The 125,218-nt window shown below is 44.1% G+C and overlaps 1 protein-coding gene across 3 annotated transcripts; it reads left to right on the forward strand.

The window, feature by feature from the left end:
* The first annotated feature begins 17,084 nt into the window (after positions 1-17,084).
* PLEKHH3 (pleckstrin homology, MyTH4 and FERM domain containing H3) lies at positions 17,085-116,498 on the forward strand. 3 transcript variants are annotated; one of them, XM_069751912.1, is made up of 13 exons: positions 17,085-17,980; positions 60,665-60,720; positions 94,033-94,124; positions 96,718-96,912; positions 97,583-97,740; positions 98,944-99,067; positions 107,211-107,508; positions 110,089-110,296; positions 111,380-111,516; positions 111,980-112,100; positions 112,680-113,144; positions 113,735-113,926; positions 115,887-116,498. In XM_069751912.1, exons 1-13 carry the CDS (start codon positions 17,846-17,848, stop codon positions 115,998-116,000), a joined length of 2,295 nt encoding a protein of 764 aa, XP_069608013.1. In that variant the 5' UTR covers positions 17,085-17,845; the 3' UTR covers positions 116,001-116,498. The 3 variants fall into 3 exon arrangements, with proteins under 3 accessions (XP_069608013.1, XP_069608014.1, XP_069608015.1); XM_069751913.1 differs by having other exon boundaries at positions 17,722-17,980; positions 111,380-111,507; positions 115,887-116,140; XM_069751914.1 differs by lacking the exon at positions 60,665-60,720 and having other exon boundaries at positions 17,881-17,980; positions 115,887-116,140.
* The last annotated feature ends 8,720 nt before the right edge of the window (positions 116,499-125,218 follow it).

The following is a 125,218-nucleotide window of genomic DNA, read 5'->3' on the forward strand; positions in this document are numbered from 1 at the left end:
ACTGTAAGGGGAAGGTGAGAAGAGGAGGAACCAGGAAAAGATACAGGGAAAGAGCGATCAGAGAGATAGGAGAAGAACCAGGAGAGAATGGTGTCCTTGAGGCAGATGAAGCGGAGCATAGTGAGGAGGAGCTGATGATCCACAGTATCGAATGCTGCGGAGAGATCCAAGAGACTTAGCATGGAGTAGTGACCATTAGTTTTAGCTGTTAGTAGGTCATTAGAGACTTTAGTGAGGGCAGTTTCAGTAGAGTGTAAAGAGCGGAAACCAGTTTGAAGAGGGTCGAGAAGAGAGATATCTGAGAGATAGCAGATAAGACGGGAGTGGACCAGGCGTTTTAGGAGTTTAGAGATGAAGGGAATATTAGAGACAGGTCTATAATTAGTGGCACAGTTTTGATCGAGGGATTGTTTTTTAAGTAATAGATGTATGATTGCATGCTTAAATGAGGAGGAAAAATACCAGAAGAGAGAGAAAGGTTGAACATTTTTGTTAGGTGAGAGGTGACAGCCGGGGAAAGGGACTGGAGGAGATGTGACTGAATGGGGTCACTGGTGCAAGTGGTCGGGCGAAAAGATGCAAGGAGCCTGATTACTTCTTCTGTGACTGGTTCAAAGTTAGAGAGTTAACTAGATGCAGTGGGGGAGGGAGGAAAGTTCATTGTATGAAGGAATTGGGAGATAATTTCCTGTCGAATGTAGTCAATTTTTTCTTTGAAGTAATTGGCCAGATCGTCAGCGCGGAGATCTGTGGTTGGGGCCTGCACTCTTGGGTTGAGTAGGGACTGGAAAATGTCAAAGAGACGTTAAGGGTTATTGGACAGTGAGGTGATGAGGGTGTTAAAATAGGTTTGTTTGGAGAGGTGAAGGTGCACCTGCAGCACTGCTGCAGGAAACGTGTTTGCAGCGTGTGCCACGGTTGTTGCCGTCTGTGCCAAGTTGTCCTATGTAAAGGAGGTGCACATTCATCTTTGCAGGGTTTCATTGTAATGCTTCAGTGCAGAATCAGGACATGAGATGGAGGAGATAGGGGCCAATGAGGACTGCAAGTTCTTCATAAGTTCAGCCTTCCTATATACAGCATGAGTCCCACACAGCCTCCCTATATACAGCACGAGTCCCACACAGCCTCCCTATATACTGAATGAGCCCCAGACAACCTTCCTATATACAGTATGAGTCCCACACTGCCTCCCTATATACAGCATGAGCCCACACAGCCTCCCCATATACAGCATGAGCCCCACACAGCCTCCCCATATACAGCATGAGCCCCACACAGCCTCCCTATATATACTGCATGAGCCCCACATGGCCTCCCTATATACTGCATGAGCACTACACAGCCTGCCCATACACAGCATGAGCCCCACGCATCCTCTCTATATACACCACACAGCTTCCCTATATATACTGCATGAGCCCCACACAGCCTCCCTATATACTGCATGAGCCCCACACAGCTTCCCTACATATAGCATGAACCCCACACAGCCTCCACATATACAGCATGAGCCCCTCACAGCTTCCCTATATACTACATGAGCCCCACACATCCTCTCTATATACACTGAATGAGCCCCACACAGCCTACTTATATTCAGCATGAGCCCCACACATCCTCTCTATATACACTGCATGAGCCCCACACAGCATCCCTATATACTGCATGAGCCCCACACAGCCTCTCCATATACAGCAGGAGCTCCTCACAGCTTCCCACTATACAGCATGAGTCCCACACAGCCTCCCCATATGCAGCATGAGCCCCACACAGCCTCCCTATATACTGTATGAGCCCCACACAGCCTCCACATATACAGCATGAGCCCAACAGCCTCCCTATATACTGCATGAGCCCCACACATCCTCCCTATATACACTGCATGAGCCCCACACAGCCTCCCTACATACAGCATGAGCCCAACACAGCCTCCCTATATATATACAGCATGAGCCCTACACAACGTCCCATATACTGCATGAACCCCACAGCCTCTCTATATACACTGCATGAGCCCCACACAGCATCCCTATACACTGCATGAGCCCCACACAGCATCCCTACATACAGCATGAGCCCCTCACAGCCTCCCCATATACAGCATGAGCCCCTCACAGCCTCCCCATATACAGCATGAGTCCCACACAGCCTCCCCATATACAGCATGAGCCCCCACACAGCCTCCACATATACAGCATGAGCCTCACACAACCTCCCTATCAGAGCCGGACTGGCCATCGGGCAGTTCTGGCAAATGCCAGAAGGGCCGGTGCCAGTAGTGGGCCGCTGCACGCCGACTCACCCTTCCCCCCAGCCCCGCCACTGCCGCATTCAACTGCCGGTACAGTTGAATGCAATGATGGAGGACAGAGCGTCACCTGATGCTCCCTCTCCCATCATTCCCCGCTCTGCCTCTGACACTGCGGGTGAGCGTGCACTCACTGTGTCCCAGGCAGTGCAGCGGCAGCTGCCGAGACAGGAGCAGGGAGCACCGCGGGCACGAGGGGAGGTGAGGAGTGTTTTTTTTTTACTGGACTATGGGACCATTCTGGGGGGGGATGAGAGATGTGGGCTCTGCTGTAAACTATGTGGGCTGTGCTGTATACTACTGTGTGGGCTCTGCTGTATACTACTGTGTGGGCTGTGCTATATACTACTATGTGGGCTCTGCTGTATTCTACTGTGTGGGCTGTGCTATATACTACTGTGTGGGTTCTGCTGTATACTACTGTGTGGGCTGTGCTATATACTACTATGTGGGCTGTGCTGTATACTACTGTGTGGGCTGTGCTGTATACTGCTATGTGGGCTGTGCTATACACTACTATGGGGGCTCTGCTACTATGTGGGCTGTGCTATATACTACTATGTGGGCTGTGCTATATACTGTACTACTATGTGGGCTGTGCTATATACTACTGTGTGGGCTCTGCTGTATACTACTGTGCGGGTTGTGCTATATCCTACTATGTGGGCTATGCTGTATACTACTGTGCGGGCTGTGCTATATCCTACTATGTGGGCTATGCTGTATACTACTGTGTGGGCTGTGCTATATACTACTTTGTGGGCTGTGCTGTATACTACTGTGTGGGCTGTGCTTTATACTGCTATGTGGGCTGTGCTATACACTACTATGTGGGCTGTGCTGTATACTACTATGTGGGCTCTGCTATATACTACTGTGTGGGCTCTGCTGTATACTACTGTGTGGGCTGTGCTATATACTACTATGTGGGCTGTGCTGTATACTACTGTGGGCTGTGCTGTATACTGCTATGTGGGCTGTGGTATACCCTACTATGTGGACTCTGCTGTATACTGCTATGTGGGCTGTGCTATACACTGCTATGTAGGCTCTGCTATATACTACTATGTGGGCTGTGCTATATACTACTATGTGGGCTGTGCTATATACTACTGTGTGGGCTCTGCGGTATACTACTGTGTGGGCTGTGCTATATGCTACTATGTGGGCTGTGCTGTATACTGCTATGTGGGCTGTGCTATACACTACTATGTGGGCTGTGCTGTATACTGCTATGTGGGCTGTGCTATACACTACTATGTGGGCTGTGCTATATACTACTGTGTGGGCTCTGCGGTATACTACTGTGTGGGCTGTGCTATATGCTACTATGTGGGCTGTGCTGTATACTGCTATGTGGGCTGTGCTATACACTACTACATGGGCTGTGCTATATACTACTATGTGGGCTGTACTATACACTACTATGTGGGTTCTGCTGTATACTGCTATGTGGGCTGTGCTATACACTGCTATGTGGGCTATGCTGTATACTACTATGTGGGCTGTGCTATATACTACTATGTGGGCTGTGCTATATACTACTGTGTGGGCTCTGCTGTATACTACTGTGTGGGCTATGCTATATACTACTGTGTGGGCTGTGCTGTATACTACTGTGTGGGCTGTGCTGTATACTACTGTGTGGGCAGTGCTGTATACTACTGTGTGGGCTGTGCTGTATACTACTGTGTGGGCTGTGCTGTATACTACTATGTGGGCAGTGCTATATACTACTATGTGAGCAGTGCTGTATACTTCTACGTGGGCTGTGCTATATACTACTATGTGGACTGTGCTATACACTACTATGTGGGCTATGCTGTATACTACTATGTGGGCTGTGCTATATACTACTATGTGAGCTGTGCTATATACTACTGTGTGGGCTCTGCTGTATACTACTGTGTGGGCTATGCCATATACTACTACGTGGGCTGTGCTATATACTACTGTGTGGGCTCTGCTGTATACTACTGTGTGGGCTGTGCTATATGCTACTATGTGGGCTGTGCTGTATACTACTGTGTGGGCTCTGCTGTATACTACTGTGTGGGCTGTGCTATATACTACTATGTGGGCTGTGCTATATACTACTGTGTGGGCTCTGCTGTATACTACTGTGTGGGCTGTGCTATATGCTACTATGTGGGCTGTGCGGTATACTACTATGTGAGCAGTGCTGTATACTACTATGTGGGCTGTGCCATACACTACTATGTGGGCTGTGCTATACACTACTATGTGGGCTCTGCTGTATACTGCTATGTGGGCTGTGCTATACACTACTATGTGGGCTCTGCTGTATACTACTATGTGGGCTGTGCTATATACTACTATGTGGGCTGTGCTATATACTACTGTGTGGGCTCTGCTGTATAATACTATGTGCTCTCTGCTGTATACTACTATGTGGGCAGTGCTGTATACTACGTGGGCTGTGCTGTATACTGCTACGTGGGCTGTGTTATCTGCTATGTGGGTTGTGCTATATACTATGGGGGTATATTCTATTCTATTGGGGAGGCCGTGTTATATACTATGTGGTTGGTATATACTTTTATGGGGGTATATTATATTCTATGGGGGAGGCTGTGTTATACTATGGGGGGCTGCATTATATTCTATGGGGGCTACATTATATTCTATGGGGGCTACATTATATATTATGGGGAGGTGGGTTGTATTATATTCTATGGGGTGGCTGCATTATTCTATATCTGGGCTCCATTATACTGTATCAAGGATTATGGGGAATACGTTATACTATATGAAGAAGTATGGGGTGCATTATACTATGGGAAGTGAATTGAACTACATGGATAACTATGGCGGTGCATTATACTATATGGAGCACTATGAGGAGTGTATTATGCTATATGGAGGACTGAGTGGTGTATTTTAATATATGGAGGACTATAGGGAGTGTATTATACTATATGGAGAACTGTGGTGCACATTATAATATATGGAGGACTATGGGGTTTATTTTACCAAACAAGTAAAATGCTGCATATTCAGATTGTTTTTGCTGGAACAAAAATCCTTGTTCTCAGCAGCACATCGCCGGTGTAAACTGTAGATGTGCTGCTGATATCATGATACTGTATGGTGATCTGTTAGTGATCTATTAGGCTACGTTCACATTGGCGTTCCGCCAATGTGCGTCGCTGTTGCACCGGCGACGCAGCGGCGACGCGCCCCTATGTTTAACATAGGGGACGCGTGCGTTGTTTTGGTGGCGTTTTTCGCCACGTGCGTCGGACGCAAGAAAACGCTACATTGTAGCATTTTCTGTGCGTCCGATTTTCGACAAAAAACGACGCACGCGTCGCAAAACGCGCGCGTTTTTGCGCGCGTCGCGCGTTGCGTCGCCGACGCAGGGCGGCGCAACGCTAGTGTGAACCTAGCCTTAGTGATGGCTCTGTCCCATCATTATTCCTCAGCTGGTGGAAAGAGGTCAGGAAACAAGCATTGAACAACTTCAGTTTTGTTGATCAAACTCATTTAGCAGCCTGAACTCAGCGCTTGTAAATACAACCGAAATGCTTTTGTGTGATGTGCAATATGTTAGCATTTGGGGCCCCACTTTGCCTAAAACCAGCCCTGCCTACAAGTGTACAAAGATATTATACAGTCACCATGTGACAAGTGGGCCTGTGTGACTTCAAATGCCAGGGCTGAATTTTAGTCTCAGTCCGGCCCTGCTCCCTATATACACTGCATGAGCCCCACACAGCCTCCCTATACACTGCATGAGCCCCACACATCTTCTCTGTATACATTGCATGAGACCCACGCAGCCTCTCTATATACAGCATGAGCCCCACACAGCCTCCTTATATACACTGCCTGAGCCCCACACAGCCTCCCTGTATACTGCATGAGCCCCACACATCCTCTATGTATACACTGCATGAGCCCCACACATCTTCTCTGTATATACTACATAAGCCCCACACAGCCTCCCTATATACAGCATGAGCCCCACACAGCCTCCCTATATACTGCATGAGCCCCACAAAGCCTCCCTGTATACTGCATGAGCCCCACACATCCTCTCTGTATACACTGCATGAGCCCCACACAGCCTCCATACATACTGCATGAGCCCCACATACACTGTATGAGCCCCACACAGGCTCCCTATATACACTGCATGAGCCCCACACAGCATCCCTATGTACTGCATGAGCACCACACAGCCTCTCTATATACACTGCATGAGCCCCACACATCCTCTCTATATACATTGCATGAGCCCCACTCAGCCTCCCTATACAGCATGAGTCCCGCACAGCCTCCCTATATATACAGCATGAGCCCCACACAGAATGACTTTTGGATATGGACCCCACTCCTTCTTAAAACCACCATAACTACTGTAAACCTAGGTACTAAAATAAATACACAAAACACATTATTTTGGTTGTCAAAATGGCCACAGCTTTTATTCAAATCACAGGATTAAATAATCACAGTAGGAGTCAGGTGGAGTGCTAGTACATTGGGATTCACAAGTACTGCGATATCCCCAGCTGTCTGACATACAGCACCAGGACAGACAGCCATAAAGGGGCGGCACGCACTGGCTTGCCATTCAAGCAGAGCCAGTAAACTTTCAGGGCACCAATGACCCTATTATCCTCACCCTGTGCTTAACCACTGTGCCCGCCCCTGATTGATGTTACCATTACAACGTCCTTGAGGCTGGCCACCAAAGCCGAGCCTGCTCACCACCATGAGGTTTTACATCCTCTATTAGTTAAAATGAGTCCACCTTAACTTGTCTGCAACTTCCACCTGACTCCTAAACCGCCACCAGCGAGGCCATTTGACACCTTGAATGGACTCGACCCCCATCACCCATGCCTAATAAAGTCATCAACCAGATCTGCATGCTATGGAAAGACTGTGCATATAAGGAACAAAATTCCAGGACTGCAACAGATTAATTTTAACAATGCAACACTACCAAATTATGATCGATAATATGGTAACTACAGCAAAATAACAGCCGCTAAACACCCTGCAATGTGGATCCTATAATAGGGAATGCAGAAACTAAACCATAACAAAGGGGTAGCCACAGTCTGACTACCTGTATAATGACATCTGTGATGCCTCAAAAACTATTATACTGCATGTATTGTAGCCAGCTCTAATAACTCACTAATTCTCAGATTTCAGTTCAAGAAACCACCATTACATACAGTAGCTGGGCTGTGCAGTAACCAATTCTTAAACCCACTTACTATTACTACCCAAAAAGTGATGAGTGTATATAAAGAGAAAGATACTATAAACAAGGAGTAATTAAAAGCCATACACAATATAAAATCGACATTATAACCGATCATTAAATAATTTAAATAATTTCTGCAATATTTGGACATGGTAAATGAAATAAGCCTATTGCAGAAAAGTCTACAAAGACATTATTAATAACCTTGCCACGCCATTGTTAATTGCTTTACAGGCACTTGATAACATATACCATTAACCTTCTCCAACTGGGACAAAGGCATTGGGAATAGGCACATTGCCCTTCGTGTCAATGCACTTGATGTCTTCACCCCTAGCCGCTCCCACTGGCTAAAGGGCATCGGGATGCATTTTATTACTTTTCTCTTAGTCACTCCCACTGACTCCAGGGCATCCATATTAGGTACATTGCTCTTCAGTTTGATGCTCCAGATTACTGCATTCTCCAGACAACAACCTTGAAAGAAATAGGAGTTGGTCAATATAAACAGTCAAAATCAGTGCCTCAGCATTCTCAAGTCACAGGTACTATTCAGGACCTCGTCCAACACACCAGGCATATGACCTGTCCAGGTGCTATTCAGGACGTCAGTCCAACACCCCAGGCATATAACCTGTCCAGGTGCTATTCAGGACATCAGTCCAACATCCCAGGCATATGACCTGTCCAGGTGCTATTCAGGACGTCAGTCCAATACCCCAGGCATATAACCTGTCCAGGTGCTATTCAGAACATAGTCCAACACCCCAGGCATATGACCTGTCCAGGTACTATTCAGGACCTCGTCCAACACCCCAGGCATATAACCCAATTTGTATGCATGTAGAATATGATTGCCATGACCACAGGGACTTTACCCTAACAGGGTCTTGTAAGATATAAATGCTTCTGGAGACCAGGGGGCCATACCATGATGGTCACTCCTCCACACCAGGGGGCCATACCAAAGATGGTTACATCTCCATTCCACGGGGTCATACTATGATGTACACCCCTCCATCCAGGGGCCACACCCGAGATGTTTACTCCTCCACACAAGGGGTGATACTATGATGAACACCCCCCCCTAAACAGAGGGTCCATACCTGAGATGGTTACCCCTACTGACCAAATTATAATTAGCTTCAAGGACCCACTAAAAAAGAAACAAATAAGTGCTTTTTTTTTTTTTTTTTTTTTTTAATACACACCTTTATTAATACAAACATACAATAACCCAACAAAGCATAAATAACCTTAGCTAGCTGGGAGGAGTCCTTGAAGCTCATAAGATCTGGAGATTACCAAGCATAAAGTGAACATAAAATGTACCAACAATTACTCCCAGCCGTTACCCCACTGGCTCGGGAGCACCATAACCACAGGGTTCCAATGTTCACTTGAACTTCCTGAGGATCCGACAAACCTTTGCCGAAACTCCCCTCCACATTTCACCAGATCAGAACCATATTTAATACCAAAAGGAAGAATCCATATCCCAATGGATCCCCCAGACCAATTTGTAACGAACTTCAAGGAACCCCCCAACTGCCCGGCTCCAGGTAATCCACTTAGTCTGTGCTATCCACCATCTTAGGTAATATAAAATTTAGCACTCAGTGGATATACACCATTCCTGCAAATATATGAAGGGGACAATATAAGAATTAAAAACAGCATACAATAAAACATCAAAGCATAAAGAACATTAACATGCTGGGAGGAGTCCTTGAAGCTCATAAGATCTGGTGATTACCAAACAAAAAGTGAACATAAAATGTACCAACAATTACTCCCAGCCGTTACCCCACTAGCTCGGGAGCACCATAACCACAGGGTTCCAATGTTCACTTGAACTTCCTGAGGATTCAACAAACCCTTGCTGAAAATCCCCTCTACCATTCACCAGATCAAGAACCAAATTAAATTCCAAAAAGAGGAATCCATATCCCAATGGATCCCCCAGACCAATTTATAACCAACTTCAAGGACCCCTCCCCCCCCCCCCCCTAACTGCACAAGATGTGGGATAAGTGAAGATGAAAACACGATGTAAGTTTACAACCAAGGTATATTACAGGTTGATTCTGGAAAATGTCCCATCATAAGGTCTGATACATTCGATGATGGGCAATGCTGTTATATGCTGTAACAATAAAGAAGCCGCCTGCTCCTCTACAGCAGTTACAGACAGGCTCTCTAACCACCAGCTGCACATACATCATAAGAAAATATAATATGTAGATCTAGTATAAGCTGCCTGCAGCCATAAGTGTATGTGCAGAAAATGGCAAGGTCTGTGTCCCCAGTCAGTCACACTACCTACATACAATAGACGAGAGACAGGGCTGAAAACTGGGCCCATGATGTGTTCTCCAGAGCAAGGTGCAGCATCACACTAGGAGTGCCCACTCACTGCCCGCCATGTGCTGAGTTATTAGTGCCCACTCACTGCCCCCGCCATGTGCTGAGTTATTAGTGCCCACTCACCACCCCACCATGTGCTGAATTACTCCCCGAATAATTATTGACACCTGATAAAATATATATAGTAAGGCTCCAGGTAATCCACTCAGGCTTCAGGCTTGTGATAAGCTGCCTGCAGCCATAAGTATATACAGAAAAAGGGGTGGATATATCAGGCAGGACAGCATGCAACATAATAGGACTAAAGGCTGCCTTATCTCCAGAAGTAAAGCACGGATTTGGAAGTCATGTACAGATTATATGTGCAGCAAGGAAAATAATCTGGAGACCCAGGATCTAACATGTACTCAAAGTCTGTACACATGATAAGCATGCTGCGCAGAGATGGAGCCTTTTCTCATATATCACATATAGATAGTGAGAGTAACCTGGTTATCACCCAGCATCATCAGACTGTACTGCAGCAGAGATGAGGTCACATGCAGGTCACCAGACTCCATAAATGGGAAGGGGGGAATCAGCAGACAGCAGCATGCAATGCACAGACATGAAGTGCAGCCTCTTACCATCATATATATACGGTATATATATATATGCCACCCCGTTACTGCTCCCTCTCACCAGTGACTAGTCCCTGCAACTGCCCAGCTCCACGCTACCAATAGCAGACACTCTATGTGTCAATGCTCTGACCCATCATACAGATACACAAAACTCATGAAGACTCTGCACAATACAGCAGAAATAAGACAAAACAGCCATGTCTGTAAGCAGGTCACACAGGAGCTGTCTCTGCAGTGTGTGAGGCAACTTGTAACAGACCCATGAGGGAACATGGCAGCTACATGAATCTCTGAGGTAATATTGCTCCCAAATAAGATGTAAGAGCTGAGACTACACTAATACATAATGAATGTGGATAGTATATCAGCCATGTCTGCAGGGAGGTACACATGAGGGAACATGGCGGCTACATGAATTTCTGAGGAAAAATTGATCCCATATATGATGTAGGAGCTGATACTACACTAATATATGATGTGTGAAGTGAATGTACTCCTATCAGCTATAATGTGAGGTGATAACCCCAGTATTATACTCCCTGAGACTGCAGACATGTTTCCTCCAATGTTTCCTCCTGTCCATCGTGTGAGAGAAAGAGGGAGAGCCAGAGTTGCCTCCCCTATATAAGCCCCACCCTCCTCACAGTAATACACCAGGCACCAACATCTAAACTCCTTCCTCTTAAAGCAACAACACTCTTGTTTAAAATCTACACTGCAATACAAACTGCAGGAGTTCTCAGTCCACCCATCCCCAAGTCATGTCCACCTCCGTCTAGTCTCCGGTGGTTTCTTTATTATTATTATTTATTATTATTATAGTGACATTTATTCCATGGCGCTTTACATGTGAGGAGGGGTATACATAATAAAAACAAGTACAATAATCTTAAAGAATACAAGTCACAACTGGTACAGGAGGAGAGAAGACCCTGCCTGTGAGGGCTCACAATCTACAAGGGATGGGTGAGAATACAGTAGGTGAGGGTAGAGCTGGTTGTGCAACGGTTTGGTTTGGTTACTGCAGGTTGTTGGAAGAGGTGGGTCTTCAGGCTCTTTTTGAAGGTTTCGTTGGTAGGTGAGAGTCTGATGTGTTGTGGTAGAGAGTTCCAGAGTAGGGATGATGCGCGAGAGAAATCTCGTATGCGATTGTGGGAAGAGGAGATACGAGGGGAGTAAAGAAGGAGATCTTGTGAGAATCGGAGGTTGCGTGCAGGTAACTACCAAGAGACGAGGTCACAGATGTATGGAGGAGACAGGTTGTGGATGGCTTTGTATGTCATGGTTAGGGTTTTCTAGTGGAGTCGTTGGGTAATGGGGAGCCAGTGCAGGGATTGACAGAGGAGAGAGGCCGGGGAATAGCGGATTAGTCGGGCAGCAGAGTTTAGAATAGATTGGAGGGGTGCGAGAGTGTTAGAGGGGAGGCCACAGAGCAGGAGGTTGCAGTAGTCAAGGTGTGAGATGATGAGGGCATGGACTAGGGCTTTTGCAGATTCTTGGTTGAGGAACCGTGAAATATTTTTGAGTTGAAGTCAGCAGGAAGTGGAAAGAGCTTGTATATGTGGTTTGAAGGAAGATCAGTGTCAAGGATTACCCCAAGGCGACGAGCTTTTGGGACTGTGGAGAGGAGTGGGCAGCCATTTACTTTAATGGATAGGTCCGTTGGGGAGGTTGTGTGAGATGGAGGAAAGATGATGAATTCTGTTTTGTCCATATTAAATTTTAGAAATGTAGCAGAGAAATAGTGGACAGACATTGTGGGATTCTGGTTAGTAGGGTGGTGATATCTGGTCCAGAGAGGTAGAGCTGTGTGTCATCAGCATAGAGATGATACTGAAAGCCGTGAGCATCCCTATATACAGCATAAGCCCCACACTGCCTCCCTATATACAGCATGAGCCCCTCACAGTCACCCTATATACAGCATGAGCCCCTCACAGTCACCCTATATACAGCATGAGCCCCTCACAGTCACCCTATATACAGCATGAGCCCCACACAGCCTCCCTATATACTGAATGAGCCCCCACACAGCCTCCCAATATACAGCATGAGCCCCAACAGCCTCCCTATATACAGCATGAGCCCCACACAGCCCCACACTCATATGAACTTTAGCGTAAGAAAATATTCAGAAAAATTCCCACGCTAGAGTTCATATGAGTTTGTGCCACCAGGGGGCGCAGCACCACTAGTCACCGAAGCTTTCCTGCATTCCATTCATTCCCCTGTCTTTTACAGCCATGAGCAGCTGCATTAGCAGGCTCCTGCTTGTAAAATTATTAAACCCCTTCAGATGGATTTACAGCGTGGGACATGACTGTACGGCGGACAGATATGGGATATTGGTGTTTTTTTTATTTTTCCTTTTTTTCCAGAAGATCGAGGGTCGTCATTTGGATTGAGAGTACAATAAAGATATTTATTTCATTAAAATACTTTATTCATAATGTGTGTGTTTATTTAACCCTATATTACTATTGGATTAATATTGGATAGGTGTCTTATTGACATCTCTCCATTATTAACCATGCTTAATGTCACCTTACATTAGCAAGGTGACATTAACCCTTTATTACCCCATATCCCATCTTACAGATGTGCCTTTTCTGGGGTGGCTGGGGGCAGATGTTTTTAGCCAGGGGGGCCAATGACCATGGTCCCTCTCTAGGCTATTAATAGCTGCCCTCAGTCACTGGCTTTCCCACTCTTGCGGAGAAAATTGCGCGAGAGCCCACACCAGTTTTTTCCGTGAATTAACCCTTTATTTTAACACCTAGAGCTCCCAAATTTTGCACACAGACTCTACTAACATTATTAGTGAGGACTATGTAAAAAAATAAGGGATATGAAATGGTTTACTGTATGTAAACCATGTCTCACATCCTGTCGGGCTTGGGAAGGAGATAGAAAAAGTCGGCAACTGAATTACCGGCTTTTCTGCTATCTAGCTCTGTATTAAATATAAATCTACTATATAATTGTCTACGGTCACTTCCGTCTTTCTGTCTGTCACAAATATTCATTGGTCGCGGACAGCCAGTGGGCTTGGAAATAAGGCAGGGGAGGCCAGGAAGTATGCAGAGCGAGTCCCCACCCACTCCGTACAGGCCCAGCCAGAAGCGCTGCAAAGTGGCGGAGTCGCCATGAGGAGGGCGGAGCCGGCCGGGACCATGGGCGCTGTTGGCCCTAAAGCCGGGGACTAAATTAGCGACCGCGATCAGTGATGACGGCTGCGGTCATTGATGATGGCCGTGACAGCAGGAAACACACATGCGGCGGTGACGGCTGCGGACGGAAGGCGAGTATATACTACGTCGGCTGTGCAGTTGGAGCGCTCCCAGACACAGGGCCACGAGTTCTCGGTACCGGGCCTCTCTGGTTCGGTTCTGAGGCTGTCACGGTGGCTAGACCCGGTCCGCGACCCTGCTAAGGGGCGTCCAATAAAGGTGGTGCAGTCTGTCAGGGGTTCGTGATGCCACCTGTGGTGTTCGGTCAGGGTGACCGACGCTGCTGTGGGGTCCGCTGGGGGTGATGGAATGGCAGCTGGACGGTATTCCTTCCCACAGGTGAAGTATGTCCCCAGGGCTTCCCAGTAAGGTAGATGGTAATGGTGTAGGGTGCAGTTAATAACGAGGACACAGGGTTGCAGTCTCTTTACCTCTTTACTGAAGACTTCAGGATCCTCAATCCAGAGCACGCTTAACAGGGCTATCTGAGACCGGCCGGTCCGATGGGCACATCCAGAGTTTCCTTCGCAGATGGAAATCGTTGCCTACCACTAGCGCCTGTGTGTTGTAGTCCTACCCTGCTGAGCATTCGGAATAGTCCTCACAACTGCTGTTCTCGTTCGTTCGTTCTCTATAGCTCTCTCTCTCTTTGGTTCCAAATCTTTCTAGTTCAACGTCCCCCAGGTATGTTATGGCTAGGACGCACCCGTATGACGGGAAGGCCTGGAGTTCTTCCGGGACCCTAGAGACGCCCCTCTCCCACTGTTGCCCCCTATGTCTTTGTAGGTGTTTAGGTGAGACAGCCAACCTATAATTAACTGTCCTGCGGAGTTCGAAGTAAGGCCTAGAGTCGGTTACTCCCGCGGTGTTCCGGCCACCGGCTACGCACCTCAGTAGGATGTTGCCTCGGTCTCACGGCACGACTCCTACTGGTACTCCTTTGTGCTTGATCTCGTTTATACTGTTCCACAATATCCTTCCCTTCGTGTCTCTCTCTTGGATACCACCGCGGGGTGTGCAGGCGCGGTTCCGATACGTTCTGTTCTGTTCGCTAGGCACCTGCCAGGTTCCCACGCCTGACAGGGACCCCCTGTGTCTTCTCCCTGCAATACCCCCTGCCATGGGATGTTGCCTGAATCCAACCCAGTCAGCTTCTAACTAACTTCCTCTCCAACCCCTAGTTTTACCAGTGTGAGGAGTGGCCCAATAAATAAAGCCTTTTGCTCCCCCTTGTGGCCGGAGTGTGAAGTGTAATGTGTTCTGGTGATACCTGGTCAGGAGAACTCCTTTAGTGCCATCAGACGTACCATCACTCCCCTTAGTGTCAGAGCGTCATACTGCAACGACCAGGTCTCTGGGGCGCTGCACAATATACTATGTGGGCTATGCAATGTACTCTGTGGGCTGTGCTATATACTACGTGGGCTGTGCTATATACTACGTGGGCTGTGCAATATACTACGTGGCTGTGCAATATACTACGTGGCTGTGCAATATACTACGTGGCTGGGCAATACACTATGTGACTGGGCAATATACTACGTGACTGCAATATACTATGTGGCTGTGCAATATATTGTACTACGTGGCTGTGCAATATACTGTACTACGTGGCTGTGCAATATACTACATAGCTGGGCAATATACTTCATGGCTGTGCAATATACTACATGGCTTGGCAATATACTACGTGGCTGTGCTATATACTACGTGGACATGCATATTCTAAAATACCCGATGCTTTAGAATCGGGCCACCATCTAACATAGTATATATATATATATATATATATATATATATATATATATATATAGACATTTATTTTCTCTATTCTATTCTAACCTGTCACTGTGATTTTACTGTACACCGCGCTGAGTTGCCGGCTTTTCTATAGAACACCGGTGTGTATTTCTCGCAAGTCACACGCATGGTCCTTCTTTAATCCGTATTTTTTTTGCCCCCATAGACTTTCATTGGTGGATTTTTGGAGGAATGCGCTAAGAATCGCAGCATGCCCATAAAATACGGCCGAGAAATAAAGGGCATATAAGAGCTGCCCCATAGAGAAACATTGGTCCGTGTGCAATGCGTTGTTTTTGCCCCTCTCGCTCGTCCGTATTCCTCTCTAGTGTGACGCCGGCCTTACTCATACACAGGACTACTCAGCCAAATGTGCGATCCTGTGTATGGGAGCGTTGGCTGAGTTGGCTGTCGGTACGATTGGCCGAAGCATTGTTCAGCTGACAACCATATAATGTGTATGGCCATCTTAATAAAGCCCCAGTGTTCAGTGTGAAAATTGCAAGATTAATAATTGTATTTTTTTTTTAAAGATTGTTATGTAGAAAAAAATTGCCTTAACATTTTTAAACAACAGGTCATTTTCTGATGTTTTTCTTTATAGGGATATTTCCACAATTGAATGTTATCCCTTATCCATGCGGTAAAGCTTACTGTTCACTCTGGGTCCAGACACTGACACCCATGCTGATCCCGATACCAGGAGAGCCCGCATTGAATGAATCAGAGGTCCATATGCCCGATCTCCATTGTCCGTGGTACTGCCACAGAGACCCGACCGCACAGCGCTCCGCTATTTCAGGGACACTCGGTATCCTAGCGCTCGGACCTCCAGCAATCATTAAGGTATATAACTTTCCATTGAGGGAAGACCCCTTTAATTTCCACAGGGGAATTTTAGAGCGACACAGGGGCCTAAATATAACAGGATAGAAGCAGACTGCCGAAAACTGAATTTAGTCCATTGTTTTATGGCAATCGGTCACAACCTTGCTCGGTTTTAGCTTTTGATGACTATGGTCTTCAGTTGAACGGCCGTGTGCAGGATTTCCATCCAGATCATTCTAGTGCAGAAATGAATTAATGATGTTTAGCTATCACATTACACACACAAATGATTTCTCATTACAGTGGACCTAGCCCCTGGACAGCAATGCTTGTGCAGGTAATCTGTAATGCCATAGAAGCCATACAGTAAGTGGTTAAATGCAGTGGTTGCAGAGCCCTGCAGCTGGCTGCCCCCTCCTCCCCTGTGCTCTGCCAGGGGGCACATGATGCAACAAGCCCTACACTCAGAGCAGGGCTTTGCACAACCTGCTGACACACCTCCACACCCCTATTGGTTGCAGGCATGTGTAGGCCTTGTGCGATTGGTCAGATCTCCATCCCATCCCCCTCCACATGGTAGTAGTGTCAGGCATCTGCCTGCTGGAGAGGACCTCCCTCCTCCCTCCTCCCTGCACTCCCACCACTCCCTCCCTTTTATTTCTCCCTCCACTCTTTTCCTTCTTGTTCATCAGGAAGTAGTTACAGACACAGCTGCAGTTAGCTCTTCATTTGGATATTTTCTTTCATTTTTTTTTTTTTAATCTTAAAATATTTGAATTTTTATTTCATTGGATTTCTCTGGGGGCAACTAATGGATTTAAAGGAGATCATAATATCCAAGTAAAAACGACAGAGTTACTGTGCAGTGTGCTTGGCGAGGGTTTACTGTCTACTTCTATCCCTTCCATCCTAAGTCCAGATGTGCGCTCCACTTGTACACCCAACACTGCAAAGTCCTCCGTGGGGTGAGATCATGCCCGGCTGCCAGTTGTGAGGCTGTGGTGGCTGCAGATGTTGGCACCGCCAGATGTCAAGACCCTCCTTCCAACCGAAGGCTGATTGCACAGATAAAGAAGAGCAGACTGTCCGGTCTTCCGGTTGGGATCCCTGATCGTCCTCCCAGAGGGCTTGTCTGGCCACCTCGGACATGTCCGATCATTCCCAATACCGGATTCTTCTAGACCTTCAAGCAATTTGGATTCTATAGCATTTCCCTTAGAAGGGTCTCCATCCCATTTTCTCATCATTGACTGCTAGTCTTGCTCTTTTTCCCTTTGCGTGACAGATTTCTTGTCCATTTCCTTGTCGCCGTCACATTGTATCTGACTGTCCACAAACTGTTCCAGTCCTTGTTCTCAGTTGGCGGTTAAGGATTGTCAGATGTGAAGCACCTAAGCCCAAGCACAGGGTGGGGGGAGTAAGGTGGAGGGGACCCTTCTGAATGCCTTTACAAGGTTTCTGGTGGTGGGTTTGCTGCAGGCATGGGTTCACCCTCCTGGGCAGATATGGGGAGAAAGAGGAAGAGGAGGAATCCCTGGAGATGAGCAGCCCTGGCGTCCTGATGGCCAACAGAAATGTAAGTGTCCATCCAGTACATTGTATATGGCTATGCCATTATTTCCCCTTACGATAACCTCGTCGTCTGCCCTTTACTAACAATGACCCATGAAATCGTATCGAAGATTAAAGAAGGCAATGGCAAAAGTTGCAGTTAAGTTGTCAGAGCCGCTTTTACAAATTGTCGATGCCTATGAATTATTAATTCATGTAATAGCCGCTGGTCTGTAATGAATGATTGAACAGTCTAACGGCCTGGAAGCGTGCTTAATTGGTAGGTTTCTTTTCTCCATTTTTTGTCCTTGGATATAAATGTATATTTGTAATGTAAAGATAATATTAAGAATCCTCATTGGCCTTAATGGCTAACTGAAAAGGTGATGAAAAATGGCAGACTTTCCAGACTGCTCAGGTCCCGAAGAGTCACATATTTGGACACCATAAGATGTAGGAATACTGGCTCCCACTGTGCACAATTATTCCTGTATTAATAATGTGATGTCTTATCCTACCGCGAAGGCGAGGACTAGCGACGTAGCTGGGGAGCATCAAGTCAACGTCGTCAAATTCTCTGGATACGATTCAATTAAATCCATTGAGTTGTTAGGTAAATTTAGATTTCTAAATTTAGGTCTCCAAATCTCCACCAATCTCAGTGGCTGCAGCTTAACAGCATCCAGAAAGACTATTTTATTTATAAGGAATAGGAAGGTTTAATTTGGGGGCAATCATAACAAATGTAGAAGATGAGAACTGGTCATTGTAGCAAATTGGTCATTGTAAGGGCTCCTACAGGCGGCCATAAAAATCAGATGACTTATCTGTCGTTTTGATGGAGATCACTCGTCCCCATGTTAACTAACGGGGCCGATTTTTCGCAGAATGCACTATTTGCCTCCGATAATTGGAACGCACTCGGCCATTCAAGTCTATGGGTCAGTGAAAAAAATCGGATGACATCTGACTGAGAGGAGATTTTTTTTTAATATTTTTATTTTCCTCATCTAAGAAAATTATTATTATTATTATTATTATTTATTATTATAGCGCCATTTATTCCATGGCGCTTTACATGTGAGGAGGGGTATACATAATAAAACAAGTACAATAATCTTGAAAAATACAAGTCACAACTGGTACAGGAGGAGAGAGGACCCTGCCCGCGAGGGCTCACAATCTAGAAAAATCGGATGACATCTGACTGAGAGGAGATTTTTTTTTAATATTTTTATTTTCCTCATCTAAGAAAATCTGATCCGACTATGAATGATCAAAGTCTGATCAGAGTGTGATTGGCAGAATTGGACGGATTTTCTCGGGTTGTGCGACCCCAGTCTAAGAGGCCAACTTGGACCAATTTAATCTTCGTGATCAGTTTGGCCAGAAATCTGTAGTTTTGCATCAGTACTATTAACTATTTCATATATGGGACAGCGCGCCTTGGGCAAAATAAAAAATAAATAAAAATAAAATATGTGGTGCTTTTTCTAAGCCTGGTCTGATATACCAGCCGGGCGCCATCTGTACGTAAACTTCATTTAGGTTAAACTGCTGTATCTATGGCAACCATTCTGGGAAGCCCGCCAGGTTGAGTGTTGCTACATTTTACAGTTTTGTTACTTTGCCCTGGGCAACATTCATTGTAGGTGGAGAATAAAGGGAGCGTTCTTCGATGTATGGTAGCACTAGGACATCGATATTCCAATGTCTCGGGTAGGTCCACCATCTGCATTGTGGGCACTCATTGCACAAGAGTACAGAGGTTTATCTAGTTACTTGTAGAACAAAAATGTGAGCAATAAGGACGATGTCAGCAGAGGTTGGATCATGTCAGGTCTGTTAGTTTATTCCTTTTTACGTAAGGATTCTTTGAGGTTTGGACTACTTGTCTTGGTGCACGGCCGGGAGATGTTGGTCTTACCAGGGAAGTAAGGGGTTAACCTAATCCTGTCCATAGCTTTTATAGCCACCTCTTGATCCAAGAAAAGCTGAGTGAGAGGTGACTTCTGTTTGTGGGATGGATTTATCTCCCTTTAAAATCCACATTAATCCATAGGTTGACATTAGAGAATCCATAGAGTGACAGGTATGTGCAGATGGAGAATCCATGGAAGTTCTGCCGGATGAACTTTTACAGGACTACTATGATAGTGGCTACATCACATTTGATATATTTTGTCCTTCCTTAAATTGCAAGAACCATGCCATTGTTTAACTCAGAATCCCCTAGGAACAGAACTGTGCAAAGCTGGCAGCGCCACACATGTGATCCAGTGGCATGCCTATGGTTGCATCATTGTAGACGATGCCTATCTGACACCATCTATCCTGTGCCCAACAGCTACGAGTACAAAAATGAAGAATTACTGATTTGTTGAATTCGATTTTTAAAAAATAGTGCCACTCTCGTCTACTGGCTGTGTGTGGTATTGCAGCTCAGTCCCATTCACCTCTGTAAGGCCAGGATGCATAACCAGTTTGGAATAAATGATCCATGTCATACAACTTCTGCTCAAAATTTAGCCATACCACTGAAATTACTGTTAGAGCTCTTGCACATGACCGATTATATCGGACAAGTGTTATCCATGGATATCACAGATCGCACTCATACCCAAGTTATTCCCTGGGGCTGTGCATATGTCCCAATTATTTATTTGGACCGAGCAATCCAAGGAAATAATCTGGGGCATATCCAATTTTGATACAAGTGTTGGATCAAAATTGTCATTGCAAGTCTAGGGGTCCGTGGAAAACATTGAACTGCACTTGGATGACATCCAAGTGCAGTCCGATTTTTACGGATTGACATAATGGAGAGGGTGGAAAAACATTTTGTTTAATTCTCTCCACTTCTGGGAAAAACTGATCAGAATCTGATCAGAATAATCGGACCGATTTTTCTCCGATGGAGAGAAAGTGGTCGCCTGCACCTTCCATTGGGTGAAGTGAACAGCATTAACGACACATTAGATTGGAAGTGAACCAGCAGTTCTTGAAGGTGGAAGCAGGAAAACTTGGAAAGCATACAAGTAAGGATCTGATGGTTGATGACTGGATCTGGCTATTACCAAGTGACTGGTCTAAGGTGGTGATCCAGTATGCAGTGGTTAGGAACTATCAAAAGTGGTCTAATGGGAGGTGAGTCTCGCATGTGTGCTCTGATCCCCCAGAAGAATTACTGTAGAACAAATTCATGAAAAAAAGTTAATTCTGGCATTGATAAAAGGTATCAGATCAGACAGTGCATCCATCACAACTTGCTGCGTAGCCACATTGACCCCTGATCACACCCAGTGCTCATCATAACTTGACTATGGAGCAATGGAAGTGGCCACGTCTAATGGATCACATTTTTTACATTACATGGACAGCTGGGTGCTTGAAGATTTCTTACCTGAAGAAGAGATGTCACAAGATTGCAGTACGGGAAGAAACCAGTGTTTTTCTGGAAACCATTGGCTTCCTGGAATATATGGGGGTATTACTAGAGACATGCAGCCCCTCTCTAAATATGCTTTAATGCCAGTGGCCTCTTTCATGTCATTCATTAATCTCGATAATCATTCATCGTTAGTCGTGTTCACCCACAGTGGAAGCACTCGCTATCAAAAACCGCATTGGACCTGAGGAGCCGCGATCCATGAACTGCTCATTCAAGTAGGTTTCCTTCTATTTTCTCATGGACATCTATGGAAATATTTTAGCAGGTTACATTGATGTCTATGACTGATTGACTGAGCTGCTATACTATTATTATTATTATTATTATTTATTATTATAGCGCCATTTATTCCATGGCGCTTTACATGTGAGGAGGGGTATACATAATAAAACAAGTACAATAATCTTGAAAAATACAAGTCACAACTGGTACAGGAGGAGAGAGGACCCTGCCCGCGAGGGCTCACAATCTACAAGGGATGGGTGAGGATACAGTAGGTGAGGGTAGAGCTGGCCGTGCAGCGGTTTGGTCAATCGGTGGTTACTGCAGGTTGTAGGCTTGTCGGAAGAGGTGGGTCTTCAGGTTCTTTTTGAAGGTTTCGATGGTAGGCGAGAGTCTGATATGTTGTGGTAGAGCATTCCAGAGTAGGGGGGATGCACGAGAGAAATCTTGTATGCGATTGTGGGAAGAGGAGATAATAGGGGAGTAGAGAAGGAGATCTTGTGAGGATCGGAGGTTGCGTGCAGGAAAGTACCGGGAGACGAGGTCACAGATGTATGGAGGAGACAGGTTGTGGATGGCTTTATATGTCATGGTTAGGCTTTTGTACTGGAGTCTCTGGGTGATGGGGAGCCAGTGCAGGGATTGACAGAGGGAAGAGGCTGGGGAATAGCGGGGGGACAGGTGGATTAGTCGGGCAGCAGAGTTTAGAATAGATTGGAGGGGTGCAAGAGTGTTAGAGGGGAGGCCACAGAGCAGGAGGTTACAGTAGTCAAGGCGGGAGATGATGAGGGCATGGACTAGGGTTTTTGCAGATTCTTGGTTTAGGAATGTGCGGATCCGTGAAATATTTTTGAGTTGGAGGCGGCAGGAAGTGGAAAGGGTTTGGATATGTGGTTTAAAGGAGAGATCAGTGTCAAGGATTACCCCAAGACAGCGGGCTTGTGGGACTGGGGAGAGTGGGCAGCCGTTTACTGTAATGGATAGGTTCGTTGGGGAGATCGCGTGAGATGGGGGAAAGATGATGAATTCTGTTTTGTCCATGTTAAGTTTTAGAAATCTAGTGGAGAAGAAGGATGAAATAGCAGACAGACATTGAGGGATTCTGGTTAGTAGGGAGGTGATATCTGGTCCAGAGATGTAGATCTGTGTGTCGTCAGCATAGAGATGATACTGAAAGCCGTGAGATTCTATGAGCTGTCCCAGGCCAAAGGTGTAGATGGAGAAGAGCAGGGGTCCTAGAACTGAACCTTGCGGGACTCCGACAGATAGGGGGCGAGGTGAGGAGGTGGTGTGTGAGTGGGAGACGCTGAATGTACGGTCAGTTAGGTATGATGAGATCCAGGATAGGGCCAATTCTGTGATGCCAAGGGATGAGAGGGTCTGCAGCAGCAGGGAATGGTCCACTGTGTCAAAGGCAGAGGACAGGTCTATACCAGACAAAGCCAGTAGACGAGAGTGGCACTATTTTTTTTAAAATCTTATTCAACCAATCAGGAATTCTTCATTTTTGTACTCATAGCTGTTGGCCACAGGATGGATGGTGTCAGATAGGCATAATCTACAATCACCTCAGATGCAACCATAGGCGTGCCACTGGATCTCTTTGGTGGTTAATGTGTCAATGTTTGTAGACATTGTGTGACTCCATTCCTACAGAAGTGCATAATGCAAGGTCTGTAAAAAGCAACACATACAGGAGGTAAACCTAAGATAATTGGAGAGAGGCCTAGACCATTACTGCCTGAGGGCCTAGACCACTCCCAGTGCAGCCCTATGCTGACCCCTATCCCACCCAGCACAATATCGGCTTTGTAGTGTAAGGGTACTGTCACACAGTGGCATTTTGATCGCTACGACGGCACGATCCGTGACGCTCCAGCATTGTAACAATATCGCTCCAGTGTCGTAGACTGCTGTCACACTTTGCAATGTACGACGCTGGAGCGATAATTTCATGACGTATGTGCGATGTAGAATCTGTTGGTTACTATGCGCACATCGTATACAATATCGTGCACACCTTTGTTACACCATGCGATCATGCCGCCACAGCGGGACACTAGACGACGAAAGAAAGTTTCAAACGATCTGCTACGACGTACGATTCTCAGCGGGGTCCCTGATCGCAGGAGCGTGTCAGACACAGCGAGATCGCTGGAACGTCACAAATCGTGCCGTCGTAGCGATCAAAATGCCACTGTGTGACGGTACCCTTAGGCTAAGAATATGTTTACAGGACATGCTCTGGAACCTGCCAGAAGAAGCCCTAAAGAAATATTAACAAGAATGAACATTTGCACCTCAATATAAAAACAAATTGCTGTGCCTATGTTCCTTTTTGGAGTTTCTTTTAACCTCTTCGAGTTCCCAAAGATGCAAAGCTGTTACAACAAGTGTTCTGACCATTCTTCGGGAGGCCACCACTGGGAAGACACTCACTGTTTTATAGACACAAATATAAAAAAAGCGCAAAAAGACGACTGTAGAGACGCCAAAAAAGACACTTAAGGAGAAACACGTCTGGCATTTTCCTGAAGTGTCTTCTGCTTGAATAACTTGGTGAGTACGTCGGCATCTAAATGACGTCAAGCGCACTTAGCTTCAAGGGAGTTCCTTAGCGCTAAATACAGTTCATGGACAGAAGCTAAAATCAAGAATTTTTAGCAAATAAGTGGTTTAATTTTCCCTGGTCTAAGATGTTGCTCCTTGCACTTCTAGTCATATTTGGCTTCTGAGTAATGGCCCGTCTTTACATGCTAGGTAGGACATCACCAGTATTTCTTCACACACTCTTGTCACAAAAGAATGAATTTTCTGGAAAACAAATCTGCTGGGCTGCATCTGGGAATTTGCTCATCAATGTAACTCTTCAACGTTCATTTTCACAATGAATGTTCAGCACCTGGCTTCTCAGAGGAGCCCCTCAGTATTTGGCCTGCGGTGAAGGTCCCAGTAATGAGACCCACATGTCTCTGCCTCAGAGCTGTAGGTTTGCTGGCCTTTCACTTCTAACCCATTCCCTGAAGCACACATATGAGTAAACAGACAGAAGCTAAAATACACAGGAACACACTGATATACTTTGAATATTTATTTGCTTTCATTTCCTAAATTCCAGTGAAAATGGTGCAATCCAGCGCAAATTCGCCATTGTGCACAATAGTGCAGAATATATACTGTATACATTTAGCTTAGTTTAAGATGCCCAAAGAACAAAGGCCTCCCTTCATCAAAGTGATTATACCACATAAAACGATTTGAAAAGTTGCAAATTATTAGGGAAAATCTGCAGATTTTCTGATTCCAACACGTTCCCACTTCAAGACCGATATGAACCACGCCGCCTTTGATGAATAGTGACCAAAGCCTTTAAGAACAGATTTATTTATGTTGTTCTAGGGGGTGTAAAACTAGGAGAGTCACTTATAGAGAAGGATCTGAGGATATGCGTAGTTCTCGGGCTGAATAATACCATGCAATATAAATTAGCGGCTTCTAAAGTCAGGAGGATATTGTCTTGTATGATAAGGACATGATAATACCACTTTACAAAGGAATATGCAGTTCAGTTCTGAGCAACAAAACTGATAAGGTGCATGGTAGATCTAGTTTGGAGGAAGGATTTCAAGAAATCAGTCTATTTAGAATTGAGAAGAGACGTCTAAAGGTGAACATGATTGATTTGTAACAGGAGATAAATGGCCCTTACAAAAAATATGGTCAAAAGCTGTGTCATGCAAAACCCCTTCAAAGGACAAGATGGTACTTCTTTCTCCTGGAGAAAGAAAAGTTAAATCTCAGAGGAGACAAACCTTCTTCATCATGAGAGCTCTTAATTTGTAGAACAGCCAACCTTAGGAGCTGGTCCCAGTAAAAACCATCGATGGTTAAAAAAACCTAGATGCTTTTTTCAGAAGAATATAACATAAATACTATAAATATGTACAGGTATAAAATAGCGTACTTGTTCTGAATTTTGAGCCAGTTGATCAAGGCAGATTGGATCATGCATTATGGATGTACTTATAACCCATTCCCATTATCCTTTCACATCCGTTAGTTGAACTCGATGAACATATGTCTTTTTTGAATCATAGTAACTTTGTGTTAGAGCAGGAGTGGGGAATTAAATTTCCCAAGGGACCACATGAGACTGTGGCTCTTGTGGAGGGCCGAACCAACCAGCTGAACTTAATTCTGCCTATCATTATTGTTTTATATTATAGTATTATATCCCAACAAAGCCCTGTTGCACTGTATGATGTCCCCACACAGCTCCCTGACACAGTATGATGTCTCCATGCAGCCTCCTTGCATATTATGATGTCCTCACACAGCCCCCTTGCACAGTATGATGTCCCCACACAGCTTCCTTGAACAGTATGATGTCCCCACATAGCTCTGTTGTACAGTATTATGTCCCCACAAAGCCCCCTTGCACATTATTATGTCCTCACTTGCACAGTATTATGTCCCCACACAGCAGCCCCCCTGCATATTATTATGTACTGAAAGAGTCCCCTTGAACCATATTATACACCCACACAGCACCCTTGCACAGTATTATGTCTCCACACAGCTTCTTTGCATACTATGATGTCCCCACACAGCCCCCTTGCTCAGTATGAAGTCCCCACATAGCCCCCTTTCACAATATTATGTCTCCACACAGCCTTCTTATACAATATAATGTCCCCACACAGCCCCCTTGCACAGTATTTTGTCCCCACAGAGTCTCCTTGAATAGTATTATGTCGTCAGACAGCCCACTTGCACGGTACTATGTCCTCAAAAAGCCCCCTTAGATAGCATTATATCCCCACAAAACCCCCATGCACAATAATGACCTCTCTGTTTCATCATTGTTTTAACTCATATCTGCACTCCAATGATGATATAGGGGAAATAGAAATGCGTGGGGGCGGCCGCGTAGTGCAGGACGCAATTGTATCCTACCCTTTGGCTGTCCCAGTTTACGGACCACACCGGAACAGGGAAAGGGCCCCAGATGACCTGCGGGCTACACTTTCCTCAGGTCTGTGCTAGAGGGATGATCAGATAGCTGTCAGCTAGATAAACTGAGCAAAGAGCGAAGCTGTGTGGAAACCTTTTAAGGAGTTTTTATACATGCCATTTTGATGCCATTATGTACGAATAATTAATATAATGTGACCTGTAGTATAAGAAGCAAGCTGTATTTAATTGCACAGTTAGAGCGAGGCTTAGTCATTTTGGGAAATCATGACCACTTTAATTGTTGGGTGGCTTTGAGGAAGTGGTTTTGCCTTTGTGTGGTATTCTCTGAAAACCTGGAGACTTGTATAAAGGAATCTGACTCTTTCTGTACAAATTGAGTAAGGAGTGGCTCTAGCATCAAATTGCTGGAGGCTGTAGAAAACCTGTTGGACAAGATGCGATTATTACGGCTGTTTTTTCGGTGATACAGATGTCAGATTTTATGTCAAGCTGTGGAGGACTGAGGTAGTTGTCACAGAGAGAAGTTGCCATGTAATAAGTAGTTGTCAGGCTGTGAATCTGCCTTCCCATTACTTCTTTTATATGCTGAATACCGATATCCTGATTCAACAATTTTACAGGATCTTGCATTCATTCTTCAAATGTAGCAGGTTTCCCATGACAGATTTTCAGCTCTACTACATATTTTGTCTACTGAGCAATTGCTATGAAGACTCCATCATGTGTGATTGGCCGTGGTGGCGTGACATGAGCATCTGTCCTCGCAATTTCATACACCAGTAATTGTTTTGGGGTTGTTTAGAAAATTGTCACCTGTAGGTAGGCATAAAGCTGTTTTACACCCATGATGGTTCATAGCTCTGAAGCATACCTCCTTAAACCACAAAAAAGCAAAATATGTGTGTGTTACTAGGATCCTTCTGTTTCTGTTGGCTTCTCTCATTACAGGAAAATTTAGACCATCAATTGAACCCTCAGATCCAATGGCTGTGCCAATAGTGCCTTCTGACATGTTCAGAAATCTAGAAAGTCTGCACCACCAGTCACACCTTTATTTCACAAATTTCAGAAGCATTTATCTGCAAATACTATATGGACAAAAGTATTGAAACTCCTACACATTACACCTACAGGAGCTTTCATGACATCCCATTCTAAAACCCTAGGAATTAATATGGATCTGGTCCCCTCGTAGCAGCAATAACAGCTTTTACTCTTCTGAAGGCTTTCTACAAAATTTTGGAGGGAATATGTGGAGATTCTTGCCCATTGATCCAGAAGAACTATAATGAAGTCGGACATTAGTGTTGGTCAAGAGGGCCTGACTCACAATCTTCATTCCAGTTTATCATAAAGGTGTTCAATGTGGTTGAGGTCAAGGCTCTGTCAGTCACGTTCTTCCACACCAAACTCACCTAACCATGTCTTTATGGGCCTTGATTTATGCTCTTGACACAGTGATGTGGGACAGAAAAGGACCTCCCCCAAACTGTTCACTCAAAGTTTGAAGCACACAATTGCTTAAAATGTCTTGGTTTGAAGACGGTGAAGAGACTTAAAGCTGCAATGCTCCTCTGGGAAATATGCTTAACATGTCACTCTCCGCAAGGAGAAATGATACTTCTTGGATCCCGGTCAGACGCCTCTCACTCAGCCAAATCCAGATCTCCACTTTGCACTGACGAGGGGCAGTACACCAAAACACAGTGTCTGCAAATTGAGATTCTGGCTTGGCTTTTATCCTAAGTCATGTGACAAGGCTTGTTAAAGGGTCGACATTGACTGTTAGGATTGCTACTTCCAATAGGTGGCACTAGAGGTCTAGTCCTCTTCCTCTCTGAAGAGACAATTTGGTTTGAAGAAGCAATAACATTTTTCACACTAGAACTAAGGGGTCTAAAGGTACCGTCACATTTAGCGACGCTGCAGCGATATAGACAACGATGCCGATCGCTGCAGCGTCGCTGTTAGGTCGCTGTTAGGTAAAGCAGAGTGGTGATGTCACCTCTGTGCTCTGCTTTATGGCCGGCCGGTGCTGACACAGTGCAGGGAAGCTGACGGCGCGGGACAGACACCGGAATGTAAGTATGTAGTGTTTGTTTTTTTTTAACTTTTACAATGGTAACCAGGGTAAACATCGGGTTACTAAGCGCGGCCCTGCGCTTAGTAACCCGATGTTTACCCTGGTTACCAGTGAAGACATCGCTGGATCGGCATCACACACGCCGATTCTGCAATGTCAGCGGGTGATCAGCGACCAAAAAAAGGTCCTGATCATTCCCAGCGACCAACGATCTCCCAGCAGGGGCCTGATCGTTGGTCGCTGTCACGCATAACGATTTCGTTAACGATATCGTTGCTACGTCACAAAAAGCAACGATATCGTTAATGAAATCGTTATGTGTGAAGGTACCTTAAGACAACTCCTGAAAAATCAAACCCATAGAATTATCCCTCCTTCACCTAACTTTACAGTTGTCACAACACAGTCAGCCTTGTCCATCAGACTGCCAGATAGAGATGTGTGATTAGTCACCCCATAGAACACGTTTCCACTGATTTAGAGTTAAGTGGCAGAGTGCTGTACACCAGTCCATCCAACGCTTGGTCTTGTGTTTGGTGATGGATGTAAGACTTGCATACAGTTGTGCGGCCCTGATAGCCCATGCCATGAAGCTCCAGGCACACAGAGAAGGTTTTGATCTGTGCAGTTATTGAGTCAGCAGAGCCTTGGAGACCTTTATGCTTCAGTACTAGGTGACCCCGCTCTGGAACATGTGGTCTCCACTTTGTGGCTGAGTTGCTGTGGTTCCTTCTGGTTTTCAAGAATGCCATTCAGAATTCATCATGAACAAACTTGTCATAATAGTGGCATCCCATTACAGAACCGTTTGCAAATTCAGTGACCTCTATATAAAGACCTATTCTTTCACAAATGTTAGTAAAGGCAGACTACATTGCTAGGGGCTGGATTATATACAGCTGTGGCAATGGGTCTGAATGAAACCCTGAACTCAATTATTAAGAACTGTGTCCCAAAACAACCCCAATTGAAGACATATAAAATACACTTCAAAAATGGATGCAAATTAAGAAAGCCTGAAACCAACAACAAATAGACAAAAAAAGGCACAAAAAATGAATTGTGCCTATAAGTGTATATGTACGGTAATTGGTCTATGCAGCCAAAATAAAACTTTTGGAATCTGCACACTTCAAGTTTAGTAGCTTTTTAATTTGACAGAACATTTATATCAGAACCAATTTGTATTTGGAGAGGATGATTAAAGATGTAATTCAACAATATTCAGAGGACTTTAACCTGTTTTACCGGAGTAACCTCCTAACTGGCGCCAAAATTCTTTAGTCACTAGATAGCATGTGAATGTCATCACTTGGATTAAAGAATTTATGACAGTGCTGTGCAATTTTACATGTTGTAAAACATATTTGTATTATACTGGTATAGGAAAGATATATATCTTGGTACCGTGTTAGCCAGTAGATAGAAAAATATTTAGAATTGAGAGTCCTCAGTGGTTGATACCTTTTAATGGCTAACTGAAAAGATGGTAACAAATTGCAAGCTTTCGAGACTACACAGGTCTCTTCATCAGGCAAAGACTAAAACAAATTCTGAAGAATCACATATTTATGCACAACATAGCACAGAAAAAAAATAAAAAAATATTATACTGGTATGTCATATTCTTAAATATGTGGCTTGATATGGTACAATGATTCCTAAGTTCTTAAGTCCCACCAGTTAGTTACCGTATATACTGTACAAATATTCATGTAAAATGTAATAATTCTTAATTTTCATACATTTTTATAAAAATTCTGATTAAAGAGAACTTGTCACCTCTCCTGACATATCAACTATAATCGATACTTACGGTACATTTCCCATTTTATAACAATTCTGCATGATCTTTTCTTGGAACTTTACTTTTTGTCATTCCTCTGTTATTCTATCTGGAAATATAAGAATAAAGTGACAAGTGGAATTACACATATCTTTGACAAAGAAAATGTATCTGATGGACAGCTTCAAAGTGTAAGGGAGATGCCGTAATCAGCTGTCAATATTCATGAACTTATAGAAGGGAGAATGGAGGATCTACACAATGCAGACTTTATGTAACATATAAGTATTTTTGAAAACATACGCCTCAGGGGAACTGACATGCCCTTTTTATGAAGTTGGCAGTCATGAAAATGGTGTGGTGTAATTGTTGGAACTAACATGGTGTAACTTCCCCCTCTCTACTGTTAATAAAGTGACAGATTTTTTTTTTTATACTTTTTTTTGTAAATTAGGCTTGACGTGATAAAAAAATTACAGAAATCATTACCCACCTATTGATTCCTCCATAATGCTGCCCATGTCCCCTTTAGTCTCCTTGCTTCCTTATTTGGTGGGGGCACATGTGACTTGTGCAGCCAATCACAGGCCATAGCTGCAACTAGTGATTGGTCACAGCGGTCACTTTCTGCAGTTAGCTGTTTTTGAGATCCTACATTAGATTGATCCAGAAAAAAAAGATATACTAGCCTTAGGTCAATGGAAGTAGACCGGAACATTGAAAATATCGATTAATTTTGCTCAATACCAGTTAGTTTGTAATTAAAACTGTAAAAATATGAGGTATAAAGACCAATAAGTGAGCATGAATAATTTCCAATACATCCTCATGCTTGACACAAGCTGGTATCTTTCTTGGAACAAAAACAAGCTTGTCTTAGGTGGGAAACTGCTGAATACATGGAAAAAAAATGTTGATTGTCTACCATTTTCCAAGCACTTTCCCACATACAAAGGATATGATAGCAGTGCAAATATTGGCTATATAATTGGGCAGTGATATTACACTATTAATTCTAGCCCCTGAAGTTATTGGAGCTGGTTATTTCCTGCAAGATAAATAGCAGTGGTGTGGAAACCACATTGCGTACAGAGCAGCAAGTCTTCCCAGGTCACCACTATGAGAGGGAAGTGATTTACGCCTATGTCCAACTAAATAATCCACAGCCACATGTAAAACTGGATATGAATACTTACCTCACATTACCCTGATCTAACCTTCTAGACTAGGAAATGGGATCCTTCAATATTCACAGTTTCATTAAGTCTTGGCAGACCCATTACTGCAAAGTTGTTGTGTTGGGAATTACCTGAGCATGTTCAAAGGAAACCTGTCAAAGGGTGAATCATATGCCAAACACCACTACTGCCACCACTAGCTGTTGGGTTAGATCATGGGTTTTCAGAAGGTGTCCTTTTTTTACCAAAGTGTAAAGAGGAGTTTGGAAAAAAAAATGCACCTTAATCGAGAGCATGCGCAATATCCTGCTGGAATCACGTAGCAGAGAGTAAAGCTATCCATGTCCCAAACCTGCCCAATCAGGCTTGATTAACATCACAAGATATGTCATCATAAGCTGATCAAAAATCACTTTCATGCACCCTTGTCTTCTAGTTCTGGTCCTTTCCTGAAAGACTGACGCAAATATACCCAGCTTTATTGTGCATGCGCCGGAAGCCAATACCGGTATAGGACTATAAGACACCACCGTCTGCTCCATTTATCAAGCTATACTAGACAGGTTTAAGCGACAGCCAGCTTGACTGCCCGCTGACAGCTACCTGGAGTGTATGGCCATATAAATGCAGGGCATCGCACCCTTAGTGCAGATTTTAAGAATCACTTCTGATGTACAAATTTGCAACATTCCTATTCATTTTGCAGCAGATTTTCATTAAGCGCATAAACACATCAATTGTGTACATTTTCCACCATATGTGAATGTAAACTGTAGATCAAATCATGTAAATTATAAGTCCATATTTTCAAAATGTTAAATTGTTGACTTACAAACAAGGCCTGGCATTTGAGAGGAATAAGTATCAATCTGCCAAATAAAAATAAAATATGGGGACAATACAGTTTTCATCAGAAAAACACTAGTAGGTCCACAAAAATATTGCGACTTTGGTGGTTTTATGCCCAATAACTTTTTGAAAAGGGGGCATGGAAAAGCATCATCATCATATTTATTATAATTTATGCCAGAAAAATAGCGTCAATTACAGCAAAAATTTCTAGTGGTGGTGCTTGGCTGAAAGATACACGAAGTTCATTAAGAGGCGCACTCTTCTAAATTCAGTGCATCTTGCTCCAGTGCACTTTTCATTAAAGAAACACTTCCATTTATATTTTTTTAAATTAAATCTGTGCATGTAATATAGTGGAAGGGTATTATTATACTCACCTACCATCGCCTTCTCCGGGATCCATCGCCATTCTTCTGCTCTTCTGAGTGACGTTGCCCCTCTGCAGACTCTCCGAATCACGCTGCGCTCTGTGTAACCCAGAAGTGACTTTTACATTGTAAGCTTATGGAGCGTCAGAACGAGGTTCCATAGGCTTTCATTGTAAAACAGACTTCCTGCTCATGTATAGCGCATAGAGTGAGTTGGCTAGTAGGGATGAGCGAACCTCAACTGTAAAGTTTGTGGTTCGTACCAGATTCCTTAGTGTCCGGTACTGAACTCCGAACATGGATTTTTTTTCTTGGAAGTCTGTTTTAAGGTACAGGTTCGGTGCCGAATAAAATTTTTTGAAAAGCTGCAGTGAAACCAATCAATAAACGTTCAGACCGCGGGCAGTTTCGGAGCCATCTCATCCACGCCAAGTATTGGCACTGCAGTGATTGGCCGACACAACACGTGACCTGGGCTGTATAAACGCCGGATCACGGGTGGCGGTGACATTGTACTCTGATTAGCATAGGGGTAGTATAAAGCAAATAACTTAAAAAAACAACCCAGGGTCCCCCCTATTTTTAATAACCAGCCAAGGGAAAGCTGAAAGCTGTGAACTAGTCTTATTATGCTGGGAAAGAGCCAATATCCATTGACCTTCCCAGCCTATTAATAACGTCATTTTTTTCATTTACTGTATTTTTCAGATTGTAAGACACACCTTTTTCCCCAAAAAACTTGGGAGGAAAATGGAGGTGCGTTTTGTATTCTGAAGGTAGCTTATAAGGGGGCGGCTACAGTGGAGCAGGGTCACAGGAGGCAGGTTCACTGCTGCAGGAGGCCGGCAGGAATGGGGCGATGCTGCGGGCCCCAGGCTGGGAGGAAGAGGCGTCCCGGCAGCGCAAAGCTGCAGGTCCTGGGCTTTCAGAAAATGGTGGTGAGCGGAGTCCCCACACTTCCCATTGATCTCCCTGCTATGGATGTCGTTAAAATGGCGACAGGAGATGGAACATGCGCAGATTGAAATCTTGGCTCCCGAGATCTCAAGCTGCTCATGCGCTACCTCCAGCAGCCATTTTCCCAAAGCCCACCGCAGGGAAATCAATATTTCTTGGTATTTGGAAACACACTGAAATGCATTTAATGCAAATTTATGGGGAAAATCCACACATAAAACTCAGGGAAATTGACATGTAGCAGGTTTCAAACACGCGCCGCAGTTCAGTTTACGCTGCATAAAAGGAAAGCAAAGTTGGCACAAGATTTCTTATAAATCCCTTCCACTTTGCTGGAGCTGTAAGATGTTGCATTTTTTGTGCAGTGACCATACGAAGCGTCAAAAACTTATGGTGGGAACTTAACCTATGAAGCCAATGCTGCACTTGGTTATATTATCTGAAGAAACAAGAGTAAAACCCAAAAGCTACTGGAATTCTGTATTGTCATCATGAGCCACAGGATTAGCCCTAATTACATGACAATTTTTGGCAGTGGAACAGGTTATGGATTAGATTAGCAGCATACAGAAATTGTGAATCAATATTTAACACGTAAATGTTCAGCCTTGTCTACATTGTTCAAGATCCACATAGAAGTCTATTTTACTAGTCCAGATTTTGTTCTGCTGCATGGTCAGTGACCACAGGACTTAGAGGCTTTCATAACGTAGGACTGGGTATTACAGCTTTGAGACCATTTGCACTCGTCTTTTGAAGATCCACTACCACCTCCCTATTAAATTTAGTATCAGGTCCTCCTCTTGGCCACCTGCCGTTAGCGTTGGATTGAGGTGACAACTCCTGGTGTGGGACAGATGGGACATGAAGTTAAATATAGATAGTGTCACCTTCATTTCTCCTGAACGGACATGGGCAAGATGGAAACCCGATCTTTTCCATTCAGTGAAGAACTGTCTGCAACTGAACAGAGTGTATAAAATACGGTGTAGTCTGTCTACATTTTTACCATAAAACACTAGGAAGGGTATATATATATATATATATATATATATATATATATATATATATATATATATATATATATATATATATTGAAACTAGAAGTTTACACACACTATATAAAAAGCCATACATGCATGTTTTTCTCAATATCTGGCGAAGTTAGAATAAACCTTTCCCTTTTTAGGTCAATTAGGATTCTCAGGATTATTAATATTTGCCAAATGCCAGAATAATGATCAAGATTGTTCAAGATTATTGTACTTGTTTATTATGTATACCCCTCCTCACATGTAAAGCGCCATGGAATAAATGGCGCTATAATAATAATAATAATAATAATAATGAGAGAGAGAGAATGATTTATGGCTTTTTATTACTTACTGCAAAGTCAAAATGTTACATACATTTCATTAGTATTTGGTACCATTGCCCTTAAACTGAATGACTTGGGTAAAACGTTTGGGATATCCTTCCACAAGCTTCTCACGATAGTTGAGCAGAATTTGGACCCATTCCTCCTGACAAAACTGGTGTAACTGATCCAGGTTTGTAGGTCACCTTGCTCGCACCGGCCTTTTCAGCTTTGCCCATAAATTTTCAATAGGATTGAGATCGGGGTTTGTGATGGCCACTCCATAACATTGACTTTGTTATCCTTAAGTCACTTTGTCACCATTTTAGCAGTATGCTTCGGGTCATTGTCCATTTGGAAGACCCATTTCCGACTGATTTCTTGAGATGTTGCTTCAGTATTGCCACATAATCTTCTTTTCTCATGATGTCGTCTATTTTGTGAAGTAAAACAGTCCCTCCTACAGCAAAACAACCGACAACATGATGCTGCCACCCCCATGTTTAACAGTTGGGATGGTGTTCTTAGGCTTACAAGTTTCTCCTTTTTTCCTCCAAATGTAACAATGGTTATTATGCCCCAAAACTTTAATTTTAGTTTCATCAGACCACTTTAAGGTCTTTGTTCCTGTGTGCATTTGCAAACCTTGATCTATTTTTTAATGTTTCTTTTGGAGTAATGGCTTCTTCCTGGCAGTACCCTGTGATGTGCAGTTGTGGTGCCGGAATCCCACGCCTGCACCCTGCACTCCCTCCACAATCCATTCCTTTAACTCCCTTCTATGGGCAGTGTATTCAGTGCGACTTCCGCTCCAGTGACCTCTGGCGTACGCGACAATAAGGTGTTCTCACCGCTTCCTCCCTGCATAGCCATCACTAGGTCTTGCATTTTGTGGACAAGTTGACATGTTTATTGGTACTTTTTTGGGCACATGACATTTTTTGATCGCTTTCGAATCAGATTTTTGGGAGACAGAATTAACAAAAGCCAGCAATTCAGGATTTGTTTTTTGATGCCATTTACCGTATGGTAAAAGTGATAACACAGCTTAATTCTTAAGGACAGTACGATTACAGCGATTCCATATTTATATAAAAACTATTTGATAGAAAAAATAATTGTTTTTGCATTGCTTGATTCTCAGAGGTATAAGTTTTTCATTTCTTTACTGATGAAGTTGTATAGGGGCTGTTTATGTAAATCCACATGTGTTCACTGAACCATTTACTGCATTCAGTGCATTCTATATTTTACATTTCTGTTTCGGAGACTAGCGTTTCGGAAAGATAAATTGACATACTGTGGCACTGAAAGACTAGCCGCTTGTCAGTTTCCGCGGGTGGTCCACAGATGTACGCATAGTGAACATGGGATTTCTAGAAATCCCATCCACTATGTTGTAACATTTGGCTGTTGCGGGTTTGATGCAAACCCGCAGCAATTCCTGATCATGGGCATGTACCCCATTTGTCTTTTTGATCGCATTTTATTCCACTTTTTGTCCAGTGGTATGATGAAAAAGCATAATTTGTTGCCATGTTTGTTTGTTTTTTACGGTGCTTGCTGACTAATTAGTGTGACAGTTTTACAGATTGGGTCATTCTGTACGCTGCAATACTTTTTTGTTTATTTTTATTTTTACATAAATATACATATTTATTGGTTTAATTTTTTTTTAAATAGTTAAAAAAGTTAACTTTGTATTTACTTTTTTACTTAGTCCCTGCATGGGAGTTGAATTTTTGTGTCTCTGATCGCTGGTCTCATGCATTGCAATACATACAGTATGTAATGCAATGCATGAGAACTGTCAGTTTTACACTGTCAGAATGCCTGTTAGACCCTGCTGCTGGCTGAGTGTAACAGGCTACTGTAGCTGACAGGCCAGTAGGTCATCATCTGCCATGACAACCCGTGTCTCCCCCGAGACCAGATCGGGGGGGGGGGGGGGGGGGGGGGGAGGAGGGGGGGTGGTGGAAAGGGATGAGAGAGAAGGAGCCCACTTCCTCTCACAAACTTCTAAATGCCGTGATCACTATTGATCGCGGCATCTAGAAGATAACACAGGGTTAGCATACCGTAATCGGGACCTGAGCCAATCGGGTACCGATGCTGTTGCTGGTCAGAACTATCACTCTGCACCAGAATCCAAGCTCTGGCAGGACTCTGGGAATCTACAACGTTGTAAGACTGTCGACCGTAGAGAAACGTCAGTGATGCACAAAGCCCAGGAAGCGCTGTCGTGAAGGGGTTAATGAGGTTATTAATACTTGTCTGAGGAATTTCTGCCACGATGAATGCACTGGGGCACGCAAATCATCATTAACACCGTGAGAAGCCTTCTTGAAGGAAACTGAAAGTGTCCTAGTGGCCATTTTTCAACATGACAACAGGCTTTTTGCTTGTGCTACTGTGAGAAGCCATCGTGGCCTAAACATGCTACCATGGCCTGCAGCGTCTCCGCACTTGTCTCCCATTGGGCACATGTGCGATGTCATTGGTCAGCAATTGCAGGGAGCTGCCAGCAGCGGAGTTTGATGATTTGTGTGTCCAAACGCATTCAGTGTGGCAGAACATTCCTCAGACAGCTAACAATAACCTAATTGATAGCCACCCAAGGCGTGTAGGTGTGTGTATTTCTACATGTGGTGCTCATACTAGATACTAAATAAATCGAGACATTTTGAAAACTTTCTTTTCATTTTTTTATCATGGATATTACTAAGGTCTCTATCCAGCCTGTGATTTCCATAATTTTTCCAATCTTTCTCAATGTTGCAATTTCAATTTTACGGAGTATAAATGGGGGTCTCAAGTGGGTGACCTCCCCTGTGCAATTCCATTAAGGGGTTATTCCCAATATTGACATTCTTTTCCTATTCTCAGGACCTCCAGCAGTCCCATAGCGAATGAATGAAGCTACCACTCCATTCTATCTGGTGCTAACTTCCACTATTGGGACTAATCATTTAGTCATTACATGACTAGTCACGTATTTGTACAGATATGCTCACTAGATTTAGGACTCACTGGTTTATGCCGCACTTTTCTGTGAATCACACTTGATCGTTAGTGGTTTGACAGTGCGGCACTTTAGACTCGATTCATCTAGGGCGTAATTATGATGTTGTCACCTTTGCTGTAAAATACCAATGTACAGTAAAGCTGGGGCTACACGGCAAGATTTGTTGCGCAATAGTAATTACCTTAAAAGTCTATGCAAAGTGTGTCGCATGCGACTTGTGACCAATGACTGAAGACCCAACAGATGTTGAGTGTTGCAGACTCAGTATGTCGCGGGTCATCTAAAGAGTCATTATATCCAATGTTGCAATGTGTTGCTGTGATTTCAGTGCCCCATGACTCATATTGCTGTGTAGCCCTAGCCTTATACTGTAGTTATTAGAACTTAGTAAATCTGCATTCACACATTGCATTGATGTGGCAGACGTTTGCTGCATTTTATCAATCCTCACTGTTGGTTTCTTTCTGTGTCTCTATGCCCCTTCTCTTTTTCAAAATTGTTGACACAATTTCATGTGGTGTCCTGTGAATATTCTAAGCCATGCCTCCCCTGTTCTTCTGAAATTTACACAGCATTTAATTTCATTTGTGCAGGGTCGCTGTCACGTATTTATCGCGACAGAGAGGAGCCAGAAGACCGCAGTGTCTAATTTCTCCTACTCTTGCACTGAATTGAAGCAATTCACCTTCATATAAAACCGTGTAAATTTCTTTGGGCAATGCAGGGGTTAAAGGGAACCTGTCATCCCCAAAATCGAAGGTGAGCTAAGCCCACCAGCATCAGGGGCTTATCTACAGCATTCTGTAATGCTGTATATAAGCCCCCCGATGTATCCTGAAAGATGAGAAAAAGAGGTTAGATTATACTCACCCAGGGGCGGTCCCGCTGCGGTCCTGTCCGATGGGCGTTGCGGTCCGGTCTGGGGCCTCCCATCTTCATACGATGACGTCCTCTTCTGGTCTTCACGCTGCGGCTCTGGCGCAGGCATACTTTATGTGCCCTGCCCCTGTTGAGGGCAGAGCAAATTACAGCAGTGCGCAGGTGCCGGGAAAGATCAGAGAGGCCCAGCGCCTGCGCACTACAGTACTTTGCTCTGCCCTCAACAGGGCAGACAAAGTACGCCTGCGCCGGAGCCGCAGCGTGAAGACAAGAAGAGGGGGTCATCGTAAGAAGATGGGAGGCCCCGGACCGGACTGCAACGCCCATCGGATCAGACCGCCCACCCAGGTGAGTATAATCTAATCTCTTTTTCTCATCTTTCAGGTTACATCGGGGGCTTATCTACAGCATTACAGAATGTTGTAGATAAGCCTCTGATGCCGGTAGGCTTAGCTTACCTTTGATTTTGGGGGTGACAGGTTCCCTTTTATCTGCTCTTCTGAGAGCTACTGGAGCTATGGCTCTCAGCTGTGCACTGTTAGCCACTCCCATCTCCTATATAATCTCGGCCTTGGCTAGCACTCATTGTCTGAGATAGCTTTTGCGGTATGGGTTGGAGGTTGTTTGTGGTTATTAGAGTTAGGTGTTGGTGCATTTATCTGTGACTGTTGCAAGGTTTTTGAGTGTGAGCATGTGCATTCCTCTGTTACTCGTGTGAGCATATTTTTATGTTTTGTATTTTTGTTACCATTGTTCATATTACCTTGTTAATCTGGTTGGTGTACTTCAGTACACTACTACTCCCCTCTTCCCTGAGTGTGGGAAGGGTATAGACTGAGGGCGAATTCAGGAGCTAAAGCAAGGTACGTGGTCCCGGTGTAACAGGCCAGATTAACCCCCCGCCCAGAATATACCCGGGGTTAAAGTGGCGTAGGCCAGGTTATACCACGGGTATATTCTGGAGTAGCCCAAACTATACCCCGGGGTTCAAATTCTACTTGTCCAGTTTATACCCCTCCAGGTCAGAATATACCCCAGCTACTGTAGATCAGATTTTTCAGGCTTTTGAGAACCATTGAGTGACATTCTTAATAATGGGGCCCCAGGCAGCACCCAGGGCCCCATGCAGCACACAGGAGCCCCAGGCAGCACACAGGGGCCCCAGGAAGCGCACGGGGCCCCAGACAGCGCATTGGGCCCCAGGCAGAGCACAGGGCCCCAGGCAGTGCACAGGAGCCCCAGGCAGCACACGGGGCCCCAGGCAACACAGGAGGTCCCAGGCAGCACACGGGGCCCCAAGCAGAGCATGGGGGCCCAGACAGCACACAGGGGCCCCAGGCAGCGCACGGGGCCCCAGGCAGCACACAGGGCCCTAGGCAGCACACGGGGCCCCAAGCAGAGCACAGGAGCCCAGATAGCACACAGGGACCCCAGGCAGTGCACGGGGCCCCAGGCAGCACACGGGGCCCCAAGCAGCACATGGAGCCCCAGGCAGAGCACAGGGGCCCCAGGCAGCGCACAGGGCCCCAGGCAGCACATGGACTCCAGGGAGCGAACAGGGGCCCCAGGCAGCACCCCGGGCCCCAGGCAGCACACGGGGCAGAGACAGCTAATGGGACCCCAGGCAGCACATGGACTCCAGGGAGCACACAGGGGCCCCAGGCAGTGCACAGGGACCCCAGGCAGCACACGGGGGCAGAGACAGCTAATGGGGCCCCAGACAGTGCACAGGGCCCAAGGCAGAACACAGGGCCCCATGCAGTGCACAGGGCCCCAGGCAGTACCCAGGGCCCAGGCAGCACATGGGGCAGAGACAGCTAATGGAGCCCCAGGCAATGCACAGGGCCCCAGGCAGAACACAGGGCCCAGGCAGCACACGGGGCCCCAGGAAGAGCACAGGGGCCCCAGGCAGCACATGGACTCCAGGGAGCGTACAGGGGCCCTAGACATCGTAGGCTAGTTTCACATTTGCGCACGGCTATGTACGCTCTCAGTGAAGCCCCGCCCACTGCCGTGCCCGCCAGTTAAGCTCCGCCCAGGTACGCATGCGGCTGCATGCGGCCTGCGTACCCTATCTTTATCATTGGGTACGCAGGCCCTGAGGATGTTTGCGTTTGCGTCCGCATGCGTTGTTTTGACGATTCGGTGATCGCAAGAAAATCCAACTTGTTGCCTTCGTCGCGGGTTGCAGCACCGTCAAAAGAACGTGGGCGGAGCTTAAGCGTCGGGGCGCAGCAGTGGTCAAAGCTTCACTGAGAGCGTACGCATGTGCACGGCTGTACGCAAATGTGAAACTAGCCTTACAGGATTGAGTGATATACTCAAGAGCAGGGCCCCAGACATCGCACAGGGGGTCCCAGACATCATTCAGTGGGTCCCAGATAGTGCACAGGGGGTCCCAGAGCACAGGGGACATGCGCTCTGTTTATTTCCCCCCTTGTGCGCTCTTACCCCCTTGCTCACTGTCTCTGCCCCCCTGTGCGCTATCTGGGACGCCCTGTGGGCTGCCTAGGGCTCCTGTGGGCTGCCTGGAGCCCTATGTGCTGCTGGGGTCCTGTGGCTGCCTGGGGTCCTGTGGCTGCCTGGGGCCCCGTGCATTTCCTGTGGCCCCTGTGCTCTGCCTGGGGCCCCGTGCACTGCCTGGGGCCTCTCTGTGCTGCCTGGGGCCCCGTGCACTGCCTGGGGCCTCTCTGTGCTGCCTGGGGCCCCTGTGTGCTGCCTGGGGCCCTGCAGGCTGCCTGGGGCCCTGTATTCTGCCTGGGGCCCCTGTGCACTGCCTGGGGCCCTGCAGGCTGCCTGGGGCCCCTGTGGGCTGCCTGGGGTCCTGTGCACTGCCTGGGGCCCTGTGCGCTGTATGGGGCCTTGTGCTCTGCCTGGGGCCCCATGTGCTGCCTGGAGCTCCGTGTGCTGCCTGAGGCCCTGTGCACTGCCTGTGGCCCCTTGTGGGCTGCCTGGGGTCCTGTGTTTTGCTAGGGGCCCCGTGTGCTGCCTGGGGCCTCGTGCGCTGCCTGGGACCTCGTGTGCTGCCTGAGGCCCCTGTGCGCTGACTGGGGCCCTGTGGGCTGCCTGGGGCACCTGTGGGCTGCCTGGGGGCCTGAGCACTGCCTGGGGCACAGTGTGCTGCCTTGGGCCCTGTACGCTGCCTGGGGCCCCGTTTGCTGCCTGGGGCTCCGTTATTGATTATATCACTCAATGGTTCTCAAAAGGCTGAAAAATCTGATCTACAGCAGCTGGGGTATATTCTGACCTGGAGGGATATAATCTGGACTAGTCCAGTTTATACCCCGGGGTATAGTTTGGGCTAGGACAGAATATACCCGGCGTAAATTCTGGCCCAGAGGGGTATAAACTGGACTAGTCCAATTTATACCCCGGGGCATAGTTTGGGCTACGCCAGAATACACCCGGGGTATAATCTGGCCTAGGCCACTTTAACCCCGGGCATATTCTGGCCGGGGAGGGGGGGGGTTAACCCCTTTCTGACCTCGGACGGGATAGTACGTCCGAGGTCAGATCCCCTGCTTTGATGCAGGGCTCCGCGGTGAGCCTGCATCAAAGCCGGGACATGTCAGCTGTTTTGAACAGTTGACATGTGCCCGTAATAGGCGCGGGCAGAATCGCGATCTGCCCGCACCTATTAACCAGTTAAATGCCGCTGTCAAACGCAGACAGCGGCATTTAACTACCATTTCAGGCCGGGCGGCCGGAAATAACGTCATCGCCGACCCCCGTCACATGATCGGGGGTCGGCGATGCTTCAGAATAGTAACCATAGAAGTCCTTGAGACCTCTATGGTTACTGATCCTCGGCAGCTGTGAGCGCCACCTTGTGGTCGGCGCTCATAGCACACCTGCAATTCTGCTACATAGCAGCGATCTGATGATCGCTGCTATGTAGCAGAGCCGATCGTGCTATGCCTGCTTCTAGCCTCCCATGAAGGCTATTGAAGCATGGCAAAAGTTAAAAAAAAAAAGTAAAAAAAAATGTGAAAAAAAATAAAAAAAATATAAAAGTTGAAATCACCCCCCTTTCGCCCCAATCAAAATGAATGAATAAAAAAAAAATCAAATTTACATATATTTGGTATCGCCGCGCTCAGAATCGCCCGATCTATCAATTAAAAAAAAGCATTAACCTGATCACTAAACGGCGTAGCGAGAAAAAAATGCGAAATGCCAGAATTACGTTTTTTTGGTCGCCGCGACATTGCATTAAAATGCAATAACGGGCGATCAAAAGAACGTATCTGCACCAAAATGCTATCATTAAAAACGTCATCTCGGCACGCAAAAAATAAGCCCTCAACCGACCCCAGATCATGAAAAATGGAGACGCTACAAGTATCGGATAATGGCGCAAATTTTTTATTTATTTTTTTTTTAGCAAAGTTTGGAATTTTTTTTCGCCACTTAGGTAAAAAATAACCTAGTCATGTTAGGTGTCTATGAACTCGTACTGACCTGGAGAATCATAACGTCAGGTCAGTTTTAGCATTTAGTGAACCTAGCAAAAAAGCCAAACAAAAAACAAGTGTGGGATTGCACTTTTTTTTTGCTATTTCACCGCACTTGGAATTTTTTTCCCGTTTTCTAGTACACGACATGCTAAAACCAATGGTGTCCATCAAAAGTACAACTCGTCCCGCAAAAAATAAGCCCTCACATGGCCAAATTGACGGAAAAATAAAAAAGTTATGGCTCTGGGAAGGAGGGGAGTGAAAAACGAACACAGAAAAACGAAAAATCCCAAGGTCATGAAGGGGTTAATCTGGCCTGTTACACCAGCGTCTTCATTATCAGAAGTAATCCAAGGAGCAGGGCAAGCTAGGGCGTCCCCAAGCTTTAGGGACAGGGAAGGAATCCTTAGTCATGGGACACACGACAACAGAGTCATGACAGTCGCTTTAATAAAGTAATGCTATACATTTTTGTATAAAAGGAGACACAAACAATCTTAGCAAAAAGCCATTCTCATTTCGAATTATCCTAAATAAAATGACACAATTTTATCTCATCTTCTTAGGCCTTGTTCAGACATTGTCATTTGGTGTACTTTTCGATATATCTTATCCTGTAGTATCTGCTTATGGTTTTTGGCTAAAATTGCAAGCAAAAACTTTACTAATTCTTCACTGGGTGAAAAAGGCCGTAAAAAGGAATGTGCACTGCCACCAGGTTTTTGCTACTCTAACTGAGAGCAGTAGGATGGTCTGCTTGTTACAGTTTTGATAAAATTCCTGTTCTCTCTGCTTCAGATCTCTAGCAGTTCTCTGAATGCTGAGCTCTGTATCAGTCTGCTGATTGGCAGCTTTCTGTGTACAATGTGCATGAATAAGGAGGACTACATGACAGGAGGTTTACTAGCCCTCTAGTGATAATCTGCTGTTAAAACCGTGATTTTTCAAAAACTCCAGCAAGAAGCCCAGTAAGTGACACATCGCTGGAATCAGGGTCTCTGCCCTTAAATTATGCTGCTCTCAGATTAGGAAGCACAACCTGGTGACAAGATTCCCTTTAAAATGGAAATGCAAAGCAGGTAAATGTTTGTTTGGTCAATCATTTTGACCTCTACCTATGCAGGCCTCAAATATCTTATGTTTTAGGAAAAGGATAAGGTCTAAAAATATGATGTGGTCATACATAGGCAGTGAATGTATGCAAGGACAATGCATTTTACAGACTTCCCCTCCTCCATCTTCTTGTAGAGATCTCTGTCTGTGTTTACTTATGTCTCAGACTGTGATAAGCCACCTGGTTTGGAAGAAGTTACATGGTTGAGTGCTCCCTCTTTATGGCAGTTCTCTGCGCCATTCACACAATGTTAGCTCGCTCACTGCCAAATCCGTAAGCATAAAGAGCCAAACATTACTTTAAATAGAGGGACAATTCATGGGGGGACTTCAGCTTTGTACCCTGAGGTCTTTATGCCAAAGATCACTTCACCTATGTATGAGCGTTTTGCTTATTCGTCGGGTGATTAGCAACCGGCCTATACTGCAAGGTCTGTTCAGAATTATCTCTCAATATAATGGTAAGTTCACACTAGGTGGTTTTTTTAGCCTTTTTTTTTCCTGCAGCAAAACCTGATCTCCTGGCAGAAAAAAGCTGCAGAAAAAAAAGCAGGTTTTGCTCGCTTTTTCTTGCTTCGTTTTTTTGTGGTTTTTTTGCTGTGTTTTTGGCATGCTAGATTTGTCTCTTGTGCATGCTGATAAAGTTTAGTCCCCCCCCCCCCAAAAAAAAAAAAAAAAAAAGCTCTATTCTACAGAGTCGGGTTTTGGCACAAAAAAAACACTGCAAAACCTTATACTAACATTTTTGCTGTAGATTTTCAGTGCCCATTCATGTCAATGGGTGAAAAAACTGAATAAAACATGAAAGAAGTGACATGCTCCATTGTGCAAAAAAAATGCAAAGCACAAAATACTGATGATGAGAAAACCAAGGTGTGCGCATGAGAGTTCTGAAGTCTCAGACATAGCTGGTACTGTAAAACACAGCTGAAAATTTGCATAAAAAAGCTGAAAAAACGTCTAGTGTGAACTTACCTTTAACAGATGCCATATGTTGCCTTGTGTACCCATTGAAATGTATGGGATGCTGCAGATTGTTTCATGGTCTGTTTTGAAAAGCATTCCTGTGAACAATGATTAACGTTGGTCCATGTTTGTCTATGTGCTGTCCATTTTCCAGCAGAACAGGGCTTTCATTTGAACTTAACCTCAAAGCCACGCATTCATAAGCGTGGTGGAATCGGGTGAGATAGCTGTCGAGAGAGGTGAACTAACAGCTATCTAGAGAAGTCGTGTGAAAAGTAGAAAGGCAGTTCTCACCTTTTCCTTGGAGGTTAAAAAGTCCTTTCTTTCAGCTCCTAAGGACATCCATAAAGCGGTATAGCAGCGTGTGAAGGGAGACATGCAGGGAGAAGAGGTGGACGACGGCCACTCAGGTGGCGACTCTACTGGTCCAATCCAATCACAGCTATCTAGAATTTATGGGCACCTTCATTCCTAGTGAGGCAGACGGACTTGGTGTGTGTTCACACTGAGTTTTTGGAGTAGAAACTGAACAAAACCTCTCCAAATCCTCATCGAAAACTAAAAACACCGTAAAACCTTGGAGCTTCTTCTCCAAGAAACTCGGCAAAAAGACTCAGACACTGATTCTTCAAGGCTGACATTTCATACACCGGTCGTAATGAAGTGCATGCCACTTAATGAATTTGGCGTAGCTTATAGTAACTTGCACCTCTTTGTGCCTCGCCAGTCCTGTTACACCTGTAAGGGACTAGAGCAGTGTTGCCCAAAACTCCAGTCTTCACAGCCCCAACAGGTCATGTTTATAGGGTTTCCATTTGTTAGGCAATTCCCGCATGCGTTGGGTCTGTCTAACAGCCGTGAACCATGCAGCTGCAGGGACTCGAACATAATGTACAAGCATGCCTGAGATACTCGGATAACATAGTAGCATGCTCCAATAACACATTATTTGGGCACGCTCGCTCATTACTACTGGATAACCGTTTGGTCAACTGCCTCACCCATGACTAGTCATTGCAGAAACCTTACCCACTGTCCCATTTCCAGATGGGTTTTCTCTGACAACTCAGCAGTTCAGAGTAAAACATGGAAGTTTATAGAGACAGAGCAGGTCTCTGATGGTTCAGGCAACATGAATCATGTGGCAGGTTGCCTATAACATACTTGACAGATTGCTAGGAGAACTGCTCTGTAAATGCTGATTTTCTCAACAGAATACATTAAGCAATAGAAATCAATGCTCATTCATTGAATTCAACGGACGCCTGTTAGTGCCTAAAGCCCTTCTATCAGGTGAATTATCCTTAACAGTCTTCAAATAGTTACAAAATTGTAAGGCCGGCGTCACACACAGCGTAAAACAATACGGTCCGTATATTACGGCCGTAATACGCTGAAAAGTCCCGAAAAAAGTGGTCCGTAGCTCCTCCGTAGGCAGGGTGTGTCAGCGTTTTTTGCGCATGGCATCCTCCGTATGTAATCCGTATGGCATCCGTACTGCGTGGTTTTCTCGCAGGCTAGCAAAACCAACATACCGCTATAGAAGTGATCCATGTGTCCCAAAAAGAAAAGAAAATATATATATACTGTCTATATATATATATATATAGATATATATATATATATATATGTCAGTAGACACATATATTAGAGAGAAAAGCCGGTAATTCAGTGCGGTGTACAGTAAAATCACACTGACAGCTTACAGTAGAATAGGTAGAATAAATGTGTACACATAGAATAGGTATATATATATATATATGTCAGTGAGACACATATATGTATATATATTAATATTTATTCCAGCGCTAGACAGCTTGAAAGCCGGTAATTCAATTACCGGCTTTTTCCTTCTCCTTCCTAAAACCCGACATGATTTGAGACATGGTTTACATACAGTAAACCATGTCTTCTCTCCATTTTTTTTGCAGATTCCACACTACTAATGTTAGTAGTGTGTATCTGCAAAATTTGGCCGTTCTAGCTCTTAAAATAAAGGGTTAAATGGCGGAAAAAATTGGCGTGGGCTCCCGCGCAATTTTCTCCGCCAGAGTAGTAAAGCCAGTGACTGAGGGCAGATATTAATAGCCTGGAGAGGGTCCACGGTTATTGGCCCCCCCCTGGCTAAAAATATCTGCCCCCAGCCACCCCAGAAAAGGCACATCTGGAAGATGCGCCTATTCTGGCACTTGGCCACTCTCTTCCCATTCCCGTGTAGCGGTGGGATATGGGGTAATGAAGGGTTAATGCCACCTTGCTATTGTAAGGTGACATTAAGCCTAATTAATAATGGAGAGGCGTCAATTATGACACCTATCCATTATTAATCCAATACTAGTAAAGGGTTAAATAAAACACAAACACATTTTTTAAAATTATTTTAATGAAATAAAAACAATGGTTGTTGCAGTATTTTATTCAACGCCCAATCCAGTCACTGAAGACCCTCGTTCTGTGAGTAAAAAAACATAATAAACCAACAATATACTTACCCTCCGCAGATCTGTAACGTCCAACGATGTAAATCCTTCTGAAGGGGTTAAAACATTTTGCAGCAAGGAGCTGTGCTAATGCACGCTGCTCCTCCTCGCTGCAAAACCCCGGGGAATGAGTCTAAAAATAGATCAATGATCTACATTTAGCTTCATTTGCGGTGAGGCGCCCTCTGCTGGCTGTTCATAGATCGTGGGAAATTACCTAGAAAGCCAGGGAGCTGTCAGTGTGATTTTACTGTACACCGCACTGAATTACCGGCTTTTCTCTCTAACAGCGCTGCGTATTTCTCGCAAGTCACACTACTTGTCCGTGTGTAATCCGTATTTTTCACGCTTCCATAGACTTTCATTGGCGTATTTCTTGCGCAGTACGGTGACAAACGCAGCATGCTGCGATTTTGTACGGCCGTAGAAAGCCGTATAATACTGATCAGTAAAATACGGCAAATAGGAGCAGGGGCATAGAGAATAATTGTGCCGTATTTTTTGCGAGTTTTACGGACGTAGATTCTGCGCTCTTACGTCCGTAAAACTCGCAAGTGTGACGCCGGCCTAATAGTTACAAAACTGTCAATTTAGTGACACAATTAAATGCTAATAAACCCAAACTAACCTAAACTTGGCTTTAAAGGGACTCTGTCACCTGAATTTGGCGGGCTTTGTAAATGACTTGTGTCCGGTCCGATGGGCGGTATTTCCTCTTCTTTCATTCACACCTTCCTTTCCCGCTGGCCACAATATTTTCTTGAATTTCAGTAGGTTTCCTCCGTAGTTCACGCGTGCGCAATGCAAGCTTGCCTTGCGCACGCGCAGTATGCTTTGCCCAACTGCGGGCAAAGCCGAAAAGCATTAGTGCGCATGCGCCGCCACACTATGTCCCGGAACACAGCGAAATACTACTGGGACATAGTGCGCCGGCGCATGCACATTAATGCTTTTCGCCTTTGCAGCCAGCGGGAAAGGAAGGGGTGAATGAAAGAAGAGGAAACACCGCCCATCGGACCGAACACAGGACATTTACATAGCCCGCCAAATTCAGGTGACAGAGTCCCTTTAAAGGGAACCTGTCAGCAGGATTGTGCACAGTAACCTACAGACAGTGTCAGGTCGGTGCTGTTATACTGATTACAATGATACCTTGGTTAAAGGGACTCTGTCACCTGAATTTGGCGGGACTGGTTTTGGGTCATATGGGCGGAGTTTTCGGGTGTTTGATTCACCCTTTCCTTACCCGCTGGCTGCATGCTGGCTGCAATATTGGATTGAAGTTCATTCTCTGTCCTCCATAGTACACGCCTGCACAAAGCAATCTTGCCTTGTGCAGGCGTGTACTATGGAGGACAGAGAATGAAGTTCAATCCAATATTGCAGCCAGCATGCAGCCAGCGGGTAAGAAAAGGGTGAATCAAACACCCAAAAACCCCGCCCATATGACCCAAAACTGGTCCCGCCAAATTCAGGTGACAGGTTCCCTTTAATGAAATCTGTCTTGTGGTTGTTGTTTAATCTTTATTTTCATTTCTGTGTTAATGATATGCTCGTGCTCCAGGGCGGCCTGTGGGGGTCTGCATGAGGTGCTCTGATTAGGTATTCACCGCTTCTGACAGGTAGCTGATCCCTCTCTGACCTTCCCCCTAGTTTACATAATGAATACCTGTACATACTGAAGAAAAAAAACACTTATGCTGGCAGGTGACAGCTGTGGCACCTTCGCTGCAGCATAATCGCATGTTTAGTGTCCTAATAATCATTATTCTTCATGTTATTGATCAAGTACAGTACAAAAAAAATAATCAATTTGAAAATGGCACCCACCGCGCCTTCGCAGTAGCAGCTATCGGTGTGTGTGTGAGATCCGATTTGTACTTGATCAATAACATGAAGAACAGTGATTATTAGGACACTAAACATGCGATTATGCTGCAATTTGCAGGTGCTACAGCTGTGACACTATCTATTAATATGCATTTGTAGCTCTTTCAAAGACAAGTTCAACAAATACCTTTACATGGCCAAGCCATTCCTTCGTCACTAAAGGCCCCTTCACATTAAGCGACGCTGCAGCGATACCGACAACGATCCGGATCGCTGCAGCGTCGCTGTTTGGTCGCTGGAGAGCTGTCACACAGACCGCTCTCCAGCGACCAACGATGCCGGTAACCAGGGTAAACATCGGGTAACTAAGCGCAGGGCCGCGCTTAGTAACCCGATGTTTACCCTGGTTACCATCCTAAAAGTAAAAAAAACAAACAGTACATACTTACCTAACGCTGTCTGTCCCCAGCGCTCTGCTTCTCTGCACTCCTCCTGTACTGTCTGTGTGAGCACAGCGGCCAGAAAGCAGAGCGGTGACGTCACCGCTCTGCTTTCCGGCTGACCAACGCTCACAGCCAGTGCAGGAGGAGAGCAGAGCACAGCGCCGGGGACAGACAGCGGTAGGTAAGTATGTACTGTTTGTTTTTTTACTTTTAGGATGGTAACCAGGGTAAACATCGGGTTACTAAGCGCGGCCCTGCGCTTAGTTACCCGATGTTTACCCTGGTTACCAGTGAAGGCATCGCTGGATCGGTGTCACACACGCCGATCCAGCGATGTCCGCAGGAGATATAGCGACGAAATAAAGTTCTGGACTTTCTTCAGCGACCAACGATCTCCCAGCAGGGGCCTGATCGTTGGTCGCTGTCACACATAACGATTTCATTAACAATATCGTTGCTACGTCACAAAATGCAACGATATCGTTAACAATATCGTTATGTGTGAAGGTACCTTAAGAAATCAACGTTTGAATTGATATGTAAATGAGGTTGAAACACTTATAGATCGGAAACCTCTCTCACTCCAGCTCTATTCCTCGCACTGCACCACCTTCTTGTTGACCAACAGCCTATATGCTATGTGACTTCAGACAAATGAACCATCAGTCAAGCAGGAGGAGACATTGCTAGGTGGTGAATAGATCTGGAGTGACAGAAGATTCAGATATACAGCCTCATTTGCATATAAATTCAAACTTTCTCAGTAACAGAGGAAACAGATTGGTTACGTAAAGGAATTGCTGGGCTTGTCTTAAAAAGGGTTACATGCCTGATAAATAGCTTACATTGTGAAATCCTGATGACAGATTCCCTTTAATTATTAGAATTAGTGCCGTAGATAAGCGAAAACTGAGCAGAACGCCAAGTCTTTTTTTAGGAGGATTTGGAATTTTGCTCAGTTTTTGCTCCAAAGCATTTAAAAAAAAAAAACTCTGTGTACATACAGTTGTGTGAAAAAGTGTTTGCCCCCTTCCTGAATTCCTATTCTTCTGCATGTTTGTCACACTTAAATGTTTCAGATCACCAAACAAAATGTAAATGTTAGACAAAGATAACATAAGTAATCACAAAATGCAGTTTTTAAATGAAGGTCTTTATTATTAAGGAAAAAAGAAATCCAAACCTACAGGGCCCTGTGTGAGAAAGTGATTGCCCCCTGACCCTAATAACTTGTCGGGCCACCCTTAGCAGCAACAACTGCAATCAAGCGTTTGTGATAATGGGCAATGAGTCTTTTACAACGTTGTGGAGGAATTTTGGCCCACTCATCTTTGCAGAATTGTTATTATTCAGCCACATTGGAGGGTTTCTGAGCATGAATCACCTTTTTAAAGTGATGCCACGGCATCGCAATCGGATTAAGGTCAGGACTTTAAGGCTACGTTTACACTTTGCAGATTCCACTGTGGATTTTTCCGCAGCAGAATTCCAAAATCCGCAGTGAAAACCCGTCGCGGTTTTTACTGCGGTTTCTTCTGCGGATTTTCATCTGCAGTTTCCTATTGGAGCAGGTGAAAATCCGCAGAAAAGAAGTGACATGCTGCGGAATGTAATCCGCTGCGTTTCCGCACGTTTTTTCCTCAGCATGTGCACAGTGTTTTTTGTTTCCCATAGGTTTACATTGTACTGTAAACTCATGGGAAACTGCTGCAGATCCGCAGCGGTCAAATCCGCTGCGGATCCGCAGCAAAATCCGCAAAGTGTGAACATAGCCTAACTAGACCACTTCAAAGTCTTAATTTTGCTTTCCTTTCACCATTCAGAGGTGGACTTCCTGGTGTGTTTTGGATCCAAGTGCACTTCAGCTTGAGGTCACAAACAGATGGGAAGACATTCCCCTCATCATTTTTTGGTAGACAGCAGAATTCATAGTTTAATTTACCACATCAAGTCTTCCAGGTCCTGAAGCAGCAAAACAGTCCCAGATCATCACACTACCACCATATTTTACTGTTGGTATTATGTTCCTTTTTTTAAATGCTGTGTTACTTCTACGCCAGATGTAATGGGGCATAGACCTTCCAAAAAGTTCAACTTTTGTCTTGTCAGTCCACAGAGCATTCTCCCAAAAGGGGATCATCAAGATGTTTTTGGGGAAACTGAGACGAGCCTTTATGTTCTTATTGCTCAGCAGAGGTTTTCATATTTGAACTCTGCCATGCAGGCCATGTTTACTGTTGTGAATTCTGTGGCAGAGCTCCCTCCTGTGGTCACAAGTGGTACTTCGGCTGATTCTCTCTGTGAGCTTCCGTTGGTGGAGGACAGTGGTACTGCGGCTTCTGAGTTTCCTTCCTCAGGTGATGTGGTGAAGTCGTTAGGTGCTGCTCTATTTAACTCCACCTAGTGCTTTGATCCTGGCCTCCAGTCAATGTTCTAGTATTGGACCTGTTTCCTCCTGGATCGTTCCTGTGGCCTGCTGCTCTGCATAGCTAAGTTCCGCTTTTGCTATTTGTTTGTTTTTTTCTGTCCAGCTTGGTTATTTGTTTTTTCTTGCCTGCTGGAAGCTCTGGGACGCAGAGGGTGTACCTCCGTGCCGTTAGTTCGGTACGGAGGGTCTTTTTGCCCCCTTTGCGTGGTTGTTTGTAGGGTTTTGTGTTGACCGCAAAGTTACCTTTCCTATCCTCGCTCTGTTCAGAAAGTCGGGCCTCACTTTGCTAAATCTATTTCATCTCTACGTTTGTCTTTTCATCTTAACTCACAGTCATTATATGTGGGGGCTGCCTTTTCCTTTGGGGTATTTCTCTGAGGCAAGGTAGGCTTATTTTCTATCTTCAGGCTAGCTAGTTTCTCAGGCTGTGCCGAGTTGCATAGGGAGCGTTAGGCGCAATCCACGGCTGCCTCTAGTGTTGTTGGAGAGGATTAGGGATTGTGGTCAGCAGAGTTCCCACGTCTCAGAGCTCGTTCTATGTTTTTGGGTTATTGTCAGGTCACTGTATGTGCTCTGACTTCTATGTCCATTGTGGTACTGAATTACCAGATCATAACAGTTTACCCAGTCTCTTTCTTATGGTGGACCTTAGCTGAAGCTAATGAGGCCTGCAGATCTTTGCATGATGTTGTGGGGGTTTTCGTAAACGCTTTTATGAGTTGTCGCTGCGATCTTGGGGTAATTTTGGTCAGCCGGCCACTCCTGGTAAGGTTCACCACTGTTCCATGTTTTCACCATTTGTGGCTCTCACTGTTGTTTGCTGGAGTCCCAAAGCTTTAGAAATGGCTATATAACATGATAGATCTCTTTTTTTTTTTTTTTAATTTATGTTCCCGAATTTCTTTGGATCGCGACATGATGTCTAGCTTTTGATGATCTTTTGGTCTACTTCACTTAGTCAGGCAGGTTCTATTTAAGTGATTTCTTGATTTGAGAACAGATGTGGCAGTAATCAGGCCTGGGTGTGGCTAGGGAATTTGAACTATGCTTCCCAAACATGTGATAAGCAACAGTAAATTTTTGTTTCGGGGAATGGGGGATCACTTTTTCGCACAGGACCCTGTAGGTTTGGATTTCTTTTACCCTAAATAATAAAGACTCTCATTTAAAAACTGCATTTTATGTTTACTTGTGTCATCTTTGTCTAATGTTTAAATTTGTTTGGTGATCTGCAACATTTAAATGTGACAAACATGCAAAAGAGTAGGAAATCTGGAATGGGGAAAACACTTTTTCACACAACTGTATAGTCGTAGGCTATGTTCACATGCAGATTTTATAATCTAGCAGATTCTCTTCAAAAATATACTCAAAAATTATTAAAAACGCTTTAAGTACTATTCCAATCCATTTCTATGGGAATACTTTACTAATCATATAAGAAGCCTTTTGAGCTTTTTTTTTCCATGGAAAGGTGTTGAAAAATGCTTGATGTAAAAAAAAACTAGACATTGTCCAATCAAAAGGCTCCAAAAAACGATTATGAAAAAAAACTTTTCTGAAACTACTCATCTCTTCAGGAAATGCTACAGAACTCCATGAAAAACTCATTCTAACAAGGAGGTTTTCTGAAGCGGTTTCTGCTTGAAAGCCTCAAAAAACTGTGTAAAAATAGCCTATTTAGCCATTTAGTCTACGGCTACCATTTATAGTGCATCTGTAGATGCAGTCACACAGGTCCAGAGATTCTCAGCTGTTCTCTTATAGACACCAAATGTCTAAATTATAAATGTATACTCACAGTTATTACTATATACCCTATGGAGGGTAATCTAGAGAATGTACCCAATTACATATTTCATAAGGTATAATGGTAATTGCTAGTCAGTCCATATAACGTTTTAATTAAAGAGCGTTATAAATTGTGTACAATAAAGCTTCAATATAACAGCTAATAGTCAGCAGTCCTCGTGGGAGAGGGAATTTGTGAGGACAGTATATTTTATTAGGAAAACGTGTACTATATGCAGCATGAACCTCACTGACAATATTGCTACATGGATGCAGTTTAAAGGGACACTGTCACCTGAGTTTGGAGGGAACAATCTTCAGCCATGGAGGCGGGGTTTTTGGGTTTTTGATTCACCCTTTCCTTACCCGCTGGCTGCATGCTGGCTGCAATATTGGATTGAAGTTCATTCTCTGTCCTCCATAGTACACGCCTGTGCAAGGCAAGATTACCTTGTGCAGGCATGTACTACGGGGGACAGAGAATGAACTTCAATCCAATATTGCAGCCAGCATGCAGCCAGCGGGTAAGGAAAGGGTGAATCAAAAACCCCAAAACCCCGCCTCCATGGCTGAAGATTGTTCCCTCCAAATTCAGGTGACCGTGTCCCTTTAAGACACAAAAGCTCACAGAGAGGTCAAAAAATACTTTGTTGTAAAAAAGTCACAGTAAGTAAGCAAGTGCTAGTCAAAAGATGAAAAAATACAAAAATACAGGGTATTTAGTTAATACGTTGTTTTGCTAAAAAAAAGTATGTTAAGCTGCTCCACCAATCGCCAAGGTATACCCATAATAGAGCAGTCCTATCTAATATATATAATCCCTATCTGATGTATTTAAAAACCTGATCCTCTGTATAGTACCTGTATGAGCAGGGTGGGTTCAGAGAGAAAATATCCATGTGGAACTTGCAGGATGGAACAGCTACAATGCAAATGACCCACAGGGGAGTGGTGGACTCCCCACAGTCTTGTAGAAACAAGAGAACAATTATAAAACCAAAACACATGGGCTACTTGCACAGTGAACAAGTCTGTAAAAACCTGTTCACACCACCAAAGAACTTGAAGACACAAAAGCGCACAGAGAGGTAAAAAAATACTCTGTTGTAAAAAAAAGTCACAGTAAATAAGCAAGTGCTAGTCAAAAGATGAAAAAATACAAAAATAAAGGGTATTTAGTTAATATGTTTTTTTTTGCAAAAAAAAGTATGTTAAGCTGCTCCACCAATCGCCAAGGTATACCCATAATAGAGCAGTCCTACCTAATGTATATAATCCCTATCTGATGTATTTAAAAACTGGATGCAGTTTACTAGTTGTAGATGAGACATTTGGCGATTAAATCGTAATTATGTTGATGAAAAATATTTCAGTTGAGGAATCATTTGTTGAGGAATAGTCGGAAGGCCATGGTATACAACTGATGATTGGACCTTCTTACCAAAATCAGTGGCTTCGGCTGTGTAAACACATCTACTGTGTACGGGGGGGCCTTCAAGCTGCCCTTTCACATTTGATGTGTATGGACTGAACCCACAAATTTCCTTGAAAAATAAATGAAGGAGAAAAGCAGTGGACAGTTGGATTTCATCATCTTTCTGATCCTTTTGTTATCCAGGAACTTCTTCCTATATCTCTACTGAGGACATATGTACACTCAGCTGAGCATGCATATGTGTGTTCGAGTGAGATATCTGTTGGCTAAAGGAGCATTTGGCCAAGACAAAATGGGTATGTCTTGCCCCTTGGTTCACAGAGGCAGTGTCACAAATGCTGTGAAATGCGCTCGGTCAGCCCCGAAATTGCATCCCGCCATTCCCCCACCTTACACAACAGACTGTATGGACCATTTAGTCTGCACACAGTAAATATTCTGTCAATAGTATATTTTTTTTAATAATTTAGCACTTTGATTATCTTAAATGTGACAGTTTCCTGAAGAAGCGCACTTTCTGTGTGGCATAGTCAGTGTGTATTTAGTTTTAAGCCCTTTGTTTTTGTTTCTTTGTTTATTTTCCATCAATTTATTTTTACAGCCAAAAAGATCTACATGAGTTCACAGGGAGAGGTCTCTGGAGACATAAAAAAAAGCCTTTGAACACCCTCCGGCTACTTTCCAGAGACTCGTTATTTGGTCTGTCTGTCTATAGACATTTCTTAACAGGAGCATCAAATGAAGGTTCAAACAGAGCAATGTAAAAGCTGTATATCAAAAACGAAGCTTCACTTGTAGACTAAACAGTTTCCAAACACCGTCCTACACGATAATCAAAGTCCTTGACTTCTCTTTTTCAGACTAATTGCTAAAGGGATAACCTGGTTATAATTAAAAGAGTTCACCAACCCGCAAAAAAAATGAATAAATACGTTTTAGTACATATATAACAACCATTAGATATCTACCCAACTGTAATAACTTACAAAATTCATTCCACTGGTTATATGGTGCAAAATCTCAGCAATAAAAAAATAAATAAAATTACCGGTATACCAAGCATTTCTTTATTCTGTATTTGCGTCACACAAAAAAATATCAAAATTGTAATGAGTAATTTATAAGTATAATAAGAAGGGATAAAAATAATCAAAGGCCTCAAATAGCCATGTCAGAAAATGAAAAAAGGTAAGGGAAAGCAAAAAATGGAAGAAAAAATGGCTGGTGGTCATAATGGCTGTTTTTTCCCCCTCTTTAACCAGTTCAAGATCAGGCCATTCACCTGTTCCATTTCGATTCGTACAAGTAGTTGAAAGAAGTGTAACATTTTTTGTTTGGATATTCAAATAATATTTGCATATGTTTGTGATTCATGGGAATAATTTTAATTTTATCTCCTTTTCTTTATTTTGCGCCAATATTAGGCTACAGTATATCAGAGGGAAAATAAAGGAAATATGTGTCCGTTTTTTACATTTTAAATTTTAAAGGGAACCTGTCACCCCGTTTTTTGAGATTGAGCTATAAATACTGTTAAATAGGGCCTGCGCTGTGTGTTCCTATAGTGTATGTAGTGTACCCCGATTCCCCACCTATGCTGAGAAATAACTTACCAAAGTCGCCGTTTTCGCCTGTCAATCAGGCTGGTCAGGTCGGGAGGGCGTGGTGACATCGCTGGTTCTTCCTCAGCTTTACGTTGGTGGCGTAGTGGCGTAGTGGTGAACAAGCAGCGCGCGATCTGCGCTGTCATCCCTTTCGTCGGTGGGGGCGGCCATCTTCCTGGGGCCGCGCGTGCGCAGATCGAGTGCTCTGCTGCACGGGGCTTCAGGAAAATGGCCGCGGGATGCCGCGCGTGCGCATTAGAGATCGCGGCGGCCATTTTCCCAAAGCCGAGTTTGCATCTCGGCTTTGGGAAAATGGCCGCCGCGATCTCTAATGCGCACGCGCGGCATCCCGCGGCCATTTTCCTGAAGCCCCGTGCAGCAGAGCACTCGATTTGCGCACGCGCGGCCCCAGGAAGATGGCTGCCCCACCGACGAAAGGGATGACAGCGCAGATCGCGCGCTGCTTGTTCACCACTACGCCACTACGCCACCAACATAAAGCTGAGGAAGAACCAGCGATGTCACCACGCCCTCCCGACCTGACCAGCCTGATTGACAGGCGAAAACGGCGACTTTGGTAAGTTATTTCTCAGCATAGGTGGGGAATCGGGGTACACTACATACACTATAGGAACACACAGCGCAGGCCCTATTTAACAGTATTTATAGCTCAATCTCAAAAAACGGGGTGACAGGTTCCCTTTAATGTTAAAATGTGTTCCCCCTTACTTAACAATTATTTTTGTATAATAATACACTTAAAAAAAAAAACAATGATGGTGGAACTAGTTACTGCGATTTGGATTGACAGGATTCTCGGGGGGAGGGGTGTATTTAGACTGCTCTGCATTATTATCCCAAAAGCACTCTCCCCTAGGTAAAGACCATAAAAAATATGCACTAAATAAAAATGTTTGTATAATAGATTTGAAAAAAAAAAGAATACACATAGAAGCAATGAAAATACAATAAGATCACAAATTCACCACTTTTGTCCTGTTGACAGGTCCTCTTTAATGGGAGTATGTCAGTGGGGTCAATCCTTAAGCCGTCTATATGGACATGCAGGTCATAGAAAGATAAATAAAATAATACTTTGATATCTGCAATCCAATGTTTTAGTCCTGAAAAATCCATGTAACCTGTTAAAATCTATGGGCCGGACATAGATCTCCCCGAGAATCTGCCTCCAGAGCTTATTTTAAATGAAAGGGGGGCGTTACCACTGTGAGACATGTAATGACAGACAGTCTGCTCTCTAGATCTACATGTCACAGATAAGCTCTGGAGGCTTAAGAGGGTTGATCCTACTGAAAAATTCCCTTTAAGGGGTTGAAGTGGTTATGAAACAACAAAACATATCTGCTTAAAAAATTATTAGAGGAGTACTACATTAAAGCAAATTTCATGCTTGAAATTTTTTTTTTCAGTTTGAGTTAAATGATTAAAGGCAACTTGGATTAAGAAAGCTGCCCCAAGTTTACAATATCAGCTCTTGTCCTAATGACTCAATTTCTGGCTTTGTTTCGACAAAACACACAGTTTCCTGTGATGTCACGTGACCAGTGATGGGGGATGGCTGACTGACTCACTACAATAGCTATGGCGACATCACTGGTCACATGCCAGAAACTTTCTCCTGGGCCGAAACAAAACTGGAAGTGGAGTGGACCCAAGTCTCGAGATCGAACAGCTTTTCTTAATCAAGTAAGTTTCACCTTATAATCATTTTAAATATTTTTTTGAGGGTATACAATCCCCTTTCAAATACTTTATTAAAGGGGTTTTCAGGGTTAGTAAAGGGGCCTGTTTTTTTTTCACCAGAAACAGTGCCACTTATGCTACAGCTAATAGAGGGGACTGGCACTGCTCTTGGGAAAAATAATTCAACCTCTTTTTCTAATTCTGAACAACCCCTTTAAGATACTTGGGTCAGGCAAAAACTATTGTCCAATGTTGACAGCTGTCAAATATAATAATAATAATAATAATCTTTATTTATATAGCGCCAACATATTCCGCAGCGTTTAACAGTTTAACAGTTTCAAACACAAAAGTCATAAGTAACAACGTTAACAATACAATAATTAAAGCAAAATAAGACGACCCTGCTCGTGAGAGCTTACAATCTACAATGAGGTGGGGGAGGTACAAAGTACAGGTGTGTATTTACAATGATGTATTTACAATGATGGTCCAGCCATCTTCAGGGGGTGGGGGATAGATGGGGATAGTGAATGGGCTACACACACACACAAACATAACATAACTTTGATTAGTGAACGTGATAGGCCGCTCTGAACAAATGTGTTTTGAGCGAGCGCCTAAAACTATGCAAATTATGGATGGTCCTAATATCTTGGGGTAGAGCATTCCAGAGGATTGGCGCAGCACGGGAGAAGTCTTGGAGTCGGGAGTGGGAGGTACGGATTAGTGCAGAGGTTAGTCGTAAGTCATTTGCAGAGCGCAGTGGTCTGTTAGGCTGATAGACAGAAATGAGGGAGGAGATGTAAGGGGGTGCCGCACTGTTGAGAGCTTTGTGGGTGAGAACAAGTACTTTGAATTGTATCCTGTAATGAATGGGTAGCCAGTGTAACGACTGGCGAAGAGCGGACGCGTCCGAGTAACGATTAGCCAGATGGACGACCCTGGCTGCTGCATTAAGGATGGACTGGAGAGGGGAAAGTCGAGTGAGAGGGAGGCCAATTAATAGAGCGTTACAGTAGTCCAGGCGGGAGTGGATCAAATATCTCTCACCGTGCTGATTTGTATCTTTGTATCGGACTTGTCACTGAAGGAGACAAAGCATGAAGCATGCACACGTGATGGCTACAGGTCAAGCACAACTGGTTCTTCACTTTGTCTTCTATGCGTACATGACAGCAGAAGTCTGATTTCAGGAATTTGTGCACGTCACACTCGTTATTGTTAGTCGTCCACAGAAGACTGCAAAAAGCTGTGATATTTATTAACGTTTTGAATATGTAACATGATCTGCCACTAAATGACTTAATTGTATTTTTTTAGGGGTCAGCAGATGTCGGCGTTACCCCACCTGTCCATACATCCAATGGCTTGGAAAGGTAGGACCACAGACTGACTCATGAATTAAATGTTGGGTTAGGCTACTTTCACACTAGCGTCGGAATCTCCCCGTCGCAATGCGTCGGGCAGAGATTCCGATGCTAGCGTTTAACGCACTGCACAACGGAGGCAGCGGATGCATTTCTCCGGCGCATCCGCTGCCCCATTGTGAGGTGCGGGGAGGTGGGGGCGGAGTTCCGGCCGCGCATGTGCGGTCGGAAAAAGCGGTCCGTCAGGAGCAAAAAATGTTACATGTAGCGTTTTTTGCTCCCGACGGTCCGCCAAAGCACGACGCATCCGTCGCACGACGGATGCGACGTGTGGCAATCCGTCGCAATGCGTCATCAATACAAGTCTATGGGGAAAAAACGCATCCTGCAAGCACTTTTGCAGGATGCGTTTTTTTCTGCAAAACGACGCATTGTGACGGATTGCAGTTAACGCTAGTGTGAAAGTAGCCTAAGGCTACTTTCACACTAGCGTCGGTACGGGGCCGTCGCCATGCGTCGGCCCGACGAATCGACACAAACTGCGAAAAAAATGACAACGGGGGAAGCGGATGCAGTTTTAGGCTACTTTCACACTAGCGTCGGAATTCGGCCCGTCGCATTGCGTCGGGCCGAGATTCCGACGCTAGCGTTTCTAGCGCCGCACAATGGGTGCAGCGGATGCATTCTCCAGCGCATCCGCTGCCCCATTGTGAGGTGCGGGGAGGTGGGGGCGGAGTTCCGGCTGTGCATGCGCGGTCGGAAAAAGCGGTCCGTCTGGAGCAAAAAACGTTGCATTTAATTTTTTTGCTCCCGGCGGTCTGCCACAACACGGCGCAACCGTCGCACGACGGTTGCGATGTGTTTCAATACGTCGCAATGCGTCGGTAATGTTACGCTATGGGGCAAAAACGCATCCTGCAAACAACTTTGCAGGATGCGTTTTTCCACTAAACGATGCATTGCGACGTATTAAAAAAAACGCCAGTGTGAAAGTACCCTTACAACGCACCCGCTGTCCCATTGAAAGGTCCGGGGAGGAGGGGGCGGAGTTCCGGCCACGCATGTGCGGTCGGAAATGGCGGACATGACGCACAAAAAAAGTTACATCCAACGTTTTTTTGTGCCGAAGGTGCGCCAAAACACGACGCATCCACGACGGATGCGACGTGTGGCCATACGTCGCAATGTGTCGGCTAATGCAAGTCTATGGAGAAAAAACGCATCCTGCGGGCACATTTGCAGGATGCATTTTTTCTCCAAAATGACGCATTGCGATGTACTTCACACAACGCAAGAGTGAAAGTAGCCTAATATGTATGACACTGTGCGATCCCCATCGACTACAAATAACATTATACAGTCATTGCGTGCCACACTTAATATAAAACACAAGATGGGAGTTATGTAACGGGAAGCTCTTGGCACGTGATAAATGTGTGTGGTTCTGATATTATTCAATATGTAGTCACATTATGGGAATGTAGTCAATTTTACTGAAATAACTGGTCCTAAAAGCAATTAGTGTTGTCTTACGCAATGTCATATGTGTGTGTGTGTGTGTGTGTGTGTGTGTATATATATATATATATATATATATATATATATATACTGTATATATATATATATATATATATGTATGAAAATAGGAGGAAAACCGAGTATAATGGGTTAAAAACACAATACTTTATTATAACATCTCTCACATAACAAACAGTACAAAAATCTATATATAAAACCAGAAAAGGATGTATGGATGATCCCCGGTACCCCTAGCCCCCCATAGCTGTAGAAAATGACTCAATGGTAAAGCGCCAACTCCCCATATGATATACAAATCCAGCGACCAAGTGGTTAAATATGAACACAATATGCTAACGCAGCGCTTACCAGGAGAATAAGTGATGAATTAACAGAGCCGGGTGGCTGGTGGGACCGGGTTGGATCTTGCAGACGCCCCAACGTACGTTTCGCTTCTTTAGTACGTAGCTTTTTCAAGGGGATGCCGCCATAGATCAAGAAGGACCTTTTATGCGTCATGTAGCATCACATGAGGCCGGTCACATGTTGTGAGGCACCCAATGATATTGGCATAAGCGGCGCATGCGTCCGGCAACCCGCGGGTCCTGCTCCGGCCGACGGCGTCAAGCACAGGCGCGCACGCGCGGCGACCGAACGTCACCGCGCACGCGCGAGAGGCCAAGGAGACGCCGCAACCGAAGGAGGAAACCGCGGCAGCTGAGCGCATGTGCACAGCCAGATAGACATGAAAAAGGGGCACACATATCCGTAGAAATACAATGTCCACCACAGGTAAAGATAATCCACTGATGCAATCATGTTCCATTGATCCATATAAGTTCCTGGATGGTATTCACAATAGATAGTCCTTCTACGGATGTGATGCCTCCACATAGCATATATCCTTGCCAAAATATCAAGTTCCATCCAAGTTTATGCAGTGCCACAGAGTCACTATAGGCACGAATAGGCGCATTAAAGTCCGTATCTTGAGCATAACTAAAGGCATGAAGAAAATTAAACAAATTATTAAAAACAATATAAAAACACAACAAAAGGATCCAAATCAAGATCCCGGGGGAGCAAGATATTACAAGAATGGGGACGTTTTCATGACACATTGGAAACATGTATAGAATCACAAGAATGATGCAAAGCTCGGCGACTCATTTAGCCCATTTGGTACCATTGTGTTGAGGCGCACTATCCAGCTTGCCTCTCGTTGGGCTAAAAGTTTTTTATAATTCCCACCTCTAACACCCAGGTGTAGGCTTTCGATCCCCCTGACCCGAAGGGACCCCGCGTCACAATCATGGAAAGTCCTGAAGTGACGCAGAATCGTCTTCAGCCCAGAGGAATCGACCACCGCCCTGGCCGCGCCAATGTCCCGAACGTGCTCACGCACCCTAACCCTGAACTCCCGAGACGTAAGGCCTATATAGATCTTAGGACAAGCACATGTGGCATAATAGATGACATTTTTTGTGCTACACGTAATGTGCTGTCTAATTTGGAATTGTCTCAGCCCGTCGGAAGTTTCAAAGGTAGAGGTGCGTTGGACATTGGCGCATGCCACGCAGTGGCCACACTGAAAGCAGCCCAGGGGGGGCCCCTGGTGCCAAAAATGTTATTGATAGGTGGGATATAGTGACTCCTAACTAATAGGTTGCCAATATTTGGTGCCCTTCTAGCAGTCATGGCAGGGAAGTCACCCAAACTGGCCCCCAGGGCGGGCTCTGTCTTCAAAATAGACCAATGCCTGTTCAGAATACCCCTGATATTAGACCATTCATGGTTATAAGTACCAATGAACCTTATGGTATCCTTCTCCCCTCCTTTTTTGTATCTCTTGGTTGCATATAACAAGTCACCCCGCCGAGTTTTCCTTGCTCTATCAAATCCATGCTTGATGCATCTACGGCTATAGCCGCGTGCCTCAAAGCGGGATTGCAAATCAGCTGCTTGATTATAGAATTTCTGGTCAGTTGAGCAGATTCGTCTTACTCTCAGGAACTGTCCGACCGGGACAGCTCTGATGGTGGCAGGCTTGTGGGCCGAATCCGCACGAATCAAAGAATTGACGGAAATTGGCTTACGAAAGACATCAGTCTGGATACATCGGGCATCATCGAGTTCCAGTGTGATGTCCAAGAAGTCAATCCTGTTTGAATTATGTTGGTAAGTCAATCTAGTATTGTACTGATTCGTGTTCAATCTACACATAAAGTCCTCGAGCTGCTGTGAAGTCCCCGCCCACATGAAAAAAATATCATCAATATAACGAAGCCAGCACAGCACAAGGTCGGCGGCCCCCGCACCCTCGTCGCCAAATAAGGATCTCTCCCAGTACCCCAGGAAGAGATTAGCGTATGAGGGCGCACAGGCCGCACCCATGGCTGTGCCGCGCTTCTGTAAATAAAATACGTCTTTAAAGACAAAAAAGTTATGGGTTAGGATAAAACACAGCAGCTCGAGGATCAGTTCACACACAGAACTGTCCAGGTCGGAGGTCCCCAAGAAAAAACGGACCGCTTCGAGACCATGTGTATGGTCTATGCAGGTATATAGAGTCTGGATATCGGCGGTCACTAGCAACACTTGTTGATCCACCGAGACGCCGTCAACCCTCGTGAGGACGTCCGCAGTGTCACGCACATATGACGGTAAATTTTCTACTAGTGTCTTGGACAGAGCTCGGTCAGGAACTGTGAGTCCGTAACCTCAAGATCTCACGGCTCTCGACCCAAGCTATATAATATGGCAGGGTGTTGCCCCAGCAGACTATATCTTAACTTAAAGCCTCCAGGTAATATGTGACCATATATTATGTTGCCAGAAATGCCTCAAGTTTAAGGGTTTATGTATGGTTATAGGATCACTGCGTTTTGTGAGCTAATCTGTTTATACCGCATGGTAGGGGTATGTATATACTGCAGTAGCAGTTACCTGGAGGCTTTAAGTTAAGATATGGTCTGCTGGGGCAACACCCTGCCATATTATATAGCTCGGGTCAAGAGCCGTGAGATCTTGAGGTTACGGATTCATAGTTCCTAACCGAGCTCTGTCCAAGACACTAGCGGATCTACCCCTATACTAGTTTGTATCTTGGTGTGCGTTTATACGCTTATGCGTTTTTATATATGTTTATATATGTCTGTATGTGGTTCGTATGCACTCTGCACTTTTGTTAGCATTATTGGTAAATATTAAAAGTTATATTTTAGTTATATTTAGGAACTTGCTTGATTCGGCATTTGGTTTATTCTGGTTCCATTATCTATTGAGTCTAGCTTTATTTGGTAAATTTTCTACCAAAGGTTTTAAAAAGTAGTCAATGAATTTACATATGGGGTCAGATAGACCCTCAATGCCTGACACTATCGGACGCCCAGGAGGGTCGACGGCGTTCTTGTGGATCTTAGGCAGGAGTTAGAAGGTTGGAGTCTTGGGGGACCTGACCATCAACCCCTCCAACATCCTTTTGTCTATGATGCCCTCCTCATGGGCCCTAACTAAGATTTGCTGCAACTGAGATGAGAATGAGGTCACTGGATTGTATGGCAATTTTGTATATGTATCAGTATCTTTCAACTGTCGATAAGCTTCTTTTTCATACTTATGACATGACCAGATCACGATGTTTCCCCCCTTATCCGCTGGTTTGTAAACCACATCCTTATAAGATTGTAATTCTTCCAGGGCCTGCCGTTGTCGGCGAGTCAGATTGTCAAATTTACGCCTAGTTGACAATTTTTTCAGATCTTCTGTCACCAACCTGGTGAAGATCTCAACGGCAGGACATAAGGAAAAGGGGGGAAACCTCGTAGATCTGGGCATGACTGTTGCTGGGAACCTACCTGGATGAAACGAAGATGTAAATCTTTCAATGCTAGAAAATAATTAAAGGAGTTAGTGGGGGAGAAGGTCAGGCCCCTCCCAAGAACATCCAATTGGGCATCCGAAAAAACACGAGATGACAAATTATGTACCTGCAGCCCGCCCTGGGATCCAGACGCAGGTCTCCCCCCTATATACTAGCTATTGAACCCGTTCTACGCCCGGGTGGTGAGCATTTATATTGGTATATGGTCTCCATCCTGGTATGTGCTGCTCCATCCTGCGTCCCCATCCTGTCATGTGCTGCTCCCATCCTGCTCCATCCTGCATCCCCATCCTGACATTTGCTGCTCCATCCTGCGTCCCCATCCTGTCATGTGCTGCTCCATCCTGCGCCCCCATTCTGTCATGTGCTGCTCCATCCTGCATCCCCATCCTGTCATGTGCTGCTCCCATCCTGCGCCCCCGTTCTGTCATGTGCTGCTCCATCCTGCATCCCCATCCTGTCATGTGCTGCTCCATCCTGCGCCCCCATTCTGTCATGTGCTGCTCCATCCTGCGCCCCCATTCTGTCATGTGCTGCTCCATCCTGCATCCCCATCCTGTCATGTGCTGCTCCCATCCTGCGCCCCCGTTCTGTCATGTGCTGCTCCCATCCTGCGCCCCCGTTCTGTCATGTGCTGCTCCCATCCTTCGCCTCCATTCTGTCATTTGCTGCTCCCATCCTGTCATGTGCTGCTCCCATCCTGTGCCCCCGTTCTGTCATGTGCTGCTCCCATCCTGCGCCCCCGTTCTGTCATGTGCTGCTCCCATCCTGCGCCCCCGTTCTGTCATGTGCTGCTCCCATCCTGCGCCCGTTCTGTCATGTGCTGCTGCCATCCTGCGCCCCCGTTCTGTCATGTGCTGCTCCATCCTGCGCCCGTTCTGTCATGTGCTGCTCCCATCCTGCGCCCGTTCTGTCATGTGCTGCTACCATCCTGCACCCGTTCTGTCATGTGCTGCTCCCATCATGTCATGTGCTGCTGCCATCCTGCGCCCGTTCTGTCATGTGCTGCTGCCATCCTGCGCCCGTTCTGTCATGTGCTGCTGCCATCCTGCGCCCGTTCTGTCATGTGCTGCTGCCATCCTGCGCCCGTTCTGTCATGTGCTGCTGCCATCCTGCACCCGTTCTGTCATGTGCTGCTGCCATCCTGCGCCCGTTCTGTCATGTGCTGCTGCCATCCTGCGCCCGTTCTGTCATGTGCTGCTGCCATCCTGCGCCAATTCTGTCATGTGCTGCTGCCATCCTGCCCCCGTTCTGTCGTGTGCTGCTCCCATCCTGCGCCACCATTGTATGATATGCCCCCCATAAGACGTTCCAGTGTGTATGCCCCCGTATGCTGCTGCCATATAAAAAAAAAAAAATACCATACTCACCTATCGTCCGGCTCCACTACAGGTGTGTCTTCAAGAAAATGGCGCCGGAAAGCGCGGACTGCGCAGGCGCCGATTCCGGCATCAGGAATCGGCGCCTGCGCAGTCCGCGCATTCCGGCGCCATTTTCTTGAAGACACACCTGCAGTGGAGCCTGAGTGTGTCTTCAAGAAAATGGTGCCGGAAAGCACGGACTGCACAGGCGCCGATTCCGGCAGCAGGAATCGGCGCCTGCGCAGTCTGCGCTTTCCGGCGCCATTTTCTTGAAGACAAACTCCAGGTCCTCTGCCTGTGACTGGTAAGTCAGGGGGCGGCACCGGCGCGTATTAAGCGCGTCATCGCGCCCTCTGAACTGTCACAGCAGAGGAGCCGGGAGACGGAGCCGCACGCAGCGCTGGAACGGGGAAAGGTGAATATACTTACCCTCCTGGTGGTCCCTGACTCTCCGGTGGAGATCGCGGTATGCGTTCAGTGTTTACGCATACCGCGATCTCCTGGGAGCGTCACTCTGTGGGGGCCAGACTGGCCAAAGCGCTTGCGCCTGCGCAGTCTATAAAGGCTTCGGACAGAGTGACGCTCCCAGCGTTATATTATATATATATATATATATATATATATATATATATATATTTGTCTAAGGGGTACTTCTGTCTGTCTGTCTGTCTGTCTGCAACTTCTGTAACGGAAATCCCGCGTCGCTGATTGGTCTCGCCAGCTGCCTGTCATGGCTGCCGCGACCAATCAGCGATGGGCACAGTCCGATAAGTCCCTCCCTACTCCCCTGCAGTCAGTGCCCGGCGTCCGCATACTCCCCTCCACTCACACAGGGTTAATGCCAGCGGTAACGGGCCGCGGGTACCACACTCCGTAACCGCTGCTATTAACCCTGTGTGACCAAGTTTTTAATATTGATGCTGCCTATGCAGCATCAATAGTAAAAAGATATAATGTTAAAAATAATTAAAAAAAACAAAAACCTGCTATGCTCACTTTCCGTAGTCCGACAATGTGCTCACGGCTGCCGCCAGCTTCTGTTCCCAGAGATGCTTTGCGAAATTACCCAGAAGACTTAGCGGTCTCGCGAGACCGCTAAGTCATCTGGGTAATTTCGCAATGCATCCTGGGAACGGAAGATGGCGGCAGCCACATAGTATATAGCACAGGCCATGTAGTATTTGTCTGCTATATACTACATGGCTCCTATATACTACGTGGCCTGTGCTATATACTATGTGGCTGCTATATACATACATACATAAATATTCTAGAACAGGGGTCCCCAACTCCAGTCCTCAAGGCCCACCAACATGTCATGTTTTCAGGATTTCCTTAGTCTTGCCCAGGTAATAATTGCATCACCTGTGCAATGCAAAGGAAATCCTGAAAACATGACCTGTTGGTGGGCCTTGAGGACTGGAGTTGGGGACCCCTGTTCTAGAATACCCAATACGTTAGAATCGGGCCACCATCTAGTATATATATATTGGCTTGAGAAAGGATACTACATCCAAAACGTCGCCATGCCATGGGGCAATAGGCAATAAAGTGCTGCTTTTCTTTTTTTTGCTATATACTGTGTGTATATATATATATATATATATATATATATATATATATATATATATATATATACACACACACACACACTCTTGGCATTCTCTTGATGAGCTTCAAGAGGTAGTCACCGGAAACAGTTTTCACTTCACGGGTGTGCCCTGTCAGGTTTAATAATTGGGATTTCTTGCCTTATAAATGGGGTTGGGACCATCAGCTGTGTTGAGCAGAAGTCTGGTGTATACACAGCTGATAGTCCTACTGAATAGACTGTTAGAATTTGTATTATGGCAAGAAAAAGGCAGCTAAGTAAATTAAAACGAGTGGCCTTCATTACTTTACGAAATGAAGGTCAGTCACTCCGAAAAATTGGGAAAACTTTGAAAGTGTCCCCAAGTGCAGTTGCAAAAACCATCAAGAGCTACAAAGAAACTGGCTCACATGAGGACCGCCCAAGGAAAGGAAGACCAAGAGTCACCTCTGCTTCTGAGGATAGGTTTATCCGAGTCACCAGCCTCAGAAATCACAAGTTAACAGCAGCTCAGATTAGAGACCAGGTCAATGCCACACAAAGTTCTAGCAGCAGACACATCTCTACAACAACTGTTAAGATGAGACTTTGTGCTGCAGGCCTTCATGGTAAAATAGCTGCTAGGAAACTACTGCTAAGGACAGGCAACAAGCAGTAGAGACTTGTTTGGGCTAAAGAACACAAGGAATGGACATTAGACCAGTGGAAATCTGTGCTTTGATCTGATGAGTCCAAATTTGAGATCTTTGGTTCCAACCACCATGTCTTTGTGCGACGCAGAAAAGGTGAACGGATGGACTCTACATGCCTGGTTCCCACCGTGAAGCATGGAGGAGGAGGTGTGATGGTGTGGGGGTGCTTTGCTGGTGACACTGTTGGGGATTTATTCAGAATTGAAGGCATACTGAACCAGCATGGCTACCACAGCATCTTGCAGCGGCATGCTATTCCATCCGGTTTGCGTTTAGTTGGACCATCATTTATTTTTCAACAGGACAATAACCCCAAACACACCTCCAGGCTGTGTAAGGGCTATTTGACCAAGAAGGAGAGTGATGGGGTGCTACGCTAGATGACCTGGCCTCCACAGTCACCAGACCTGAACCTAATCGAGATGGTTTGGGGTGAGCTCGACCGCAGAGTGAAGGCAAAAGGGCCAACAAGTGCTAAGCATCTCTGGGAACTCCTTCAAGATTGTTGGAAGACCATTTCCGGTGACTATCTCTTGAAGCTCATCAAGAGAATGCCAAGAGTGTGCAAAGCAGTAATCAAAGCAATAGGTGGCTACTTTGAACAACTGTTATGATCTGGTGGTTTAGGAGCAACATGGAACGAGCTCTGAAGGACGTGGGAACTGTACTGACCGCAGTCCCTAAGCTCAACACAACACTAGAAGTAGCCGTGGAATGCTCCTAACTCTCCCTAGGCATCTCGTCACAGCCTAAGAGCTAACTACCCCTAAAGATAGAAGCAGGAAAGCTATCTTGCCTCAGAGAAAATCCCCAAAGGATAGATTAGCCCCCCACAAATAATGACTGTGAGTGGAGAGGGAAAAGACATACACAGAATGAAACCAGGATGAGCACAGGAGGCCAGTCTAGCTAAATAGATAGGACAGGATGGAATACTGTGCGGTCAGTATAAAACACTACAAAAAATCCATGCAGAGTTTACAAAAATCTCCACACCTGACTAAAGGTGTGGAGGGTAAATCTGCTTCCCAGAGCTTCCAGCGAGACAGAATAAATTCATACTGATAAGCTGGACAAACAAAGAAAGCACAGAACGGATAAGTCGACAATCTATGGACAGAAAAGAGCAAGCAAAAACTTAGCTTTGCTGAACTGATCAGGATAACAGGTAAATCCAAAGAGATGTGAATCCAACCAGGAACCATTTACAAGTGGCACTGGCTGAAGGAAAGAGCCAGGCCTAAATAGCAGAGCAGAAGAGACGATAAGTGGAGGCAGCTGATGACAGCTAACTCCAAGGAGCAGCCATACCACTTGAAACCACAAGAGGGAGCCCAAGAGCAGAACTCACAAAAGTGCCACTTACAACCACCGGAGAGAGCCCAAGAGCGGAATTCACAACAGTACCCCCCCTTGAGGAGGGGTCATCGAACCCTCACCAGAGCCCCCAGGCCGATCAGGACGAGCCAAATGAAAAGCACGAACCAAATCGGTGACATGGACATCGGAGGCAACAACCCAAGAATTATCCTCCTGGCGATAACCCTTCCACTTGACAAGATACTGAAGCCTCCGCCTCGAAAAACGAGAATCCAAAATCTTCTCAACCTCATATTCCAACTCTCCCTCAACCAACACCGGGGCAGGAGGGTCAACCGAGGGAACAACGGGCACCACATATCTCCGCAACAAAGATCTATGGAAAACATTATGAATGGCAAAAGAGGCTGGAAGAGCCAAACGAAAAGACACCGGATTAATAATTTCAGAAATTTTATAAGGGCCAATAAACCGAGGTTTAAACTTAGGGGAAGAAACCTTCATAGGAACATGACGAGAAGACAACCAAACCAAATCCCCCACACGAAGCCGGGGACCAACACACCGACGGCGGTTAGCAAAACGTTAAGCCCTTTCCTGAGACAACGTCAAATTGTCCACCACATGAGTCCAAATCTGCTGCAGCCTGTCCACCACAGAATCAACACCAGGACAATCAGAAGGCTCAACCTGCCCAGAAGAAAAACGAGGATGAAAACCAAAATTACAAAAGAAAGGTGAAACCAAAGTAGCCGAACTAGCCTGATTATTAAGGGCAAACTCGGCCAACGGCAAAAAAGACACCCAATCATCCTGATCAGCAGACACAAAGCATCTCAAATATGTCTCCAAGGTCTGATTAGTTCGCTCAGTTTGGCCATTGGTCTGAGGAAGAAACGCCGAAGAAAAAGACAAATCAATGCCCATCCTAGCACAAAAGGCCCGCCAAAATCTAGAGACAAACTGAGAACCTCTGTCAGACACAATATTTTCCGGAATGCCATGCAAACGAACCACATGCTGAAAAAATAATGGAACCAGATCTGAGGAGGAAGGCAACTTAGGCAAAGGCACCAGATGGACCATTTTAGAGAACCGATAACAGACATCTTTTGGGAAACAGGAAGATCTGAAATAAAATCCATGGAAATATGCGTCCAGGGCCTCTCAGGGACCGGCAAAGGCAAAAGCAACCCACTAGCGTGGGAACAGCAAGGCTTGGCCCGGGCGCAAGTCCCACAGGACTGCACAAAAGCATGCACATCACGCGACAAGGAAGGCCACCAAAAGGACCTAGCAACCAAATCTCTGGTACCAAAAATCCAAGGATGACCAGCCAACACTGAACAATGAACCTCAGAAATTACCTTACTTGTCCATCTATCAGGAACAAACAGCTTCCCCACTGGACAGCGGTCAGGCCTATCAGCCTGAAATTCCTGAAGTACCCGCCGCAAATCAGGGGAGATGGCAGAAAGAATCACCCCCTCCTTAAGAATGCCAACCGGCTCAAGGACTCCAGGAGAATCAGGCGAAAAACTCCTAGAGAGGGCATCAGCCTTAACATTCTTAGATCCCGGAAGATACGAGACCACAAAATCAAAACGGGAGAAAAACAGGGACCATCGAGCCTGTCTAGGATTCAGCCGCTTGGCCGACTCGAGGTAAATCAGATTCCTATGATCGGTCAGGACCACAACGCGGTGTTTAGCTCCCTCAAGCCAATGTCGCCACTCCTCAAACGCCCACTTCATAGCCAACAACTCCCGATTGCCGACATCATAATTGCGTTCCGCAGGCGAAAACTTTCTGGAAAAAAAAGCACACGGTTTCATCAAAGAACCATCAGACTCCCTCTGAGACAAAACGGCCCCTGCCCCAATCTCAGACGCGTCAACCTCAACCTGAAATGGAAGAGAAACATCCGGCTGACGCAACACAGGGGCAGAAGTAAATTGGCGTTTAAGCTCCCGAAAGGCCTCAACAGCCTCAGAGGACCAATTCGTCACATCAGCGCCTTTCTTCGTCAAATCAGTAAGGGGCTTAACCACACTGGAAAAGTTGGCAAGGAAACGGCGATAGAAATTAGCAAAGCCCAAAAATTTTTGAAGGCCTTTCACAGATGTGGGTTGGATCCAGTCATGAATAGCTTGGACCTTAACAGGTTCCATTTCTATAGACGAGGGAGAAAAAATAAAACCCAAAAAAGAGACCTTCTGAACTCCGAATAGGCACTTAGACCCCTTCACAAACAAAGCATTATCACGAAGGATCTGGAACACCATCCTGACCTGCTTCACATGAGACTCCCAATCATCGGAAAAAATCAAAATATCATCCAAATGTACGACCATGAATTTATCAAGATAATTGCGGAAAATATCATGCATGAAAGACTGGAACACAGATGGAGCATTAGAGAGCCCAAATGGCATCACAAGGTATTCAAAATGGCCTTCGGGCGTATTAAATGCAGTTTTCCATTCGTCACCCTGTTTAATACGAACAAGATTATATGCCCCTCGGAGGTCAATCTTAGTAAACCAACTAGCCCCCTTAATCTGAGCAAACAAATCAGTAAGCAAAGGCAAGGGGTATTGGAATTTGACCGTGATCTTATTAAGAAGACGATAATCAATACAGGGTCTCAAGGAGCCATCCTTCTTAGCAACAAAAAAGAAACCCGCTCCCAATGGTGACGAAGAGGGCCGAATATGCCCCTTCTCCAAAGACTCCTTAACATAACTCCGCATGGCGGCATGCTCTGGCACAGACAGTTTGAAAAGTCGGCCCTTAGGGAACTTGCAACCAGGAATCAAGTTAATAGCACAATCACAGTCCCTGTGCGGAGGAAGGGAACTGGACTTGGGCTCATCAAATACATCCTGGAAATCCGACAAAAACTCAGGGACCTCAGAAGAGGGGGAAGAGGAAATTGACATCAAAGGAACGTCACTATGTACCCCTTGACAACCCCAACTAGTCACCGACATAGTTTTCCAATCCAGCACTGGATTATGTTCCTGTAACCATGGAAAACCCAGTACAACAACATCATGCAGGTTATGCAATACCAGAAAACGGCAATCTTCCTGATGTGCAGGAGCCATGCACATAGTCATCTGTGTCCAGTACTGAGGTTTATCCTTGGCCAAGGGTGTAGCATCAATACCCCTCAAAGGAATAGGGCTCTGCAAAGGCTGCAAGGAAAAACCACAGCGCCTGGCGAATTCTAAGTCCATTAAGTTCAGGGCAACGCCTGAATCCACAAATGCCATAACAGAAAAGGATGACAATGAGCAAATCAGGGTCACAGATAAGAGAAATTTAGGCTGTATAGTACTATTGGTAACAGACCTAGCGACTCTCTTAGTACGCTTAGGGCAATCATAGATAACATAAGCAGAATCACCACAGTAATAACACAGCCTATTCTGACGTCTGAATTCCTGCCGTTCTGTTCTAGTCAAAATCCTATCACATTGCATAGGTTCAGGACTCTGCTCAGAGGATACTGCCATATGGTGCACAGCTTTGCGCTCGCGCAGACGCCGATCAATCTGAATGGCTAGCGACATAGATTCGCTCAAACTGGCAGGCGTAGGAAAGCCCACCATAACATCTTTAAGGGCTTCAGAAAGACTTTTTCTGAAAATAGCAGCCAAAGCCTCTTCATTCCATTTAGTGAGCACAGACCATTTTCTAAATTTCTGGCAGTATAACTCTGCCGCTTCCTGACCTTGACACAAGGCCAACAGGGTTTTTTCTGCATGATCCACAGAATTAGGTTTGTCATACAATAATCCGAGCGCTTGAAAAAATGCATCAACATTCAATAATGCCGGATCCCCTGTTTCAAGAGAAAAAGCCTAGTGTTGAGGGTCACCACGCAGCAAGGATATGATGATTTTTACTTGCTGAATGGGATCACCAGAAGAACGGGGTTTCAAAGCAAAAAACAATTTGCAGTTATTTTTAAAGTTCAAAAACTTGGATCTGTCCCCAAAAAACAAATCAGGGGTAGGAATTCTAGGCTCTAAAGCCGGAGTCTGGACAACATAGTCCTGGATACTCTGTACTCTTGCAGCAAGTTGATCCACACGAGAAAACAAACCCTGAACATCCATGCCAAAGCATATATCCTGAACCACCCAGATATCAAGAGGAAAAAAAAGACAAACCAGAACACAGAAAAAAAAATGGTTCAGAACTTTCTTTTCCTTCTTTTGAGATGCATTTAATTCATTTTTGGCCACTTGTACTGTTATGATCTGGTGGTTTAGGAGCAACATGGAACGAGCTCTGAAGGACGTGGGAACTTTACTGACCGCAGTCCCTAAGCTCAACACAACACTAGAAGTAGCCGTGGAATGCTCCTAACTCTCCCTAGGCATCTCGTCACAGCCTAAGAGCTAACTACCCCTAAAGATAGAAGCAGGAAAGCTATCTTGCCTCAGAGAAAATCCCCAAAGGATAGATTAGCCCCCCACAAATAATGACTGTGAGTGGAGAGGGAAAAGACATACACAGAATGAAACCAGGATGAGCACAGGAGGCCAGTGTAGCTAAATAGATAGGACAGGATGGAATACTGTGCAGTCAGTATAAAACACTACAAAAAATCCACGCAGAGTTTACAAAAATCTCCACACCTGACTAAAGGTTTGGAGGGTAAATCTGCTTCCCAGAGCTTCCAGCAAGACAGAATAAATTCATACTGATAAGCTGGACAAACAAAGAAAGCACAGAATGGATAAGTCCACAATCTATGGACAGAAAAGAGCAAGCAAAAACTTAGCTTTGCTGAACTGGTCAGGATAACAGGGAAATCCAAAGAGATGTGAATCCAACCAGGAACCATTTACAAGTGGCACTGGCTGAAGGAAAGAGCCAGGCCTAAATAGCAGAGCAGAAGAGACGATAAGTGGAGGCAGCTGATGACAGCTAACTCCAAGGAACAGCCATACCACTTGAAACCACAAGAGGGAGCCCAAGAGCAGAACTCACAAAAGTGCCACTTACAACCACCGGAGGGAGCCCAAGAGCGGAATTCACAACACAGAACCTAGAATATAAGACATAATTTCAGTTGTTTCACACTTTTTTGTTAAGTATATAATTCCACATGTGTTAATTCATAGTTTTGATACCTTCAGTGTGAATTTACAATTTTCATAGTCATGAAAATACAGAAAAATCTTTAAATGAGAAGGTGTGTCCAAACTTTTGGTCTGTATATATATATATATATATATATATATATATATATATATATATATATATATATATACACACACAGTGGAGAAAATAAGTATTTGATACACTGCCGATTTTGACAGTTTTCCCTCCTACAAACAATTGTATGATATAGTAACATAGTTAGTAAGGCCGAAAAAAGACATTTGTCCATCCAGTTCAGCCTATATTCCATCATAATAAATCCCCAGATCTACGTCCTTCTACAGAACCTAATTGTATGATATAGTAACATAGTTAGTAAGGCCGAAAAAAGACATACACACATTATCATCACTGTCCCCAATGGGGCTCACAATCTAAATTCCCTATCAGTATGTCTTTGGAATGTGGGAGGAAACCGAAGTGCCCGGAGGAAACCCACGCAAACACGGGGAGAACATACAAACTCCTAAATTGAGAGGTCCTTAATTTTTATCGTAGGTACACTTCAACTGTGAAAGACAGAATCTAAAAATAAAAATCAGAAATCACATTATAAGATTTTTAGATCATTAAATTGCATTTTATTGCATGAAATATGTATTTGATCAACTACCAACCAGCAAGAATTATGGCTCTCACACTGTTAGTTTTTCGTTTAGAAGCCTCCTACTCTGCACTCATTACCTGTATTAATTGCTCCTGTTTGAACTCGTTACCTGTGTAAAACACACCTGTCCACACACTCAATTACCCCCCAACTTCTGCACCATGTCCAAAACCAAAGAGCTGTCTAAGGATACCAGGGAGAAAATTGTAGACCTGCACAAGGCTGGAATGGGCTACAGGACAATAGGCAATCAGCTTGGTGAGAAGGCAACAACTGTTGGCACAATTATTACAAAATGGAGGAAACACAAGATGACTGTCAATCTTCCTCAGTCTGGGGCTCCAGGCAAGATCTCGCCTCTTGGGGTAATAATTATAATGAGAAAGGTCAGGAATCAGCCCAGAACTACACAGGAGGATCTCGTCAGTGACCTGAAGAGAGCTGGGACCACAGTCTCCAACATTACATACCAACATACTAGTAACACACTACGCCGTCATGGATTAAAATCCTGCAGGGCACGCAAGGTCCCCCTGCTCACGTCAGCACATGTCCCGGCCTGTTTGAAGTTCGCCAATGACCATCTGAATGGTCCAGACAAGGTATAGAAGAAAGTCATGTGGTCAGATGAAACCAAAATAGAACTTTTTGGTATCAACTGCACTTGTCGTGTTTGGAGGACTTTTCATGTCTTGCAGGATTTTAACAAGCCAACAGTTGTTGCCTTCTCACCAAGCTGCTTGTCTCTTGTCCTGTAGCCCATCCCAGCCTTGTGCTGGTCCACAATTTTCTCCCTTTTATCCTTAGACAGCTATTTGGTCTTGGCCATGGTGGAGCGGTTGGAGTGTGACTGAATGTGTGGACAGGTGTCTTTTATTTAGGTAACGAGTTCAAACAGGTGCAATTAAAACAGGTAATGAGTGCAGAGTAGGAGGGATTCTTAAAGAAAAACTGACGGGTTTGTGAGAGCCAGAATTCTTGCTGGTTGGTAGGTGATCAAATACTTATTTCTTGTAATAAAATCCAGTGCAAGGCTATGTACACATTGCGATTTTGAGGTTTTTTACCCCCTTAGGCAAAACCTGCTCTCTTTACCAGGGGTGTCAAACTGCATTCCTCGAGGGCTGCAACCAGGTCATGTTTTCAGGATTTCCTTGTACTGCACAGGTGATAATTTAATCACCTACACACATAATGATTGCAGCACCTTGTGCAAAGCTAAGGAACTCCTGAAAACACGCATGGTTTGCGGCCCTCGAGGAATGCAGTTTGACACCCCTGCTCTTAACAGTAAAGAAGCAATATAAAAAGCATGTTTTGCTGAGTTTTTGTTGCATTCTTTTCAGTGTTTTGGGGGCATTTTTTACTGCGTTTTTGTCAGGGTTTGTTTGTCTCTTGTGCATGCTGATAAAGTTTAGTGCATAAATAAAAAATCTGATTCAACTTCATCAGGTTTTGGCACCAAAAACGCAGCAAAACCTGATACCAGCATATTCGCAGCGTTTTTTGTACTACCCATTGCTTTTATTGGGTGAAAAATGCTGCAAAAATGCTGATAAAAAACACAGCTCTTTGACACAACAGTCAGGAAAAAAACAAGGGGTGTGCATGAGATTTCTGAAATCTCATAGACTTTGCTTGTACTGTGAAATGCAGCTGAAAATTTGCATTAAAAAAGCATAACAAAAAAAGATTCTGTCTCTCACAATTGAAGTGTACCTACGATAAAAATTACAGACCTCTCCATTCTTTGTAGGTGCAAAAAATTAGCAAAATTGTATCAAATACTGTGTTTTTCGGATTATAAGACACTTTTTTCCCCCAAATTTGGGGGGGAAATGGGGGTGCGCCTGAAAATGCGGATATACCTTGCCGGCCGCAGGCTGGGATGAGGGGGTGTTTGGATGAGCTGAGATCTCATCGCCCGAGATCTTGGTGCCGAGATCTCCATCTGCGCATGCGCCGCCCCCCCCCCCCCCCCCAATTTTCCCGGAGTCCAGTCCACTGCATAGGAAACCATGTAAATGCGGGGGCTCTGGGCTTTCACAAGATGTCTTCAAAGCTCCCGCAGCACCGAGCCCCCACAGCACCGAACACCCGCAGCAGCGCGCCATTCCGCACATCTGAACACCCCCTCATCCCAGCCTGTGGCCTGCAGCAACACTCCACTCTTGCCTCCAGCTTCACCGCAGCCACCACCCCCGGTGTTGAAGCCCAACTGCCTCCTTTTTGCCGGGTTACTGGTATAACGAACATCTGCCAAACTCTTAATATGGATTTAATTGTTGGGTCGGTCTTAAAATTGCCACCTCAGGATACATTAGCCTCTTGTGTTCATCTAAAATGTGAGCGCCAGAGAGATCTGTAGATCATGTCTTGCTATAAATAATTGGTAAAAATACAATAAATTTGGTCAGGATCATGACTTATTTTTGTGGCTAAAACTTCTTTTGTACCGTGTCTATGGGTCTGTCAGGAGGCAATAGCCACAAGAGGAATTTTCACTGTTAGTAAGACTGCACCCCTGGATTTAGTGTTCTTGTGTGCTTGATAAAGAATGTCCCCTGATACTTTCAGATCCAGTCCAACTGGGCTCCGCACTGTCCCAGTATGTGCATGTAATATCCACATCCATCTGGAGAGGTTAATACAGAGTCCTAATCCCCTCCCCCGCATGCCTCGTCCTCTCTTTTCTCGGAAGCAGAAGCTTCCTATTTCTTCTCTTAATTTCTGTAATTTTTCTAGCTTTCTTACTAATTTATCGAGTGAATAACTCTGCGGTACTAATATGTCAGGATTTTGTGGCTTTTTGAAGTTAACCGTGTACTCGTGCATTGTCGATTTTTCTTTTCCTCACATTTCTCTGTAGTCCTCCCTCCCTTCTTATACTTTTTCGGACCATTTTCCAAATTCCTTGGCCGCAGGATTTACGTAAACAAGTTTATTTTTAGGCCTGAGGTCTCGCTCTGATTAGACTGGTTCCCTACTTTCCCACCAGCTCAGCAGCAAAGGAGTCTGGGAATCTGGAAGGATTATGTACGGGTACATTTCTTATTAAAAGTTACTTCTCGTGGTATGCGACAGGAAATGGCCATATCGTCTAAGGGATGGCCTGTCTAAGCCTAAGGCTATATGCGCACGTTGAGTATTTGCTTGCAGACATTTCTGCAATGTTTCTGCATCTCTTGGCAGCAAAAACCCGTGTTTTGCAGCGTTTTTGATGCATTTTTGCTGCCGTTTTGTATGCGTTTTTGCACAGGAAAAAAGATTTTTTGAGCTAAATAAAGATATTTTTAAAACAGTTTTGTGATGTAATTTCTTGGTTCAACATCACCTTTTTCATTCTGACGCAGTAGCATCAGGGTAATGGGATTAGGGCTTGGTGTCAGCAGCTGTCATTCACACCAAGCCCTAGGTTTAGTAATAAAGAGGTGTTAAGGTACCGTCACACTAGACGATATCGCTAGCGATCCGTGACGTTGCAGTGTCCTGGCTAGCGATATCGTCCAGTGTGACACGCAGCAGCGATCAGGCCCCTGCTGTGCTGTCGCTGGTCGGGGAAGAAAGTCCAGAACTTTGTTTCGTCGCTGGACTCCCCGTAGACATCGCTGAATCGGCGTGTGTGACACCGATTCAGTGATGTCTTCACTGGTAACCAGGGTAAACATCGGGTTACTAAGCGCAGGGCCGCGCTTAGTAACCCGATGTTTACCCTGGTTACCATCGTTAAAGTAAAAAAAACAACCGCTACATACTTACCTACCGCTGTCTGTGCCCGGCGCTCTGCTTCTCTGGTCTGGCTGTGAGCACAGCGGCCGGAAAGCAGAGCGGTGACGTCACCGCTCTGCTTTCCGGCTGCCCGGCGCTCACAGCCAGACCAGAGAAGCAGAGCACCGGGGACAGACAGCAGTAGGTAAGTATGTAGCGGTTGTTTTTTTTACTTTTAGGATGGTAACCAGGGTAAATATCGGGTTACTAAGCGCGGCCCTGCGCTTAGTAACCCGATGTTTACCCTGGTTACCGGCATCGTTGGTCGCTGGAGAGCTGTCTGTGTGACAGCTCTCCAGCGACCAAACAGCGACGCTGCAGCGATCCGGATCGTTGTCGGTATCGCTGCAGCGTCGCTTAGTGTGACGGTACCTTTAGCCAGACACCTTTATTACTAAATCGGTAAGTAAAGAGATAAATAAACACACACAGACACATTGTCACCAGCCTATGTAGCAGCATTAGCAGAATGAACCTACATAAGTTGGAACCAAATAGCAACTGTTAATTTTTACCAAAATTGAAAAAAAAAAAAGGATGTGGGCTCACTCGTAATTTTTTTAACCAGTAGAGGGAAAGCTGACAGCTGAGAGCTGATGTTAATGTTCTGGGAAGGAGCTAAAAGCCATAAAGGTTCCCAGGCTATTAATATCAGCTCACGCCGGTTTGCTTAGCCTTTAATTTTAGTTTACAGGGGGAGCTCAGAAAAAATGACGTAGTGTTCACCTATAAAATTTAACCAGCAAAGGCTCAGCAGAAAGCTGCGGACTGATATTACTAGCTTGGGAAGGAGCCATGGATATTGTCCCCCTCCCAGACTAAAAACTTAAGCTCTCATCCGCTCCAGAAATGGCGCATCAATGAGGCACTTAGCCTCTCTCTCTTCCCACTTGCCAGGGCCGGCGTCAGCACCCAGAGCACCCGGACAAGTGTCGGGGCCCTGAGCAGGCAGGGGCCCACTCGCCTTCGGGGACACTGGCGCACTATAGTGCCGGCCCCCGGAAGTGGACCCCCCTGCCTGTTCCCGGGCCCCGACACTTGCGATACTTACCTCTCCCGGTTCCAGCGCTGCAGCATCTTCCATCCTCTGACTGTGATGTTCAGGTCAGAGGGTGCGATGACATCACCAGTGCGTGCCCTCTGCCTGAGCAGTCGCAGCACAGAGAGCAGGAAGACGCCAACGGGGAGGAGTCCAGAGCAGAGCAGCATCAAGCAAGGAGAGGTGAGTATTTCATTTTTTTTTTTATATTTGGAGCAATATATGGGGACAATCAGAAGGGGCCCATATATGGAGCATTATATGGGGCTAATTCTATATGGAATATCTTATGGAGCCAATAATATAGGGAGCATCTTATGAAGCCAATTCTATAGGGAGCATTATATGGGGCAATTTAATATGGAGCCTCTTATGGGGCAAATTCAATATGGAGCAGTATATGGGGCCAATTACATATGGAGCAGTATATGGGGCCAATAATATGTGAAGCATCTTATGGGACTAATTATATATGGAGCATTTTATATGGCCAATTATATATGGAGAATTATATGGGGCCCATTATACATGGAGCATCTTATGGGGCCAATTGTTTTTGAAGCATTATATGGGACCAATTCTGTAAGGAGCATTATGTGGGGCCCATTCTGTAAGGAGTATTATATGGGACCCATTCTGTAAGGAGCATCATATGGGGCCCATTCTGTATGGAGCAATATATGGGACTCAGTATACTGTATGGGGCCGATCATATACTGTATGGAGCATTATATATGGAGCAATAGATGGGGCCCATCATATACTGTATATAGAATTATATGTTGCTCACTATACTGTATGGAGCATTATATGGGGTCCATTCTGTATGGAGCAATGTATGCGGCTCATTCTGTATGGAGCACTCTGTGGTGCCCATTATACTGTATGGAGCATTATATGAGGCTCATTATTCTGTATGGAGCATAATATTGGGCTCATTATTCTGTTTGGAGCAATATATGGGGCTCATTATTCTGTATAGAGGGCTATGTGGTTCCAATTATACTGTATGGAGCACTATATGGGGCCATTATACTGTATGGGGCAATATATGGGGCTCATTATTCTGTTTGGAGCAATATATGGGGCTCATTATTCTGTATAGAGGACTATACTGTCCGGTTTCTGAGCTAATGTAGAATGCACAATAGATATCACTCATGTAATGTAAGAAGTAAGTGAAATCTTTGGCATTGTACTATTCCTATATTTCTATGCTATATCTGTGCATTATGAATTGTGGTATGTGTTAAAGGGGCTCACCGGGACTCTTTCGCCCAGGGTCCATGAAAACCTGGAGCCGGCCCTGCAACTTGCCCTGGTGCAGTGGCAAGTGGGGTGATAGTTGAGGGGATTGATGTAACCTATGTATTGTCAGGTGACATCAAGCCCAGAGGTTAGTAATGGAGAGGCGTCTTACTTATGTCATTGCCCATTCATCTGAAGCCAACGTCTCCTGTAAATTAATTAAATAATAAACAACAATATTCTTCACGTGTCCGCAGAGAAGATAATAATCCATAATGTCTCACAACGATCCTGATAACATTGAGAGCAATCACTCATGTGGCTGCTCTCAAGAACAGCCGGCTTCAAACTGACAGGAGTGTGTAATCGTTCCTGTAGTGTATAGCGCTGAGCTACGGTGAGAGAGTTGATCGGAGCTCATCAACTTATAAGCCCCGGTGATCTCACTTACGGCACCACCGCTGCGTGAGAAAGTTCTATAACGCTTTTGTCAGTGTGTAGCTGGCGGCCGGTTGGAGCAGTCACATCTCCTGATGTGATTGTTCTACAAGTGAGATCACCATGGTAAAAAAAAAAATTATGGGATTGCACTTTTTTTGCAATTTCACGGCACTTTAGATATTTTTCCCGTTTTCCAGTACACACTATGGTAAAAGCCAATGGTGTCATTCAAATATACAACTTGTCCCGCAAAAAACAAGCCCTCACATGGCCATAAAGACTGAAAAATATAAAAGTTATGGCTCAGGGAAGAAGGGGAGCAAAAGACGGAAACGGAAAACACCAAGGTCACAAAGGGGTTAAACACCAATCACAAGACGGATTTCTTCAACCCAGGTATCATTTTAATCAGTGTAAGGCTATGTGCGCTTGTGGAATTTTTTGTGCGGTTTCTGCATCTCTTGCAGATTTTCATGTGTTTTTGAAAATCTATAGACCTAAATAAAGATATATTATTAAAAGAATTGTGATGTCATTTCCTTGTTCAGCATCTTCAGCCAGATACCCTCATTAATATTAAATAAAGACACACCTACCCACGCACACACACGCACACACACACACACACACACACTTTAACATAATTAACCTACATATGCTGTAACAAAACAGCAACTGTTATCTGTGTGAAATGTAATATCTGTTTATTTTTCAAAATATTTTTTTTTAAATTGCGTGGGCATAATTTTAATAACCAGAAGAGAATGCCGACAGCTGAGGACTGATGTTAATATTCTGAGAAGGAGCCAATAGCCATAAAGGTTCCCAGGCTATTAATATCAGCTCGCACCTGTTTGCTTAGCCTTTACTGGCTAGTTTACAGGGGAGCCCCAGAAAATTTATTACATGGGGTACCCCTATAAAATCGAACAAGCAAAGGCTAGGCAGACAGCTGCAGGATGATATTAATATCCTGGGAAGGGGCCATAGATATTGGCACGCCCCCAGGCTAAAAACATCAGCTCTCAGCCGCCCCAGAAAAGGCACATCTCTAAGATGCGCGAGTTTTGCAAGTGGGGTTCATATTTGTGGGGTTGATGTCACCTTTGTATTGTCAGGTGAAATCAAGCCCACTGCTTAGTAATGGAGAGGTGTCTACAAGACACCTATCCATTACTAATCCTATAGTTGTATCCATTACTAATCCTATAGTTGTATTGTAAATAAAGACACAGTCAGAATAAAGTCCTTTATTTGAAATAATCACACAGACTTCTTTATTGAATCTTATTTTACCATACTTATTGAACTCCTAATCCCCAACGTCATTGTCTCCTGCAACAAAAATAAAATAATAAACCAACATATAATACTATCCTGTCCGACGTAGTCCACAATAACAAGTGTCCCACGGCGATCTCAAGTGTAAAACAGTCACATCAGGAGATGTGACCGCTCTAAATGGCCTCCGATGATACAATGACAGGAAGTAATCGCTCCTGCAGTGTATCACTGAGTCACCATGAGAGTTCACTGGAGTTAATCAGCTCAGGTGCTCACTTACGGCACTGCTGCATGAGAACTTTCCGACTAAGTGGTGCCATAAATGAGAGCACCGAAGCTGATCAGCTGATGAACTCCGGTGAACTCTCACTGTGGCTCAGTGACATACTGTCAGTGTATCGTCCGCGGCCGGGTGAGATCGACTTGTGACACTCGGTATTAAATGGACTACGGTGGAAAGGAGAGTATATGTTGGTTTATTATTTTTGATTGCTTGCAGGAGACGCAGGCATCGGGGATTAGGTGTTCGAGTATGTATTGTGTATGTGAATATGTAAATGTTTTGATTTTTTTTTTACAACACAGGCGCCGTATGATGAGACTATGCTCCCATCATCGGCTCATGCTGTCACTGTTATATTTGACAAAACACGTAGCCAGATGGGAGTAGTAGTCCCATCAAACGATGCCTGGGTGCACACACACAGACACCTGTAGACAGACGCACACACAGACACCCGCAGACAGGCACGCACATATTCTCCACCCACACATATTCTCCGCCTACACACTCCTCCTTCTTCTGACATCATTTCCCTTTGACAAATCGCAGCGTTTTAGGCAGCAAATCTGCAAACCTTTTTACAACTGCATTTTTGCTGCGGATTTGACTGACTCAATGGAAGTCAGTAGGTGCAGAAACGCTGCAGAGCCGCAAAAAGAATTGACATGCAGCGGAAAATAAAATCCTGTGAATCAGGACAAAATTTTCCGCAGCATGTGCACACCAATTCTGGATGCCCATTGAATAACCTTGCTTGAGCAATCCTTTGCGGATTTGGTGCAATTCCGCACAGAAAAATCGCTGCTGATCCACATCGTGTGCACATAGCCTAACCTGACAGTGCCTGTAGTGTAATTAGCAAAATCCTGAGGACAGGTTCACTTTAAGATGAATTAATTCAGCAAGTTGCTTTTACTGAATGTTTGTGCAGAGTTATCTGACCTGTGAATATTCTGGGAATCTGTCCCAACACTTAGCAGCTGTGACTTCCTGAAAGGATCTTGTCTTTATTAGGTATTTTCCACATGTTAGTATGCATTTCCCATTGCCAATATAACACCAACTTTTCCCAGCAGTGTACACAGATCGTCACCAATCACATCAGTCCTTACAGGCAGTTAATAGAGTATTAGAACAAGATGCATAGAAGACCTTCTTTTCATACAGAAACTGTGGGGCCTTGCCCAAATGGCAAACACAACTCTGATGCTCCCATTATTCCTACAGTTGAAGCCAGAAGTTTACATACACTATATAAAAAGACACATATGCATGTTTTTCTCACTATCTGACATGAAATCAGAATAAACCTTTTTCGTTTTAGGTCAATTCGGATTACCATAATTATTCATATTTGCCAAATGCCAGAATAATGAGAGAGAAGGTTTTAAGGCATTTTTATTACTGTACTTACTGCAAAGTCAAAAGGTTACATACATTTCATTAGTATTTGATACCATTGCCCTTAAACTGAATGACTTGGGTCAAACGTTTGGGATATCCTTCCACAAGCTTCTCACGATAGTTGGCCAGAATTTGGGCCCATTCCTCCTGACAAAACTGGTGTAACTGATGCAGGTTTGTAGGTCGCCTGGTTTGCACCGGCCTTTTCAGCTTTGCCCATAAATTTTCAATTAGACTGAGATTAGGGCTTTGTGATGGCCAATCCAAAACATTGACTTTGTTATCCTTAAGCCACTTTTTTTACCATTTTGGGAGTATGCTTCAGGTCATTGTCTTTTTGGAAGACCCATTTCCACCCAAGCTTTAACTTCCTGGCTGATGTCTTGAGATGTTGCTTCAGTATTGCCACATAATCTACTTTTCTCATGAAGCCATCTGTTTTGTGAAGTGCACCAGTCCCTCCTGCAACAAAACAACCCCACAACATGATGCTGCCACCCCCCGTGTTTCAGAGATGGGATGGTGTACTTAGGCCTCCTACATTTTCTCTTTTTCCTCCAAACGTAACGATGGTCATTATGCCCAAAAAGTTAAATTTTAGCTTCATCAGACCACAGAAATTAAGGTATGTGTTCCTGTATGCATTTGAAAACAATAATCTGGCTTTGTATGTTTCTTTTGGAGTATTGGCTTCTTCTTGGCAGAGTGACCTTTCAGTCCATGTTGATACAGTACTCGTTTCACTGTGGATATTGACAGAATCTTACCAGCTTCCGCCATCATCTTCACAAGGTCTTTTGCTTTTGTCCTTGGGTTGATATGTACATGTCGGACCAAAGCACGTTCATCTCTGGGACACCGAACCCTTGTGCTTCCTGAGCAGTATGATGGCTGGACATTCCCATCTTGTTTGTGCTTGAGTATAATTGTTAGTACAGATGAACGAGGCACCTTCAGGTATCTTGAAATTTTACCCAAGGATGAGCCAGACTTGTGCAAGTCCCTAATTCTCTTCCTGATATCTTGGCTAATTTCTTTAGACTTTCCCATGATGCTACACAAAGAAGCAGTGGGTTTCAGGTGTGTATTAAAATACATCCACAGGTGTGTCTCTATGTGTCTCGATGTTGCAAAAAAAATTCATAGCAATCTTAGTGTACATAAACTTTTGACTTTGCAGTCATTCATTTTGCATTTGGCAAATATTAATACAGTAATTATGGTAATCCTAACTGACCTAAAACGGGAAAGGTTTATTCTGATTTCATTTCAGATATTGAGAAAAACATGCATATTTGGCTTTTTATATAGCATATGAAAACTTCTAGTTTCAACTGTATGTACCACTGAAGCTGTGACCTTCTGCTCACTCACCTCACTTAGGCTAAAGGCCCCGTCACACATAGCGACGCTGCAGCGATACCGACAACGATCCGGATCGCTGCAGCATCGCTGTTTGGTCGCTGGAGAGCTGTCACACAGACCGCTCTCCAGCGACCAACGATCCCGAGGTCCCCGGTAACCAGGGTAAACATCGGGTAACTAAGCGCAGGGCCGCGCTTAGTAACCCGATGTTTACCCTGGTTACCATCGTTAAAGTAAAAAAAACAAACGCTACATACTTACCTACCGCTGTCTGTCCTCGGCGCTCTGCTTCTCTTGTCTGGCTGTGAGCACAGCGGCCGGAAAGCAGAGCGGTGACGTCACCGCTCTGCTTTCCGGCTGCCCGGCGCTCACAGCCAGACCAGAGAAGCAGAGCGCCGAGGACAGACAGCGGTAGGTAAGTATGTAGCGTTTGTTTTTTTACTTTTTAGGATGGTAACCAGGGTAAACATCGGGTTACTAAGCGCGGCCCTGCGCTTAGTTACCCGATGTTTACCCTGGTTACCAGCGAAGACATCGCTGAATCGGCGTCACACACGCCGATTCAGCGATGTCAGCGGGACCTCAACGATCAAAAAATGGCCCAGGCCATTCCGACACGACCAGCGATCTCACAGCAGGGGCCTGATCGCTGGTACGTGTCACACATAGCGAGATCGCTACTGAGATCGCTGTTGCGTCACAAAACTTGTGACTCAGCAGCGATCTCGCTAGCGATCTCGCTATGTGTGACGGGGCCTTTAGTGCATGTTGCCTCTTTGTCTACTGTCAGAGATATACTGTATATTCATTTGTTCTGATAAAGTAGCAACTCACTCAGGATAATAGGTAAAGCTGAAAAACTACAACTTACCCTGCCAATTCCTGTACAGACTAGAGATCCTGACCCCACAGCCCCTAGTGGTTCCTGTTTGAGCAGAGATAGTCGTAGCCGCAAACTAGAAGATGGCAACTCGAACCTACCTGAAAGGCTGTCAAGCGCTTCACATTCCACCTAAAAAGGGCAAAGCAGAGAATGAATTACCTACAAAAGGGAAAGTGTGCTGAAAAAGGAAAGATCCCAGAGTGAGTAAAATAAACCATGAAATACAAAATAAATTATAAAGTACGTACTACTAATATGCACCCTACTTTCTAAAAATAAAAAAAAAGATGGGTTCAGTGTACAGAACAGAAACAGCAAAGAGATAAACCCTAGATGGAATATCACTGACTGGATTTAAACTACAGCACAATGTCTGAACATCCAAATGAGACTATCACCAGAAGGAAATGCCAGCAGGTGGAAAAAATATAAAGCAGCACTCGAAAGGTGACATGGCATACAAAAGAAAACACCTGTGTTATGCTAAATAGACTGAAGCCAGAATAACAGAACATAAACACCCAGAGAAAAGGTGTATCTGTTGTGGCTTGGTGGCTAGAGAAGCTGACCACAAAACACAGGCTCACGGGTTCAATCCCAGGAGTATGACATCATTGTGCATATATCCAACATTGGCAAATCTTAGCAGATGCTGTGACATCCATCTACCATGGGGCTGCACTTTAAAAAAACAAAGGCCCTTATTCAACAAAGTCTTTGCACCAAAAATCTGGGCTAAAACACTTTGATAAGTCACAAAATGTTTGCACAACTTGAGGTTGTGCAAAAATGTTGTGACTTTTGGCATTTTCACTCCAGTTTGCACCTGATTCATTAAGGGGGGTGCGTATCTTAATGAAGAAGGAATGTCTGACTCCTACATACCCCCTCATGAAGATTGGCCTTGTTCACATCAGTCTATGATCTGAGCCATTATATTTTTCAGTGGCCCTCTGTAAGAGCATAGCTTGCTACACTTTCCTATACAGTTTACTAAACTGTATCTAGATGCTAATCCATCTGAACGAGACCAAAAGGACAATTTTTTTTTACCTCAGACTAATAAATGGAGGCCTAGTAGGTTGTTAGGCAGCATATCCTTATCAACCAGATTGACAGATATGACTGGCTGTTCAGTCCAAACCCTAATTTATAGCCGTTATCCTTCTTCTTAAAAACAGATATAAAGAAGGGAATAATACTCTTTTCTTTCTTCCTCTACAGTGGTCATGTGCCATGCTACTGTCGTCATCTCCCAACTTTGAATGATAACAAAGCAGGACAAACCAGTACCTTAACCTTGCCCAGTCCTCTATATGGGCCCACACAGATATTTTGCTCCTAGTGAACCCCTTTAGTGTTCTCAGACACTATGGTAACACTTTCAAGTCTCCTGAAGTTGCAGGTCTTGGCAGGGCCTTCAGTCTTCGCATAGACTGAACGGTGGAGGAAGGACCTGTCTTCTACTTGCTCCACTGTTATATTCAGGTGAATCTGTGACCTAAGGACATAGATACAGCCAACGTCAGCGCATACCCCCAGACCTCTTCAATTGCTGGATTTGGGAAGGTTAGCAGGTTTTACCACTGCGGCCACGGATGGTTACTAAAATGAGCTGGCCCAGCTGATAACCAATCCACGAGTATGTCCAGCCGCAGAGCAGTGATGGGGCGATGCGTCTCTACCGTAGTCAGGGGAGGTCATTCAGTTCCTCAGGCTGCCAATGTAATCAGATTGTTAGAAATATGTGTTTACCCCTGAACATTACAGATGGAAGGACATTGCCGCAGGACATCGAACATGTATTTATATTTAATTTTAGCTATATTTATACCATCTGATTTCTGCCAGCAGAAGTCCAGGGTAATGCCAGCAGTTTACAATCTGTTGGCCGTAAGTCTTGAATCACTTCGCTCTTACAGTGGTGCTTCTTTTTTCCTTTACTCTTCTATATATAGACTTTTATATTGTCGATCTGCATTCATTGAGGTGCATTGACTGGCTAACAATTGGCAAGTCTTAATGCACCATTAATGTACTCTCATCTATATCACAATCCCGTCCTGCACTCCCGCTCCTCTATTTTTACCGTTTGTCTCCCTTCCTCCAGTTTTTCTGACTCAGCACCATTATTACACAGATCATTCTCTCTTTCCCAGTGATTCAGCCTCCCGTCTCCCTCCTCTTCCTCCTCCTTCACACATTCAGTCTGCATTGCTGCCCCATCTCCTTTGCCCTTCATCTGACTGTCTGGGTGCAGGCATTGGCCCAAGCCCATAGATTATGTGGTTTCCCTCCCTTCCTTCAGGTGGTTAAATTAAACACGGCATATTGGCGTGGCGAAGCATTCCTTCCTGCTGGGCTTGCAACATCCCATGGCACTTTTAGAGGCATAATCCTGTGGTATAAGTTTAGCCCTCTGGCATGAGACTTTCTTAACCAACTATTCTGATATTTTTCCAAGGCCTCGCACTTCTGATTTTTTCTTTCTTTTTAAAGATGCTCTATCATGGTGATTTCATATATTTTTATAATGAACGGAAAGGAGCAAAGTATTAGTTAATCCCCATAGAGGGCAAGAGTCACACGTGTATAAAACGTTAATTGGAGAAACATCTACACCAAGGCAATATTTCCTAAAAAGGCCTATATTGTAATCCTAAACAGGATCTGTCAACTCTCCTGACTGCTGATGTCAGCAGAAATAGGGACAATGCACACATAGGGTAATAGAGTTAGAGCAGGGGGAATAAAGGGCGGGATTGTGCTCACCTTTATGGGTTGTGACGGGAGCAACTCCCCCAGAGGCACGTACCGTAAGTATCTGCTGCTGCTCCTTGTGCAGAAGGATGATCTTCAGCAAAATATTGGAAAACATAGCGATGTCCATGGTTAAATTGCTGCCCTGCCGGATACAGATGAATATTCATACAGGATAGTGGTGCAAAAGTATTTGTGATTTATTTATCAACTAGATGGAGACAAGGGCGGTAATGTCATGATGGGGGCAGGCTTTGCAGCATTGAGAATCTCTCCCCCATATGCTCACCCACCTATCCACTCTCTCTTTCCCCATGTGCTGACTTCTCCTGCCTGTGCTCTCTTCTTTGACCTGTCTACCCCATGTGCTATCCCCCCTTGTCTGCTGTCTCTCTCCTTCCTGTGCTATGTTCTCCCCTCATGTGCTGTTCCGTTTGACTGTCTCCCCCCTGTGCTCTGTCTCTGTCACCCCTGTGCGCTTTGATCGCAGAGGATACATTTTTTAGGTAAAATATTGTTTAAAACAGTCAGTGAAATATTTTACCTCACAAAATGAATCCTCGGTGATCTTCTGCTGTAATGTCAGTATTGTCTTTTGCTTCCTCCCCTGCCCAGGAGATGTGGTATGCTCCGTACACGGTCAGACAGACAATTTTTAAAATGAACTTTCGTTTGTGGGAAAACCTCTTTAATGTGACCGGCTTCCTCTGCCTGTAGACACATCACGCATCTGTCTCTGGGATCAGCCGAATGATTCACTGCGCCTGAGCGTAATTTGCGCAGGCGCAGTAAATCAGACCGCCGCCATCTTTGTGCTAACAGATAGCGGCAGTCACATTAAAACTGTGCATGTGCTCCTCCTGTACAAAGATGGCGGTGGTTAGTGAATCATTCGGCTGATCCCGGCGACGTGTTCACAACGGTGTTCCGCTGTTGGTACCGCGCAAGAGGCTGCGTACGGCATATACAGTGTGTGTGTGTGTGTGTGTGTGTGTGTGTGTGTGTGGTGCGTACGGCGTATACAGTGTGTTTGTGTGTGTGATGCTTACAGCATATACTGTGTAGGTGTGCGCGCATGTGAGCGGTGCGATGGTGTTCCACTGGTGGTAACGCGCAAGATGCTACGTATGGCGTATACAGTTGGTGTGTGTGTGTGTTTGTGTGTGGTGCGTACGGCGTATAAAGTGTATTTGTGTGTGTGTTGCTTACAGCATATACTGTGTGTGTGCGCATGTGAGTGGTGCGATGGTGTTCCACTGGTGGTACCACGCAAGAGGCTGCGTATGGCGTATACAGTGTGTGTGTTTGTGTGTGGTGCATACGGCGTATAAAGTGTGTTTGTGTTGCTTACAGCATATACTGTGTGTGTGTGTGCATGTGTGTGGTGCGATGGTATTCCGCTGGTGGTACCGCGCAGGAGGCTGGTACCACCAGCAGTTTCCATATTGAGGCACCCATCACTTGGGTGTCCCAATATAGCGGTTGGTGATCTTCCGCCACTTGGAATTCTGGGATCCGGACACATCTGGACAGAACAGGATATGAAGACATTACAAGGTAAGTATATATTAAGGCTTCTTTCACACTTGCGTCGTTTGGAATCCGTCACAATGCATCGTTTTGGGGAAAAAACGGATCCTGCAAATGTGTCCGCAGGATGCGTTTTTTTACCCATAGACTTGTATTGCCGACGGATCGCGTTGTGTGGCCATACGTCGCGTCCATTGTGCACTGGATGTGTCGTGTTTTGGACCGCCTGCACAAAAAAAGTTCAAGGGAACGTTTTTTTTGTACATCGCATCCGACATTTCCTACCACGCATGCGCGGCCGGAACTCCGCCCCCTCCTCCCCGGACTTTAGAATGGGCAGCGGATGCATTGAAAACTGCATCCGCTGCCCACATCGTGCAAAATTTTCACAACGTGCGTCGGTATGTCGCGCCGACGCTTAGCGACTGACCCGTACCGACGCAAGTGTGAAAGAAGCCTAAGATGCGTTTCGGAGCTGCAAGTCAATGCCTATATTGTTCTCCTAAAGAGGATGGGTCAACTTTCTTGACTGTAGTATCTTTTCTTAGAACTCTGCACTATGCCTTTTCCTTTGTTAATCCTCCTGGTAATATATGAAGAAATTGACAATTGAGATTTCACATTACCCTTGTTAACAGCACTTAAAGGGCTTGTCGGGGCAAAATAAAATATTGTCAGGGGACGGGATATTTAAAAAATAAACAAACTCTGACCGCTCTGTGGTGTTTGCAGAGACAGGAAGTGGTGGTGTCACTATTTCAACCACTGCTGGACCGCTGCAACCTGTGATTGGCTGCAGAGGTCTGGTGGCTCATGAAACATTTAATGAGGATGCGACTGGCGGACCAGTGACATCAATGATTACTGTCTCTGCACAGCCTGTGATGGACCCTGGTCAGTGCCGTTAAGCAAGTATGAATGGGTTTGTTCATTTTTATATATCTTATGGGGTTAATTTTATTTAGATGGGTGATGGATCTATGGCTTGCAGTAACATCTTACTTAACAAGTCCGTTCTTCTGTTATTTTTGGCTATAAATACCGACTGCTATGATATAGGTTAGGTGGCCTAGAAGCTTCTTACAGTGTCTGCTATCATATGCTATGTAACAAGTGTGGGTGCTTGGCTGGCAAGGAGATTTTATCCTGTCTGTTTATTTCAGGCCCTTACATGTCCCTGAGGAAAAAGACAGCCTCATATCACCACCGAGCAGCAAGGTTACATGCAAGGACGACCAGGATGTCATAGTGAAAGGTAAAGAAATATTCACTGATTACTGGTGGTCATCAACACAAGTAGGATGGTGGGAGTTGGAAACGTAAAAGGAAGTGGTGGGAGGATTGGCTAGTGACCAGGACTAGTGATATCAAATGTACTAGTGTATAAAAAGTTCAGCCAGCTTCCATGTCTTGTAAGATCCATCCCACATAAACAATCAGCCTTCAAAGACAGGTTTTGATTTATGAGGATGCCAGACTGTAGGCCGACCTTGCCCATATTGGCGGATTGGGACAATTTTAATTGAATGTTTGGTCGGTCACTGCTCATCATTACATGATACAAGTTCTTTATTCACTGTACAAATCACAAGCGCATATCACTTTACAGTAAGAGTTAGGCTGGCCATACACATTAGATGGCTATCTGCCAAATACTTTGGCCAATCGTTCAGCCAACAGCCATTCAGCAGACAACCCATGCACAGCAGCGCTCGCTCAGTCGGCAGCTCATCTCAGGGATAAAAATGTGATTGGTAGTCCAAAATAGGACATGTGAAATCAATTTCTTCCTCTACCAACAGCGCCCCCATTCACACCAGACCACCTTCTGAACCAGTCAATGTCGGCGGGTTCAGCTGACACTAGTTAAGTGTGTATTATGTGCTCCATTCATCATTTGTGGTTTTTCTGAAGTTTCTTTTTTTATTGTGGTATTCATTGACTTTTTGATTGCGCCAAACTCATCAAAGTGGCAAACATGGTTCATGAATTTTACACAAAGTTTAAACCGGTCTTTACTCTCCTTAACTGCTTTTGTCCCTGAAAAAAATATGCGGTACTTAGAATCACTCCAGGAGGTGACTGAAGTACATTTGAGAAACATTTTGTAACTTTTTGAAAAGTGACAAAAAGCAGCCAAACAAATCTGGAAACCTTAAACCCCACCTAAAACCCACAAAACAACACAGAAATATAAAATAAACTTCAAAAACTGTGCAAATGGAAAGATGAATTTACTAGAAAGAAAAATTGTGAAAAACACAAAAATCTTGACAATAAAACAGACACAAATGCAATAATGAATTGAGCCCTATATTTTTGTGAGCAGTCCTTTTTGATTTTGGTGTCCTTACTGACCTTTGATCCTAAACCAAATCTATTGCTTGTCGAATGTCACACTGTGGTACGTCAATGTGTGATATTGCCTCTAATTGTAACCTATGGGAAGGGACATGAAATCCTAAATGCTGATGTTATGCATTTTGGAAAAGTCGCAGATGATAAATCAGACGAAAACATCTGGACCTCACCCACAATTACAAACATAACAAAAAAACAGGTGAAAAATAGACTTAAAGAAAGGTGTAAATGGAAAGATAAATATGGCAAAAACTAAAAACAGGTGCAAAAAAAGACAAAACTAGACAAAGTTGCAAATGCAATCATGAATCAGCCCTTAAATCTGGTCAGCAGTTCTGACAGATAGAAGTGTTTAAAACATTAACTGACAGCTATTCTTCCCCACCCTCGCACCCAATCTCCCTTTTTGGCAGAAGCTTATTTACCTTGAGACAAAAAGGATTGACCATTGAAATTCAATCTGAAATTTAAGGGGTTGTCCACTACTCAGACAACCACATCTCAATCAGCATGTTTGCCCCCAGTAAAATAACAACACATATATTCACCTCCGGTGTTGGTGCTGTTTCGGCAGTGTCAGCACTCTTTCTCCAAGGGATCACATGACATTGTTATATCACACGATCTCTGCGGCCAATCAGCGCTGGCTTCACTCTCCACGACTTCAGTCGATTCAGAGGTCAAGCAGAAGTAAGCGGCCAGCCGCAACCTCACTTCCTCTTGATGTCTGATTCCTCTAAAGGGAGAGTGAAGCCAGCGCTGATTGATCGCAGGGATCGTGTGACATAACAATGTCATGTGATCCCCGGGAGAACAAGTGCTGACACTGCCGGAACAGCGCCGATACCGGAGGTGAGTATATATATGTGTTGTTATTTTGCCAGGGGAAGCATGCTGATTGAGTTGGGGTTGCCCCAAGTACTGGACAACCCCTTTAATATGTTTTGCAACATCTTTGTGCATAAATATGAATTCCTGTTGTCTGTTCATTATGCACGGCCATACAACTAGAATAATCTCCACCAAATTTTGCACGTAGGTTAATCAGTCACTTCGGAAGGCTTCTGCTCTCTAGGACCTTCTGTTCTCAACATGTTTGAAAAAAAAAATGGAAATCAAAAGCAAATGTTAATTGAAACTCAGATATGCTGGCTCCATATCAGTAACAAGCGACAATTTAACCACAAACACACAAGCAACAAACAGTTAAAGAAAGTAGACCCATAAGAAGCCGGGTAATTGTACCAGTGAAATAAAAAAGCCTGTTATGATTCCTACATTGTCATTTATAGAGCATGTCTTTATTTTACTGTATTAAATTGGAAGGTTTTTGTTGGTTCTATCACACCTGCCATTATGTTTGCTCTATACACATACAGCGGACCTAGAGAGAAATGAATGGATGGACACCTGTCCATTGTGGAGTTAGCAGGAGAAGCTTTGTCATCACCATATTACATCCAGTTTTCCTCTCTCCTTTGCCTTAGGGTGGCTGCAGCGCGAGGTGTGTGGTGAAGCCAGACGGCCCTGGTCTAGGCTGAAGAAATACTGGTTTGTCCTGACTCCAGATTCCCTAGATTGTTACAATAGCAATGAGAAACCTAACAAACGCCTAGGAAGCTTGGTGCTCACCAGCTTGTGTTCTGTCATGTGGCCATCAAAACAAACTTACAAGGAGACAGGTGAGCCATAGCAACCATCATATCAGAACATAGCAGTCCCAGACATCCTGGACAAAGGTAGACATCCTACTCTTTATCTCTACCTTTTGATTTTTGCGGCACCATAGGCCACCCATAAACTTGTATGAGGCCTTATTGCACTTCGGTACACTTCCAGTTTCATACAGAGTCTAATGGAGGATTTTGTGCCGTGTGCTATCCGATTCTATCCTATTATAGTATTTTTTCCTTGAAGCTTTGGTTCAGGTGGAGAATTTCTATCTTACCATGTAACCACATCGGAGTTGCCTGGCCAGGTCTCACTACCTTGTAACTATCTTACTAAGCTGTCCATACACATTAGAAAGATGCTCGCCGAAGCCACCATTCTTGGTGACACATTCCAACCATCTAATGTGTGTGGTGTTCCCAACATTTGTACTCAGAGACTATAAGCCACCAACAAATGATAGCAGCTTACCCTCCTTTCAATATACCTGCTCAGCAGTTATGGTCAATAAATTCATTGGGACGGGAGGCCTTCACGTCTTTTGGATCTATCGGTTTACCTTTATTTAACCCTGGGTACAATCGTAATCAAATCATTGATAGACATCTTGTTCCAAAATGAGGTTTCACATCTTTGATGGGTATTAAGTATACAGTTCACTAATATTCTACTTGTCCCCAGGGTACTGGAATGTAACTGTGTATGGAAGGAAACACTGTTACCGCTTGTACACAGAACATCTCAATGAAGCAGTGCATTGGGTTTGCGCCATCCAGAAAGTGATTGACAGCAAAGACCCATTGGAGACTCCCACACAGCTGCTCATCAAAGACATTGAAGTGAGTAGACCAGACTGACCAGACCAGACTGACCAGACCAGGCTGACTGTAGACTGCAAGCTATCTAGTGCAGACAACAACAATACACATTCATGGAGAGTTGTAGAGGCCACAGTCTGACACCCAGAAAGTGTTATAGACGGGTCTCATTAAAATATAAGAGAGTCCAGCACCTGGGATAAAAATTTTTCCAGAGCTTTATTCTATTTCTTAAAAAATATAATACACATATTGGCAATTCCTAAACATGTAAAAACTCCCAATCTGTGTTAAGCTGAACAGACTTGCTCGCTCTTCCTATACTGCGCTGCATAATTGAGTACGCCAACTTTGAATAGTAAGATTTTAATCAATATTGCACGGAACACAAGAACAATTTCTAAAATTTTGACAAAACTGTTTCATAGAAAAAAAAATGAACCCGTAACATGAAAGTCAGGTTAATAATATCACTTTTTCATTACTAAGTCTTCAGTTTTACCTAAATCAGTTGATGCAAAAGTGAATACATCCCATTTAGTACACACATTTAATATTTTGTATGACCTCCATCATTTGTAAGTAATGCTATTTCCATTCTTAAAGAACAACTTTTTTTTAGAGCCTGGAAGCTGGAATGATGCACAACTTGTCTAGTACTAGATGTAGTAGTTTTTAACAAAGCCAAAGTGCGCTACACCAGAAATGTTCTCTAGTCCACAACTGGAGTAAGATTCATCAAGCTGTGGCGCTGCACCTCCGTCCTGTCCCAGTTCACCCATTTTACAAGAACTTGGAATAACTGGAGTGACAACACTAAGTCACAAAGTTTTTAGCATCTATGAATTCTGTTTAAATTGCTTTGATGAATCAGGGCCTATATGTGATGGCCTCAGTCTGTTGTGTATTCTTCTTTTCCCACAAGACGTATCCTCTAAATTATGCTTCAACCAGACTTTTCTGTCGTAACGTATTGCACAAAATGTAGCACTACCTCAATATCATATAATCTCAGCTATTCTACATCAAATATTTCTGAAAAAACAGGATATTGAGAGAAATCTCAAGCTTATTTTGAGTTTTGTAAGAAGGAAGTCTCGTGACGTTACATATGTTCTGTGTGTTCTGCAACAGTAGCGGATAACCGCTGTTGCGACAGTGCCACGAGAAATAAATTCTTACAATGTGTTTTCTTTTTTTTCTTCTTACTTGTTCTTCTTTCAGGAGAATCATTGCAATCAAGAAACTGTGGAGGAAATCTACAAACTGAATCCCATCCTACGGCATACAAAGAACCCGCTCTACGCTCCACTCTTACCCTTCCCCTATGGATCCGACGATCATTCCCGTAAGTGTTGTACGTAAATAGCAACAATGCGATCAAAGAGATTATTCAGCTATGAATGGAGACTGAAGGTGAAACATCTGGCTGTTACATCCTCCTTGGAAGGATTTCAAATTTGTGATGTCATGCATGTGATGTCATGAATGTGCCAGACTTGTGCAAAGGAAGAACGGTAAAATTTCGCACAGCTCCTTGTCTGTATAGACAGCAAATGTCGTGTCACCACCAGGGACAATAATTTCTCAATTAATTTTCCAGTATTTTGAGGTCACAGGTTCCATATGTCTTCTCAAACTCTTTTAAAGTTATTTTCTATTTCAATCCACTCTTGTTTTATCTGAACTCAATAAAGATAGTCCACATTATATAATGGCAAATATATAATATACATACCAGTATACCAGGGCCCAGAGGGTGCACTTGTCGAGGCAAAAAAAAGTGAGATAGGTCATGGAAAGGTGAGACAGGTTATGTAGTCAACTGCAAATGTTTGTTCTATGTTATCAGCCATATAGATTAGAGAAGAATTGCATTATAATAGTGAACTTCTGGATATGCACACCTGTATTTGCTTCTATAAGACAAATGTTACTAGTTCCCAATGACCTGATACACTCACTTGTAAATCATGTAAAAAAATGGAACATAGTTTTTAAGGTTGAAGGAAGACTTTAAGTCCATCTAGTTCAACACACAGCCTAAACTAACATGCCCTAACATATTGATCCAGAGGAAGGCAAAAAAAACCCATGTGGCAAACAGTAAGCTCCACACTGGGGAAAAAATTCCTTCCCAACTCCACATACGGCAATCAGATTAGTTCCCTGGATCAACACCATAACAAGGAATCTAGTGTAAAAAAGATCCTTACTCACACATATATATATATATATATATATATATATATATATATATATATATATATATATATATATATATATATATATGTATATATATATATATATATATATATATATATTAGTACCGACCAAAGTTTGGACACACCTTCTCATTTAAAGAATTTTCGGTATTTTCAAGACTATGAAAATTGTACATTCACACTGAAGGCATCAAAACTATGAATTAACACATGTGGAATTATATACTTAACAAAAAAGTGTGAAACAACTGAAATTATGTCTTATATTCTAGGTTCTTGAAAGTAGCCACCTTTTGCTTTGATGACTGCTTTGCACACACTAGGCATTCTCTTGATGAGCTTCAAGAGGTAGTCACCGGGAATGGTTTTCACTTCACAGGTGTGCCCTGTCAGGTTTAGTAAGTGGGATTTCTTGCCTTATAAGTGGGGTTGGGACCATCAGTTGTGTTGTGCAGAAGTCTGGTGGATACACAGCTGATAGTCCTACTGAATAGACTGTTAGAATTTGTATTATGGCAAGAAAAAAGCAGCTAAGTAAAGAAAAACGAGTGACCATCATTACTTTAAAGAAATGAAGGTCAGTCAGTCCGAAAAATTGAGGAAACTTTGAAAGTGTCCCCAAGTACCATCAAGCTCTACAAAGAAACTGGCTCACATGAGGACCGCCCCAGGAAAGGAAGACCAAGAGTCACCTCTGCTTCTGAGGAAAAGTTTATTCGAGTCACCAGCCTCAGAAATCGCAGGTTAACAGCGGCTCAGATTAGAGACCAGGTCAATTTCACACAGAGTTCTAGCAGCAGACACATCTCTACAACAACTGTTAAGAGGAGACTTTGTGCAGCAGGTCTTCATGGTAAAATAGCTGCTAGGAAACCACTGCTAAGGACAGGCAACAAGCAGAAGAGACTTGTTTGGGCTAAAGAACACAAGGAATGGACATTAGACCAGTGGAAATCTGTTCTTTGGTCTGATGAGTCCAAATTTGAGATCTTTGGTTCCAACCACCGTGTCTTTGTGCGACGCAGAAAAGGTGAACGGATGGACTCTACATGCCTGGTTCCCACCGTGAAGCATGGAGGAGGAGGTGTGATGGTGTGGGGGTGATTTGTTGGTGACACTGTTTGGGGATTTATTCAAAATTGAAGGCATACTGAACCAGCATGGCTACCACAGCATCTTGCAGCGGCATGCTATTTCATCCGGTTTGCACTTAGTTGGACCATCATTTATTTTTCAAGAAGACAATGACCCCAAACACACCTCCAGGCTGTGTAAGGGCTATTTGACCAAGAAGGAGAGTGATGGGGTGCTATGCCAGATGACCGGGCCTCCACAGTTACCAGACCTGAACCCAATTGAGATGGTTTGGGGTGAGCTGGACCGCAGAGTAAAGGCAAAAGGGTCAACAAGTGCTAAGCATCTCTGGGAACTCCTTCAAGATTGTTGGAAGACCATTCCTGGTGACTACCTCTTGAAGCTCATCAAGAGAATGCCAAGAATGTGCAAAGCAGTCATCAAAGAAAAAGGTGGGTACTTTGAAGAACCTAGAATATAAGACATAATAAAAATGTCTGAAACAACTGAAGTTAAGTATATAATTCCACGTGTCAATTCATAGTTTTGATGCCTTCAGTGTGAATGTACAATTTTCATAGTCTTATGAAAATGCAGAAAAATTACAATACACAATAGTACAGGATGCACGGCTCACCTCCTCCCCTCTATACACAGTGACATTTTCCAAGATCATAGCATTCTTAGAAAGCTCTCCTGTAGGAATCAATGAGTCAGAGCAAATTTTCTGGCTATTTTCAAGATGGCTGTTGTAAGGCATATGTGACGCCTGCCGCACCGGCTTCGCAGCATACTTACCTCTCCTGGCGTGTTTCCCTCGCTGCTACCGGTGCACTCCAGCGGTGTGCGCGCGCCTTCCGGTCTCTTCTCTTGACTCGCTGCCAGTCCCTGGCCCTCATTGGGTGCGCACTTCCTCTCTCTGGCCTGCAGACGCTCTGTTCTTCCACTCTATGATTCTGGAGGATCTTGACCCGGAAGTTCTGCAGCACTTGGTCTATTTAAGGTAACTCCTTCCTCTGCTCCATGCCTGATTGTCATTTGTCCTCACTTGACCCAGGTCCCTCTGAGCCTTGTTGCTTTCCAATGCGATTCTCTGTCCGTCTTGTATCTGTGCCATATCCAGTCCGTCCTGTGTCTCCGCCATACACTGCCTGTCCTGTGTTTCTGACATATCCAGTCTTTCCTGTGTTTCCGCCTTATCCAGTCCGTCCTGTTTTCTGCCATATCCAGCCCGTCCTGTGTCTCCGACATACCCTGCCAGTCCTGGGTGTCCGCCATATCCAGCCCGTCCTGGGCGTCCGCCATATCCAGTCCACTCTGTGTTTCAGTCACTGTCACTCTGTCCTGTGTCTCCGCCTTAGCCACTTCCGCGTCTTTCCTCTCCTGCTTCCTGTTCCCCAGTATCAGCTTCTGCGGCAATAGTCTCCCTTGGGCCTGCCCCTAACGCTCCCTGTATTGGGGTGGTCCACCAGGCCAGCTCACCCTTGGGAGGTTCGTTGTCGTGGTTCTGCGGGTTCACTCTTTGAGATCCATAAGATCTGACAGCATATCTGTAAATGCTGCATGCTTCACGGCCCCTTCTTTCTAGTGACTGGTGATGGTCAACTTCACTCCTGATCTGCAAAATACATAAAAAACCCATGGATCACAATCATACATAGTTTGCTTAAAGGGAACCTGTCACCCTGTTTTTTCAGTATGAGATGGTGACATCGCTGTTTCTTCCCCCAGATCTTGCATATCTTTCCGTTGGTGGCGTAGTGGTTTGCGCATGCCCAACTTCTGAATCCACTGCGCAGGCGAAGAAAAAACACGCAATCGGCGCTCTTTCCCTGGTGATTGGTGGGGGCGGCCATATTCCTGAGGCCGCGCGTGCGCATATGGAATCCTCTGCTGCCCGGGGCTTCAGGAAAATGGCCGCAGGATACCGCGCGTGCGCAGATGGAGATCGTGGCAGCCATTTTCCTGAAGCCGAGTTCGCATTTCACCAGTGAAAGAGCGCCGATCGCGCGTTTTTTCTTCGCCTGCGCAGTGGATTCAGAAGTTGGGCATGCGCAAACCACTTCGCCACCAACGGAAAGATATGCAAGATCTGGTGGAAGAAACAGCCTGATTGACAGGCGAAAACGGCGACTTTGGTAAGTTATTTCGGCAGCTTAGGTGGGGAATCAGGGTACACAAAATACACTATAGTAACGCACAGCTCAGGCCCTATTTAACAGTATTTTTATCTTATACTGAAAAAACGGGGTGACAGGTTCCCTTTAATGAGAGCCTAAGATGCTAAGGACCTCTACGATGACCAACATATTACTGATAATTTATGATTTGATAATCTGCAAAATTATAAATTTACCACAAATGTAGCTTGTCACTTGGTGGTTTCCCACTCCAGCTAATAAGGAAATCATTGTTTTTTGATGCAGACCCCAGGGAATTTGGAAATGTCTTAGTCATTCTCTGTCCTTTGATCCCTTGTCTCTGCTCCCTCCCTCCCTCCAGTCTGGCAGACAAAGCAGTGCAAACATCCCATATTAAATATTAAAATGAAAGCTTTTGGTCACGCTTCATATCTCATTTTATTTTTACCACATTTGTGCCTTTTCTCGGAAACCGTTCTGCTCAGATTTGTTCTATAAGGCAGCATTGTACAAATGCGTGAGACTATATTGGTTGTTGCATTAGGACAATCCCTAATACAGGAATCTGTACAAAGCACAAGCAATATGTGCACCTCTGGCATGGCCGAGCAGTTCAGTACACCTTCCTACAGACTTGGTTTCTATCTACCTTCACCCTTCTCTGGTTCCTGTAAAGCTAGAGCTAAGTAAGAAGATGGAAGAGATAGATGGAAAACTAGTAGCTGGGTGTACTGGAATGTTCGATCATGCCAAGGGTGTACCAAGCACATACAGCCATGGCAGAAAGAGTTGGCACCCGTGAAATTGTTCCAGAAAATGAAGTATTTCTCCCAGAAAATGATCGCAGTTACACATGTTTTGTTATACACATTTATTTCCTTTGTGTGTGTGGAGCAACACAGAAAAACTGTGGAAAAAGGGGCAAATTGGAATTAATTTCGAGCAAAACCACAAAAGTGGGGTTGACAATATTGTTGACACCTTTCAAAAATTGAGTGTGAACAACTTTGTTTCAAGCATATGATGCTCATTTAAACTCACAAGTGGCAAGTAACAGGGATGGTCAATATGAAAAGCACACCTGAAACCAGATAAAAAAAAGTGGGAGACGTTGACCCCATCTTTGCATTGTGTGTCTGTGTGTGCCACACTAAACATGGAGAACAGAAAGAAGAACTATCTGAGGACTTGAGAACCCCAATTTTTGAAAAGTATAAACAATCTCAAGGTTACAAGTCCATCTCCAGAGATCTTGATGTTCCTTTGTCCAAGGTGCCCAACATAATCAAGAAGTTTACAACCTATGGCGCTGTAACGAATCTCCCTGGACGTGGACGGCAAAGAAAAATTGATGAACGGTTGCAACGCAGGATAGTCCGGATGGTGGACAAGCAGCCCCAATAAATTTCCAAAGAAATTAAAGCTGTCCTGCAGGCTCAGGGTGCATCAATGTCAGCATGAATTATCCATCAACATTTGAACAGGAGATCAAGGAGGACCCCACTGCTGACACAGAGACCAAAAAAAAAAAAAAAAAAAGCTAGACTGCAGTTTTCCAAAATGTCCATGAGTAAGCCAAAATCCTTCTGGGAAAGCATCTTATGGACAGATGAGGCCAAGATAGAGCATCTTGGTCAAGCACATCATTCTACTGTTTACCGTAAATGGAATGAAAAGAAAAGAGCACAACACCTACAGAAAAATGTGGTGGAGGTTCAAAGAGGTTTTGGAGTTGCTTTGCTGCCTCTGGCACTGTGTCTCTTGACTGTGTGCAAGTCATCATTAAATCTGAAAAGCTTTTAGGTCGTATTGTACTACCAAGTCTCAGAAGGCTGAGTTTGCATCCTAGGCCATAGGTCTTCCAGCAGGACAATGACCCCAACAATATTGTCCAGACCATATTGGGTTTTTTGCGTGAAATTAACTCCAATTTGCCATTTCTCTGTGTTTTTTATGTTGCTCCAATACACACAAAGGAAATAAACACGTGTATAACAAAATGTGTGTAATTGCAATAATTTTCTGGGAGAAATCCTTCATTTTCTGGAACAATTTCAAGGGTGCCAACACTTTTGACCGTAACTGTATGCTTTGTTTATACAGTTATTTTGTGCTGACAGGCTCACTTTAAAGTACCTTATATGGGAAATACTGAGGGGAACTTTCTACACGACATCTCCCTGTGAGTCAAAATGGAAAACCACTCTGGGATATTGGGTGCATCCATGCCTTTTCTAGTCATCCGTTCATTTTAACAGCCGCAGTATAATGCCATGTTTCCTGATAGCGACCAGCCTGAGAAGCGAGACCTGCATCAATCAGCTAATCACTGGTACATTAGGTTATGTGACTAATATATGTTTCTGAGAGCCAGTAAGATTGCAAGTTACGCATGGAACCTAAGAATCCATTATTCTCTAGCATTGGTTGAGAGTAGCACCACTGATTTCTGCAATCATTGTCCATACCTCTTTCTAGGCCATGAGTCGAAACATTATAAACCTTGATTTTTTTTTTTGTGTGTGAAACAGTTGAATATAAATTGTGGTAGACATTATCTGTCTTCTGCCAGACTCATGTGTATCGAAAGGTTATTAAGCGCTTTTAAGGGCCTAATTTCGTGTATTTTTGCAGCATGCCTTTTCACAAATGCATCTAATATATAAAGCTGAATGTGTGTGTGTATGTGTGTATGTATGTATGTATGTATGTATGTCCGGGATTGGCATCTGCACTGTCGCAGCTACAGCCACAAAATTTTGCACAGTCACACGTCTGGACCCCGAGAGCGTCATAGGCTATGTTGTGAGGCGAAATTTTCACCCCGCGCATTCCAATTCACCAAACAATTTTGCCCATATCTACATAATGGGGAAAAAGTGAAAGGAAAAGTGTTGAAGGCAAATTGACAGCCAGGAGGGGATGGCATACAGGTATATACTATATACAGGGGGGATGATATACAGCTATATATTATATACAGGAGATGACATACAGGTATATACTATATACAGGGGAGATGACATACAGGTATATACTATATACAGGGGAGATGACACACAGGTATATACTATATACAGGAGGAGATGACACACTGGTATATACTATATACAGGGGAGATGACACACAGGTACATCCTATATACAGGGGAGATGACACAGGTATATACTATATACAGGGGAGATGACTTTACAGGTATATACTATATACAGGAGGAGATGACTTTACAGGTATATACTATATACAGGAGGAGATGACACATAGGTATATAGAGGAGGAGAGGACATGCAGCAGGTATATACTATATACAGGGGAGATGACATACAGGTATATACTATATACAGGAGATGGCACAGGTATATACTATATATAGGAGATTACATACAGGTATATACTATGTATAGGAGGAGATGACATACAGGTATATAGTATATACAGAAGAGATGACATACAGGTATATACACTATATACAGGAGTTGACACATAGGTATATACAATATACAGGAGGAGATGATATACAGCAGGTATATACTATTTACAGGGGAGATGACATACAGGTATACACTATATACAGGAGATGACATACAGGTGTATACTATATATAAGGGAGATGACAAACATGTATATACTGAGGGGAAACAGGTGTGAGGTGAAAATGAAGGGTGGGAGGTGAAAATGAAAAGGTGTGAGTGCAAAATGAGAGGAGTGAGGGAAAATAGTGGAGTGATCGCAAAATGACAGATGTGAGGTCGAAATGACAAGTGTTAGGGTGGAATGAGATGAGTGATGGGGAAAATGAGAGGAGTGAGGGGGGAAAATGAGAGGTGTAAGGGAGAAAATGAGAGATGTGAGGGGGAAAATTAGAGGCGTGATGGGAAAATAAGAGAAGTGAGGTGCTATAACTAACCACGGATATTTACTATGCCCAGGCAATGCCGGGCTCTTCAGCTAGTAAATATATATATTTCATGTTTAGACTAGTGCAAATCACAGATCAGCATTACCCTTTAGTGTGCTTCAAATCCTAATCTGCACTTTCTGCTTATTTCAGCCCATAATGTCAAAGGATACACGGCTCTACGAGACGAAGCGGTGAAGATATTTAACTCCCTACAGCAAATGGAGAATGAACGAGACCCCGTGCCATTAATGCAGGGTGTTCTTCAGACATGCCTAGACCTACGCCCTCTTCGAGATGAAGTTTACTGCCAGGTTATAAAGCAAACCACAGATCCACCAGAGCCAGGGAGTGTATCTGACCTCCGATATTGGCAGCTTCTTACTTGCATGAGTTGCACTTACCTGCCCAGTCCTGCTGTCCTTCGCTTCCTACAGTTTCACTTGCACAGGTAAATTAGAAGTCAATTATAAGCCATCAAGGTGACCTGAGCCGGTTACATGGAGTTAGTTCTTATGATATTACTTATTAATGACAAATATGGTGAATCATTTCCTGTAATTTGCACCCTTCCCAGCTCTTTGTACACTAATACAATGACTGCGAGGTGTCAAATGTAAATTTCAAACTGTCCATTGTCTCTTCCTGGGCAGACTATCATTATATTATGAAATCAATGGAATGAGACTCCTGGTAAAAAACTGTATTTGTGGTGTGGGGTGGGTGAGGTATATAGCAGGGGTGTCAAACTGCATTCCTCGAGGGCTGCAAACAAATAATGAGTTGGTGATTAAATTATCACCTGTGCAGTACAAGGAAATCCTGAAAACATGACCTGTTTGCAGCCCTCGAGGAATGCAGTTTGACACCCCTGGTATATAGGACGTGTAACGGGATAATTCGTGATAATCAGATCTTGATAAGTAATGGTAGGCAAAGTTTGTCCTACCTTACTGATTACATAAGATCTAGAGCAGGGGTCCCCAACTCCAGTCCTCAAGGCCCACCAACATGTCATGTTTTCAGGATTTCCTTAGTCTTGCCCAGGTAATAATTGCATCACCTGAAATCCTGAAAACATGACCTGTTGGTGGGCCTTGAGGACTGGAGTTGGGGACCCCTGATCTAGAGGACAGGTGATAAAGCTATGATCGCTGGGGGTGCTCAAGTTCACACTGGAGGCCACGCTCACACGTTCATTACTTTACCTCAGTATTTGTACATCAGAGTGAGGAGTGGAACAATCAGAGGAAAAGTATAATAGAAACACGTCACTACTTCTGCATTCATCACCCACTCCTGGTTTTGGTTTACAAATACTGAGGTAAAATACTGACCAAATACTGAACGTGTGACCGTGGCCTAATACCAAGAACAGAGAAACCAAAGTTCACTGTCTGAATGGAATTGTAGTGCTCATGCGTAACCACCCCACATATAGTCGTACCTGTTCACGACTGCTCCATTCACACAGGTAACCTTAGGAGGACCACTGTTCTAATTATAATGGTGGTTTCAGTGGTTGGATTCCTAGTGATCATACATTCATCATCCATTCTGTAGGAAGTTGATCCTCAAAAGCTCACTGAATTTGAGTGTGGTCCTGTAATAGGTTGTCACTGGTGTACCAAGTCAGTTCATGAAATTTCTTCCCTGCTAATATTCCATGAGAAACTCTAAATGGTATTATTAAAAAGTGAAAGTCCTTGGGAACCACAGTAACTCAACCACAAAGTGTAAAACCGCTGAAAGTTACAGAGCCAGGGACGCTAAATGCTGAGGTGCATAGTATATATGTCGATTCCATTACTGCAGGTATATAAACCTCTACCAACAATAACATTAGCACAAAACTGTGCAGAGGGAGCTTCATGGCATGGATTTCCCTGGTCAAGCAGTTTCATGCAAGCACAACACAGTGTCTAGATGGAGTGGTATAAAGCACACAGCCACTGGACTCTGTGGAGTGACGAATCACGCTTCTTTGTCTGGCAGCCAAATGGAGAAGGGTGACTTTGGTGACTGCCTGGAGAACATTACCTGTCTGACGTTATTGTGCCAAATGTAAAGATTAGTGGAGGAGACATAATTACTAGTGATGAGCGAGTATGCTTGTTACTCGAGTTTCTCCGAGCATGCTCGGGTTGTCTCCGAGTATTTCGGCGTGTTGGGAAATTTAGTTTATGTCGACACAGCTGCATGATTTGTGGCTGCTAGACAGCTTGAACACATGTGGGGATTGTCTGTTAGGAAATCCCATGTATTCAAGCTGTCTAGCAGCCGCAAATCATGCAGCTGTGTCGACATAAACTAAATCTCCCAGCACGTTGAAATACTCGGAGTCAACCCGAGCATGCTCGGAGAAACTCGAGTAACAAGCATACTCACTCATCATTAATAATTATGTGTGGTTGTTTTTCAGAGGCTGGCCTGGGCCTCTTTGCTCCAGTGAAGGGAAATCTTAATGCTTCACCATACTAAAGCATTTTGGGCAATTGTAACTTCTAACTTTGTGGGAACAGTTTGGACAAGGTCTTTTTTCTGGCCCTACATGACTGTACCTTAGTGCACAAAGCAAGGTCCATAAAAGCATGGTTGGGTGAGAACATGATTGGCCTCACAAAGCCCTGACCTCAACCTTATCTAACAGTTTGGGGATAAAGTAGAACAGAGATGGAGTGACAGGACCTCTCATCCAACATCAGTTTCTGACCTCATAAATGTTCATCAAAATAAATGGGAATCATTTCTCTCAGAAATACACCGAAATCTTCTAGAAAGCCTTTCCCAGAAAAGTGGAAGCTGCTATAGTTGCAAAGTGGGGACCAACACCACATTAATACTTATGGAGTTAGAATTGGATGTCATAAAAGCTTGTGTAGATTTCATGTGTAAGTGTCCCAGTACTTTTATTCATGTAATGTATGTTATTTATAGGGCAAACTCTTTAATTTCATATGATTAATTGGAAAGAAAGTGGTAATAGACAGTCAATCATTTGCTTCATAAAATCTTATTTCGCCCTTGCTAGAACGAAAAGCTGTTCCCCCCACACAGAAATGGAGAAGTACTCTGATTTCATCCTATCTTCTCTGGATAAGACAAAGCAGCGAGAGTTTGTACCATCCTACGAGGAGATCTCGGTGCTTATTCAGAGGCAGGAGCTGATATGTACTGTATACTACCCAGGATCTGGGGTCTGTAAGGTTCCAATTACATCTCATACTACAGCTGGAGAGGTGAGAGGTTGTTCGCATTCTGGCTACTACTTGCCTTTTTTTAAAATAAAAATAGTTTATTGCTATACAACAGCACTGTATCCAAAAAAGCCTGTGCTTTTTCATTGATGACCTATTCCAGGGATAGGTCATCAATGAAAAGTAGTGGACAACCTCTTTAACTGACCCTCTGCAGCAGGTTGGAGTGGGTTCTCCAGTATCAGCAGACTACAGGATTGCTATTTTTCCAGCATTTAGTCTCTTATTTTACGCCTATACTTGGGCTAATTGTGCTTAAGCTTCATTCTTTAAAAGGGGCTATTATGGTGAGACAGCCCCTTTAAGACTACACGTCCATTTTAAGTCACGTGAAATAAGATCACTTTCATGCTGCTTAAGTTGCAAATAATAATAGTGAATATATTTGCACGTAAATCCAGGGGCTTTGGATTTCTGCCGATTGTCTTGTAGCTGTAACTTGCTTGTCACAACACGAATGCATTCAGTAGAATTAGTTGCACTGTAGCAGCGCAATAACCCGCCATGTACTTCATAGTGAAGTAAAAAGTATAGCCCATTAAATCATAAAATTGTCCAGAGTTGTTCCTTCCTCTACAATAAAGGTATGTGCACACTGAGCAGTTGCAGCAATTTTTCTGCACAAAAAAAGAGTGCTGGCAGGAAAAACAGAATAAAAGACATGCATTTTTATGCACATTTTTGCTTGGTGTTTTTGTTTTTTTCACCATTTACTTGAATACGTGAAAAATGCTACAAAAATGCTGAAAAAATTGACAGAAAAAATGCATTGATGGTTTAAATTCGCAATAAAAAAAATAAGCAGCATGTGCATGAGACTTCAAAAATCTCATTCGCTTTGCTGGGACGGTAAACTGCAGCATTTTTTACGCTTGAGCGCTAATTTGCGCTGAGCTGGTAATTCTTATCTTGTCTTATTACTACGTTTCATCAGTTTGGGTTTTGTGTGATGTATATATTAGTAACAGTGTCTCATTTAGGAGAAGAAACATGGGCCAGACCTTGGCTTCTTACATGTTATGACTCATTGTCATGAATCTGTCTTAATTTTTTCCCTTTAACCAGTTGGTGGAAGAAGTGATCACAAAACTGAAGCTGACTCACAGCAAAAATGTGTTTGCCCTCTTCGAGCAGAACAACCATTACGAGCAAGCTCTGGCCAAAGCCACTATAGTTGCCGATACCCTCACCAGGTTTGAAAAGTAAATGCAGCTTTGCTTGTGGGTTCTTAGGGGTGAGGTGGGTGCAGACAGTTGGACCTATCGCTTATTTCCGTAGCTTGGGCACTCCAGCTCTATGTGTATACAGTGAAAAAATGGGTCAGTCCCCTTCACTCATTGCTTGGGCACTAGACTAGAAACCAAGACCCAGAATGGAGTGTTTTTTGGGGCCCCTTGGTTAGAACTATATTACTAAATTATTTAGTCTTAAAAAAATAATCCATCTACATTTCTGTTTCACTGTAATCCCCTTAATTTTTTTTAGAGTAATTTTGTAACATTGTTCTTTTAAAAATTTGGTGCATAAAATGTAATGGTTAAAAAAATTACATTTTTATAGATATAAAAAAATCAAAACAAAAAAAGGTTTAAAACAAATCATTATATCAATCAACCTGCTCTTTGTTCGTTAGGCAATTCTTCATTTTTGTTTTGTATTTTTTAGCTTTACGTGTAAAGAAAAGGGATTTGAAACACGATGGAGGTTATACTTCAAGCTTTACTGTTTCCTTGACATGGACGATGTCCCGAAAGACAGCTTAGAATTTTCTTTCCTCTTCGAGCAGGTATGTTACACATCTACATGTTCTAACCATGCTTTCTGGTCTTGTGTCAGACCCATATTTAGTCCTGTGGTCAACTACTACAGAAATATTTGAAAATGTCAAATCATGATATGAATTACCTGGAGAGGACATCATCTAAATTTTCTGAAAGTCATTTTACGTCTCTAAAAATTAATGTCAGTAGCTGGCTCCAGTGTGGATCCATTTATTTTCTACAAGGTATTAGTTTTACCTAGAGCAGTGTTCCCCAACTCCAGTCCTCAAGGGCCACCAACAGATCGTGTTTTTTAGGATTTCCTTAGTATGGCCCAGGTGATGGAATTGATGCCTGTCTAGATTATAGAGTTCTCACCTGGGCATTACTTAGGAAATCCTGAAAACATGACCCGTTGGTGGCTCTTGAGGACCGAACTTGGGGAACACTGATCTAGAAGCAATGAGTCTTGAAAATTAGTTGACCCACAGTTGGACTGACACCTGCCATTGTGAAATGGTTTCTAAAATGTCTTTTGTGATCTTTTAGAGAATGAAAATCCAGTTTAGAGTAGGACTTAATTACGATCTGCCTTTATCTTGTAGGCGCATGAAGCGGTAATCCACGGCTATCTTCCAACAAATGAGGAAACGTTGCAATCATTGGCAGCTCTCCGTCTACAGTTCCTTAATGGTGACTTTTCCCCAAATGCACCTTTTCCTCGGTTAGAGGAGTTGTTCCCCATCTACATTCTTCATTCTCGGGTATTGGCATCTAGCAAACCTCACATCACATCAAAACCTTCTTGTCCCGGCCTACATAAAGGTCTTTTCTCAGGAGCCCTTCCCAATGGATTGTGGAACAACTCTTTAGTTAAACAGAAGGCTGAGGAAAGTCAAAAGTTTAAGGGTCGAATGAAGGAGGAAGGGGCCAATATGATGTCTGCTATTGTAGACAAATGGAAGGCTGTACAGAGCATGGATAGAACTGAAGTCATGGCAACATATCTATCCATAGTTAAACAATGGTCTGGTTATGGATCTACGTTATTTGAGATTGACTTTTATATGGTAAGTTGTTTTTTTTCTTTAGCTCCTAAGGGAAACTATGATTTATACCTACTTGTATATTCTTCTCCTAATAAATGCAATGGTGGAAGGATCCTTTGATGGAGAATACTCAAATGAGTTAATAGGAATCACAATTTATGTAATTAGGTGCATTTTATATTTTCGAAAACTTTTTAGGATCTCTTAATATGTTAAAACCCAATATTTGTCAAGGCCTAAAATGGCCGACAGCCATGCCTTTCAACTGTCTTATACATGCGTGTGCTAGTCTTGGCAAACATTAGTCAGTCTCTCAAAATCGGGTTTGGCCTACTTCTATTTAATATGTATGGGCTACTTTGCAATGAAATTGAATGTCATATAATCATCACTGTGGTAACTCGAAGCTCCTGGACGTCAATGCAAAACCTCAAACAGAGCCTCCAACTATCTGGGGTCTTTATAAGATAATCAATACTATCAAAAGGGACTTTTTAGGACCTCCCATGCCACAGTGTCAGAGCCAACCTTTCCACACCATACAGTTAAGCCTCTGCTGATCACATAGTATATTTTGTACAAGTCACTCACCACATTTGTCTTTCATGCAGAGTTCTGTTGGGAGCTTTTCACAGCGGCTTTGGCTGGGCATCAATGCCACCTCTCTTAGTCTTTACAAGCACGGAGAAGTGGATTCCTTTGAAAGTATTCAGTACAGCCAGATAACATCCTTTGGCGTTTCAGACAATTCCACTTTTAAAGTATCAGTGGGAGAAAAAGAAATGATCTTCGAAACTTCCAAGGTGAGGTTTATAGTGAAATCACTGCTCCTCTGTTAGGCTACGTTCACATTTGCGTTGTTGGGCGCAGCGTCGTCAACGGATACCGACGCATGCGTCATGCGCCCCTATCTTTAACATGGGGGGTGCATGGACATGCGCCGGTATGCGTTGTAATGCGTTTTACGACGCATGCCTCATTATGACGCACCAGACAGGGCGCGGACGACGCTACATGTAGCGTTTTCCCTGCGCCCAATTTCCTGTTCTTTACTATTTTATGACAACGCATGCTTCCAAAAACGCTGCGTTGTGTATATGTGTTTTGAGTTGCGTTGACGACGCTGCGCCCAACAACGCAAATGTGAACGTAGCCTTACACGTTTGTGTGACCTGTATCTAAAGAACAGCCACAGTAACATTTATATAATGCAGTGTGGCGGAAAGCTGTCCTATTACTGCACTGAAGCAAACCACATGTAAATGTATGCGTCAGCCCGACACTTCAATACGGCTGTACAATACAAGACTGAGCCCACAGACCAAGAGTCATGTTCTTTCTAAAGCGATAAAGACACATGTCTACCGTAATTTCCCTTTAAATGGGTTGTCCAATTGAGCAAATGGTTTTTAGATGTGTTCCTAATTTTAATTAAAAAAAATATATATATTATCAAAGCTGCCAAACCTTATGAAATCAGTGCAGTCCCGGCAGTTCTTCTCCCAGCTTGTGCTGAACACAGAAGAGAGTCATCACGTTTGTGTGTGAAGAAGTCAGAGGACTGTTCATTTCTGTAGCCAAGACAGACAATTTTCCAGTCTCTGCTGATTCAGAGACACAGAAAGGGTCTGGCTTAGGCTACTTTCACACTAGCGTCGTACGACGCACGTCACAATGCGTCGTTTTGCAGAAAAAACGCATCCTGCAAAGTTGTTTGCAGGATGCGTTTTTTCCCCATAGACTAACATTAGTGACGCATTGCCACACGTCGCAAACGTCGTGCGACGGTTGCGTTGTGTTGTGGCGGACCGTCAGCACCAAAAAACGTTGCTTGTAACGTTTTTTGGTGCGTTGTGTCCGCCATTTCTGACCGCGCATGCGCGGCCGGAACTCCGCCCCCTCCTTCCGCAACTCACAATGGGGCAGCGGAAGCGTTGTAATAATGCATCCGCTGCCTCCGTTGTGCTGCGTTGTCGGCCCGACACACTGCGACGGGCCGACGCTAGTGTGAAAGTAGCCTTAGCTTCTGAAATCAGCCAGCCCCCTTCACACACAACACTGATAACGTTCCAACAGAGGACTATCTTTCTTGTGTCAAGAACCAGCCTGAAGTGGACTGGCTAGGACTTCTCTGATATATGAGGCCACTTTTCATAATACAAATGCATCAGTAAATTCTATATATTATTAGGTTTACATCTAAAAGATTTTTTCCCACCGAACAACCTCTTTAAGTGTTGATGGATATATAAATATGATGACACTGCATTTTTTTTTTAAGCGGCTAATGATTACAAGTTATGTAGTGTAACGAGTTAGTCTTTAGAATGGATTTTGTTATCTCCATTTAATAGGTAATACAAGACTTGTGATCTTTCACCTATGGATATTACTCAGCAAAGTTGTTGGCTGTCAACTAGTTTCACTTAGGTTTGTAGGATATGGTGGGTGATATGCTATGTAATTGCACTGCGTGTTATACAGAAAAGAATGATAGTAATTTTTTTAATTGGAAATTTTTAAGCATTTTGCTTCTGCAGCCTGCATTTATAACAGTACATTGCAAGCTGCTTCATACCATTCAGTCTTGTTTTTTTTTCCCTCTAATTATGGTCAAGTAAAGATATGTTTTTTTAGCTAAATAGGTATGCTCTATCAGTGATGCATGTGGGAGACATCACTAAACACATGGGTCCCACAGGCTTCACCGCTCCTGGATAGATATGCAGTCATATGACTAATAGCGGATTCTTCTGCTTTCAGGTGGATGAGATCACTCAGCTTATTAACACATACCTCACCTGCATCAGTAATGGACCTCCTCTTCCCGGTGAATGCAGCAGTCGCTATTCTGAAGACCCGAGCCAGCTGGTCTGACCTGTGCCATCTCTAACTACTGGTCCTGTGCAACGTCACCTGCTCGCACAATTCCAGCCTACAGCAGTTGGTAGACATTTTGCCAATACATCTGGGCTGAATACTGTCTACCCCCAGGAATCCACAGCTTTATAATCTGTACACAAAATTATCAATGTGTTTATGGACTCACAACAAAGTTAATACTAGGCCTTTTTTTATTCCTTAAACCAAAAACTTTGCCCCTGGTTGCCTTCCTTCACGGGTCATTTTTCATTTTACCTCCATAATCCATCTATTTGCATGTTCGCAAACTACTCAACTTGTGTCATTATTGTCAGCCAGGGTATCACCTTCATATTTATTGGCAAAACAAGCAACTATTTCAGAGGATGTAATCCCATTTTTTTTGTTATTTTAGGAAATTGGCTTTTCTCGGTCTCGTGTGAAAGGAGGAGCAATGTTTTTGTTATTTTATACATTGTGCTTCATATAAAAGGGAAAATCTAAGTTTATGTTTTAAAAGCACTTTAGTCATCAATGTTATTTCTACGTTTTTAGTGTAAAATTACCGTTGGAACAAAAACGCTTTGCAAAAATACTCAAAAGCAAAATGATATAAAAAAGGACAGGTTTGTTACTGTGATACACACCATTGTCAGACTTAAAGCATTTTGGTTCATCTATTACAGTCTCTATCTTGTCGCAATAGACATTTTATTACAGTCTGTTGGAATTTCAGAAGTAGCCAATGTCATGACGATCAGCCACCTTACACTAAACCTCCTACATTGTCAAGTAGCTCCTTGAAAGATGAGCCAATCTGTACCTTAATTTATAAAATCCATGTTTAATAAAAAAGAGATGCAAATGAATCTGAAGTGCTATGGGTGTGTTTTGAGCATTTCCCGATCCTTTGTCTAGTCAAGCCAGTGAGCTATCAGTCAAGCAGAAAATAGGGGGTGCTATTCACGGAATAGCACTGTGGAGGCCGAAGCTCAGGTCAGACTATGCCCAGAGCTCTTCAGTCTCATTTGTAAGTGGATTAAACATGGATTTTTGTAGTTATGGATTTTATAAATAAAAGGTACATATATTATTATTTTTAGGTACAGTGAGAGGTCAATGATCATTATGACAGACCCCCTTTAAGTACTCTTTGAATCTCTAGTGCACCTACTCAGGCACTAGATATAAGGGAGGATGTCAGCTAATTAACTTCATTTTGTTCTGTATGATTAGAATAGCCATAATACTGGTGTATTTTAGGGGCCATATTACAGCCATCTATATCATCCTGTCCGGCCCAGATTCTAGCGCTGGATAGGTTCATTTTGCTCGGTGCTGGCGCCGTGAGTTAATGCAGGTGGGGAAACATTTGGTACAAGCCAACACACTTGCCAGATTTTGGACCACCCAAAAAGCACTTCGACTCGAATTTGCATAAATAATAAAACATTGTTTTCTCACCAATGATAAGTTGCTCATACAAGTCTATTGTGTATGTGGATCATTGGAAGAGAAAAGGGATGAAGGTTTGCTTTGGGAAACCTTAACCTTTTTTTTTTCCTTAAAATAAAAAAGGAAAAAGTTTCAGATAAATAAGTGAACCTTAGAAAAGATTCAAGTTACCTGGACACAGTACACTTACAAAGTAACCTCATTAGCCTGGACAAGAAATCTGGTTCATGCTGACTGTACGGCAGGCAACTTCAGTCAGGTTCTGGAATTTCAGCCAGTTAAGTCTCACTTTGAAACACAAGCATTTAAGGAACGAACATAGGTTTAAAGGCCGGCAGGGAACCAGCTGAGGTGACTAGTCCAAGAGGGCTGTACCCAGCAGCTTCTCTGTGCCCACTGAGTGACAGATCTCATCCTATCAATACTTGTAGAAAGAGACCTGTCACTCAAGAGGAGCATGGCAGGGAGAAAGCGCTGGGAATTGGCCTCTTGGACTAGTCACTAGTGATGAGCGAGTAGACTCGTTGCTCGGGTTTTCCCGAGCACGCTCGGGTGGTCTCCAAGTATTTGTTAGTGCTCGGAAATTTAGTTTTTGTTGCCGCAGCTGCATGATTTACGGCGGCTAAACAGCCTGAATACATGTGGGGGTTGCCTGTTTGTCAGGGAATTCCCACATTTATTCAGGCTGTCCAGCAGCCGTAAATCATGCAGCTGAGGCCAAGAAAACTAAATCTCCGAGCACTTACAAATACTCTGAGACCACACGAGCATGCTCGGGAAAACCCGAGCAACGAGTCTACTCGCTCATTACTACTAGTCTCCTGAGTGGCATTTAAATGGACGTTTTCTCCGATTTTCAGAGTGAAACATACCTGCCTGGAATTCCGGAGTCGGACTCTGATTCATGCTGCTTGGAGTTTGGATAGCACAAATCAGCTTTCCGACTTCCTTCAATGGGCACTTTCAATATGAAACAGCGCCACTCTTGCCCACAGCCTGAGTCTGGAATTGTAATAAAGTCTCACTTAAGTGCAATACCAGAATCAGCCAATGAAAAATAGTGTTGTAGTTCCTAGAAAATAAAAATCTCCGTTCCAGTTTTGTATGCTTGGCTAGGTTACACAATCTGATGTGAAATAACAAGATCAGGTAAACGAGAGCAACATTTAAACATTTTGTGCCCTATTGTGGTATGAAGCCTACGTCTACCACACTTTACCACTCATGTCCGTGTGTTCACAGGGATATGCTGCTGACAATATGCTTGTTGTATGGGGACTGGACTCATTCGGTCCCCATACAGCTTGTGTCTGCACAATAGAAAGGGCAGCAATCAACTTGCATATAGTCGATCAGCACTCGTTATGGGCAGAAATCTGCTGATCCAACCACATTTTGTAATATTTGGAATACTATACACCATAGTTGTATCCACTAATCGGGGAGGATGAAGGAACACAATCAGCAGCCAGTATAAATTTAGCTATAAATGATAAAAGTTCACAGTTTTACTGATCCAATGGAGAGACCCTGTTGAGAAAATACTAGCACTAGTGATAAGCGAGTATACTCGGGTTTCCCTGAGCATGCTCGGGTGGTCTCCGAGTATTTTGTGCTGCATGATTTACGACTGCTAGACAGCTTGAATACATGTGGGGGTTGCCTGGTTGCTAAGGAATCCCCACATGTATTCAAGCTGTCTAGCAGTCACAAATCATGCAGCTATGGCCACGAAAACTAAATCTCTGAGCACTAACAAATACTCGGAGACCACCCGAGCGTGCTCTGGGAAAACCCGAGCAACGAGTATACTCGCTCATCACTAACTAGCACTCCTGTGCCTTGCTAAAGAGCTGAGATGGAGGATGAAATCGCACGCTGGGAAATATACCGCATCACTTGTACATTTAGAACTAGTACAAAAAAGTGGAATCATTAATTTGATTCCATTGTGAGAAAAGCGCCATATAAATCTGCTGTTATTCTTGGTAATATCATTGGCTGCCAGTAATGGCTAAGGGGCCTATGTCTGGTCTCCTCTTCTTGGGAAATTTGACTCCACAGTTTCTAACATTTTCGGATATGTTGCCTATAGAGAGGTATTGCATTGCAGGTACAGTTTAACAACCACATGCAAATCCCCGATCAGCATCAAGCATACAGCCATAATATTCACAAATTAAAGTCGTTTCACAGCAGTAGCCATATATGAATCTGTGCATTAAAGGGGTTGTCCGGCCTCAGGCTACAAGTACGCAGTCACTCTATGTGACGTCAGACTTGTGAATCCTCACATCACGCACTGTACGGTGCTGGCACAAGGAGTGGCGGGCGCCTGACCACAGATATGTGATTTGGATTAATGCGGTCATCTGATTACTAGATAGGCGGGATACAGTCTAGTTGGCATGTGACCAGAAGTATGGAAATCACCTGTGTGTGGTCACATGATTGCCGGCTCCCGACAATCCTTACAGTGTGCAGTGTGCGCAATTGTGAGGATTCACAGTGACTGCAGACTTGCAGTCCAAGGCCGGACAACCTATTTAAGTACTCAGGAAAGAGGACAGATTGTCTAAGTGTAGACCTGTACTATCTGCCCCGCCGTAGCCAGAATGAGAGTCCGTACATCGGGTTACAATTAGTATTGCGTTCTAGTTGCCAAGCTTATTTTTCTGTTCTCTCTTCGTCTGATTTTCAGCCCATCCACATGCCGTGACAATTAAATGGCAGTTTTAATACAATGGTTTCTGGCAAGCGATAAAAAAAAACAATGTTTAGCTCCTTTCAGATAGATCCACATTATTAACTGTGGTTTATGTACCCTTCATGCAGCATTTCAAATTGTAACATATGGAGTGTTGGCCGCAGTTTTTTACCTATTTGGTCAGTGGCTGCTCACTTCTTGTATACAACAGTGTCTAGGATTAACGCGGTCATATCTGTCACTCACAAGCCTGGAACTAAAGATGAACACTTGTAAATTGTCATCATCCGCTGTTTGGGACCAGTCACACTCGTGTATCAGAGGGGCTTTATACGACGCCCTCCTTTGTAATAATAGGACACACAACCACATACTCTCCTAGCGAGGTTTGATATAGAGGACAATCAGATCATGTTGCCACCATCCCTGCCCAATCGTTGCCATCAGGAATAACTGCCATGTTGGTGATTCTGCACCGGCTGATAGCAGTCACCTGGCATTTTGTGTATTCAATCCATTTGTCTGGGATTTCTCCCTACCCCGTTTTGCACTGTTTTACAATGCCTTGTTGGATGTGCAAATGCCAAAAGTTTTTCACGAGAAAAGATATGTGCTCTTTGAAAATATGCATTTTGGGTTTTTTTTTAAATAAAAATTATTTGAGAAATAAAAGTTTTACTATTCTTATTTAATGCATTTAGTTTCCTGCAGGGGGCAGCATGATTGGAATAATTATGGTAATATGTTTTGGCAAGTTTAGGATTTGCTTTTACATAGTAACATAGTAACATGGTTAGTAAGGCCGAAAAAAGACATTTGTCCATCCAGTTCAGCCTATATTCCATCATAATAAATCCCCAGATCTACGTCCTTCTACACAACCTAATAATTGTATGATACAATATTGTTCTGCTCCAGGAAGACATCCAGGCCTCTCTTGAACCCCTCGACTGAGTTCGCCATCACCACCTCCTCAGGCAAGCAATTCCAGATTCTCACTGCCCTAACAGTAAAGAATCCTCTTCTATGTTGGTGGAAAAACCTTCTCTCCTCCAGACGCAAAGAATGCCCCCTTGTGCCCGTCACCTTCCTTGGTATAAACAGATCCTCAGCGAGATATTTGTATTGTCCCCTTATATACTTATACATGGTTATTAGATCGCCCCGCAGTCGTCTTTTTTCTAGACTAAATAATCCTAATTTCGCTAATCTATCTGGGTATTGTAGTTCTCCCATCCCCTTTATTAATTTTGTTGCCCTCCTTTGTACTCCCTCTAGTTCCATTATATCCCTCCTGAGCACCGGTGCCCAAAACTGGACACAGTACTCCATGTGCGGTCTAACTAGGGATTTGTACAGAGGCAGTATAATGCTCTCATCATGTGTATCCAGACCTCTTTTAATGCACCCCATGATCCTGTTTGCCTTGGCAGCTGCTGCCTGGCACTGGCTGCTCCAGGTAAGTTTATCATTAACTAGGATCCCCAAGTCCTTCTCCCTGTCAGATTTACCCAGTGGCTTCCCGTTCAGTGTGTAATGGTGATATTGATTCCTTCTTCCCATGTGTATAACCTTACATTTATCATTGTTAAACCTCATCTGCCACCTTTCAGCCCAAGTTTCCAACTTATCCAGATCCATCTGTAGCAGAATACTATCTTCTCTTGTATTAACTGCTTTACATAGTTTTGTATCATCTGCAAATATCGATATTTTACTGTGTAAACCTTCTACCAGATCATTAATGAATATGTTGAAGAGAACAGGTCCCAATACCGACCCCTGCGGTACCCCACTGGTCACAGCGACCCAGTTAGAGACTATACCATTTATAACCACCCTCTGCTTTCTATCACTAAGCCAGTTACTAACCCATTTACACACATTTTCCCCCAGACCAAGCATTCTCATTTTGTGTACCAACCTCTTGTGCGGCACGGTATCAAACGCTTTGGAAAAATCGAGATATACCACGTCCAATGACTCACCGTGGTCCAGCCTATAGCTTACCTCTTCATAAAAACTGATTAGATTGGTTTGACAGGAGCGATTTCTCATAAACCCATGCTGATATGGAGTTAAACAGTTATTCTCATTGAGATAATCCAGAATAACATCCTTCAGAAACCCTTCAAATATTTTACCAACAATAGAGGTTAGACTTACTGGCCTATAATTTCCAGGTTCACTTTTAGAGCCCTTTTTGAATATTGGCACCACATTTGCTATGCGCCAGTCCTGCGGAACAGACCCTGTCGCTATAGAGTCCCTAAAAATAAGAAATAATGGTTTATCTATTACATTACTTAGTTCTCTTAGTACTCGTGGGTGTATGCCATCCGGACCCGGAGATTTATCTATTTTAATCTTATTTAGCCGGTTTCGCACCTCTTCTTGGGTTAGATTGGTGACCCTTAATATAGGGTTTTCATTGTTTCTTGGGATTTCACCTAGCATTTCATTTTCCACCGTGAATACCGTGGAGAAGAAGGTGTTTAATATGTTAGCTTTTTCCTCGTCATCTACAACCATTCTTTCCTCACTATTTTTTAAGGGGCCTACATTTTCAGTTTTTATTCTTTTACTATTGATATAGTTGAAGAACAGTTTGGGATTAGTTTTACTCTCCTTAGCAATGTGCTTCTCTGTTTCCTTTTTGGCAGCTTTAATTAGTTTTTTAGATAAAGTATTTTTCTCCCTATAGTTTTTTAGAGCTTCAATGGTGCCATCCTGCTTTAGTAGTGCAAATGCTTTCTTTTTACTGTTAATTGCCTGTCTTACTTCTTTGTTTAGCCACATTGGGTTTTTCCTATTTCTAGTCCTTTTATTCCCACAAGGTATAAACCGCTTACAGTGCCTATTTAGGATGTTCTTAAACATTTCCCATTTATTATCTGTATTCTTATTTCTGAGGATATTGTCCCAGTCTACCAGATTAAGGGCATCTCTAAGCTGGTCAAACTTTGCCTTCCTAAAGTTCAGTGTTTTTGTGACTCCCTGACAAGTCCCCCTAGTGAAATGTACTTCCTACTTCTGGCGTATGAGCAGAAGAATAGGCATTACATCTTAAGACAAGTCACCATCCTTGGGTAGGGAGTGCATGCAACAATGTAGAGACTTGGATAAATGTGTCACCTTCATTTGAAGCAATACATTCACCTGAACAGGCTGCATTGCACATCACAGCCACTAGGTGGCCACATCTAGACACATATAGCGTAGACAGCTCCCAACAGAGCAATACACAACAAAAACAGATTTTGTCTCTTTTAAAGCTGGTAATCTCAGGTCACTCATTTCAGTAGATGTTGAGCCAAGAGGAAAAGTAAGAAGGACACATCTGTAAATCACTGATGACCACAACATATTTAGACCATTAATTACAAGGCAAGTATGAAAGATGAACAATTATAATTTAAAATGTGTTCCACTGTAAAGTAAGAAATTAACTGAGCAATTCCGCTTCAGCTCAGGGGGGGCAAAACACCTGAGTGGACCCAGTAATCAGGTAACTTTAATTACAAATATGGTGGCACATGCTAATTGTGGCTTCGGGTAGATGCCAGTGGTGCAGACTGCAGAACATAGAGATTACAGATAGTGAGTTACCGCTGTCGTTCTTTCTGGTGGTGTTGGTCACTTTTCCGGTCTTTTCCATCAGGCCTAGGTCAACTTCTCACATTTCAGGCACCGTCTTCACCTATTCTCAGCCTCCACAAGTGCCTCAGCCTACTGATACCCCAATGCTGTGCTGCCCTATGAGTCCCTGTTACTGCCACAACTGTGCCACAAAAACTGCCCCATATAGAAATGCCCACCACGGTGAACCTTACCTTACAAAGTAAATGCCTACTTTGTGCCCCCTAGAAAACAGGAACGCCCTGTACAAGTGCCTTAGAAAACAGTGGTCACCTTTTGCCCCCAATAAGTAATAATGCCCACTTGTGCACCTTTGCCGGTCACAATTCTCTGAGTGCCCCTATAATACATTTAGTAAGGTCACCCGAGTCCCCCTGTGTACAGCTCCCCTATAAACAGTATGGTGGGCCAACAGCTCCACTATACACATTATAATGCCCCCATAGATCCCCTATACACAGTGTCATATCGTTATTGCTCCCCAAAACACACTATAATGACCCCCACTCTGTATAATGGTCCCTACAGTGTATGATAGCCCTCACATTAGCCCCAAACTGTATAATGTCCCTCACAATAGCTCCCATGCTGTATAATGGCACCAAACTGCATTATGGACCTCTCAATAGTCCCCACTGTATGATTGCCCCCCCCCCACACACATTGTCCTCACATTAACTTCCACAATAGATTATGGCCCCCAAGCTGTAAAATGGCCCCAACATTTGAATCCATACTGTACAATAACCCCCACATTAGCATTCACGTTGCATAATGCCCCCCCCAAACTCTGTGCTGTATAATGTCCCCCCACACAAGTCCCAAGACTGTATGAGAGCCTCTCACACTAGCCCTTAAATGTATGAGGGAGCCTCTATACTTTGATGCGCCCAGTCACACCACACATTTTAATTCAAATAAATCATATAGTCGCATAATCTAGAATCCTGACAAGCCTTCCTACAAAGCGCCTGCACACGCACTTGATGTCAGAGCCCCGGTGTGTCAGGATGATGTCACTGTGACGGGATGCTGGCGTACTGTGCATGCGCGCTGGCGCTTCTGTAGGCCGCAGGCATAAAGCGACCTGAGGTGTGCAGAATGGGGAGCATAGCACACAGATCTAGTAAAGGGTCACTTTGTGAGTGCAGAACCCGAGGAGACCGCAGCCTCTGCCCCCTCCAGTAACTACACTACTGAATAAAGGGGTTGTCGAAATTATTTCACTTAAATGAATGTACATGTTGCTAAAGATCTTTACTGTAGTTGGATTTTGTTAAAAAATTTGCACTATTTGCTTGGTGTTGCACTTTTTGTTAACTTTTATCTGTCTTTTTCTAAGCTTCTCTCAACTGATTTATGACCACAAAACCACATCAAAGTTGAATGTGCAAGGAAAAAAAGAACCTGTAGAGGTCAATTGGTGCAAAAT

This window comes from Ranitomeya imitator, chromosome 2 (genome assembly GCF_032444005.1).
Source record: "Ranitomeya imitator isolate aRanImi1 chromosome 2, aRanImi1.pri, whole genome shotgun sequence".
NCBI lineage: Eukaryota > Metazoa > Chordata > Amphibia > Anura > Dendrobatidae > Ranitomeya > Ranitomeya imitator.

Coding starts and splice junctions, on each gene's coding strand:
- PLEKHH3 (XM_069751912.1), top strand. CDS start 17,846: ATGCCTTTACAAGGTTTCTGGTGGTGGGTTTGCTGCAGGCATGGGTTC. Junction 97,741..98,943: donor TGCTCATCAAAGACATTGAA/GTGAGTAGACCA, acceptor TTCTTCTTTCAG/GAGAATCATTGCAATCAAGA. Junction 99,068..107,210: donor TGGATCCGACGATCATTCCC/GTAAGTGTTGTA, acceptor TGCTTATTTCAG/CCCATAATGTCAAAGGATAC.